This window comes from Mercenaria mercenaria, chromosome 18 (genome assembly GCF_021730395.1).
Source record: "Mercenaria mercenaria strain notata chromosome 18, MADL_Memer_1, whole genome shotgun sequence".
NCBI lineage: Eukaryota > Metazoa > Mollusca > Bivalvia > Venerida > Veneridae > Mercenaria > Mercenaria mercenaria.
In genome coordinates this window covers 32,096,303-32,223,991 of record NC_069378.1, presented here as the reverse complement: position 1 = coordinate 32,223,991, position 127,689 = coordinate 32,096,303, and the positions used below count along the sequence as shown (strand labels likewise).

At 33.8% G+C, this 127,689-nt stretch overlaps 5 protein-coding genes across 14 annotated transcripts in view; 3 read left to right on the top strand and 2 right to left on the bottom strand.

Moving 5' to 3' along the window:
• The first annotated feature begins 14,132 nt into the window (after positions 1-14,132).
• Positions 14,133-107,761, top strand: LOC128546054 (uncharacterized). 2 transcript variants are annotated; one of them, XM_053529591.1, is made up of 6 exons: positions 14,133-14,244; positions 17,043-17,143; positions 18,588-18,764; positions 19,397-19,573; positions 19,852-20,028; positions 107,201-107,761. In XM_053529591.1, exons 2-6 carry the CDS (start codon positions 17,080-17,082, stop codon positions 107,443-107,445), a joined length of 840 nt encoding a protein of 279 aa, XP_053385566.1. In that variant the 5' UTR covers positions 14,133-14,244; positions 17,043-17,079; the 3' UTR covers positions 107,446-107,761. The 2 variants fall into 2 exon arrangements, with proteins under 2 accessions (XP_053385566.1, XP_053385567.1); XM_053529592.1 differs by lacking the exon at positions 107,201-107,761 and adding an exon at positions 20,466-24,494.
• Positions 28,604-56,149, bottom strand: LOC128550465 (tyrosine-protein kinase-like). 4 transcript variants are annotated; one of them, XM_053529586.1, is made up of 11 exons: positions 55,960-56,149; positions 47,984-48,972; positions 46,944-47,039; positions 44,996-45,105; positions 44,203-44,263; positions 43,750-43,831; positions 40,472-40,661; positions 39,981-40,121; positions 31,285-31,400; positions 30,041-30,144; positions 28,604-29,650 (listed from the first exon to the last, which is right to left on the bottom strand). In XM_053529586.1, exons 2-11 carry the CDS (start codon positions 48,921-48,923, stop codon positions 29,619-29,621), a joined length of 1,872 nt encoding a protein of 623 aa, XP_053385561.1. In that variant the 5' UTR covers positions 48,924-48,972; positions 55,960-56,149; the 3' UTR covers positions 28,604-29,618. The 4 variants fall into 4 exon arrangements, with proteins under 4 accessions (XP_053385561.1, XP_053385563.1, XP_053385562.1 ...); XM_053529588.1 differs by having other exon boundaries at positions 30,041-30,120; positions 55,960-56,148; XM_053529587.1 differs by lacking the exon at positions 55,960-56,149 and adding an exon at positions 49,423-49,503.
• On the bottom strand, positions 64,111-65,872 carry LOC128550466 (melanocyte-stimulating hormone receptor-like). The gene has a single exon (XM_053529590.1). It carries the CDS (start codon positions 65,869-65,871, stop codon positions 64,846-64,848), a length of 1,026 nt encoding a protein of 341 aa, XP_053385565.1. The 5' UTR covers position 65,872; the 3' UTR covers positions 64,111-64,845.
• On the top strand, positions 100,265-104,838 carry LOC123538671 (uncharacterized). Of its 2 annotated transcripts, XR_008368311.1 has the most exons (6): positions 100,265-100,350; positions 102,192-102,297; positions 103,328-103,504; positions 103,746-103,922; positions 104,162-104,337; positions 104,579-104,789. XR_008368311.1 is itself a non-coding variant. In XM_053529593.1 (4 exons), the coding sequence occupies exons 2-4, from the start codon at positions 102,234-102,236 to the stop codon at positions 104,836-104,838; spliced, it is 501 nt and encodes a 166-aa protein (XP_053385568.1). In that variant the 5' UTR covers positions 100,265-100,350; positions 102,192-102,233. The 2 variants fall into 2 exon arrangements, 1 of the variants encoding a protein (XP_053385568.1); XM_053529593.1 differs by lacking the exons at positions 103,746-103,922; positions 104,162-104,337 and having other exon boundaries at positions 104,579-104,838.
• An 8,311-nt stretch (positions 107,762-116,072) lies between the features above and the next one.
• LOC123538363 (tyrosine-protein kinase SYK-like) overlaps positions 116,073-127,689 on the top strand; it is a 12,908-nt gene continuing 1,291 nt past the window's right edge. Inside the window, exons 1-10 of one of the 5 annotated variants that reach the window (XM_045322407.2) lie at positions 116,073-116,231; positions 118,377-119,383; positions 120,456-120,506; positions 121,016-121,107; positions 122,318-122,378; positions 122,767-122,848; positions 123,781-123,970; positions 124,590-124,730; positions 125,467-125,582; positions 126,627-127,689. The exon at positions 126,627-127,689 is cut by the window's right edge and continues 1,291 nt beyond it. In XM_045322407.2, the coding sequence (XP_045178342.2) occupies positions 118,435-119,383; positions 120,456-120,506; positions 121,016-121,107; positions 122,318-122,378; positions 122,767-122,848; positions 123,781-123,970; positions 124,590-124,730; positions 125,467-125,582; positions 126,627-126,693 (1,749 nt within the window). In that variant the 5' untranslated portion in view covers positions 116,073-116,231; positions 118,377-118,434 and the 3' untranslated portion in view covers positions 126,694-127,689. The other 4 variants (XM_045322404.2, XM_045322405.2, XM_045322408.2 and 1 more) reach the window with 4 other exon arrangements.

Sequence of the window (127,689 nt, the reverse complement as noted above, 5' to 3'; positions counted from 1 at the left end):
ATATAAAGCCGTTAATGCAGTTAGGATTTGATCCAGGTAAAAACTTAGTAAAAATTACAAAACGTGTGAAAAATACTCGTGAAACCATGTTTTGAAAACCGTTTTCAACAAAAGGAAATCTTAAAAGTCTTCTGTAATACATGTAGCATCATACATAAATCAGTTATTGTTTTTAGATTTATTTCAGTATTTATATATGACAACATGTATTTCTTTGATTTTAGAATTCTATGATTTGGAAATAAAATCTGTTTTAACTTGGTCCTAATGGAGTTTGCTCCCTTTTGATTGCTTTATAAATATTGTTATTGTTGTTATTGTTCCTCTGTTGTACATTTTACGATATTACCTTGTATTTTATTCGCTTTTTACTTATGAATACCATTTGCAATAAAGTTTAAAATAAAATTAACTTCATCTTTCTGCTAGTTTACTTGTTCAGAATGAACATACTTCCAACATTACTATAAACAGAAACCCATTTCCAAGTCAAAAATTCATTTAAATACCTGTTGATTGATGAACTTTTCTCAATACTTTATCTGACCTGCTGAAATAGTCCAATTTTTATAGGTAGAAAGAATGTAAAAAGAAATAGAAAATGCAGTGACTTTGAAACTGCTTAAAATCTCAACTAGAGACCTAATGTTATACCGAGTGCTGTTTCATAATACCCTTACTTACTAGTATTTCATAAAAGGTTTAATATGAAATAAGGCACTGCCTCAATCGGGAATCGTTACAGTCCATCAGCTTGCCCAGAAATATGCGTTTGTATCAGTTTAAAGATAGGTTTTGGAGGTTTCGGAATAATAAAATATTTGTACTGGACGGATTACACCAAACCGGAAGTGACTACTTAGTGTTTCATGTGAAGTAGTCCAAAATGTAGTTCCATGCTTTGGATGAAATCTGTTATAATGAGTGACATGAGGAGCTGACAGTTAAATATTTGGCTTATTTTTATTGCTTATTGCATTGAGAAAAGATCTAGTCCATTTTCATAATGAATTTCCTGGAATAAGTTTTATTCTTTGCGAAAAATGTCGGAAGTGGCTATTCCTACGGTCCCGTAAGAATAGCCTCACAGGCTATTCCTACGGCTCTCCCGTAAGAATAGTGAAATAGCCCGCAGGTGGCTATTCCTACGGCTCTAAAGACAATTTTGTAAGTCCATCTTGTATTGCATTGTACTGAATTAATTCAACTGGTATATTTTCGAACAGCCTTTTTTATTATCAGGTCTTGGAAAGTGGCATATTTACAGATTATCTGTAAATTTACAGATAATCTATAATTTTACAGATTTTTCGACTATAAATTTACATATCAAATGTTTGAAAACTTCTAAAATCATACTTGGACTCAAAATTGCAGCTTGAAATTAATTGATTTAGGCCTACTTATGTACTTATGGTACGGATTAATAAAGGTCAATTGTAAATTTCAGTCATTTCTGTTGACTTATTTTTTTTTGAAAATGCCAAAAATTCAAAGTCAATAAAAATGGCTGAAACTCACAAATGATGTTAATTTGTGCATACTGTAAATAAACCAATTAATTTCAAGCTGCGTTTTTGGGGATAAATGTAATTTCATCAATTTTCATACACACAATCAGTAAATTTACAGATCGAAAAATCTGTAAATTTATAGATTATTGGTAAATTTACAGATAAGTTGTAAATGTACCACTTTCCTAGACCTGATTATTCGATATCACTTCCTGTTCTCTCGATGTGATAGTGAAAAGTAAACAATTTCTTCGGAAATATACCATCTGAATTAATTAAGTACAATGCAATTCAAAATGGACATACAAAACTGTCTTTAGAACCGTAGGAATAGCCACTTGCGGGCTATTTCACTATTCTTACGGGAGAGCCGTAGGAATAGCCTGTGAGGCTATTCTTACGGGACCGTAGGAATAGCCACTTCCAACAATGTCTACCTACGCGTACTTGCTAAACGGTTGTTTTCATGGGGACATTTTTAGAGGGTGATATTTCTCAGAACAGATTATTTTTATGTCCCCGAAGGGAGGCATATAGTTTTTGAACCGTCTGTCGGTCTGTCAGTCTGTCCGCAATTTTCGTGTCCGGTCCATATCTTTGTCATCGATGGATGGATTTTCAAATAACTTGCCATGAATGTGTACCACAGTAAGACGACGTGTCGCACACAAGACCCAGGTCCGTAGCTCAAAGGTCAAGGTCACACTTAGACGTTAAATGTCATTTTTCATGACAGTGCATTCGTGTCCGGTCCATATCTTTGTCATCCATGGATGGATTTTCAAATAACTTGGCATGAATGTGTACGACAGTAAGACGATGTGTCGCGCACAAGAAATGAAATGCTTTAAAGTGCTGAAAATGAGGTCTGAATATTTTATTGTTAATATGAAATAAGCAATTGAATTGGTAGAGTAACCTACTGACGTTGCGGTTCGGACAAGTTATGTGGACGCTTATTACGCACAAGGAAAAAGCATAGTCAGACGCTCTGTGCATGTGCCGAAAGGACCCTTTTTAGCTCAACTATTCAAAGAATAGTCTAGCTATTCTACTCACCCTGGCGTCGGCGTCAGCATCTGCGTCACACCTTGGTTAAGTTTTTGCATGCAAGTACATACAGCTATCATTTAAAGGCATATAGCTTTGACACTTATTTATTCTTTTTCTGGGTCAATTACCAACCTCACTGGGTCAAGTCCCATAACTCTAACATGTATTTTGAGCAAATTATGCCCCCTTTTGGACTTCTGGTTAAAGTTTTACATGCAAGTTACTATCTCCAAAACTAATGCAGATATTGAATTGAAACTTCACATGTGTCTTCCGGGTTATAAAAATAGTTGTTAGCATCAAGTCCCATAACTCTGACCTTCATTTTGGGCAAATTATGCCCCCTTTTGAACTTAGAAAATTCTGGTTAAAGTTTTGTGTGCAAGTACATACATCTATTACTAAAAGGCATATAGATTTGAAACTTATTTTTTCTTTTTCTAGATCAATTACCTACCTCACTGGGTCAAGTCCCATAACTCTGACATGTATTTTGGACAAATTATGCCCCCTTTTGGACTTAGAAAATCCTGGTTAAAGTTTTACATGCAAGTTACTATCTCCAAAACTAATGCAGATATTGAATTGAAATTCACATGTGTCTTCGGGGTTATAAAACTAGTTGATAGAATCAAGTCCCATAACTCTGACCTGTATTTTGGGCAAATTATGCCCCACTTAGAAAATCCTGGTTAAAGTTTTGCATGCAGGTACATACAGCTATTACCAAAAGGCATATAGCTTTGAAACTTATTTATTCTTTTTCTAGGTCAATTACCAACCCCACTGGGTCAAGTTCCATAACTCTAACATGTATTTTGAGCAAATTATGCCCCCTTTTGGACTTAGAAAACTCTGTTTAAAGTTTTACATTCAAGTTACTATCTCCAAAACTAATGCAGATATGGAATTGAAACTTAAAATGTTTCTTCGGGGTTATAAAACTAGTAGATAGCATCAAGTCCCATAACTCTGATATGCATTTTGGTCAAATTATGTCCCCTTTCGAATTTAAAATTCTTTTGATATTTAACATTTTGGGTAATAATTTCCTGCTTCTGTGAAAATATTTCGAATAGTCGAGCTTGGCTGTCTTACGGACAGCTCTTGTTTAATCGCATGTTACCGTAGAGGGATCGATCCCGATTTTCGTCGATTCCCTTTTAGTATAATCAAGCAGAAACAGCCAATTTTCATAATACACAATATTTGGAAAAAACAGACATATGACGGCGTGTACGTCTTTCCGTCCGTCCGTCATATACGGACTTAATACTTGGCATATTACACCTCCAACACCCATGCCCCTAATCTTCCTCCACCGCTGATCTAAAACTTCGGGCATGTATTTGCCCCAGATCTTAAAGAAAGAAAACTATGCAGCTATTTCCGTCTCTTTGTACCCAGTTTTCTTGTATGGACTTGTACCCAAGTTTATTTATCAAATAGTTCTGCTTTAAATAAGACCCCCAAACATAAAAGCAAGTAAAATTTCCAAGGATTAAAGAAAAGTACTTTTCTTCAGTCAACTGGTTGCAGGTGTGGATGTGATTAATTACGACGCATCTGAACGGGAAAAAACGTGTTTTATTTGCCAACAAAGCACGCAAACTAAAATCTATTTCCATTTTAACACGTTCGAATTACACCAGGAAGGGATACTAATCTGGAATCCTTTTTAGGCGGAATAGCCAAAAGTAGGTCATTTTGCAAAACGTGTTTTCTGAATCGACAAGACAATACACGGTAAAATCCCTCTTTGTTTATTTAAAAGAAAATCTTGAAAGTGTTAGAATTCTCGATTAACCATGGTGTTCGAAAAGGAAACGGTGGAGCAGTCTGTCCTATCCATTGTCAGGAATTTTCGAAAACGTTTTTAAAATCTGCAAATATACGTCGGGAAACAATCAAGATAAAATTAAGTATCGGGCGTTATCTAAAGATTTTTTAATGATATTTCCCGGTTATACAATGTGTATTAATTGGAAAAGGTACATCAATCTTTCTTATCATAAGCTTACAGTGTAAATACATCCTGCTGATCTGGACAATATATCCCGTATTCATGTATTCAGACTTACCTTTCTTTGCTTTAAACTCACATTGTCTTCCACAACAATGGCAGGTTCACGTTATATAATGCTGATTCTCTTGGAGATCGATGCATCAGAGAAAAAACATGCGGGAAATAATGTTATTTTGACTCACTAACAATGGTATCAGAAAATGCATATTAAAGAATTTATATTTGTTTTGTTTCTCATCGAATTTTCCTCTGGTTTGAACTAACAGACTGTACCAACATACAGTGTACATGTATTATTTGATATGAAGGTGAATAACAAAATGTAAAATGGTTTTGAAATACAATGTATGCACTAAATATACTACTAGGGTAAGTATATAATACAGACGTCCAACACTTTTATGTATGAAGTACATTTTTTGTCAATGTATCAAACTTAAGAAGAAAATTAGAAACCTGAAGAGTATGTGAATGGCTCCAAGCTCTCTTCCCCACCCCACTCCCCATCCCCTGTGTCCAAGCTTACTTTTGTGCCCTGACGTCTTTTTATACGCTGTTTTGATTATAATTCAACATTTCTGCAATTTTACAGCTATTACCTTAAATCCTAAATAGTCCCATGCAATGATATGATCTAAGGGGTATAACTCTGCTAAAAAGTTACAATAAATTGACATTAAAAGTTATACCCCCTATGGTAATACAGAAAAAAATGGAGACGTTTTCATCTGCTTTAATGAAATTTTATAATTCCGAATTGTCATCAGTACACAAATTATTTGGACTGTGTCCAAAGTACAATACAAACAAACCAGCACGCTGATCCCCACTCTCAGACTAGCTTTTGGTTCGGCAACATAAGAATAATTTTTACTATCACACATCCATGTTTTCTAAACAAACATTGCTTTTTACATACGAGTACATTCTGATTTATATCGCAGTCTTTTTAAAATGTAGTATTCATAACCGCCATTTGTCACACATGGCGGGAGGTTTTCTTGGACCTTTTGCAGCACGTGGCCTCATTCTTCTGTCACGTGTATCTAGTGTGGAAACAGCCATACCACAAGAACCGTTTGGTCGCCTTGACACGTGTTCTGTAGTTACAGACTTTCCTTCAATGACATCAGCAATGTCTCTGTCTAGCAGGTCTAGAGAATTAATGTTCGAATCTGATTGAAAGGCTATTTGTCTCGAATGGTTGAAGATATCCACTGGGGCATTGTCATCGCTTTCTGGAGCTATGTGCCGACTCCATGTATTAATCACTCCCAAGTTGTAGGTAGATTTCACAGGCGGCGGTCCTGGGTAAACCATTACCGGGCCCATTTCTGATTCATTCTTAAGGTCGGCTTCCAGTCTTGACTGGTCAGGTACATTTGTAATATTTTCAAGGTGTTTGCTTAAGGTGGCTTTTGTGTTTTTCTCCTTCACATACACCTGTTTCGTACCATTTGCTTTAAGAAGGTTTATTTTCTTATTTAAATTCGCTAACAATTTTCTTTCAGGAATGCGCCCCTTTTCATCACTGCATTTTGTGGGTACCCATCCTTTCAATAAGAACATAGAAGAGTGGTCGCGGAAGAAGTAATATACCCGCTCATAGTCAGGGGCTGGTGCTTCGCAGATTCCGGCGGAAGTGACGTATTTGTATAGAAATATGTACTGGCTTACCGTGAGAAAAGATCCTTCCTCCGGTTTGTTTTCTTCAAATCTAGAAAAATCTTTGGGTGGAATAACAAAGTTGAATTCATCTGTATACATCTCATCAAATTTTCTTATCGCTTCCACATACTCATTCACTACCAATCTTGGAAAACAGTTTCTGAACAAATTCATGAGCATTGAAGGCATTTTGTCCTCTGTTTTCAAAAATACAAGCAAAAGAGAAATATTCTGTTGACAATTTGCAGAGAATAGCAACGGCGTTAATTTTTTTGACGTTGTAACGTTGACAACGTCACGTGATACCCACGTCACGTGAGTCGCGGCAGATATTGTGACTCTGTACAAATTGACATACATTTTCGAAAATTAAAATCTGATACAAAAGATTCGGGATCGACATATTTGGATTTTTGAAAATATAGTTTTGTGTCATTTTTTCCTTTATTCTAAAAATGTTTTAGTAACAAAAAGGTCTAATGTTATTATGACGTAAATAAACTAACGTCATAAGACAGTGTGTACTAACTTTTGTTCCTTCTTTTTTATTATCATTTGCTTAAAAAATATTGAATTACTGTTGTGGGACTGAATTATTAATAGAATCTGTAAAGAGATCAAACCAAATTTTGATATTTTTTTAAATCATTCTTACATTTGTAATGGAGCGTTTTCGTTTCATTAATGTTGGTTAGTGTTATTACTGCACGTTATGATTATAATTATTATTATTGTTTTTATTATTATTATTTACTTATCTGTAAATATTTATTTATGTATTTATTTATCTATTTTACTGTTGCTGTCTTATGTCAACGAAGAGACATATACGTCAGTAAAGCATAACAAAAAAAAATGAAAGTAGCTTTTTAAATTGTATTTTTTGCCAGAATACTTAATATTTTAACAGATCGAAAAAGAGACGATGTATAAATGGCATCTAAATGCAAAAGTAAAGACTGTTTCTTGTATAATTGTAAATTAATTAAAGAAAAGTGGGACAGACCGGAAGATCCTCTTTTATTCCGGAAGCAGATAAGTGATAAATAAGCATATCCAGAACGGGGAGAATAAATCGTGATCCCTTTAGTGAAGATTTGTTTTTGCTGGGTTAAGCGTCACACCGACACGATCACAGGTCCTACGGCTATTGTACAGCCTTTCGTGGTGGAGGAAGACACGAGTTGCAACTCAAAGCCATTATTTCAGGAACGAGTGGGCACCTTGGTAGAACAACCGAACTTCAGTTAGTCAGCTGTACGGCTTTCCCACATAAAAAAAAATTCTACACCCTAAGCGAGGCTTGGAGCCCACAGCGGTGAGGAGCATGTGGCCTTAACCACTCGGTCATGAAATGTATTGTTGAAACCAGAAACATTTTTATTTGAGTATCTCAATCTTCATCCTGAAATAATGTAAGAACATTTCAAAATTTAGGGTAATGAATTGCGTAGACTGCGGAAAATGGAACGAAACTCGTTTTTGCACTTAAATTACATTTGAAAGAAACCTCAAACATAATAAGCATGAATAACTCAAGTATGTGAACCATCCTTTTATGTTTATGGAATCATAGAGTGTAAACACGCTAAATAGTAGCATAGTAGCAGACTCGGTTTGGTTGAGTCACTGTCATAGTACAGCTGAATAAACTCCATGATCTCAAACGACTGGAAAATGTGATACACGTTGTCAAAACGAGGATGGCATTTTTACAGTCGGCACGTCCATAATGCTTTAAATTTTTATTTTAAAAACAGGTGAAACAGCTTTCAAAATAGATTTTATGCGTACTTACAGGGTTAGAAAAGTACTACTTCTAATATTGCACATGAACTGTTATAGGGAGGTAATAAAAAACAACAATAGATTCAAAGATATTCTAGTAATTAATTATCAGATACAGGATTTAACAAGAAATTAATGTATACTTTATGTTCATAACGAAAAATGTGGCAGCCACGTTATGAACAAAGGCATTATGAGCCACTGCTGTTACGATAGTTAATAAAATCCATAAGAAGATCCCCTGTAAGCTGGCTCGGTTGATTTGATTAAGTTTGTTCATGAGAGGTAAAAAATTGTACAGCACCCCTTTAGCACCCTATCACCGGCTTAAACAGAATTCTGTAAAAATAGTATAGCTGAATGAGCTACATGATTCCAAATGACCAGTAAATGGTAACAAAGTAATGCATCACTTGAACAGCTTCGTTATTTCATGAGAATTCAGTGTGTCTTACGTAACCTCAGATCTATATTTTACACAATATATTCCAAAAGGTGAGTTATCAGTTTCATTTAATGTAATTGTAATATAATTACAGGGAATTCTGTGATTTACTGTAAGGATTTTGGCTAAATAAAGTAGTTTTCAAACCAAAGTTGATCTCTAAATTAAGATGCTTACTAGCTTTTAAAAATGTGTATGTGTTTCTATGTGGTAGTAAATGATACGTTAAAACTTCTAGCATATTTGAGCCGCACCACGAGGAAACCAACATAGTGGCATCCGCGCAGTTTGGTCAGGATACATGCTATTCGCTAACGGTTTCTCTAATTGCAATAGGTTTTGAAAGCGAACAGAATGGACTGCGTGGATGCGCAGGCTGGTCTGGATCCATACTGGCCGCAGAGCCACTGTGTTTGTTTTCTCATGGCGAGGCTCATTTTATTTTTTAACAGCTGTATCGCGCAATCACTTCAATTTTAACAGTTACGAATGTTCTTATTGCAAATTAACCTTTAGCCTACTTAATTTCTAAAATGGACTGGTCGATCATTCAATTTGGGCAATACCATTTAGTATTCGAAGGGGTGCCACTGCAAATTTACTGACTGAATAGCAAACAATGCAGACCATGATCAGCCTGCACGGATGATCTTGGTCTGCACAGGTCGCAAAGGCAGAATTACTTGCCGGCAGTAGGGTTAAAGAAAAAAAAAGAGTACAACAATGTACTTCTGTTGCTATTAGAATCTATTTACATTGACACAAAATCGGCATGCCTGTCTGTCAGATGTACAGAATGATTATCTACAACGTTGATCACGCATTAAATAGCTGATGTGATGTTAAATACAGTGTTATACCCTATGTAAAATCCCATACTTAGACAAGAAATTAGGATAAAATATTATCCGTTTAGTTTATGATAACTGTTTAAAGCGACCATAATAACAGCCTGCTTAGGTCATTGTTACCTCAAACATTGTTTTTTTCTATTGTAAGTAAAGACTATAATCTATAAGGAAGTATTTGATTTTTTTTGTTTGTAGATATGAGAAAAAATGCTGTCATAGGTATTTGTGTCGTTCGACAATAGAACTGAGTATGGTCAAGATTTAAGATTAACATTTTAAGCTAAATAAAACAAAACAGATACGTAATCTTTGGGGCCACTTCAGCTGGTTTGTTAATAAACAAGGAAATTATAGTGGTATAGTTAAAATAAGGCTAGTATAAGAAAATATTCATTTGTATGTGTTATATAAACGTTCAAAATGACTGCGATGTGAACTGTTAACGATTTAATATAGCTTTCCATTCTCAGGTTTGTTAAGAGGATCACATATTACACTCACAAAGACTGTATTTAATATAAAAAAAATGTTTCTTTCCTCATAATGCCACTGAAACTTAGACCTTCCGTTACAATACGGCAAAACATGCTGGCGTGATACCGTAAAAATACCGCAACATTTGCAGGCGTCATACCGTAAAAAAGCGAGATTTGCAGGCTTCATTCAGTGAAATAACGGCAAAACTTGTAGGAGTCATACCATGGAAAAACCGTAAAATCTGCATGCGTCACACAGTAAAAATGAGGCAAAACGCGTTATACCGTGAAAATTTGACAAAATGTGAAAATGTCATACGGTATAAGTAGTATAAAACCATATTCTAGTATAAAACTGCTGTTATTGTCTCTTTTCGGGGGTGTTTTAACAGGAGAGAAAACGTGTGTTAACAGAGAGATTCTCGCGCTCACGTGCTGTTATAACACCTTTTTATATATGCTCGTTCCGTGGCAAAGCGTAAACGTATTACAGCCCTATAACGGATGATTCAAAATGAAATGACGTCAACGTGAAAAAACAACGTAGACTTTACCGCGCATTTCATGGAAATTTAATGACGTTAAGGGACAATATATTCATTTACTTGGTTTTTTTACGCGTTTAATGCTAGAATAGCGTTAGCACATGTTCTTTTCGTGTTGTAACATCTTCAGAATCCCTCGGGAATCGTTGGTACCCTCGCCCTACCGGACTCGGGTACCAACCAATCCCTCGGGATTCTGCAGATGTTATAACACGAAAAAACATGCGTTATCCCTACAAAGACACAGCAAAATGTGCAGGCGTCATACCGTAAAACACAGCAAATCGTGCAGGCGTCATACTATAAATACACAGCAAAATGTGCAGGCGTCATACCGTAAAACACAGCAAATCGTGCAGGCGTCATATCATAAAAACACAGCAAAATGTGCAGGCATCATACCGTAAAAACACAGCAAAATGTGCAGGCGTCATACCGTAAAAACACAGCAAACTTGCAGGCGTCATACCGTAAAAACACAGCAAAATGTGCAGGCGTCATACCGTAAAAACACAGCAAAACTTGTAGGCGACATACCGTAGAAACACAGCAAAGATGCAGGCGTCATATCGTAAAAACACAGCAAAATGTGCAGGCGTCATACCATAAAAACGCAGCAAAATGTGCAGGTGTCATACCGTGGTACAGCGACAAAACGTGCAGACGTCATACCATAAAACACAGCAAAATGTGTAGGCGTCATAACGTAAAAACACAGCAAAACATGCAGGCGTCATACCATAAAACACAGCAAAATGTTGAGGCGTCATACTATAAAAACACAGCAAAATGTGCAGGCATTATATCGTGATACAACGTCAAAACGTGCAGAAGTCATACCATAAAAACGGTTAAATTTGCAAGCACCATACCGTCAAAGTATCACAAAACGTACGGGCGTCATATCGTGAAAATACAGAAAAAATTGCAGGCTTCTTACCGTAAAAATGGAATATTTGCAGGATTTATTAAACTGAGAAAATGGCAAAATTAGCAAGCGTGATACCGTTAAAATCAATTTGCAGTCGTCATAACCTGAAAATATGGCAAAACATGCAGGCGTCTTACCGTGTAAATACGGCAAACTGTGCAGGCGACAAACCTTTGAAATACGGCATAATTTGCAAGTGTCATACCGTGAAAATATGTCTAAATTTGCAGACGTCATACCATGAAAATGCGTCAAAATTTGCAGTCGTCATACCATGAAAGTACGATAAAACGTGCAGGCGTCATACCGTGAAAATACGGCAAAACGTGAAGGCGTCATACCGTGAAAATACGGCAAAATGTGCAGGCGTCATACCGTGAAAATAAGGCAAAACGTGCAGGCGTCATACCGTGAAAATACGGCAAAACGTGCAGGCGTCATATCGTGAAAATACGGCAAAATGTGCAGGCGTCATACCATAAAAACACAGCAAAATATGCAGGCGTCATAACGTATAAAACACAGCAAAATGTGCAGACGTCATACCATAAACACACAGCAAAATGTACAGGCGTCTTATCGTGGTACAAATGGCAAAACGTGCAGACGTCATACAATAAAAACGGTTAAATTTGCAAGGGCCATACCGTGAAAATTTCAAAAAACGTGCAGGCGTCATATCGTGAAAATACAGAAAAGATTGCAGGCTTCTAACCGTAAAAATGAAATATTTGCAGGAGTCATTAAGTGAGAAAATGGCAAAATTAGCAAGCGTGATACCGTTAAAATCAATTTGCAGTCGTCATAACCTGAAAATATGGCAAAACATGCAGGCGTCTTACCGTGTAAATACGGCAAACTGTGCAGGCGACAAACCTTTGAAATACGGCATAATTTGCAAGTGTCATACCGTGAAAATATGTCTAAATTTGCAGACGTCATACCATGAAAATGCGTCAAAATTTGCAGTCGTCATACCATGAAAGTACGATAAAACGTGCAGGCGTCATACCGTGAAAATACGGCAAAACGTGCAGGCGTCATACCGTGAAAATACGGCAAAATGTGCAGGCGTCATACCGTGAAAATAAGGCAAAACGTGCAGGCGTCATATCGTGAAAATACGGCAAAACGTGCAGGCGTCATATCGTGAAAATACGGCAAAACGTGCAGGCGTCATACCATAAAAACACAGCAAAATATGCAGGCGTCATAACGTATAAAACACAGCAAAATGTGCAGACGTCATACCATAAACACACAGCAAAATGTACAGGCGTCTTATCGTGGTACAAATGGCAAAACGTGCAGACGTCATACAATAAAAACGGTTAAATTTGCAAGCGCCATACCGTGAAAATATCAAAAAACGTGCAGGCGTCATATCGTGAAAATACAGAAAAGATTGCAGGCTTCTAACCGTAAAAATGAAATATTTGCAGGAGTCATTAAGTGAGAAAATGGCAAAATTAGCAAGCGTGATACCGTTAAAATCAATTTGCAGTCGTCATAACCTGAAAATATGGCAAAACATGCAGGCGTCTTACCGTGTAAATACGGCAAACTGTGCAGGCGACAAACCTTTGAAATACGGCATAATTTGCAAGTGTCATACCGTGAAAATATGTCTAAATTTGCAGACGTCATACCATGAAAATGCGTCAAAATTTGCAGTCGTCATACCATGAAAGTACGATAAAACGTGCAGGCGTCATACCGTGAAAATACGGCAAAACGTGCAGGCGTCATACCGTGAAAATACGGCAAAATGTGCAGGCGTCATACCGTGAAAATAAGGCAAAACGTGCAGGCGTCATACCGTGAAAATACGGCAAAACGTGCAGGCGTCATATCGTGAAAATACGGCAAAATGTGCAGGCGTCATACCATAAAAACACAGCAAAATATGCAGGCGTCATAACGTAAAACACAGCAAAACGTGCAGGCGTCATACCGTAAAAAACACAGCAAAATGTGCAGACGTCATACCATAAACACACAGCAAAATGTACAGGCGTCTTATCGTGGTACAAATGGCAAAACGTGCAGACGTCATACAATAAAAACGGTTAAATTTGCAAGCGCCATACCGTGAAAATTTCAAAAAACGTGCAGGCGTCATATCGTGAAAATACAGAAAAGATTGCAGGCTTCTAACCGTAAAAATGAAATATTTGCAGGAGTCATTAAGTGAGAAAATGGCAAAATTAGCAAGCGTGATACCGTTAAAATCAATTTGCAGTCGTCATAACCTGAAAATATGGCAAAACATGCAGGCGTCTTACTGTGTAAATACGGCAAACTGTGCAGGCGACAAACCTTTGAAATACGGCATAATTTGCAAGTGTCATACCGTGAAAATAATGTCAACATTTGCAGACGTCATACCATGAAAATACCGTGTGTCATACCGTGAAAATAATGTCTAAATTTGCAGACCTCATACCATGAAAATGCGACAAAATTTGCAGTCGTCATACCATGAAAATACGACAAAACGTGCAGGCGTCATACCGTGAAAATACGGCAAAACGTGCAGGCGTCGTACCGTGAAAATACGGCAAAACGTGCAGGCGTCATACCGTGAAGACACGGCAAAATATGCTGGCATGATGACCGTGAAAAATATTGCAAAACGTGCAGGTGAAAATACGGCAACATTAGCAGGTGTCATATCTAGAAAAAATGTCATAACTTGCATTCGACATACCGTGAAAATACGGCAAAATTTGAACACGCCATACCTTTGAAAAAAAAGGCAAAATTTGGACGCGTCATTGAAATCAAGGAAAATGTTTTATTTGCCTTATGTCTTAAAACATATAATACTAAAATGACGAAAGACGCTGCTTTACATTGCGGGTGAATATTAACATTACAAGTTAGTTTAAGTTTGCGAAAGATTGTTTGGTATTTGGTTAATTTGTGCAAGGAATATAGGATTTAGGTAAATAAAGTACCTTTAATTGAATAATTGATGTTGTCAAGTATGACGTTTAAAATATTTGATTATCGGTTAGCCGATATTCATCCGTGGATTATCTGTTAGATTCATCCTCATATTTTCTCTTCACAAAACAATTTCAGCTGTTAATATTAACTCAGATAAAACAGAAATAACATAATCGCTGTTTACTTATGTTAAACTTGAGGCATCTGATCAGCACATGGATACATGTACATTGATGCCCGCATAGTTCAAAGATTCCAGTGCAGAATAGCACATCATTTCAATAAGAGGGTTATTGACCCTAAAGCGCTGTTCTGTGTGAAAGGCTTCAGGTGTGTTTGTATAACGTAATGGTACAAGTACACAGTTACATAAATATCAAGGCTCTGGCTATTATGGATTCAGATAAAAGATATTCAAAGTTTCTTTTGTATTAGCCTATATTATATACATGTCATACGCATGGGCATTGCAATTTTTTAACTAGGGCAATAATTTGAACAATTACGGTAGACAGTCAAACCTTGATATCATACGCAAAATGTCAAGACTTTAGTTATTATGGTTTCCAAATTTTTTTTTTAATATATACGTGGGCGTGACCATATTTTACCTTAGGGCAATAATTTTAACAATTTTAAAATGCAGAGAGTCAAACTCTGATATCACACGCCAAACATTAAGGCTCTAGCTATTATGGCTTCAAAAAAGAAGATTTTCAAAGTTTTTTTTAATATATATAAGCATATACTATATACATCTCACACTCAGGGGCGTCGCGATTTCTGACCTTAGGGCAATAATTTGAACAATTTACGGTAGAAAGTCAACCCCTGACATCACCTCTAACTACTATCGCCTCTGAGAAGATTATTATAAAATGTCTGGTAGCTGAACACAGATTTTTAACCAAAGTGACCCATATGTTCAATGAATCGGAACCATTTAAACAACTTTGAACACCTTTGAAAGAGGGCCACCCAGTAAGGTTTCCTCAAAATCCATTCAGTGATTTTGGAGGAGATGTCGTTTAAAGAAACTGTTGACGATGGACGGACGGACGGATGGAATCAAGCGTTTTTTTACGAAACAGAATAATTTGTACAATCTTCATAAATTGTCACCCAAGGAACATTTGTGTAAAATTGTTTGGGCCTGCTGTTTCTGACAAAAACATTTTTAAAGTTTCCAATATATACATATAGGGAAAAAATGACAACTGCCCCTGCCGGACATGTTTTATGACAAATCAAAATGATTTGAACAGTGTTGGAAGAAGGTCACACAAGGTTCATTTGTGTGAAATTATTTTAAAATCGGGCCAGCAGTTTCACACAAGAAGATTTTTAACGTTTCTACTATATACATATATATACAAAGGTGGACGGATAGCTCAATGGTTTGCACACTGGCCTTCCAATCCTGAGGTCGGGGGTTCGATCCTCGGCAGCTACTCTGGAAGTTTCAGAAACGCTTTTCAGTGTTTCCCACCCAACTAGAGGTGTACTGGTCAGGAACCCAGGCAATCCTTGCGTGTATCAGTGCTATACACTGGACACGTTAAAGAACCAGGCTGTCTATTCGCACTGTCAGCGACCAAAAAACATTATTTCCCGTATGTTTTTCTCCGATGCACCTTCAAGAGAATCAGCATTATATAATGCTAACCTGGCATTGTTGTGGAAGACAATGAGAGTTTAAAGCAAAGAAAGGCAAGTCTGGGATATATATTGCACACTGGCCTTCCAATCCTGGGGTCGGGGGTTCGATCCCCGACAGCTACTCGGGAATTTTCAGAAACGCTTTTCAGTGTTTCCCACCCAGCGTGTATCAGAGCTATACACTGGGCACGTTAAAGAACCAGGCTGTCTATTCGCAACGAGCTAGGCTAAGTTAGCCGGACAAGCCTGTATCTGATTTCTGATCTTTCTGTCGTGGGGGCTTTGTCTCACTCTTTCCCTCTGGTCAGATCGCTCTTTGTCTGTACTAGTAGAGGATGAATTATGCGCCCTGTGTGGCTGCATTTGAACTAGTATGTAAAAGGCCTTTGAACGTGAAACTTATCATGAAAAGGGCGCTATATAAATCTGGTATAATAATAATAATAATAATAATAATAATAATATATATATAGGGAAAAGTGATCACGCCCGCTGGCTGCCATTTTTTTGACGAATCGAAATAATCATGTGGCCATTTGTTTTTTGACAAATCAAAATAATTTTAACAATCTTGGTAGAAGGTAAGACAAGGGCCAAATGTGTGAAATTATTTTAAAATCGGGCCAGAAGTTTCATTCAAGAAGATTTTTAAAGTTTCAACTATATACATATAGGGAAAAGTAACCACGCCCGCTGGCTGCCATTTCTTTTCTTTTGACGAATCGAAATAATTTTAAAAACTTGGTAGAAGATTACATGAGGACCATTTGTGTCAGCTTATTTCAAAATCGGGCCAGCGGTTTAGGAGGAGATGTTGTCTGAAGGTTTTTTCTATTTTTAGCCCTCTCGGCCATTTTGTGCAACCAATGGGAACCGTTTGAACAATATTGGTAGTGGACTACCCAAGGAACATCCAGGCTAAGTTTCATCAAAATACATTCAGTGGTTTGAGTACCATTCCGTGCATTATTTCACCACGGACGGGCACCTCAGTAGAACCTTAGAACACCGACCTTCCGTAAGCAAGCTTAATGGCTTCCCGTATTCCGGGTTTCAAGTATAATTAAGTTTATTGCTATATATTCACTAAACACTAAACAGTATTCGCATTTTTTTGTCTTTGTATTTACACAGATGAGAAAACACCTGAATTCCATACTTTAAAAGAATAATGGAACTCGTTATGATTGTGTTCAGTTTGGTCACCGTCTTAATCAGGGAGGGAACTCACGCCGGTAAGTAGTAACATTTGTGAACATGTTACACTTCAGCCATTGTATTTTGAGTAACCTGACATAATGACTATTTATATTATAGTAAACAAAAAATCAAGGCCTTCGAGCGGTTTATCGTCTAATTTACCACGGTTCAGAGTTCAGATGCGTAGGAATTGGTTAAATATTGAAGCATCTGAACGATCACAAGAATGCATTGATTGTTTTCATTCTGACATGCTCATTGACATATTTTATTCAATATTATGCTGGACTTCATCTACCCGAGGAGTAGTGTATCGGGCGTCTTGCGGCAATTTGACGTCATAATAAACGTCATAATGCTCTCTTACCGGTCCGCGCGTCAACCGTTGTTTATCGCAGGATATACAGAGCTTGATTACTTCTTTGTTTAGCTGGAAATTAAATCGAGCCATGTTAGAATTAACAAATAATCAAGGCCTTCGCGTTGTTTATCGTCTAATTTACCACGGTTCAGAGTTCAGATGCGTAGGAATTGAACCACGAGGGCGTTAGCCCGAGTGGTTAAATACTGAAGCATCTGAACGATGAACCGTGGTAAATTAGACGATAAATCACAAGAAGGTCTTGATTGTTTTCATTCTGACATGCACGTTAATATATTTCAATAAATATTATGCTGGAATTCATTTACGCGAGGAGTTATGTATCGGACGTCAGGCGGCTACATGACGTCAAAATTGACGTCATAATGCTCTCTTACCAGTCCGTGCGTCAACCGTTGTTTATCGCAGGATATATTGCGTTTGATTTTCTTCTTTGTTTAACTGGAAATCAATTCGAGCCATGTTAGAAATATTGATATCTAATTACTGGGGTAGGAGTAAATCAATACTGCGTTTTTCTCAGTGTAGTCCAACAAAGGACACATTCACTTTAACAACACGCTATGACTTTATCGTTTTAGTCTACATCAGGTTGTAAAATACAGAATACAAATCATTCAGTCAGCTACGTTCCGAATTTCAGACAACTTATATTCGAATTTCCGTGATAAAGAGTATCTCATTCTAAGAATATTCTCGTTAAGGCCTTGCCTAAGGTCAGTATTTTTGTTTACAAGGAATAAAATATTGCGGGCGAAACAGACGGCAGTAAAAGGTAATCCGTTCCCTGTGCATGTCATATGAAAGAAAATGTAATCGTGGATATCGTAGCATTTCAGTCAGTTTTCAACAAAGAAAGTATTCTTTTGATAGGTAATATCAAGTAATATATAATACAGGTCGTTCAGACAATTTAGTCATTATTTTTATTTAAAAGGAATAGAAATATTGCGGACGAAACAGACGGCAGTAAAAGGGAATCTGTTCCCTGGGCATATCATATGAAAAATAAATGTAATCGTGGCCATCGTAGCATTTCAGTCAGTTTTCAACAATCCTGTAGTGTTATATTCGATCACAGTAGACTTATATTGCAGTTCAAGACAACGTTTACTGCTACCACTGGACGCAGGAAGACCTCGCTGCTATGGGACCCGGTCGTTCAGTGGAGACGGAAAGGGAGCAGTGTGAAAGTTATCCAGGAAGGGTGTTTACACAAGGAAACAACGCAGACTACCCCAACTGTGGAACCTGTTGGTGCTGTCAACGCAAAGGTACTTTCTTCAATATATAATAGAGGTCTCTCAGTTTCGAATTTCGGTTATACAGAGCATCTCACTAAAAGAGTGCTGTGGTAAATACCTTGCCAAAGAGCATTATCTTTTTTATTTAAGGAAATTGAACTTTTACGGACGAAACAGACGACTTTACGACGGAATCAGTTCTCTCCATATATCATAGGAAGAATTACTAAAACCTACTCAAGATTGGTATTGGGAAAACCTCATCATGACCTAGTGGCATTTCATTCATTTCCAACAATCCTGTATTTTTTAGATCACAACAACTTTTCCTGCTAAAAACTGTGGCTTGTTGATTTGTCAACGCATAGGTACATTCTTTAGATAAATAATATTTAGTAATATATAATACATGTTTTTTTAGTTCCGCATTTCGGAAATATAGAGCATTTCATTTTAAGAATGCTCTGGTAAAAACCTTGCATAAGATCATTATTTTTGTTTATGCCGAACAGTATTATAGCTGACGAAACAAGACGGCATTACAATGGAATCTGTTCTCTGTGGATATCATATTATAATGTAATTGGGGCCATCTTAGACTTTCAGTCAGTTTTCAACAATCCTGTATTATTATGTACGATCACAGTAGACTTATATTGTAGTGTACGACAACTTTTCCTGCTACACCTGGACGCAGGGAGATCTTGCTGCTATGGGACCCATGCGTTCAGTGGAGACTGAAAGGGAGCAGTGTGAAAGTCACACAGGAAGAGTGTTTACACAAGGAAACAACAAAGCCTATCCCAACTGTGGAACTTGTTGGTGCTGTCAACCTAAAGGTACTTTCTGTTGATAAGTAATATCAAGTAATATATAATACAGGTCTTTCAGACAACATAGTTCCGAATTTTCGTGATAAATCTAACTTTAAGAGCATTCTCGTTAATACCTTGTCTAAGGTCATTATTTCTGTTTACAAGGTATAGAAATACTGCAGACGAAACAGACAGTAATAGAAGGGAATCTGTTTCCTGTGTATCATATGAAAAAAATGTAATCATGGCCATCGTAGCATTTCAGTCAGTTTTCAGCAATCCTGTAGTATTATATATTGCAGTTCATGACAACTTTTCCTGCTATACCTGGACGCAAGCAGACCTTGCTGCTATGGGACCCGTGCGTTCAGTGGAGACTGAAAGGGAGAAGTGTGAAAGTCACACAGGAAGAGTGTTTACACAAGGAAACAACAAAGCCTATCCCAACTGTGGAACTTGTTGGTGCTGTCAACCTAAAGGTACTTTCTATTGATAGGTAATATCAAGTAATATATAATACAGGTCTTTCAGACCGCTTAGTTCCGAATTTTCGTGATAAAGAGTATCTCAATTTATCGTTAATACCTTGCCTAAGGTCATTTATTTTTGTTAACAAGGAACAGAAATATTGTGGACGAAACAGACAGCAGTAAAAGGGAATCTGTTCCCTGTGCATATCATATGGAAAACAAATGTAATCGTGGCCATCGTAGCATTTCAGTCAGTTTTCAATAATCCTGTAGTATTGTATTCGATCACAGTATACTTATATAGATCTAATTGCAGTTCAAGACAACTTTTACTGCTACTACTGGACACAGGAAGATCTCGCTGCTATAGGACCTGGACGTTCATTGAAATTTTCGGGAAAGTTTGTCACAATTAACCTAATATGTAGTATGTTGTATACTTACAGTATACGAGTGCCATTACTGGACGGACGACGACGTAGATGCCATGGGCTCAAGCCGCACGCCAGAAGTCCAGAGGGCATGGTGTGAGGATGACTTAGGGTATCTTTTCACGCAAGGAAACAATGAGCATTTTCCCGGGACTGGGGACTGTTGGTGCATCAAAACTAAAATCCCTGACGCATCTGACTATTGAAAATAACTGACATAAGGAAGTGACTTTATCATAATAATATTATTACAGAAAATTAAGAAAATATCAGGGCATATTCTACGAAATTAACTATTATGAAATGAAATATGAAATGACAGTTTCAACCTTGAATGCACAGAAACGAAATGGAAGACGCTACGATGCTAAAGCTATAATGATAAGCACACATGCACTAGACAATGCAAGGAAAATGCAAAGTGCTAGGCAAGCCTAGCTAAGGAAAGTTAAGGGTAAATGCTTAATGAATTGATGAATTTATCTCTAATGACCTAAAACTTGCTAATGATTATTGAATATCATATTTACTTACATAATACATGTAATCTCATCCAAACATTCAGTTCTTTACTAATAGCGAGCGCGTAGCTCGCCTTACTGCAATGTGTAGGCGAATATAACAAAGGTGTGCCGAATGAGGCAAAGTGATGTGGCTCAAAAATTTTCGTCGACGTCTGGGCGCCGCCATTTTGTTCTACTTCCGTCAAAGTCGGGAATTTTTTATTTCTTTTTTTAATTTCATATTTGAGTTACAATCTCTATATCCATTTAGGTGTCTTTATTTTTAAAAAGTTATGTTATGGAAATAATTTGAACTTTGCTTTTATTTTACGAAAAGCGCGTCCCTAGTGGACAGGTGCTCACAGGAAATGCTTTGTTGGCAGTGAATACAGAACTTCATTTGATTGCTGAATATTATCCATCACTCAATAATAATGCAAGAAAGATTTCCAGTTCGTAGAAAAAAGTATTATTTTCTTTTAAAAGATCAAGCATTGGTCAGAAAAAAGGATAAAATGTCATTAATAAGCATAAAGCATAAAGCGGCAAACAGGTAATAACGTCACCGTGACACCGGCTGTCCATAAATATTGCAACGTATGATATTCGCTGTTACAGGTATGATAACACTAATTTTTTGTTTCTTTTCAAGTGAATAGGTTCTCGCGAATTATTTTAAGCAGTGAATAGTTTCTTTTGTCACGCTCGCTCAGAGGCTTTGCCTTTTTCATATTAGGGGATGAAAATCCCCGAGACGGTAACGTCCGTATATAGTTATTCGTCTTTGTTGTCTGCATATACTGAGGCAATTTTTTCAATGTTTTCCGGTTCCGGCTTATGTACACAACGCAGACTGGTTGTCTGCAAGAACATCCGAGCACCCAGAATCAGTCACTGAAATTCGTAAACCGCGCCAACATGATTCTTTTACTTCTTTTTTCGTAATGAAAACAGTACATGCAACTGAAAAACACTTTTAAAACAGTACGGAAGTGTAAAGGCCGTCAAGTTTCTGCGTGGAGTGCAAAGAAACAAAAAAATCCTAAAAGCCAGCGCGAGAACACGGTGAATGACGCCACCGTCACGGCTTCCCGTAAATTTTGCAAAGTATGATATTCGCTGAAAGAGGTATGATGACACTAAATGTAAACTTCAATTTTGAGTGTTGAAGGAATAAGGTCAGTAATTCGGTCGAAAATGTGCTTCCGTGGTGTAGTCGAAAGAAGTCCATAATAAATAGATCCTAATGTTCCCATTTTATGCGCAAATTCGTGTAGAACGAGTGCTTTAATCACCGTTTTTCACTACTAGAATACATTCTGCATGAAATGAGACGGTTTTCATGTTCATACACCCCAAATGGCAAGTTTGGCAGATCGAAACCGAAAGTAGGTGTTTATTGCGCGGACGAGAGTAAATATGCGCCATTTTTAGGGTAGCAGACCACAACTGACTGGCATTTCACTAGGAACTACATAACCCCCTATTTTCTTTTCATGTTTTCGTTAATTTGTGATAGAACTTTCATGAAAAATAGGTGAAGGAAAAAGTGATGTTGTCTAAATGAAAACAGTACATGCAACTGAAAAACACTTTTAAAACAGTACGGAAGTGTAAAGGCCGTCAAGTTTCTGCGTGGAGTGCAAAGAAACAAAAAAATCCTAAAAGCCAGCGCGAGAACACGGTGAATGACGCCACCGTCACGGCTTCCCGTAAATTTTGCAAAGTATGATATTCGCTGAAAGAGGTATGATGACACTAAATGTAAACTTCAATTTTGAGTGTTGAAGGAATAAGGTCAGTAATTCGGCCGAAAATGTGCTTCCGTGGTGTAGTCGAAAGAAGTCCATAATAAATAGATCCTAATGTTCCCATTTTATGCGCAAATTCGTGTAGAACGAGTGCTTTAATCACTGTTTTCACTACTAGAATACATTCTGCATGAAATGAGACGGTTTTCATGTTCATACACCCCACATGGCAAGTTTGGCAGATCGAAACCGGAAGTAGGTGTTTATTGCGCGGACGAGAGTAAATATGCGCCATTTTTAGGAAAGCAGACCACAACTGACTGGCATTTCACTAGAAACTACATAACCCCCTATTTTCTTTTCATGTTTTCGTTAATTTGTGATAGAACTTTCATGAAAAATAGGTGAAGGAAAAAATGATGTTGTCTAAAGATACGTAAAGACGACCCGAAGTTGTCTTTTTTATATGAAACAAAGAAGGATTTAAATTACTGACCTTTAACCTGAATATTTCTTCGTAAGTATACATATTAAAGATAAATCCCCATGCTAGGCAGTGCCTTAATTCATATTAGATTTTATCGCCTAATGTAATTGCCAAAGTAACAATAAATAACTATACTAAACTATATTTGACCAGTGTCATTTCTCTGCGTTTTTTCTCAAACTCGCCGAAAGCTAATGTTTCCAATACTATTCAACGAATACATTTTCCCTATCCTATTGTATTGTTGGTTTTAGTCCGAGATTGGCCAGGCAGTAAACTTGACAAGTTAACAATCCAGCCATTTATTATGATTATAATAGATCACCATCCTAAGGGGAACCAGGTCGACCCCGCCACTCCTAGTTTGCTTCGATAGTGTTCTCCATAAGTTCTGTTAGCTCCAGTATAATAACATACACCAATAAAGAAATGCCTATGGCAAGAGGATGTACATGCTGTAGACACGACGAACTAAACAAAAGAAAATTAAATATCTAAGGACAAGAAATTCTGTACAATTATTCAGATACTAATGACTTCGTTCTTACGATAAAGTCATTAAAGCACATAGCCCTTGGCTATGGACGAAAAATATTAACTAGACGGCGGCAGTAAAGCATATACATCATTTTGGTTTAACACTACGTGCATGTCGCGCACTGTATAGAAATTTGCGGATAAAATACTCAAGAATTAATGTTACAGCAATACCCGCACGACAAAGCCATTACAATATATTACGGAGTTACCTTCCTACGTAGTCTGGTAGAGGTTTTCCTTAATACATGCATGCATAGGAAATATCGAGCACAGAAAACACAACTAGAGTCACACTGCGAAACCAAAATTAATATGACATATGCCGGTCAGTTCGGTTCAACCAGTATCACCTCAGTCCTAAAAAAGGCTTTTACAACAACTTCAACAAGAGAGTTCAATAACAAGCGTCTATTCTTACAAAACTTGTTCTGGTCATAAACCATAGTATAGTCTGTATCGCATATATGAGGACAAAACAAAACGAGACAACGGTTTGATAACATTTACCTTTTACCCGTCTATTCAACTTCAGGTATTGCTACCAAACAACTTATTTATTCTAACAATTTTACTCAATACCAGCACAAATATCTATTGTCTGTCCATACTGTATGTTTTCTATACACATGGCTCAAAAAGAAATTTCCTCTCACTTTCTGCTAAATATATAGTTTTAACAAAACAGAAGATTGTACAGCTCTATCCTAACACAAATGTAACACATTCATATATTTATTGCATTAATTTAAATAAATGCCGTTTCGAAAGGTTTATATAGTTATTTCTGTAAGTGTCATCAAATGTACACTCAAATGCATAGTCTAGTCATCATCATCATCACCATCGTCATCACCATAATCATCACTTTTATTCTATCGTAAACAAGCATGATTATTTTGTAAATAATGTAAATTAATCATCATTGCCGTCATCAACATCACTATCATCATCATCATCATCATCATCATCATCATCATTATCATTATTCCGTCATAATAATGAAAGTGTGTGTGCGTGCGTGTTCGGGGTTAACGTCTTTTTCAACAATTTTTCAGTCATATAAAGGACGGTGTCTGCTTGTAGCAGTGAGCACAATGCCCAACTTTATAGTACTGCCTTAATGGAATATAACCCCGTAGACACGTGACATGATATCCCACCCAGTCACAATATACTGACACCGAGCTGACCAGTCCTAGCACTAACCTCTTACCGTTAGCAAGACGGACAATGGATTACCAACGCCGGACGCCGGGCCATCTACCTATTCTAATAACTCACCATAAACACACTTCAAGTGAATTAAAATGAAAACAGTGACATATTTTTCTGGTTATTAGATATGGATATGTAATCTAATAATAGAACATTTTTATCAACAAAATATAGCAAACCAAAATAAAACTAATATTTTACTAACAAGTATGGCAACGAAAGAGAGTATATGACCAGAGTTTATACCTTAATAAACCAAATGGCTGAAACGTTTTCTTTAAAGGGTTAAGAACGCTGCTCATATTATGAGCTAACATTTGAGCTGTCCAAATCTATACAGGTGTTTTCGAAAAGTCACAAGTATTGATATATATGTAAGCATATAACCAACGAGCCATGCCAGAGACCATTTTGACGAAAACAATTATCTGAAAAAAATAGACAACAACAGTAAATAAACAACCCACCTTTTACTTGTTACGGGTAACTTATTCCCTGCTCGCAACTCATAACTTCCAAAATCAACCAGAAATGGATGGCCATCAACAAAATACATTGTTTTGATATATATTATATAGTAGGTTAGGAAACGCAACTCGCAAATCATAGACTGGTGGTCTTACGTTTTCCAAATTGAGATAATTAGAAAGACCAGCCAGTTTGGACGATTTCAATTAATATACGGTAGACAATATATATTTTGTGTATCGATGCTGCGTAGTTTTCGTAAAGGTTTTGTTTTGGCTACATCTCTGGCCTTCAGACCTGGGGTCAATTATTTAAAATGTAATTAATTAAATTACAATTACATTGAGAAATGTCCAATTAAATTACAATTACCATTACATGAAATTTAGCAATGTAATTAATTAAATTACAATTACATCGGAAATTGTAATTAATTACATTCAATTACAATACCAAATGTAGTGCTTCTTACACGAACACTGTAGCAAAGTTCTTTACTTTGTACTACACAAACATGATAATCCACATGTAAACTGATTTCAGTTATTTCAAAATTGAATTTAAGCTCAAAGTAAAATCTGTGTTTGCAGGAGAACATTACTCTGTCTTTAATATTATTGCAAAAAGAGCTACAATCAGCCCTAATTAATAGTTAATACATCGTCTAGCAGAATTCGGCTAGAGAAGATGCATGTAAAGTCAGGTATTTCTCTGAGGTCTGAATTTCTCTGCATGGTTCTGCAATATGTTTCAAATTTAACTAGTCTATTTCAGTATTTAATCATTTACATTTTAAACATATATTTAAGTTTTTATCCTTGACACTACAAGTTATCCAAAGGACCACATCGAAAATAAGTTGTAAAACATTCATGAGTCATCCTAGAATAACTATGTCACTAAAACTGTAGAATACTCATAATGTCTACAGTAATAATTAAATTTTTTATCTTGTTAGAACTGTGAAATGCTATGTTGTTTATATCATTTAATACAACAAATTTTATCACAGATAAAAATGATTAAACTAAATGCTAAGCATTTCTATTTTTGCTCCAATAATTAATATGCAAATAACAATTTCAAATCCTAATTTGATCATTTTCTCCAAAAACATAGTGACAGACATCATCAAAGATTACCAGTTGGTTCTAATTAAACAAATATCAGAACAAAAGAGCTATGTCCAAGGAGTTAACACCTACCATAATATTTTATTGTTATTTTTCACAGCTATAAGATGCATATTAGCATGTTAAAGTGAAGTGTCACTGGTAATAAACATAAAATAATAATCCAGTTTGTTGAACAAATTATATATACTTTTTGTTCAACAAACTGGATTAGCATGTGCCATGTAATTGGAAAGTAATTGGAATGTAATTGTCAATTACACCCTAGAACTGTTCTGTAATTAATTAAATTACAATTACATGTAATTGATAAATGACACAATTACAAATTACATTCAATTACTTGGGAAATGTAATTTAATTGCAATTAATTATAATTACATTTTTAATTACCCCAGGTCTGCAGGCCTTTCAAATTAATTATTTTAGTTACAATATGTAGATACAAAATACCTATCACATAATATATCCGGCTCAATGAGTTTATAAGCCACCTTCAAGCATGAAGCTGTTACAATGTAATACAAGGTCAAAACATTTATACATAATATTATATAACGTTTTAAGGTATAGTATGATTTAGCATTGTATTGAGAATGAACAAAAATGATATGAAAATTATTGGCTATCATTGCATATAACATGGCTATATCATTGACATCTTCATTAAATATTTTTGTAGAATTTAAAGACATATATAATGCACATAATAGTAATAGTAACTATTTTTCTGGAAGGTAACCACTGTCAAAAGTCAATTAGAACAAGCAAGACTATAAGACCATCACTTGCGCAAGCTTTCTCTCGCTTTAATTATTTCAATACCTTTTCAATTTCTCTGCTTCTTACCCTACAGTCTAGTTCAACAAAAAAGGATCTGTTGGATCTAAATTCCTTTCGCAAAATTCCTCTGCTTCGTTGCAAGTAGAAACGTTCAGTTCGTTTACTTACGTCTAGAAATATTCATAATAATTGTTTATGTTTATATTTTGTCCTTTTCTGTCTTTGTCTTCGAGAAATATTTCCAAAATTCTTTACGATTTTTAGTTTTTAGATTTTTAATTTCTCTCATTCTGACCCGTGTACTGTATACACCCGTTTCTACGTATGAATACTAGTAATTGTTTGTATCCCTTTTGTATCTGCATAAACATAACCTGTTTTCGGCACATTTTACTAAGTTGAAGTTCGTCAATGAGTCCTTATTAAAGCATTCAGCTTTTTTCACAGGATCGTTTTTATGTATAGATGTCTTGTCAGAATTTGTATAAAAAAGTTTGAATAAGAGCTGTGTTACCGAGTTAAGCCGTTATGTCCTCTGTGAATGCACCACAGATTTCAAACCATTCAAAGTGACTGAATTAATCCATACTTAAATGTTAACATTCCCGAAGGCATTTATGTTGCAGTTCAGGGAAAAGACATATTAATGCAAGTTTATAGGCTGTCAGCTAATTATTTGCATGTGGTCATTATACAGACATAATTTTTGACAAAGACATACAAATATACACTGCTCAATATATAAACAAAACATGACATTCTTATACTTATGTTTAGAAAAAGTCATATTTTCAAGAGTATTGTTTCTGAATATAAAATCTTTAATATATTTTGCAATTTCATCATCTTTTGATATTATGTGTCTATGTAAACAATAACATATATTCTTACAAAGCTAAAATACATTACAACAGAATTTATTACTTAAACTTCTATACCTAGTACAGCATAACATAAAACAAAATTCCGTTTTCAACCACACTTTGGATGCATGCCCGCTTGATCGATGCCGTTAAACCAACCAACATACATTGCTAAATTATGTGAACACAGTCTAGGTTTTTCTAAGCTCATATGAATAACCTTCCTATCATTCGCAACGAAACTAAAATAATTTTCAAATGAAAACCCTTTAATTTTCTAATTTAAGCATAGCTTGTATATATCAGATGCAGATCAATCCTGATTAAAATGATCGCGGGTAAGCTCCTTAATAGCTGGCAAATATCAAAAATCAAACTTACAAAAATAATACAAACCGTTTTTCAGTAATAGTAATAGAATTTATGAGTTGCCCAGTGGCTGGTAATATTGTCAATAAGCTCTCTGTACATGGGAGAAGAAGTAATGTTCCATACTTTTCAAACAAACTTTAGAAAACTGAATGTATTCTTCTAGGTTTACCAAGAACAGTATAGTCCGGTGTTTCTTTTTAAGCCAAGAATATATTTGCAGAATCTAAAATGTAATTTATTTACTCCTATAGTTACTAGATCTAGTTACCCAAATCGCGGAACCATACAAGAGTTTCAGCACTACTGTGGTTTCAAACATTGCAATCAAATTTTACCATTTCAAATAAAGTCATCAGGTTGTGATATGTTTCAAAGATTACTCGCAGCAAGACATGTAGACCTGTGTACATAAACGTAACTCCTAAATAAACAAAGCAGTCAATCCGCTCAATTTTCTTTCAGTTTATATAAAGATATACATTTACAGCGTAAGATCTCAGATTTTACTGACATTTATTTTAGACCCCCTTTTCAACGTACTAGCAGATACGATCCAATTTTGACTGTAAACTCTCTGGGTCCGTTAAAAATAATGTAACCTCGTCAACAAATGGAATTTAATACAAGGATAAAAATTCTGAATCTTTATCAGTTAAGGTATTAAGATCTATACAATAACGAACATCATTTAACAATGAAATGATAAGCAGGGTAAATATAAAGCCCCCCTCCCCTTATATGTTTTACACTAGAATTCAGACAAATGCGTAGGACTAGATACTTTAACACAGGACTGAACATCACTATAGATACATTTAATCATGTTGGTCATTTTACAGCATATATGACAATCTGTATAAGTTTATCCAGAGCACTTTCTTGTTTTCTGACACCATAATTATAGTCAGAATATTTAATTTTGTGACACAATGTATATCTGAATAAAACGTTTTATTATATCTTAATCAGTATACTAGAAATAAATCAGATAATATTTCTCCTCATATAGATATTCGACTCATTTTCTTCTAAATAAGGCAAACATCTCCGTCGCTATTTCCTTAAAAGTTGGTCTCTCTGTTTTACTGAAAAGAAATTATCAAATATAGAGTTAACGTCGGCAGTTGTATTATTGGACATGGTTATATAATCAGGCAATGTTATAAATATCGTCATTGTGGCAGTAATGACCGTGTAATACAACACTCGTGAATGTTTCTCCATTAATTTACAATCACAACAAAAGCAGTAACATAGATGTTATGAAAATCACACAAAACAAATCGTATATATATAAAATTAATCCACTTCCGTTTGCAAATGATGAAGCTACAGTGAAATATTTATGCAACTCTTTTAATTAGATAAAACTAAATACGTTTAAGTTCATATATTTAAATTCGCTCTTTTCATTTCCATTGAAAATTATGACGTTCATTTTGTACAAACAGCAAAAGGAAAGGTGCAATATTTACGATAACACTGCATGGTAAAAACGGGCTTCGGGCGTATTTTCAAGGAGAACTTTCCATAGATGACGTCGCAGTTGTTCCGTCTAGTAAACAGAATGGCCGTGAAGCTGATTTTAATGTTAAATGCAACAAAATGTGTGCAATTTATAATATGACCTTATTTACAAAGTAAAGAATATAATGTAAATATAAGAAATATTTTTTTCGCAGTTCATGCGAAATGAACGACAGAATATGACCGGCAAATTAAACATAAATCGCTTTGCTATTCAGTCGTTCATTTCGCATGAACTCCGAAAAAAATATTTAATTTCTTAATAAACGTTTTCAAACTTTTTGTTTTGTAAAATCTGTAAAACAGTAGAATTAATCTCTGATAGAGTGCATTGTGTGCTTACCGAGAGATGATGAAAAGGAAAGGGATATTATCGGGGAGGATTTCTAAAGGGAAGTGGCTACAGACCCAGACCATTATGCTACAGTTCCGGTACCCGTGATCATGGATGAAGACTAGACGTTAGGCGGCTGACAGGTAGGATAATATTTTAGGAATAAAAGTCACTAGATTTCAGGAATATACGTCTGTGCAAACTGACCACATTTCCTTAGATTTTAGATAAGAAACATACTATAAACATATTTGTACGATACGATTGTTAAGGGGAATGTTGTTCCTTGTCTTGATCTGAATTTATAATTCCTTATTCATGCGGAAATGTAAGAAAACATCTATGAATGTTTTTGTTACTAGCAGATCATGTGTCAGTTAAGCTGGTAACATTTTCCGATAATACCCGTTTATGACCGATAATACTCCCTTGGATGCCAAGACTTGGTTTGTCATGTGATGGGTAATGTAATACGAACCAGGATGTTAATGTCAAATGGCATATATACATGGGACTTTTAATTGAAAGTGCATTTTCTAGATCTATCCGCACATTTTCACAGAACCCCAGCAATTTTAGTTTTACTTAGATAACTCCATTTCGACCAGGACCATCAAAGTAATAGCGTTATAGTTGTATTTCTTTCCTGAAACATACCCGGGCAAGCTTGTACACTCCCACATTAATTCAATAAATACAGTTTTGTAGTATCACGTAAACACTCATTGAAACTACAAGAAATATCGTAAAAAGATTAGAAATATTACCGATGAAACAACAGTTAAAAAAGCTTAGACAAATAGTACAACAAATGTATGCTTATAAAAGATCTTCTGTGATATATTTGATTTTACTCACTCGAATTTCCAACATTGCAGCATGAGACTATAAACTTCGTCTTTACAATGCTCTGGTTTTGATAACCTTCGTCCATCCTCATCCAAGAAGTGCATAATCTCCTGACCTGTCATGTTCTTTGTTGTATTAAAATAGATAAAATACTGCATTATCGAAGGATAAAAAAGAAAAGACTGACTGCCCCCATCTCTACTTGCACTTAGTTCTCTTTCCCTCTCACATCACTACATAAAATTCGCCGGTCAACAATTTTGCTTCAGATAATCGGTAAATAACCAGGCAGCCTGTCATTGGAACATACATTGTCTGATGACTCGATATTATAGTGCATCCAAAAGCACGACGACAGATTAGAAATAAACACTTTTTCACCATAAAAGGTATAATGCGTTTTTGCCATATGGTAATAAGATATGTAAGAAGATCCTTTGTTAGCATAGAATGCAACCAAACAAACTAATAGCAGACTCGGTTCGACTGAGTCTGTTCGTGAGAGGTTAAGAACTTAAACAGCATAAATTGATGATTATGTCTTCCAAAAGAACTTAAACTTGCTAGTCACAAAGTAATAAAAAATATTATATTGAATGTTTTAACAGCAATTTTAGTTATTTCCTGCTTGTCTCCAGACTTAATGAGGCCACTGAACAAATTGACGGTCTGCAATTTTTGCTGTATACTAGGTTAGTACTAACAGAACTAGTCAGCCGGCATTGCATTATCGTGTAAACGGGGACATATTCCATTTACTTTGGTGTCGGAGTATGATAAACTGTCACTGGTTGTTTATCATACGGAACTATTCGATAACATTTCATTTTGAAATTGGTGGGAAAATATGAGAATAAAATGTAAGAAATCATCATATTAAAGGGAAGTAATTCTGAAGAAAATACACCAACAGATTTTTTAAATTGGGTTTATATGACACATGAGCTTATAGGAAAATATTTTACAGACTTTTGACCTCCAGGTGTGACCTTGACATACGTACTAGGGGTCTGGGTATGGCACATGATGTCTCAATATGTCTCAATATAGGGAATATTTGTGTCAAGAAATATTAAAATCCCTTAATTGATGAGAGAGTTATGGACAAGAAAGGAGAAATCCCGTTGACCTTTGACCTCTGACAGTGACCTTGACGTTTGAGTTAGTGATAAGGGGTGACTTAAGACACATTGTCTCATTATGGAAAACATTTGTGTTAAGTAATATTTAACTCCCTTCATGGATGACAGAGCTATTGATCATACAGGAAAAACATATCGACTTTTGACCTCCAAGTTAGACCTTGACCTTTGGTCTGGGTTTTGCGCACGACATGTCGTCTTTTCATGGGGTACATTTGTAACAAGTAATATTAAAATCCCTTTAAGGACTACTTAGTTACAGATCCGACATGAAAAAAAACCTTTTGGCCTTCCAAGCGTGACCTTGACCTTTCAGCTAAGGGTCCGGGTTTCGCGCATGACATGTTGTTTCATCCAGGAGAACATTTGGGCAGACTGATATTTAAACACTGTTTTGCATGACAAAGTTGTGGACCGGACAGGAAAAGAAACCTATTGACATTTGACCTCCAATTGTGACCTCGAACTTTAAGCTAGGGTTCTGGATATTGCGCATGACACGTCGTCTGGTTATGGGGAACATTTATGCCAAGTAATATTGTAATTCCTTGAGAGATGACAGTGTTCTGGACCGGACACAAAACAGACCCTGTTCATGCCATGTTAACATTCTGACTGCCAAGTGTGAACTTGACCTTTGAGCTAGCTAGAGTCTGAATTTGTGCATGAAACATCATCTTATTATGGGGTACATTAGAGCCAAGTAAAACTCCTTCATGGATGGCAGAGTTATGGACTGGACAGGATAAAAGCCCTGTTGACCTTTGACCTCAAATTGTGACCTTTACCTCTATGCTGGGGGTCCGAGTTTTGCGCTTGAGGTGTCGTCTTACCATGGGTAACATTTGTATCAAAAAATATTAAAATCCTGTGATGAATGACAGAGTTATGGACCGGACACGAAATTGCGGACGGACGGATGGACTGAAAAGCGCAAACCTATATAGTGCCCGAAACTGGTTTTCAACCAGTAGGAGACTATTAAGCAGAACGAAATAATTTCTTATTAGAACTCTTTCTTATAGTTGCGTACTTAAAGGCACTGACCTCCAGATCGTACGAAAACAAATTAAAAATGAAATTGTTAGATGTCAGATAATAATTGCTATATATTTAAGAAATAATATATCTCATCCAGTGATTAGTCGTTGAATAAATCATTGTTTGGAGTTCAGATGCGAAGGAATTATATCACGAGGGCGAATGAAAATGTTAGATGTCAGATAATAATTGCTATATTTAAGACATAATATATCTCATCCAGTGATTTGTCGTTGAATAAATCGTTGTTTGGAGTTCAGATGCGAAGGAATTATATCACGAGGGCGCAGCCCGAGTGATATAATAATACGCATCTGAACGACAAACAATGATTTATTCAAGAGCAAATCACTAAATGAGATATATTATTTCGATTCTAACACGTTACCAAGGATTTTTAAGTACATCCTTGATGACATTCTTTAAATATTTGCCCGTTTTCAATCGGTTTCTTTTCCAGCGCGCCGCTATGCCGTTTGACGCCATGACGTAATAATTGTGACGTCAGAACAGTGATTTGTTGTATAATAATTCATTTTTCTGTCTTCTTTGTTTAATAGGAAAATGAATCGGATCGTGTTAGAATTCTTATTATATAATAAGAAGGCTTTGAAACTTAGTTACTGACAGATTATATGCTATGCAAACACTAAAGCATAAGTTTTTTACTCATTTTTCCATTCAAAATTGAAAAACGTTTGTAACGGGGTATCAGATGTTAATTGTTTAATTGTAAAGCTTTATATTTAACAACCCGTAAGTACGTATTCCTCCGTGTTGTACTGGTGAAGAACGCAGGAAAATGTTTATTTCCACCGCGGCCCCAGTTCGATTCCAGGCTCATGTTCTAATATTCATAATATGTCCAAACTTCAACTTTAAAGATATATCATTTTAGCAAAAATCTAGAGGTCAGTGCCTTTAAACAAAGCACGGGAAATTATAGCAAACAGAAATGACGCTATGACGTATTAATGATGCACAACAACGCAGTCCAGGTAAAGTTTTATCATTTGTAGCATTTCTTAAAATTACTTATTTTGAATCGAGGAATATACATTGTACTACAAGGGGCAAAGAGCAAATATCAATGTATTTGATTTTTTATCGAATTTAACATAAACAATTTATAATCAGTGCACGAATCGTAAGTTGTCATATACAGCACAACAGTCATCTGGCATTGGGGTGCCAGATTACTTTTCTTGACATTGGAAAAAGCACAAATTGGAAACACAAATCCGGTGTGCAAGAATGATGGACATTGCCATAAATGATTCGGGTGATACTGAGAAAAACAACAATAATATAATATTATTCTGAGATCTGAGCAAATCTGAAAGAAATCGTTTTTATAGTGAAAAAAAAAAACAGTTCGACATACATTTTTATGCTTCTATCCCTGAATAGTATACCATAGAAAAAAAAAAACGACATAATTCCGTAATTTATCCGAATGAAACTTTTGTTTGATTAGAAACGTGTAATATAGAAGCTTTTACGCTCTAAGCACTAAGTGAATCTTACAAATTGTCATAACTCAAGCAATTAAAGTATGGTATAAACATAATATAATACCATTTTACCGTATAACCCAGGCAATAACTGTATGCGTAGTTTAGCACATCAGATTGTGATGAAAGGTTCGTGCTTAAGGATATGTCTTAAAAAATTTGACCAAAGTACTCGATTTTTATAAAGACTGCCCATTCAAATTCAACTTCTTGGTTAATCGGATTTCCAATATCGCTTTGTTTATTTCCAACAATCTATTTTATTTGAACCGATCAGACAACTCGTTTCAACAAACGCTTAGCTTAACCTTATAAATGGCACAAGCCAAACTGCAAATCAAAGTACTGAAAGTACAGAAAGGCTGGCTACCACAAAACACTAGATGAAATCTGTGCGGGAAAGATGTTTGCAAAATCTTAGATATTATGGGTTTTCCATATCAAACTAACGTGAGCATAGGGTATTGATGTGATGAACCATATTGATTAACTTGTGAAGGAAGTGTAAGGATATTACAGACTACAGATGGTGAAAAAATACATTGTGTTTGCTTCATTGGGGATAACATAATTAGTGAGACAAACGGCATATAATGCTCACTTGGGAATCTGAAAACACAAAAATTAATATCTTACAAAAAAGTCAGGTTTCGAGAACGTAATCCAATCAAACCACATAGGATAATGAACGAAATTCATAGTTTATTCGAGAAACGTAGTTTATCAAATGTAAACTATGGTTTACGGTCGATATATTAGGATTAAAAAATCAATCATGAATTTCGGATGTGAACCTGCGTTTACGAATCTTGAACCCCTGTATACGAACGTGAGCCTAGATCTATGATCTTGAACCATAGTTTACAGACGTGACATGTATGTAAATCGTCCAATAATTTCATGAACACAGGTTTGAAAAACTAGGTTTAACGATGGGTAAACTAGGTTTTTTCAATCTTAAAAGCATTGTAAACCTATTCTTTCGAAAGCGAAAACAAAGGATAACGTCGTAAACCATAGTTCACACTCGTAAACATAGGTCCACGTTTGTAAACCCAAGTTGAAATTCAATCGAGAAACCTAGTTTATAGAACGTAAACATGGGTTCAAGAGCGTAAACTATGGTTTACGCCTGTTGTCCTATGTTTTCGCTCGAAAATATATGTTAGTATTCGATAATCCTAGTTTTTCGACCAAGAATGTAATTACTGGATTGCCGCGACCATTGTTTACGGGCGTGAACCTATGTTTACGACCATAAACTTGGGTTTACGAGATGAACCATAGTTTACGAACGTGAACGTATGTTTACGTTCAGTAAAATTGGTTTCTCAAACAATGTTATGATGTCGTAATCCTATGTTCACGAGCGTGAACCTATGTTTACGGTCGTAAACCCATTTTCACGGTCCTAAACTTAAGTTCTCGATCGTTAACATATGTTCACGTTCGTAAACTATGGTTTACACTCGTGAACCCTGGATTATGCCCGTACACAAAGGTTCACACCCGTGAACTTAGATTAACGACTGAAATTCATAAATCAGTTGAAAAAAAACCTGGGTTCACGGGCGTAAACTACGGTCAACGCCAGTTATTTTATGTTTCGCTCGAAAATATGGGTAAGTATTCGAAAAACTTGGTTTTACGTTCGAAAAACCTACTTTATCGGTTGTTGATTCTAGTTTTTCGATCATGATAAAGTATAAAGGTAACAAACACAGCATCTATACTTCATATGCAAAGCTCCCCCCCCCCCCCCCCCCCCCCCACACACACACAAACACAAACACATCATGTATGACACACACACACACAAACACAAACACATCATGTATGAACACTGATCAGATGGGGTGATTTTCTTGTCGTTATGAGGGAAACTCGCTACAAACCGGACTGTTAATGATTATGGTCTAGTCCTGTTCCTTCCCTAATACGATGATTAGGAAATTTGACGGATCCGTAATTGTGTACCTCCTTTTTTGAAGAGTATTCCATTCTTACCATAGGACTACTTTAACTAATTTTCAGGAAGGCGTAGGTTCAAGCCCCACTAGGACCAAACTTTGTTCATTATATTCCTTTTTCAAGTAAGATAAATTGTTGTTTTTTTCAATACTTATTATCATTGATTTGTCGTACAAAAGCGGAATTTTTCATTTGATTAGCCATTTCTTGCTGTTTAAAATGAATTTAACCTGAAGGGAGAATGTTTAGACATCTTTGAAAATACTTTGTTACATTTTGTAAAATTTCTAGATTTTGCATTTATTCTTTAGTTTACAAAGTTTGGAAGAAATGTAGGTAGGTTTTACTTCTGCCCTCGTTCTTTTTGAAAGCAGAGAGCAAGGCTATAATTCTTAAGAGTTGGAGCTTAATTTCTGTCCGATTAAATTCTCTTACTCAGGCTCCCAAGAAAAATTGTTATCGAGATTTTATTTTGTGTTTTATAATTGTTACGCAATCCTTTGTTTCATTTAGAAAAATATGTGGTAAAATGACTTCTCTGCGATCGTTTTGCGCAATGGCTATCACTTTGAAATTTGACTCTGTTTCAGCTGGAGGCAAGAACATAAATTATACAACATTGACAAATAAAAAATCAATCAAACAACAACGACACGGTAAACATGGTAAAAGACGTTTAAAGATGCAACACAGTGCGAAACAATGTTAACTTTAGGACTGTATCAATTAATGCATTTGTTGAACAATACAGTTACGGGTCCACTGTCTTAATATAACCTGAAATACAGTTGAAAACGTGTGTTTAAACAAATATCGCTTACATCTACGCCCCATCCTTTAAACAAAATAGTGACAAAGCACTTTTTACAATATATCTTTCAGCATTCGCCAGAATGTTTCTAAAATGAATTTAGTATAGAAATAGCCAAAGAAAAAAAAGAATATATAGCATGTACGCTCTTTAGGTATACAACTCGTAGAAAGTGGTCGTTTGTTTCTTCTCACGTTACTGTGGCAATTCCACGCAGCGATTACGTCCCGTAGTACCTATAGCAAATTATCTGAAAGAATAGTTTCTTATAACTTTAGCCCTAAATATAACACCTGACATAACTCATATCACTATAAGTTCATTTTAATTGATATTTCATATCTCTTATTTTCCATGTTATGTCAGGTCGTCGTATAATGCGCAGTTGACTCATATCGACAACTGTTTCTCGGAACCAGCGTTTGTTTAATAAGCTATTTACAGACCGGGTCATAATCTATAACGAAACGGCTAACAGTGTTGAGTTACGAAAAAGTTCCATTCATACAGACATTTCATTCATAGGGGCGAATTAATTTACCATCATTATGTAATATTTTCTAACATTATATTTCAGATATTTACCGTTAGAAAAATAAAACAGTATTATAACATGTTAAAGCAAATAGATTTATTGAAACAGGTAAGTTTAACAATCTTTATACAACTCTATAGCAAAACTGATAAACGTTGCGAACTATTTGAATTGCGCATGAAATTATATTTTGTGTTGTCAGTCTCAGCACCTTTGAACTTTTGTTGAACTTTGTGGAATCTCAATATATGGTTATAATAGTCTGCCTAAAAACACATTTATCGACCACAACGTGTTGTTTTCTAGGCGAGGATTCCGCCATATCCATCTTCTTTTTGCTTTATCATTTTATAATGTCACAATATAGAAATTAAAAGATGTGGTCGTCATACGAGTTATCAACCCGTGATAATCGCATATCGAAAATTGGAATCCCAGGCTAAATATAGATTTTTTTAACTTCTACTTTCACTTCCAAAATATTGAAAGCAAGGCTCTGATTGGCTAGCGGAAAAGTCGTCGGAATATTAGTTGCCTCGTGATTTTAATCAGATTGTGTTTCAAGTACGCGTATTACTGTTTATACTTATTTTTCAGAATGTATATTACAAGTAATTTCGGAGTTAAGTGAGTGAGTGAGTTGGGTTTTACGGCGAATCGACACAAAATGGTCATATATCGCCGAGAAGAAGTCATATTGCAAACGCCAAATGTAAAGCATCCATGTAAAAATGTAAAGAACACTATGAATAATGTAAAACATATCTAAAAGCATCCATGTAAAAATGTAAAGCATATCTAAAAACAGTAATGTAAAAATGTATGTACGTGTGTGTTAAAATATCAGCTGCAAACATAATAATATTGCAAGATGTAAATAAAAATAAGAAGTGTTAGATCTTTTGATATATTCCTATCTGCTTTAAAAACGATGAAATATTTCCGACCGAAACGTTGTCAAATAATTCTCTCAAAGATTGAACGTCATAATATGTACTGCGTTGTGTAGCAAAGTCCACACAGTCGATTAAAATGTGTTTAATAGTTAGCGGAGTTAAGAAACATGTATCAGTCGGAATAGTATTGACATGAAAACATGGAGAATTGCATTTTGTTACATTTGATTTACACAGAAGTACAACTACCTAAGCAGAATGCCTGTCAGAATTCTAATGAAAAATGTGTGCGTTGAATGATCAAATATTTTGTTTATGATTTTTTTTAACAGATACAAATGGCAAAATGAAGCAGTACATACCTCAATCTAATTATGACCGACGGTTACTTTTTTCTTGTCAATAGATGAATTTCGGCATTGATTAGGGTGTTTCCGGTTTTATTCATTCAACAGGTAAGGGATATTGCAACATTTTAAAACCTTCTCAGATATATTTTACAGGTAACAAGCAGTGGGAACTAATGTTTTCTTCACTAGTACATGTAGATACGATTTGGAATCACCAGGTCAGTAGCTTATTTGGTCTTAATGTGATAGTGATATCCTCGCAACATTCGAATAAGGCCAGAAACTAAAATGTAATGTTTTTAAAAGACTAAAAGTTCGTCATCGGATGCTATCGCCATAAATCACAATCAAACAACAAAAAAGTTGATGAAATCTTGTTACTATTTTTTATGTTTTTTTCAAGATATTTTGTTTTACCCACAGCAAAAAGCTTCTCGGAAATTACCTGAAAAGGCCGCATTCCGTATGATGTCGCCTCCCACAATGTGACACCATAACTCCAGACATCTGATTTGGTATCGAATTGCCAATAGTATATACACTCCGGAGCGTACCATTTCAACGGCCATATTCCAGCTTCTTGACACTACATACAAGAACAATTTGAAAAGCAAAATGTTTTAGTATAAGGGCAATATTAAGTGTAGATGAATCTTCGGTATATGAGAAACTACATACATAAGCTTTTGCGACAAAATGATTTAATGGTATTTGTTTACTCAAAAATTATAATGCTTAATGATAGTACTGCTAAAACTACATCTTTATAAATCACACTGATGTTTATTGTTTTAGATTTCATGTTCTGAACATTTACCATTTTTACTTTACTTCTTTTTATTTAAAAGGTCTTAACTAGCCTAAAAGGAAAATAGTAGTTTTTTCTTGAAACATTGGTGTAAATTTCCGAATATACGCTATAACTCGTGTTCTCACCTCATAGAATTCTTCGCCATCTTTAATTTCTACAGACATTCTAAAGTCAGTAACCTTGGCGTAATGCTCTGACATAAGTAAAACGTTACGTGCTGACAAATTTCTGTGGACAATTCTATTTTTTTCTAGATACTCCATCGCCATGGCAACTTGCCACAACAGTTCAACGACGTGTGCTTGTGTTGTTTCTCTGAAACGTCCGACCAGTATGGTAGTGATAGAAATACATAGGTACGAATAAAAAGTGTCTATACAAGCTAAGAACGTTTTTTTTTCTGTCAGATCAGTATAAAAAAACCTAACTATAATAGACAAGAGAACACCTTCAGAAAATACCCTACACAAAATAAGTAACAAAAATGTTTTACTTAAGTAGCCACGAACAGCATGTTGAAGGAAAATACAAATGTTGCATAACAAATCTCCTCAAGAAGAAAGAAAAGGTCTTGATTGCCATCGCAAATCGAATTGAACCAAATTCTATATTGCCTTACTGGAACAACGTACTCGACACCTCATTCACTCATGTCACTTAGATTTAGTATAGCATTTATCTAACGAATTGTCCACTAATATAACATTATATATGCACCACATGCTCTTCTGTAAACCATGTTCTCTTTGTATTCTGCTAGAAACATAGTAAAAGGTTTATTTTTTTGTTTGTTTTGGCTTGAGACGATAAAATTATAGGTCATATGGGGACTTCCAACTTTAATGGTGGGGGATGACCCATGGTGCCCCTCCTTGCATAATTTCATCACAGGCGTATGGGGCGCCGTTTTACTATTTTCTATGCATTATTTGATATCAAAAAATCGATTTCTTGATATCAAGAATTATTTTTTGATATCAAGAAATGACTCTTGATATCAAGAAATCGAATTTCTGATATCATTTCTTGATATCAATTTTTTGATATCAGGAAATCATTTTTTGATATCAAGAAATGCTGTCTATTTTTTGATATCAAGAAATCGAATTTTTGGTATCAGGAAATGAATTTTTGATATCAAAAAATCATTTCTTGATATCAGGAATTCGATTTCTTGATATCAAAAAATTAGTTATATTTTTTGATATCAGGAAATCGAATTCTTCATATCAAGAAATCATTTCTTGATATCTAGAAATACGGACTATTTTTTGATATCAAGAATTCGATTTCTGAGATCAGAAAATCATCTATTGATATCAAGAATTCGATTTCTTGATATCAAGAAATAACACGATTTTTTATATCAAAAATTCATTTTCTGATAACAAAAATTCTATTTTTTGATATCAGAAAATAGACAGCATTTCTTGATATCAGAAAATGAATTCTTGATATCAAGAAATCGATTTTCTGATATCAAAAAATGTGACTGAGTTTTTGATATCAAGAAATGATTTCCTGATATCAAGAAATGGAATTCTTGATATCAAGAAATCGAATTTTTGATATCAAGAAATGATTTTTTGATATCAAAAATGCCTACAAAATAGTAAAACGGCGCCCCATAGAGGCGGGCACCTTGGTAGAACCACCGACCTTCCGTAAGCCAGTTGGATGGCTTCCTTGCAGGAAGAATTCAACGCCTCGAGTCAGGCTCAAACCGACATCGGTGAGGGGCAAGTTATTCAAAGTCAGCGACCTAAACAACTCGTCTACTGCGGCCCCTAGTAAAATGTTTAATGCTTAATATAATTATTGTATAGTATTGTAGTGAAGGGTAGTGTAGTGAGGTGTAGTAAGGTGGTCCCTAGTAAAATGTTTAATACTTAAAGATGTTTTTCACAATTATTTCTAGCGGACAGATTTTTTTGTAACTTTGCATATTTATAGATTGATGTATGACAAGTTAAAATAAAAAATAAAAATGATAGGTACCCGTGCTTCTTTTTTCAATATTTAAAGTTTATTAAGAACACCAAATCGGTATTTTTGTCTGAAGAAACAATACATACATGTTATAATAAAACTACTGCAAACAACTATTTATTCGAAGTTTCACTCTGATGTTACTGTTTATGCATTACAATTAATGAAACCACTATAACTATGCATAAAATGTCAACATATAGATATATTAACTCAGAAAAATTACTCTTGACAGATGTCGAAAGTATCTGAAACTGAGAAAAACAAGAAGTATTTCTAAATGATATGAAAAATCTAGCGGACAGAATTTTACCAAATTTTATATTATGTAAGTTAGAACTAAGACGAAAAAATCTAAACCAAAAAAATAATATCAACCCGTGCTTGTTTTCAAGAGAAATTAAAAAATATTTACTCCACCCACAAAGGTATTTTTTCATTACCCCACCCACCTACAAATTATGAACATTTTTTTCTTACAAAACAAATTGCACAATGTTATTATCAGTTTCTTAACCAATTTTCTTACTCACATGCGGAATAATCGGAATGATGCTCCTTTAAGGTTGCATGCCTCTAGGTCAAATACATTTTGAGATACGTGCTACACAAGCTTTCACATGCCATTTACGTATATATTTGACCACGTCAAGGGACATAAATCTGTTTTTACTGAGTGAAACCTCAAATAAAATCATTGGTGCACAACTTCGCATGCTGAATTTAATTCTTGTGTGGTTTCATGACTCTTGGCGCATATACTTTTGAGGTACATGCGACACAAATGTTTAGAACCTTTATGTACAATTTGACTGTCAAGGGCCATAACTCTGGTCTTACTACGTGAAATGCGGGATGGGGCACAAAAAGTATAACAACAGTTTTAGGAAGTCACATTTGAACTTGAAGGAGATAGATCTACGTTAAGATTTTCTGGAATTTTATTTGACTTGGAGTCGGCTGCATCATTACTGGACGAAATGATTTACTTTCAAATTGGCTGCCCACAATGTATTCGATTCGAGCACTTCCTACGACTACTCCTCCAATAAAACACCATCACTTTTAAAGGTAAAATATGGATGCACGACCTATATTGTCAGTACATACGATGTTTTTTGCGCGAGTGCGCTGCATATCGGACAATTATGTACTTTCGGCGGAGAATCCTGAACTTTACAGTGGTTATCGCTTGCTGCGCGATTGAGTTGCGCACAAAATATTGTGATGAACTCCTTTAATATAATTATTTTATTGTATTGTATTATATCGTATCGTCTCATATCGTATCGTATCGTATCGTATCGTAGTGTAGTGTAGTGTAGTGTAGTGTAGTGTAGTGTAGTGAAGTGTAAATTAATACATTCTAAAAATGTATGTAAAGTTATTTATTTTAAAACTGCATGATGCTTACTTCTGGTTTGCCAAATACGAATTGAGTCTTCCAAGGGGAGCTAACTGCATTACAAGCATGACATTGTCCGATTTACACAATCCTGAAAAATTGAATCTGTTAAGGACAAGATGTAATGTCATTGTTTCACTCCAGTTTGATATATACTACAGGAAAATTATAAAGGAACATGCTTATACACACTATATTTTGACATCAACTGAAGTTAACTCCTATTAAATGATAGAATATGAAGTATCATAAACCTATAATTAGCAAAGGGGATTCGGAAACAATTATTCAAATCCATGTTTCTATATTTTTGTTAGACAAATAACCATAATCAATAATCAATCAATTTAATTCACAGTTACCATCAAAAATGAGATATGTTTTACTTTAATATATTACCATGTTTTGTGAAAAATGTTTTAACTTTTGACATTAGTTTGTTCAAAGTAGAATCATACAAACCAATCATTCTGATGATATGTTTGTGGCTGATCTTTAGCATCAGTTGGGCGGCACTTAACACCTACAAAAATAAGAGAAGAATAATAATATAAAATGGTAAAAGCTTTGAGCGTAGAAGTTGATATCAATATACTGTACATTTATGACATTCTTTTCTGTTACAATATGGAAGGAATTTCAAATATTTTAGTAAAAGGAGAAAATATTAGTGAAATCAAAACAATCGGTAAAAAAATGAAGGAGAAAGAGATGGGAATAAGAGAAAACATTAGTAAAATGGAAAAGGGGAATATTAGTAAAATTGAGAAAATCAAAATAAAAAAGGAAAGGTTAGTAAATGGAACGAGAAAATGTTAGCAAAATGGAAAGAGAAAACATAGTACTACGGCAAACAGAAAAAGGACATATTTTTTTATAAAACAAAAAGCAAAAACAGAAAAGAGGATTTTTTAATTCTACAAATACTAATCTGAATCAATGAATCAATATTCGTTCTCACCCCAAAACGAAAATAATATCACATTTTTAAGTAAGTAATCTTATTATTATTTCTGAGAATACATTGTACCAGAACTAGTTAGATTTACATACTAATTATTCATGTTCTTTTGACAAAATGGTATAGGTTCTTTGTTTTCGCAAGTAAAATGGTATGCACTCTACATTCTTAAATTGACTGTAGAAAAGCTTAAAGCTAGGTTCGCCAGTAAGTTCAAAGGAATTAAACTGAAACATTTTAATGATAAAATGTACAACATTGCCTTAACATGAAGAAACATTTGTTGTAGCATACTTCTTGTGCTGATCCCTGTTCCACTACTCTAACAGCTACAGGTATCTCCTGGTCATTTTCGAAAGTGTATATTCCCATTCTCATGTCTGAGTTCGTCTTGTTACCACTACCTTCAATGTGAAATCATAAAAAAATCATCTATTACATACGACATTACGTGATAATTGCCTTCGGGCACTTTATGGCTTAAGGTCTACGAATATCGAGATTATATTATTTACTTCTTCGGGAGCTTATCAAGTAAAATTGCGCAGCATCCACGTACAAGCTAATAATTATACATACGGCCAACTTCTTCTGTATTTGATGAATCAGATACTGTGCCTCATTGAACCATAAAAAATGATAATTACTTGATACAATGAATCAGCCACGCACTACCACCCTAACATTCCCTTGAGCTGTGGATAAAGAAATTCAAACGTCAGTGACGTCACAAAAATGACGCCATCAAGTGTTAATGTTGATGTTCAGAAGGCCACGGATAAGACATTGTGAATGATGGATATAATGCATGAATAGCGTAAATAACTTGATTGAATTACTTTGCAGAGGAAGGTTTGAAAATGCTTTTATTCAGGAAGAGCCTAAATTGTCCACGTGTCATCTTGTAGTATAGCTGTATTATACTAGTATCATCAGAATGATTTTCACGAAGTTCATATGGGAAGAGAAAGTAGGTCACTAGGTTGTGGTGGGTCTTTAAAGACGCGCCACAAAATAACTGTATTTCCATGGTGGTAATTATACATGGTTTGCATGAAAAAATTGAGAAATAACAATATCTCGTTATAAATTTACAGTGACATATATAGACCGCCTCGGTGGCCTAGTGGTAGAGCGTGCGCTTCGAGTGCGGGAGGTCGTGGGTTCGATCCCCGGCCGCGTCATACCAAAGACGTAAAAAATGGTACTAGTAGCTTCCTCGCTTGGCGCTCAGCATTAAGAGGGTAGTGCTAGGACTGGTCAGCCTGGTGTCAGTATAATGTGACTGAGTGGGGTATCATGTCACGTGTCTACGGCGTGATATTCCAGAGGCAGCACTATAAAGTTGGGCATTGTAGCTCACTGCTACAGGTAGACACCGTCGTTTATATGACTGAAAAAATGTTGAAAAAGACGTTAAACCCGAACACACACACACACAGTGACATATATGAGGCCAAGACAATGTGTTTAATGTCTAAATTTATTATTAATTTACTGTAGTAGTATGAACATTTCTTGAAAGATTAGGGTGAGTTTAGAACACACTTTGTTTCTACTGTGTAAGATAGTTATTATTCTATGTTTTTGAAACTATACTATACTGAAAAGAAAATAAATGAATAAGTTTGCAACTGAAGTTGTGAAAACACATTTATTCATGCAGGGCCTAAATTGCCCACCAGACAATTTAGATTTAATTTATTTATAAGACTCCCTCTTTGCAAAGACACAACTGTGTCGTGATTTTCTTTAATTATGTGTTATATTTAAAAACCAGTAATCTGTGTACACTTTGTGCGGTCCCAAAATATACAAATTTATTAAATCCTACAACTCTCGTATCTATAAAGACCTTATTAGCATCGACATTTCCAAGCTCCAGTTCACCACTTTTCTTCATAGAATTAATGTAACCTTAAGTAAGTGAAATGCACCCAAATAGCAAATATTCAATATATTATGTCCCTTTGATGTTTTTGCTGTACATTTCCAAGAAGAGTTACATTTCCTTGGTCACAAACTTTTCTTTTATATGAAAATATTAAATGCTCATAACTATATGCTTCTGGTAAAAATATTGTCAATATATCTATTTTGAGAAATATATGGACATTTGCCTTCATTTCAAAGCTTTTTCACTTCATATCTATGATTTGAAAAAAATTAGGTACTATCTCTACATACCGTTTTTATTCGCAAAATGCCCACATTTTTTAAGTAAATGTAATACACCTCATACCGAGTGATCCTAGTAGCTTAATTTCATCAGCCGATAATGAATTTATCTTTGTAATGTCTGACACAGGATGTGTACTGTAAACTTCAATGCATTTCCCTGAAACAAAAACAATGCGACATTAAACTATTCACACTTACATTTTTATCGTTTGAATAAGAGTAACGTAAAAGTATAGGTGAATAACTTGAACAGTCTCTAAAAAAAGAGATAAAGAAAAACATAAACCATGTTTTATGAGAATTATTTTGTCTCTATTGGTTAAGTGCTTCTATTTTTAAAATGTCATAAACAGAACAATAAACGAGAGTTAATTAAAATTTCTTTTAATCAATTTTTTTATAGTGATACGCTGCCTAATATTATTTCACTGCGGTGGTTTTGCTACAAAAAATCTTGAATATTTAATTGCTCATTTTATGTATTAATTTAATAACTGTTCAACATAGAATATATTAATTGCAGTTAAAAGAAAAAATATTTAAGATGTTTGGTTAGAAACAGCTTAACTATAAAGTCGAAAAACATCAGTCAGGGTTTTCGTCATAATAATCAGTTTAGATAATTAAATACGGAAACATATCCAAATTTCAATTAAAGAGACAGCCAAAACAATTTGTTTATGAAAAATATTTACAATAAATCCATTGAAACACTGTTACAAACTTAACTACGTTTAAATAATACTAAGTTTTGAAACTTCAATACATTTCTGATGCAATAAATATTAAAATAATCACTTGCTCTTCCATGCTTTTCACGAATATTTTGTTTCAAATAAAGACAAATGGCGATCTTTAATTTTAATTTACATGGAGAACATAACTTCAACAATATAATTTATGTAGTTAAAATCGACTACAAAGGTGAGCTTCTTTCAATTCCGTACGGCAACGTCAAAGCAGGGATTATACTCGTAACAACAAGGTTTCAACTTGATATGGTGAAGTAAACCAGGAAATACATTAACTAGATTACTATATTCGTTCCAAAAAGTAAACCATTAAAACGGTTTAAAATTAGTGTAAAGAATATATGTGTACCTTTTATGTAAGCCATTTCCGTTACAGCTTCAGTCTCTCCAAACGCGGTATCACTTTTAATCAGTGTCATAAGAGTTTCGTTTGGATGAAATAATAGTTTTGACGTATCAATATTCCCTGCCGCCTCTATAACTTTGTTTTTGCAATGTTGCAGTTTTGGTACAGCTTCTTTAAGTTCTACGAACAATTTGTTGGGCTGTTTTAATGTATTTAACTGCCTTAGACGTTGAAGCATTCCTTCCAAAGTCCTAATAGCTGCCTCGCAAATTTCATCAGTATTCTCAACCATTTTTCCTGTTCCCTTGTGCATATCTTTCTCCAGTGTCTCAATTTCTCTTTCAATCTCATCTGTTTTCTTTCTTATTGTTTCTTTTAGCTTTTGAATTTCTGTCAAAGCTTCAGCAAAAGAGTGTTTAGTCATCTGTGCATTTTTCTTAGCCTGCTCTGATACCATCCGACTGTCATCTAAAAGTGCATTGATATTCTCAGTGACTTCATTGTATTCATTACTATCAACAAAGTTTCCCGATATTTCAGGTATGTAATTTACATAACAGTACCTATGATCAAGCATACAAAGACTGCAAATCAACGAAGAATGACAATGGCAGTAGAATCTGATACGTTCTTTAGTATGCTTAGAACATGGTTTTGTAAAATCTTCTTGTGGATCGTCTTGAAATGTTGAAAGACGCTGTAGCTGAGATTTTGCCATTTCGTCTTTTTGAAGAAGAACATGATGTCTCGATGGCGTCGCCTTCTTATGATGATTGAAACACGTCTGACACAAGTGTTCCTTGCAATTTGTACAGAATCCAAAAGCAGGAATTCTGGGACCATCCCTGTCACATGGTCGGCAGAAAACATCTAAATCTTCATCTGACCCGACCAAATCTGTTGATAAAATGTCTTGCGGTGTTTTTCTTCCAGAAACTGCCATTTACTCGCTAGTATGAAGATCCTTCTGGTCATATACTTTATATGTGGTGCTGGTGTTGAAATTCGTATGAAAGAAATATATACATGTGTATATCAGAGATAGTAACACCATTAAGATACTTACTTACGAGTATTTACATCCTACCCAACTTTGGCCAGTATACCGAATTTGGAATAAAACACAAAGACAGGCCTTTTTATTACAGATATAACTATGAAAAAATCACTGTATTTTCCAAAGACAAACTATTTTATACAGCTTATATTAATATCGTGAGAACTATTTTTTATAAATAACTTACTCTTAACTTTTGTATTTTCTTAACCAGACAATACATATCTGTGATTGCCGTTTTCAGAAAAAAAATGAAATTTGATAAAATTGTTTTCAGAAATAAAAAACGAAATTGATAAACCTGTTTTCACAAAAAAAGTATTCTGTATTCTAAAATTGAATCTCCGTTAAGCGTCCTTTAACGTCTAGCAATTAAAAAACTCACAAAATAATATATGCTTCCAAAGAAAACCCGTTATCCATAAGTTTACAAATTTGAAAATTGAATGTAGCTAAACTAATATCTATAACGTGATTACATTTCATACTTTTAAACGGTAATATATCATTCGAACTCCTTCAATTTGTTATATTTAACAAAAACATGATAAGTGCAATATCCTATTTTATCTACTTTATCTATTTCTATATCTGCTTTAAGCCAAAACTTGTCATGGTTATATGGTTGATAAACAAAGGGGTTTTCAGATTAATCGTACATTATTTCTCACGATGCGTAGTTTACGAGTCTACAACAAGTACCGGTAAAGATGTAATATGAAATAAGGCACTGCCTCAGTCGGGAATCGATCAGACAGTGTTAACAGGCAAATTGTTGAGAAGCACAATGACAGACTTAGACTGATCACATCAGCTCACACTGTGCTCAGGTGAGCTAAAAATCATACAAACTGAAAAGTTACTAGATTGCAAATCACTGTTAACAAGACTGTAACAGACAGACACACATGTAACAATCTATTTGCACCACGGCAGGTTAAGAGCTCAGACTAGGGAGACATATTAGCCTTCTTGTGCAGGCTTGATTTTTTCTATTTGTGTTAATTGTAATTCTGAAATTACTCGCTCTTAGTACCATGCTTGGTAAAACAAATCCTAATTTCGCTTTTATATACACATTACAAAGACTTGCATCACACTTTATTTATTGAATAAACTGTCCACATGTTTAAGCTTTATCTATATACACATTTATAATGATCACAGATCACATAATTTGTTTTATCCATACATAAAATAAAGCTGAACTGTGAATAACAACTTTTAATAACAGTACTGGATGCTTTTGTCAGGCTTTGAAATATGTATTGTCAAAATAAAGAAAATGTGACTTGCTGTAATCTGTATTCTAAAATGCACCATTTCTCTTGCAACAAGAACAAATAAACAAGAGGGCCATGAAGGTCCTGTATCGCTCACCTGACATATTGACCTAAAGATCGTCAAGATCCACATGACCCAGATTCAAACTTGACTTTAAGATCATCAAGATTAACATTCTGATTAAGTTTCATGAAGATAGAGTTATAAATGTGGCCTCTAGAATGTTAAAAATCTTTCCCTTCGATTTGACCTAGTGACCTAGTTTTTGATCCCACCTGACCCAGATTTACACTTGACCTATAGATCATCAAGATTAACATTCTAACCAAGCTTCATAAAGATATGGTCATAAATGTGGCCACTACAGTGTTAACAAGCTTTTCCTTTGATTTGATCTTGTGACCTAGTTTTTGACCCTAGATGACCCAATATCAATCTCTTCCAAGATTTTATTAAGGGTAACATTCTGACCAAGTTTCATTAAGATTGGGCCAAAATTGTGACCTCTAGAGTGTTAACAAGCTGTTCCCTTGATTTAACCTGGTGACCTAGTTTTTGACCCCACCTGACCTAGATTAAAACTTGACCTATGGATCATCAAGATTACCATATTGACCAAGTTTCATTAAGATATGGTCATAAATGTGGCTTCTGGAGTGTTAACTAGCTTTTCATTTGATTTAACCTAGTGACCTAGTTTTGACCCTACGTAATCCAGATTCAAACTGGACCTTGCGATCATCAAGATTAACATTCTGATTAAGTTTCATGAAGATATAGTCTTAAATGTGACCTCTACAGTGTCAGGGCCTCCGCTGCCGATCGCCAATGTCGCCATTTGCGATAATTTTAAGAATTTGGCGCTAAATTTTGCGAACTGGCGAAAATAAGTGGCGCATAGTTTTTTTCCTCGGCATTTGTTTTTTCCGTAGTGATATAAGCGGCCCAAGAATTGGTTCCCGATACACGTGTTTACCTAGACGCTGGTAGTGAATAAAATCGATAACCAGTCTAGGCGGTGTATTTGACAATTCGACTATTGAAGTTGGTTGACACTTTGAGAAGATAACTGCGTAATAATGTGTGAATTGAAGATTAATCAGTAATCAAAACATCTGCCAGCTTGTATGTTTGACCTCTGCCGAGAATTCACCAAAATTAACGCCGATTACGGTGTACTTTATGTGTTGCGATTTTTTACAAAAAAAAGATTGTCATGTTTGTGGCATGCAGTTGTATGACTGACGAATTTTAAATAAGTACGAAAGATACATTTAATTTGTTACTTTTTTGCAAGATAATTTTTGATTCCTCAGTTTTCATAAAAGATTTTAACGATGGATCCGAAAATTAAAACACATCGGCCTCAATTTGCGTCCTGGACCTGGTTAATTTCTTTGAAATTGAAATGTTCAGAAACTGGAAGATATCACTTTCTACCGTGGCTTCTTAAAAATCATTAGAAGAGTGTTCAACTCGACCTTTTGGAATAGAAAAAAATCCGAATTTTCCTTTCTGAAAATAAATGAGTCCTGAAATATTGGTAATTCTGACATGGATAGATATGATTCTTAAATTAGAGAATGATTTGTGTCATTTTTTATCCAACTACAAATTGAATTTACTTCTACAATAAACTAATACACCTTCAAAAGTTGTTATTATTCCTAATGAAATTATTTACAATATTTTATCTCTCTATGCACACTATGACAGCCAACTAAAAGAAATAAAAGTGGCTCAGAACTTTGGCTCAAAAATGGCTCTAAAGTGGCTCCAACTTTTTCAAATTGGCGAAAAGGTTGGCGACAAGTATGAAAAACCCAGAGGAGGCCCTGAGTGTTAACAAGCTTTTCCTTTGATTTGATCTGGTGACCTAGTTTTTAAACCCAGATAACCCATTATCAAACTCTTCCAAGATTTTATTGAGGGTAACATTCTGACCAAGTTTCATTAAGATTTGGCCAAAATTGTAACCTCCAGATTGTTAACAAGCTTTTCCTTTGTCCGGACCTGGTGACCTAGTTTTTAATCCCAGATTACCTCATATCAAACCCGTCCAAGATTTTATTGAGGGTAACATTCTGACCAAGTTTCATTAAGATTGGGCCAATATTGTGACGTCTAGAGTGTTAACAAGCTTTTCCTTTGATTTGACCTGGTGACCTAGTTTTTGACCCCAGATGACCCAACATGAAACTAGTCCAAGATTTTATTAAGGGTGATATTCTGACCAAGTTTCATTAAGATTGGGCCAAAATTGTGACGTCTAAAGTGTTAAAAAGCTTTTCCTTTGATTTGACTAGGTCACTAGGTTAAATCAAAAGAAAAGCTAGTTAACACTCCAGAAGCCACATTTATGACCATATCTTAATGAAACTTAGTCAAAATGGTAACCTTGATGATCCATAGGTCAAGTTTAAATCTGGGTCAGGTGGGGTCAAAAACTAGGTCACCAGGTTAAATCAAGGGAATAGCTTATTAACACTCTAGAGATCACAATTTTAACCCAATTTTAATGAAACTTGGTCAGGATGTTACCCTTAATAAAATCTTGGAAGAGATTGATATTGGGTCATCTAGGGTCAAAAACTAGGTCACAAGGTCAATTCAAAGGAAAAGCTTGTTAACACTGTAGTGGCCACATTTATGATCATATCTTAATGAAATTGGTCAGAATGTTAATCTTGATGATCTATAGGTCAAGTTTAAATCTAGGTCAGGTGGGATCAAAAACTAGGTCACTAGGTCAAATCAAAGGAAAAGCTTATTAACACTCTAGAGGCCACATTTATGATTGTATCTTCATGAAACTTAATCAGAATGTTAGTCTTGGTGATCTTTAAGTTAAGTTTGAATTTGGGTTATGTGGGGTCAAAAACTAGGTCACCGGGTCAAATTATAGGAAAAGCTAGTTAACACTTTAGAGGCTACATATATGATCATATCTTAATGAAACTTGGTCAGAATGTTGATCTTGATGATCTTTAGGTCAATATGTCAGGTGAGCGATACAGGGCCTTCATGGCCCTCTTGTTTATTTGTTCTTGTTGCAAGAGAAATGGTGCATTTTAGAATACAGATTACAGCAAGTCACATTTTCTTTATTTTGACAATACGTATTTCAAAGCCTGACAAATGCATCCAGTACTGTTATTAAAAGTTGTTATTCACAGTTCAGCCTTATTTTATGTATGGATAAAACAAATTATGTGATCTGTGATCATTATAAATGTGTATATAGATAAAGCTTAAACATGTGGACAGTTTATTCAATAAATAAAGTGTGATGCAAGTCTTTGTAATGTGTATATAAAAGCGAAATTAGGATTTGTTTTACCAAGCATGGTACTAAGAGCGAGTAATTTCAGAATTACAATTAACAAAAATAGAAAAAATCAAGCCTGCACAAGAAGGCTAATATGTCTCCCTAGTCTGAGCTCTTAACCTGCCGTGGTGCAAATAGATTGTTACATGTGTGTCTGTCTGTTACAGTCTTGTTAACAGTGATTTGCAATCTAGTAACTTTTCAGTTTGTATGATTTTTAGCTCACCTGAGCACAGTGTGAGCTGATGTGATCAGCCTAAGTCTGTCATTGTGCTTCTCAACAATTTGCCTGTTAACACTGTCTGATCGATTCCCGACTGAGGCAGTGCTTTATTTCATATTACTTGAGACACATTTTTGTCTCTTTTAGTTACGGGTCGGTTAGGCGTACCATTGATACCACATATAAACCTAGTTTTTTTTCCTCTCTTCTGATAATGAAATTCCTCGGATGTTAAAAATGTACACTTTTATATTAATATTGCATAAATGTATGAGTATGTGTGATTCGTCATACTAGAAATACCATCTTATTGCTTTTTTTGTTGTTTTTTTGTGTGTGTTTTTCAATTTTATTTCATAAATTCTTAATAATCTAAGAAACATTAAATATCAGATACGTTTATCAATAACAAGTGATCTCGTATACATGTATAAGGCCATCGACCCATTTTATAATGTGTGTATTTGTAACTAGTACTTTGACTTGAAACCGAAAGTAGATCGTCCATGTTAGACTGCTTTGACGAAACGAAACAATTTTTTTTATGAAATTGTTTAAATAAGAGGTAATTTAACCGTAAATTTCAATGTCAGATACTGCCAATTACTGCTAAACTGTCTTCGTATCATCACAATTTGTAAAACATATTGTTGAAACTGGAGATTTTTGCGGTATCTAGAAAAGTGTAATCGTATCCGGATATAATATTTTGGATAAATATCGAGCTGTGTTATGAAATTTTAACATTCAAGTAACAGACATGATAAATATTATTGTAAGAGAAATGATTCTAGAATTTATTTTATAAGACATACATAGAATCTATATCAGACTTATATTCTACTCCTGAGGCATGACCTGAAAGTAAAAATATGAAGTGACAGTCATTCATACTTTGGATATTGTAATACTAAAAAGAATCTAGGTAATATTTAGAAATTGAAACATATAATTTTCAGTTAGAAAACACACCAAAGGCTGTATCTAGTGTCTACATGTTCAAAATTTTCTTGCGGTCATACCCTAAACCCTACTTTCAGGAGAGGGTATCCTCCCACACCCTTCCCCCATATTACCACTTTACAGTTTGATACATTTGCCCTTTTACCAGCTGCCACAATGCCCATTTCAAAATCTGACTGCAATTCAAAGCGGGAAGGAACACCCCTCCCCACACCCAGCCTGCTACCGACTACGTAAAAATGGCTCAAACATTTTTCAGACCAGTCTGGGCCTGTCTGTCTACATGAATCAAAATGGATAATTGAAAGTGCATGGACTTGGGGACTACTGATTTACTGGAAATATGTATATAGTCATGGGCAACATCTTAGTTTCAGCTGTCAAATTGTAGTTTGTACTTTCAACATTTGCGAACCACTCTTCAATTTTAGAGAACTATATTGGGTTTAAATACTTGTATAATGTCAATCAAAGTTTTACTAGGCATCGATTGAATGTCCATTTCATTGATATTTATTGTAACAAAATCTCTGTTCAGTTGGGGAAAAAAACTAAAAACAAACTGAAACTGGTAGACTATACTACCAGTACATCAATCATTAGCCGACTCTCAGGCCCTTCAGGCGTTTGATTTTCGTTCAGATGCGTCGTAGTTAATCATTCAGGCCGCTAATTCCCAAATAACATTATGTTTACCTAGACATTTAAATTAGAACACACTGTGCTGTTTATATGCGAACACATTTTTATTTCATGTATACACACATACTAAGTAGTAATTTTGGCGAAAGCTATCTTATCTTTCTACCGAAGTATCGTATCAGAGGCCTATGTATTTCAAGTATTTGAATTACCTCTCGGACCACTGCATTTACTTACTGCATAAAGTATATTGTGATATCGAATACATATTTTAGCAATTCAAGCGAGTCCTAATTTACTGTGACTTTTTTTTTTTACTAAGATTAAAACGTTCAAGTAAGAATTTCAACGACATCTTACCTAATCGTTGTACATTTTGGCTACAATTTTTACAGTTCAGATCAAATTCGATATAAGCAGAAATATGTATAAAAAAGAAAAGTAAAAAGATGAGCATAAACATTTCAAAATTAAATTCATACCTGTTGTAAGAATATTCTTATATTATTAATGTAAGCATCATGATCCATTGTTTTCCCGAGCGACCATTTTTCCCCCGTTAAACAATGCCTATCTATGCACTTCAGACTTACTGTATGCAATCACACTGGTTTATTTAATGCCTTTCTAGCTGAACCGAAATATAACTATAAATATTTTGTAATCATGTTGTCGATCTACCAAAATGTACGACTTTCTACACCTTGTGCACATAACTATTTCAACATACCGACAATATATATACTTTCGCGCAATGTTATGATCGGATTTAACAAGTTTATCATGATTAAAAGTCTCGCTTGAGCAATAAGAAAACATTTTTGGTCACGACTTACTAGCGCATATCCCGTCTTTTCCTGTAAAATAACAAAGTAACAACAACAACAACAACCCGTCCTCTTCGCTCAATATGGAGAGCGCGCATCTACGGATAGCAGGGTCCTTTAGTTCCATCCCCAGACGAGGCGTATGTTCTCCGTCTTATAAAAAGGACATTGTAGATGAAGGGACAAATCTTCTGTGTCCTTACTGAGAGGATGAAGGATATCTAGCGATGAAAAAAGGGTGCATTCCTGATTGAAAATTGCAAGCGAAAAAGAAAATATAAGCTTCTAAGATCAAATAGTACAAGGAGAAAAACACTAACGTCACCTAAAGCAAAACATCTGAAAATTTGCAAAACTACCTGAATAGACAATTATTGAACCCGAGCTTAAAATTTATCAAGAATGGTCACAGTCATAGTTCATCCAAGACCACCGCCTGCATACATATGCAGAAGGCACATGAAAGCGAAGGCAATGTCTCAACAGATGGCATCAAGCGTTTGAAAAAAATCGGTGTCCAATCAGATTCGAACATTATCGAACAGAATTGTTAGACAAGGATAGGCAGATGTAGTGAAGGAAATTTGTAAACACAGAACGATTGACAAGGCTACAAAATGGTTCTTGTGGATTAGTTTCCACACTAGATAAACATGACAGAAGCGCGAAACCTCGTGCTAAAAAAGATTCGAGAACACCTCGCGCAAAGTTAGAGATGCCGCTAAGAAATCATATCTTACATCGTACACTACTTTATTGGCAGCGTTAGGTCATACTGTTAAACAACTGCATTGTAAATCATATGTATTTGTCAACCACGTTGTACAGAATCGATGCACAAACGCTGGTAAATTGCCAAACCGATTCTTTTCTGAACCACAAACCAAAAGGTAGTGTCAGCTGTTACAAAAACTATAATCATATTCTTTACACATGTACGTTGAACACGCGAAATTAAACGCAGAAACCATGTCTTACCTGGTCTTGCATTGGAATTCTAACATTTCGTTGTTTAAAGCAGGCAATTCACGCCAAGATCCTTTTGTTTAGTGCAAATGCCATAAAAATAAAAATAAAGCAAATCGCTTTAGTATTGGTCAATTATTTAAGATGTTGTAAAACACATCTTATGTTCAGCTAAGGAAGATAACTTCTTACGTTAGCTAAGAGTACCTTTAAAAAGTCATTAGGGCCTCGTTTGTAACGTGGCTGCCACATTTTTGTTATGAAAATAATAACATTATTTTTCTTGTAATTTGCTAGTTTTGGTAATTGTTATCTCAGATATATGATATAGGGTTGAACATTTGGTCAACACCTATAAAATCTGAACAATGTATGCAAGATCTTTTAACAGAAGATGTGTAAACATGTTTTGAATGGTTTAATACAAAAAAGACACTTAATCTTCTTTCGCTTTCATCCCTCGATCTGTATGTACAAAATAACTGATTTCGGGACCCGGAATATTTACTTGCAATCAACGCAACAGCAGTCGGCAAATCATTCATTTCGTAGTAAAGCCGAGAATCGAAAATGTGCACACTTCAAGAGAAATTTAAAATCTAACGAACAGTCATTTATATTATGATTTCTTTAATTATCATTTGTAGCAATATTTAGAGAAAAAAATATAAATAGTATGGGTTAACAAAAATTCTAGTATTAAACAATTACCATTACTGAAGAAGTGCAGTTTCCATCTAAAGATTGCCCTGCATCGGTAATCTTCAATTATAAGTTGACATCCTATTGTAATTTCTTCACGGTCCAGGGAACATTACAAGGAATATTTAACATGTTGAATCTAATGATACTTCAAATACAAAATAATTTGAGCCGCGCCATGAGAAAACCAACATAGTGGGTTTGCGACCAGCATGGATCCAGACCAGCCTGCGTATCCGCGCAGTCTGGTCAGGATCCATGCTGTTCGCTAATGGTTTCTCTAATTACAATAGTCTTTGAAAGCGAACAGCATGGATCCTGAAGAGACTGCGCGGATGCGCAGGCTGATCTGGATCCATGCTGGTCGCAAACCCACTATGTTGGTTTTCTCATGGCGCGGCTCATTTTATGAAATCTTAAACATGGCCAATCACCTTTGGGCAATATTTTATTTCAAAGAATTAGATCCTTATTAGAAATGTATCTTTTATTTCTTTATGGAATTTTGTAATTAATCCCCTTTAATACGAAAGTATTGAAAAAGTGGACTATTGCTTTTGATTTCGATATAATTTCTAATTTCGCATCTGCATTTGATGGATATTGGAATATTTCAACAGTCTAAATCAAAAGGTAAGTATCAAAACAATGTATAGCTTCGGAATTCATACATTTCAAATATATCCTGGTAGCACAACCATGATAGATAAAGGGAGGTAATAATATTTCTACTAACTTGCATTTCTAATGAATTTCGGCTAAAGATATATACGTAAATGTATATTTGACAAATATAATACAATAGGTCTTATATCCACATGGTTTCTTAGCCAAAGTATGTTTAGTATATTTATACATATTCTTAAATATTTCTGTCTTGGTCGGGCAACCAGGACAGAAAACCAAATTTTAGAAATACCTCCAGTGAAATAAAAACATATATGAAGCAGTCAATGAAAACAAATAAGTGCAACTGGTGATTTGTTTAATTTTTCGACCAAATTCCTTACTTGATCAATATCTGATTAAACACCTTTAAGCATTTTAAATTTATTACATAAAACTAATAATTGTACCAGGATTCAAAATACTGCTGTTCGTATGACTTCCATGTGGGCAGATATTACAGTTAAACTATATAGCTTAAGGCTTGTTTATGGTATACCAGTTGAATCGGAACGTAACCATCTTTGTAATTTTAAAGTGATAAAAACAAAAATATGGTACAAATAACCATCTTACAACGCATACATGTTATTGGTTAAGTTTTGTTTATTTTTACTTGGTCACATATTTTGTGTAAAATGAATGTGTCTCAATATTTCTTAAAAACAAGTATAGTTTGTTCTTATTCATACATTATTTGTACACAAAAATAGTCGTCTCAAACTTTGTATAAAGTGTATTATTTATACTTCTCCGTTCACAGTTCTTTTTTCTTTTTAAAAATAAATTCTTTGGAAGAGAAGCTAAAATTATATAGTGTATATTTATTTGTTCACAATTTTTAGTAAATATGGAGACTGCTTTAACTTAAAATTTGTATAGTTATACTTATTCGTTCACACATTTTATTTTTGTAAAAATGCCGTTTTTTCTCAATAACTGTTAAAATTTGTAAAAGTGCCCTTTGGTATAAACTTAATGGATAATATCCATGTAAAGTCATAAAACAATTAATTTCTGTTGCTCGTGCATCTTAATGCTGACAAATAAAGCCCACGTTGAAATAAGCGCCGACGAGATTTATGTAAAATATATGCGTTATGAGGCAGGAATTATATATGTATTAACACCATTTGTTTTTGAAATTCTAAATAAACTTATTTTCGACATGATCTTTCAACTTCAAAAAGATTTACTCCCGGCTCCGAAAAATTCAAAATAACTTTTCATTGAATCGAAACCTTGATCATTGGATAGGAAATTATCTAACTATATTGTAATAAAATGAGTGCTCACAGTTAAATGTTCTTTCAGAAATTAGTAAGTTTTTGGGGTTTTGTCCGAATTTACTGCTACTTGCAGCGCTAAAATATGCATGTGGATTCGAAAAATGATAAAAGGGGGTTCATCTGAAGAGCCAAAGGGTCTTTTTTTGTCTCAGACGCATTTTGAAATGATAAGCAAAGACAATGGTCTACAATAAATCGTTAAACATTGGGCATTTCCGTATCTTCCGAATAATAGACGCGAAAAGGCCGAGGTGATCAAATTGATTTACATGTTTTTTTTTACGCGTATTCAGTACCAGTTTTCAATCATCTTGTTATATCAGGAAGATGTATATTTGTTTTGTGTTAATGCAATTTTGTTTCGATTTGTTCACCCCGACCGTGAACGGCTAGCTTTATTACTGATTACGAATATATCTTAAGGCATTTAAAAAAAACAAGAGCTTGCTGTCCGGAAAAAAGACAACCAAATATTGACGCGACCGTTTATCTTTATGTTAAGAACTAGGACCGCCGCCCGTTGGCAGGGGCGTAGTTGGCATTTTATAAATTGCAGGTCCGATGTACGCCGAAGAAGCGACTTTGGTAGTGGGGTATTGGGGTATCCTCCCCACGAAAATTTGGAAAAACTAAGAGTGTCTATGGTGCATTCTGAGCCATTCTGGAGGAATAAAACCAATAGCGGGGGAGTTTAATTCAATAAAAACACACAAAAAACGATCAAAGTTCAGTTGATGACTAAGTTATCATAACTAAGTATAACTGACCCAACATCAGTATTATCAGTTCCATATCAGTCACACTGTGAGTGATATAGGTTTTCTATTTCTTTTATTAGCATTCAGCAAAACAAAATAAACAGAATTTGTTTGTTTTGAGTGGATATGGAATATATCACATTGACAGTTGATGCAATTAAATATTTTCATGAGCAGGTAGCGCGAGTTATTGTATCAGTTCTCGATGTGATATTCCATATCCATTCACAGCAAACATATTCTGTTTATTTTTTGCTGAATGCTAATAAAAGAAATAGCAAATCTATATCACTCACAGTGTGACTGATAAAAAATATGTTCCTGTATTTTGTTGATGGATAAAATGATGCGAATAATTAGATCACTCATGCTACGCACTCCTGATTTAATTACTAAGCATCCGAAGTTCTGATTATATTTATTCACCGATAAAATGTAGTAAATCATCATTTATTAAACAGATGCACATTTCAATAATTATTCAACTGAAAAATAAGCTGTATACGCACTTCAAGATATGCATTTTGTACTATAAAACAGATTTTACAGCACAGTCTAGACTTCTTTAATCAAAAACAATACTTTCAAACTTTAATAAACTAGAAACAGTTTATGTTTTCAAAATGCATTAGATTCACGGATTATTGAGAGGCACCGAGGTGTAGGGGTAGAATTAAATCAGGGTTATTTCCCCTTCATAATAGGGGCCGCTGTCAGTAAATTTCTTTTAAATCATGCAGTTTTCTACAAAAATTGACTTTGCATCAGGTTTTTATTCCCCTTTGCTCAAATACCTAGCTATTCCCCCTACCCCCACCCCTCAAATAACAGGCCTTGGCCCCTTCCCCTCTTGGTAAAAAAACCCTGTAAGTACCGTCGGACTCCTAACCCGGAGGTCGCGAGTTCGAATCTCGTCCGCGTAATTTGATCATGACATTCGCAACCCCTTTTTCGGCGCAAGTACTGTCTATTTGTCAACATCAATAAAGTTGTGGGGCGATAATTGGCGGGGCGGTGGTATACGAGCAAGAAAATAATTAAAACTATTGGTATCTGTTTTATCTTTTTAATCACGGAAATATCTAATAAATACGCTCTAATTACATGTTCAATATTGGTCAGGCGCGTATCTGGGCATACGCCTATACGCCTGTGCGTACAATTCAAATTCGACACAAACTGTCAGCGAGAACATAACGAACATATAAAGGAACACAGTGGGAACCGCACAGGAACGGCCGGTGGCAACACCTTCGAACGATAAATGTGTATTTTTCTCCTTTCTAAATTACACATTGCTTACAAAGCTGGGCATACTGATACTGCTTCATTTCTGTATATCATACTTATCTTCTTTGCAGTTTGCAGTTCATATGATCATTGGCATCTGGATTACTGTGATCTATAGCGTAAAAGTGAACAAACCTTATATAGGGAGTACGGACATATCATTTGATGTCGAACATGTATTGTGAATCGTTTTAAGTTTCGTATATTTTAGATGAATTCGTAATGTCATATGATCTTAATTACATATGTGTATATTGTGCATCCGTTTAGTTGAAGTTTTCTATACATGTAGAAGACATTTCGCATAGATATGTCTCACAAGAACTAAATATTCTGTCTGCCTAAGTGACAAACTTAAGTAGAAACAAGCAAAAAATGAAAGTAAAGCAAGTGTTTTAATGCCATGGAAAACAATTATGTAGGTAAACCCTAAACAGTTTCAGAGGTTTAGTATAAAATCATCAACTGTAATTTTTACAAGTACGTGTTTATGTCTCAAAAAACTGTCCAGCTTTTAACAGTGTTTAATGTTCGGAGGAAGGCCCCGGATGTCTCCCTCGGACATAACTTTAGGCCATGAACTGATTGCCTAGATAAAGCCGTAAATTGTTCAGAAAGCCAACCTGATGTATGAACTGATACCTGGATAAAGCCATAAATTGTTCAGAAAGCCAACCTGATGGTTTCCTCACAATGAAAAATGAAAAAATAGACACCTCGTGCGAGGTTTCGAACATACAAAGATACAAGCGGATACAAGCTAAAGACTTTCATATTTGAAAATATGAACAGTTACTACATATAGTTGAGGTAAACATAAAGTAACAGGTTTATCTGTATTAACAGTACTATATGCCCTAGGTTTAAAATAACACGTAATGCATGTATAGCTAAACACAGTATAAATATTTGCTGCTATTACAAAAAGTTTAGCCAATGATTTATATTTAATTAACACTAAATCTCAGCATACCGTTACATGTATATTAACTGGATGTTTGGATGTTTTAGATTTAGACCATCACTTCAGGCGAAACATTTTGCCACAAACCCCTAGTTGCGATACTCAGTCAAAAGCGAGATTCTGTTGTGCATGCAAGTTTCTATGGCAACTACCGAGCGCTCGTTTCTCTACATACCTACATATCACTTTGCCCATTAAACCTCGGTATACTCAATTTGGGCATGTCGGAATCTGTTTGCACAAAGGATCACCCGCCTGACTGCTATTCAAGTATCAATAAGATGCAATAAAACAGAGCAGTGGGAGAATAAAAATGATAGTCTTCCGTTATCTCGAGTAAGAAAAACGTGACTGCTTACGTGATATCGAAGACTTTATTAATGGTTGCAATAACATCTATCAATCTATATCCAGATCTGAATACAGAAGTACTTTTAGCAATTTGCGCAGTTTAAATTTGCATTTGCCAAAATTAGATGTTTAATGACTAAAAAATGTTAAGTTTCCCGTGAGAAAACTTGAAACGTTTGCAATGTGTGCATAGATACATTAACCAAAAACTTGCCAAAATGTTGATGCAGACGCAATGCATTAAATTAAACACTGACGAAGATTTCAAATACGATTACAACAAAAGTAAAAAAAAAACAACCTAGTATACCTTTAAAGTGCGAGGTATCAAAAACTTACCAAAATGCGGATGCAGACGCAATGCATTAATTCATGACGAAGATTTCAATTACGATAAAAACAAAAAAAACTAGTATACCTTTAATGTGCTAGGTAACGTTCCATTCATTGCCTATGTAATCTTGACATTGTGGAGGATATTAAATGAATAATGAATAAATAAATAAATAATCATAGTGACAGCTTTGCACACGGTTCGAATATTCGATGCTTTCACGTATGTAGCAGTTAGATGCAGTTACCCAAACTGCCATAGTGTTAGGCCCCTTTGGCGTGAGCGGGTCTTGGCAGTTGTACAATAAAATATATCATAGAATGACACAGTGTTTCAGTGACACAAATATTTTGAAACATAACCATATATCTACTGTTACTATTGATGTCTAATGTACGAAAACAGGGAGTATATTGTGTACAGCAATTCACAGAACTCTGATTCTTCAACGTTCTAAGCCTCAGCCGTGCTAGAGCGGTACACAATTTCATGGTCAAGTTAATTAGAACTCTTCATTGTAAATAAAGTATACGAAAAATGGTTGTATTCCTCAAAATATCCTGGGCTGCTCGAGTTGCAGTTTTTGTTTTTAGACAATGTCACGATCCCTGCCATTAAGCATGAGCGGTGTGCTAATCTTTGATTTTAAATGATTACCTCCGTAATATGTAGTACAAATGTGACTAGATTAACGCTGGAATATAGCAAGAGAACGCATCTCTTGCCTAAAACATTCACTAAATCTCAATTTTCTGGGAGATGGAGACCCCCTCCCTCACCTACATCATACTCGCAGCATCGCTGCTTCGTTCGTAACTATGCTGCTCATATCTAGCGTACAGTTCAAAACCATCCAGGTACGCTCCCGTTAGTGACTGATTCATTACCTCCTACAGCCTAACCCCCTTACCCTTCGATTTTTATTGCATATTTGGCATTTTTATTTTTTCACTTTCTCGGATAATCTGCAGGCCCGGGCCTGCAGTGCCTTATAGAAGCTACGCAACTGGTTGGAACGGCTTAGATCTCATCAGCTACTGTCGTGACGTATAAATGTATACAATGAAAACTAAAGAAATTAATTTATTTTTTTATTATTATTATTAGCTTGAAATTATAGAATCATTTAGGCTATAACCTCGTGTTGCTTTGTTCATGAGCGGACCTTGTTCGTGTGTCAGTTAAATCTTTAGCTACTTTTGTCTGACTCAAGGCATGCAATCATTGTTTGACAAAAAATATTTTCAAGCTTTTCTTTAACGGCGTCGAAATAAAAGCATACAAGAATGGATTGATAGTATGATTTAGCAGAAATAAAAGAAAAGCAATATTTCGTAAATACATTTCACTCGTTTCCGATGGAAATGAAACATTTTCCCTCTTCAGGCAATTAATCACATATCTTGGTAAAGGTAACACTGCCGCCAGTATTATAACTAGAAGTATAACTTTGGTCATACGCATTACAGCTGTTCGAATATTTCCATTTCCGGCTAAATTCTGACGGGACGCTTGACGAATATGTCGCCATTTTTTAAAATGAAGAAAACTTGTGACCAAAAGTGATGTAAAGTACACTATTCCCCATATCACATTTATAAATATCACAGATTTTGAGGCTGATAAAACATTGCTTTCTTGCAGGCCATAAATTGTCATCCATATTGCAATTCCAAGAACCCATACACATGCAGACAACAACGTTACTCTTCTGTTTGTAAGGTATAGCTGAGATTTCAAAGGGTACAGAAGTAACATATATCGCACAAGCGCAATAACACTGACATGCGCATTGGCCGCAAACCAACAAATCCCATTAATTGTAGCAACAACTTGTCCTTTATAAGATAACGGAAAGGAACAGTTCAACGACCGCACTACGGTTTCAACAGCACTTATTAGATTTGTGGTAAAAAATATTGCATCACATAACGCAAGGCACGCAACTGATACATATGTTGGCTTTCGTAAGTTTTTATCTTTTAAGACCAAAATTATGACCCAAATATTAGCAATTATGCCGATCACAAAAACGATTTCAATAGCCTTAAATACACAAACATTATGACAACTGTAACAATTCCCGACATTTAACGGTCTCGGTCTCGATGTTACATTTCTAAATTGCCGTTGTCCTTTGAAAACGTTTCTTGGTGTGACATTTTGTGATCTGTTGTCAATTTCAATAATGGGATTTATATCATTAAAGTTAGTGAGATTTTCGTTGTATCCCGGAAATAGCTCCATCCTCTCCGCAACTTTTCCTGAAACAATAAATAAAATTTGCCAAATTATTAAAGAAACAAACACAAAAGAAATAAATAGTGTAAAAAACATGCATGTTTGATATGAACTATTCCCACATTAGTCGGAAAAGGAACCGCAGTTAGTTTATTGTTTTCGGATGCAGTTAATGTGAATTGTTTTAACAATCCAAATTATTGCCGAAGTATTGTTTTTAGGCAATTCATGCAGATTGATTATTTCGCAGACCACTACAATGATTTCTGTGCATTACAACTACCGAAAACCTATTTTCTCTGGCAATGATTTGGTACATTTTATTTGCGTAAAAACACAATCATCGTATATTAATAATCAATATTATGTTGACCTTTCACCAATCTCGGCAAATCTTTGGACAGTGGTGCATGACATCTGTAATTTGATATCACTAAAGGGTTTCATTAAATAATGTATAGATTGCAATTCCTGTCAAGTAAATTAATAAATATTATGATGAAGATATAGATGGAACATAATTAACTGATTTTATCACATTTACTAAACGTTTTTCAGTGAATTACCGAAATATTAGACTGGAAAATATCAGTGAAAAATATCAAATATATAGTATAACATTGTATTTTTCACTTGAAAGAAACTATAAAATGGATAAATATAGTAACACATGAAGTGAGAAGAAATTTTGTTTATTTTACATGTAAGATAAAGTACATTTCACTCATGCCACTCCTGAAAATATTGCATTTGGTGACGCGTAAAAGATATTTCAATTTTATACTGAAACAAACAAATATCCTCTTTATGTTATATTCTAATAACACTGGTTACACCATCCTTCTTGATATAAGTATAAAAATATATCTTACAGTTGACTGCTTAAAGAATCTCTTTGTTTATATCGGCTGAATTATAACTATGCAATTATAATATAATTATGCATGTATATATTATGTCACTAATTGATTGCCTAAATGGAAATTGTATAAATGGATACTTAAAGGCAATATCTATTTAAGGGGTATTTATCCAAGAATGAATGTGATAATAATTAGGTTATGTAATAGTGTATGTTGTTGTTCAGAAGCCCACATTTAAAATCAAGATGTGTTATTTGTACATTGTAATGATCTGTATCTCCATGTGCTACCTTCTATGAATAAAGTTAATATTATTATAACATGAATGGATTAAACATAACAGAAAACTGAGCAAAATTCTTCAACAGTTCCTGATTAAGGGCACTCCTTAAATATCCTCAAAACAAAATTGACACTTTTCGAAACCCCTTCCAAGCATAGTCCGTGCGATTGTTTCTTGCTGTACAAAGACAAAAACAAGGGGGGTATTCGATCTACTCCTTACCACCAAAACAAAATGGCGGCCAAAACTGAAAATGTGAGTTTTTCTTACTTTTTATCTTTTTCAAAGATTTCTAGACCATGACACATGGCTATCAACCTGCTCCACTGTTTTTTCTATCTATCAGTACCTTTAACTTTGGAAACAGTGCTGTAATTTGTCTGGAATGCTGGTCATGGGATTTGAATCGATAGAAAATATTCCTGAAAACACGGGATAAGGAATAGTGCGATTAGCAAAAATGGTCTTTTTCCCTAATTATTCAAATAGTTGTGAGCTAGTTTTCTGATAAGAAGTAAAATTTCAATATATATTTCCATCATGGTTAGTCTGGAGCCGATTAAAAGTCATAATTTTAAATTACACAGTTTTTTGTCTGATGGTAAGGAACAGTGTACAAAAATAAGAAGATAAGGTGCAGTTCACTTCTTCAAGCGACTTTTTTCTTCGCTCTTTTCAGAGACAATCAAGTAAAATTCTGTTACAATAATATTTTGGTGATCATTTATAACTATCTCTTGCTCAATGTAGGAAGATTTAAAAGGTATACGCCTGTCTATCAGACACGTGATGTACTGAAAGCCAAAAGTTTAGCAAGTACTTAATATAGTATCCCTCGCCAACATTTAAGTAACTATAAATTTCTGTTTGGTATAGCGCCCAAAGTCGTTAATAACAAGCAATTGCCTTACAAAAATGTTGAAATATTTTTGTCTTAAAAAGTAAAACCTACTTAAAATACAATGTGTTCTACTAAAGATAGTAAAAAATGAGCAACACCACTTAACTTGTTTAGGCATTATGCATTGTTGAAATATACCGCTCTTCTTTGTAATTTTGCGTTAAGATACATACGTTATGCGACATTTAGGCGCACTAATTCACGATTTTATGGATACATACAGACAAGAAATTATTCGTGGTTGAAGCTTTAACTATGCATACGATTTTTCATAATTATGGTTAACTCTTACATTATAAGTTAACGTTGGCTTAGAGTTATTACGGGATATTACCTCGCACGTTTCGCTAGTAGATTATTAAACGAACATTTAACAGTTACAATACATATTTAAAAAAAATTGACAAAAGGCAAATCGCAAACATAATTAGCTCATAAAATCATATATATACTCTTATGATGCCATTAACATATACATTTGGAAGAGCAATTTGAACATTTTATGTGTCCTGCTTGTATCTTAAGCTGCACTACCAAAGAAACGTATCATTACACTGAATTACATGGGTATGAGAAAAAATACATTCAAGTAAGGCTTAATATGTGGCAAATATGATTGTTATTTACCAACATTATGCATCTTATACCACGAATTTAAGTTCATTTAATCATCAAGCTTTTCTTGGAAACATTTATGTCAATCAACTAGAACATGTATTAAACTTGTCAAAAATAAAATATTGCAACTTTACAATAATACTTTTAAACAACAAATATTGTGATTATTCCTTTGCAGTAAAACCGTTGACATGTAATCAGCATAATCTTATGCACAATATGGCTATACAATCTTGGTAACCATCTGATCAGAAATATGCTGATGGTAACGTATGTATCCCAAATTAAGAATAACGAATCAATTCATTTTCGGGCACCAAAATTCGTGTTCAAGATTGCCATCAAATTGAAGCCGACCATTGTAAATCAAAAGCACAACTACTTAATTATTCAAATTAATTATTTCTTACGATTGTCAAGTTAATTATTCGTAATTTCAAAGGCGGCGTTGATAATCTCGTTCTCTTGTATATTTGTAAGGTGGCAGCCCTTATAACAAGTGCTTTTGTCATTGAATCCATGAATCACACAACATTAAGCTGTATATAAGAAGATAAAGTGCTTATTCAAATATTAAAAATGAAATGTAACCACAAGTCACCGTGTCGGAACTTTTCAAAAAAAAAAAATAAAAAAAAAGATCATTTTATTTGAGTACAACCACATTCAAGAACCAAGCATCAACAGAAACCGACAATTCTACATATAAAATTTCATTCAGAATTAACAGTTCTATTAAGTCTGTCTTTACTGTAAAGACTTTTTCAAATATATTTACAGTCTTGTAAAAAATATTTCAAGATATATCACGGTTGGAACAAAATTTTATGCCCTTTAACTGTTAGATTTTTACCTTAACAATAACCCCAGGTCAACAGTGAGTTATTATTACTGATATACGCACACATCCACCAATAACCTTTTTATTGATACATACGTTACCGATCACTGTGCTATGGGTACCACGGGTATGCTGTTTCCATTCATTTTGTATTTAAAAAAATGTCAAACATCTATCTTTATGATAAAAATGCTATGACCTACGACCAATTCTGTAAACAAAACCTTTTTAACAAGAAATTAATATTAAAGCATATATTATCAGATTTTAAAAATAGAATTTGCATGCCGTTTTGAACAAAAATAGTGATAAAAACAAAACTTTTCAGCAAATTAAAATGCCCGAGCGTTTTATCTTGGAACCTTGACTTCAAAAAATAAAAGAAGCCTCATGTTGTATAAAATGGTCTGTCAGTAAGATATCAAGTATGAAAGGATACATACGTTACCATACGTAACGTATGTATCAATAGTTTGTACTGTGTTCATGGCGTACTCAAAATGTATAACAACATAAATTTAATTGAAACAAAAAATATAATTGTCATATAATCACAAATAGGTTTTATAGGTTTAAAATATATTTGTAAATATCAAATTAGCTTCCTATATAAACCAAACATTACCAGCGGAGCCCGTTGAACATTTTCAGAAATAGAAAACACGTCTTCAGGGACAAATGTGCGACTTTACATGTGTGAAATCTGCATCTTATGACGTAGACGATACAAACTGATGACACTGTCAATTAAAACTGACTGACACTTTCTTGTTTATGTTATTTTAAATAAGACTGGTAACGCTTGTATCGATCACGTATCATTTTGCCATTTCTTATGCCAAAAAAAACTACTCTTAGCTCAACATGAATTGCTGTGATTTTCAATGTCTTAGAATAAAGGTAACATTTGTATCACAGAAAGTGGAATCTTTAAGGCAGGTTTAAGTGAAAAATATATCACTACTAAGTGTATCTTGTATCAAATGTTATAACATGTAGTTGAAACAAAACTAGAAATAACCTCTAAAGACATAAAAACGCTATTCTTTGTATGTCAAGCTCATATATTCATAGTAGGAATTAGATCCATAACATACGTATCCTTCATCGGCGTCATATCTATTTTATTGTTTAGGGATCGTAATAACACAAACATACATATTATGATGCAGTTATTAGTAATTAGGGAATATGTATTCTTTGCATTTACTAAAAAAATCCGTCATTAACTATAAAAGCGATCGAGCGTTGAGAAGTTTTGTACAAAACTTGCGCATGGCATCAGTAACGTATGTATTATTTTAAATTGTCTCTAGACTAGTACATGTTTTGGATTATGGATCAGATAAATCCATTTGACATTAGGTAACAAGTATAAACACATATTCATTGAAATTATAGTATGTTTAATTTGCTTCTGGAGCCTATTTTTAAACGACCACAATAATGAACACTCGATTGTTTGTCATGACTTTTAACGAGGGAATGGTTTACACTATGGTTCACCTGCAGTATTAATGTAGTTTAACAGCAAGGGTCACGATTTAGACTTCTTTAATTATTACATGGTAGAGAAATGTCGATTGGTTAACTCAGAAACGATGAGAGAAAACTGTAAATTCCGTTTGAAAAAAAATTTGCTCTGCACCTTATCCTCTAATTTTCGCACACTGTTCCTTATCATCAGACAAAAATTGTGTTTTTTTGAAAATACGAATTGTGATCTGCTCAAAACCAACAGTATTAGATAAGTATGTGGAAATATTCCTTCAACTCGGAAAACAGCTTACAACCTGCGGTATCTTAGGTAAAAAAGACCATTTTTGCAAGTCGCACTATTCCTTATCCCGTGTTTACCGGAGAATTTTCCATCGATTCGAATCTCATGACCAGCATTCCAGACAAATTACAGTACTGTTTCCAAAGTGAAAGGTACCGGTAGATAGAGAAAACAGTGGAGCAGGTTGATAGACATGTGTTATTGTCTAGATATCCTTGAAAAAGAAAAAATGTAAGAAAAACTCACATTTTCAGTTTTGGCCGCCATTTTTTTTTCCATGGTAAGGAGTAGATCGAATACCCCCCTTGAAAAAGCCAGTTATGCGTATCTTTTGCTACCATTTACTTTCATTCTTAACAGGTAACTTGAAAAATATCTAGTCTCATTCAAATCTTGTCTGCCGATCTACTAAAATGCCCTCGAGCTTAAACCAATATCTTGTACCTTGTTTCAAAATAACGACCATTTTAACAATATACGAAATATTTTCGCTCGGGTGGATTTAACAAAAATGTACAAGGTACGTAGGTAAACATTTAATTAAAACGATTTACTGGTGCATATCTCGTTGTTAAAAATGGCGTGATTTCAATTTGCTATGGTAGATCAAGTATTGAAACATTTATATTGGTATCAAAACGTTTTTAACAAAGTAACATAAACTACGTACAGCTTTCTGCCGAAATGAAGATTGTTGGAAAAAATATTTTTGCGTTGCCGATAGCAAGCCAAACAAAAAAATCCAAACATTTCATTACGCAGTTAACCTGCTACAATTTGAAAAACTAAAACTAATGTACTACACTGTTTTCGTATCATGCTTAGACTAAGGGAGATAACTGAAAATGTCAAGTTACGGTAACTTCTAATCAGGATAAAATCGCTTTGATATTATAAAATTCAAAAGCTTTTAAGTCTATTTTCTAATGGAAAATGAATTATTTATTCACTTCACAAACAGTAAAAAAGAACAACATTGATATAGGATTGGGCAATTGCGTTGCTATTTCAAAACTGTGCATATTTCTCATAAATAACATTAGAACTTGAGTTACTGTCGTCTTGGTGCAACTCGCCTAAATGTTATTCCTTACATATTCTATATAAAATGGACGACAGAGCGACCATACAGAGCTAGACCTATTTCAGGGTATAAGTCCGTGCCTCATTCTAGAGAATTATCCTAATCCTGTAATAAAATGAAAAGAAAATTATTGCCATATATTTTCTAAGAGAGATTTTTCCTGCCACATTTGCTTACTGCAATATCTCATCAAAATCACACTTCTGAGAGTTGATATTACTACTCATATTAAAACTGAGCTTTATTTCACCAAACACAGCCTTTTCCCTCATTGTTGTATACCGAAATGTCAAAATGTACCAACAACGAAATTTAAACAAATATCAAGTTATGGTTTAGACCTCTGTGATCAGCCTATAAAGAAAAATTGGTGTTCAATAACACATCTGCCATTATGCCAGATGGCTCCCGTCCTGATTCCTTCAGTATAGTTAATCCTCTTCCGTCTGGAATCTCTTTGATGATTTAATTATTCAAGTACCAACCCCTTTGAAATTTTAATTGCATATGTTATCTTTTTGTGACGCTGAAGCTTTATGCTTGAGACACATTTTTGTCTCTTTTAGTTACGGATCGGTTAAACGTACCATTGATACCACATATAAACCTAGTATTTTTTCCTCTCTTCTTATAATGAAATTCCTCGGATGTTAAAAATGTACACTTTCATATTAATATTGCATGAATGTATGAGTATGTGTGATTCTTCATACTAGAAATACCATCTTATTGTTGTTGTTTTTTGTTTGTTTTTTTTTTCAATTTTATTTCATAAATTCTTAATAGTCTATGAAACATTAAATATTAGATAAGTTTATCAATTACAAATGATCTCGTATACATGTATAAGGCCATCGACCCATTTTATAATATGTGTATTTGTAACTAGTACTTTGACTGGTCAGCAAAAATCTATATAATCAAACGTTCATTTTTGACGTGACAGGTTCCATAACTTAGCACGCGAAAATCGGCATAATGGCAACGGTGTTTCATCTACGGCAAATCGCCTTTGATGTGGTATCACCATAAATTACTATAATAATACTTTTAACTTGTTCTCTGCTCGCAACTCACAACTTCCCAAATCAAACAGAATTGGATGACCATCAACAAAATACATACAGCGTTGTCCTGATATATATTTTATTGTAGGTTCGGAAACACAGTTCGCAATTCATAGACTAATGTTCTTATGTTTTCCAAATTTTAATTAATACTCGGTTGAAAAAATAATTTTTTGATCGGGGCTACATCTCTGGCCTTACAAATAATGATTAATTAGTTTGAAGATGTTTGTTTGTTTTGGGTTTTACGCCGTCTTTCAGTTATGTAACGGCGGGCAGGTAACCTAACAAGTGTTCCTGGATTCTGTACCAGTACAAAACCTGTTCTCCACAAGTTACTGCCTACTTCCCCACATGAGTCAGAGGTGGAGGACAAGTGATTTCAGACACAAAGTTTTCTATCAAATCGTCATAGAGAACATAAGCCCGGTCCGAGGATCGAACCCACGACCCCGCGATCCGTAGACCTGCGCTCTCTCTATTGAGCTAAACGGGCGGGTTAATTTCCAGATGTAGATACATGATATACATTATAATACACCCGGCCCAACTAGTTTATAATAAAATATATATGAAGATCCTTTGGAAGCATAAAAATAATAGCAGACTCGAATTGACTGACTCTGTTAATGTGAGGTAATGGAATTGCAACACCACTAATGCCACCCCGTCCGCCCCCCCCCCCCCCACCCCCGGCCCCTAGCACCAGCTGGACTCCATGACCCTAAAGCACCAGAAAATATAACAACACTAAGCCACCTTCAAGCATAAAGCTTATAGTAGTTTCTTACGAGTATAGAATATGTAGTTCATCTGACAAAATTAGAAGTCCATCTACGTATGAATATTCATATTCAAATATTATTTGCAGCATTGATATCTTCTTACAATACATCAACTCATACATAGAGCAAGTAAATTGTTTAAAAAAAGTAACGATCAGAACTGAAAGTATCTTATATTTTTAGACACTGACGAACGTGCATAGTTTTCATACTTTACGATTTCATATCTTCTGGATTCATAAAGTGTGAAAAGTTTAGAGCCTTATTTCAGACATTAATGATATACTATACGGTATCATACGGTGCCCCTAAAGTGACATGTTACGCACTTTTTTCCACTTAGGTAATGTGAGACTTTTTTTATTTAGTTTAAACGAAATAACTATTTCGTTTAAATGAAGTCATTTCGTTTTAACGAAATAACTATTTCGTTTAAACGAAATCATTTCGTTTAAACGAAATAACTAATTCGTTTAAACGAAATAACTATTTCGTTTAAACGAAATCATTTCGTTTAAACGAATTAGTTATTTCGTTTTAACGAAATGATTTCGTTTAAACGAAATAACATTTCGTTTTAACGAAATAACTAATTCGTTTAAACGAAATCATTTCGTTTAAACGAAAAAACATTTCGTAAAAACGAAATCATTTCGTTTAAACGAAATAACTATATAACGAATTAGTTATTTCGTTAAAACGAAATCATTTCATTTAAACGAAATAGTTATTTCGTTTAAACGAAATGATTTCGTTTAAACGAAGTAAAAAAAGTCTTACATTACCTAAGTGGAAAAAAGTGCGTAACATGTCACTTTAGGGGCACCGTATTATCACACTATATGGCATTTTGAATTTTGTGAATTCATTATTTCAAACTTCACGAGTTCAAGTTTTATGAAATGTTAAAAATCTTGAAATCGTCATTTTCAAAGTAGTGTAGTTCATAGTTTCATACTTCGCGATTTGGTCTTTTAAGAAGCTGTATCAAATCGAGAAGTCGTGAAGTGTGAAAGTCCTCATTTCATACATACATGAAATTATGGAAATCCCGAAGTACTTCAAAATGTTAAGCTTAACAAAATGTGAAGTCATGAAGTGTTAAGAAGAAGTGGAATAGTTTATTTCACAAATTAAGGACTTAAGTCATTATGGTTCCTCGTCCATGTAATACAAGATCAAAACATAATTGAGCCATGCCATGAGAAAACCAACATAGTGGCTTTGCGACCAGCATGGATCCAGACCAGCCTGCGCATCTGCGCAGTCTGGTCAGGATCCATGCTGTTCGCTTTCAAAGTCTACTGCAATTAGAGAAACTGTTAGCGAACAGCATGGATCCATGCTGGTCGCAATGCCACTATGTTGGTTTTCACATGGCACGGCTCATATACACATGGTATCAGTTAACGTTTTAGGTATAGTATGATTAAGCATAGTATTGAACAAAAATGATATGAGCCGCGCCATGAGAACACCAACATAGTGGCTTTGCGACCAGCATGGATCCAGCATCCGCGCAGTCTGGTCAGGATCCATGCTGTTCGCTAATGGTTTCTCTAATTCCAATAGGCTTTGAAAGTGAACAACATGTACCTGACCAGACTGCGCGGACGCGCAGGCTGGTCTGGATCCATGCTGGTCGCAAAGCCACTATGTTGGTTTTCTCATGGCGCGGCTCAATTATGAAAATAATATTGTTGACTATCAATGCATATAGCATGGTTCTATCATTGCATAACACATCTTATTATAATATATTTTGTAGAATTACAGACATATATTATGCACATAATAAAATGATCGCGGATAGGTTCCTACAACGTTGACAAATATCAAAAATCATGTTACAAAATAAAACAATGTTTGTTTTCAATAATATAATACAAATGAGTTGTCCAGGAGCTGGTAATATTGTCAATAAGCTCTTTGCACATGGGAGAAGAAGCAATGTTCCATAACTGTCAACCGAAGTTTAGAATGTATTCTTTCAGGTTCACCAAAAATAGCATAGTCCGATGTTTCTTTTTAAGCCAAGAATATATTTGCAGAATCTTATATGTTATTTATTTACTTCTATAGTACTGTTACTGGTTACCCAAATCTCGGAACCATACAAGAGTTTCAGCACTACTGTGGTTTCAAACTTTGCGATCAAATTTTACTTTATCAAATAAAATCATCAGGTTCGTGATAAGCTTTTAAAGATTGACTATGTACAGCATGAGACAAGTATACCTGTGTACATAAACGTTACTACTAAATTAGCAAAGTAGTCTACCTGCTCAATTTTCTTTCAGTTTATATAAAAATATATATTTACAACGTAATATCTCAGATTCACATATTTTCGTTTACTTACATTTATTTTAGACTCCCTTTTCTACGTACTAGAAGACACGATCCAGTTTTGGCTGTAAACCTTCCGGGTCCATTATAAATAATACAACTTCGTCAACAAATGAAAATTAATACATAGATACAATCAGTTAAAGTATTAAAATCTATACAATAACAAAATCCTTTACAAATTAATATATTAGCAAAAGCCCCCACCCTCTTGTTTTAAACAAGAATTGTTACAACTGTATAGTACTAGATACTTTAACACAGGACTGGACATCACTATAAATGCATTTCATCATGTTTGGCATTTTACAGCTAAATACATATCAGGTACTGATACGTAAAAAGAAAATTTGACAGATATTCATGGCAGGTTTCAGATAAGAAAATGTCCTACAGTAGTGAAAGGTTAACAAAATGTGCACACTGACATTCTACATGTAATTGGCTTATACAGGGGCGTAGTTGGCATTTTATAAATTGCAGGTCCGATGTACGCCGAAGAAGCGACTTTGGTAGTGGGGTATTGGGGTATCCTCCCCACGAAAATTTGGACAAACTAAGAGTGTCTATGGTGCATTCTGAGCCATTCTGGAGGAATAAAACGAATGCTAAGCGGGGGAGTTTAATTCAATAAAAACACACAAAAAACGATCAAAGTTCAGTTTATGACTAAGTTATCATAACTAAGTATAACTGACCCAACATCAGTATTATCAGTTAGTAGTATAGTAATTGTTTGTGCGAGCGTTTTTTGACCCCCCTGACCTTTTGACCCTTGGTCCGGACTGACCAATACCAGCCAATTTAAAATCCACAGGTTTTAAACCCAATTAAAAGTTTTAAATACATATGATATAGATGAGTTTACAGAATAAAATATATTGTTTGAAAGAAAGAAGATTTACTGATAATATAAATCCTCATTATGTTACAACAAAAAACGGGAGAAAAATGATAAGGGCTACTTGTTCATCTTGTGGAAAGATGAAATCAAAGTTTGTTAAAAGTACAGGGGGTAATTTAGATATTCACAAAGCAATGTTACCTTTATTACCTAAGAAAGGTTTAACACTTCCAGGATATAACTATTGTGGACCAGGAAATCCCCTAGATAATGGACCCCCTGTCAATGAACTGGATGCAGTATGTATGAATCATGATTATTGTTATGATAGTGGTGTAAAAAAGGGTACATGTGATAAGCAAATGCTTTCCAATTTAAATAAAACTAAATCAAAAACATTTGGAGAAAAGATTGCAAAACATTTAGTTGTGAAACCTATAATTAAAACGAAATACACACTTGGTCTTGGACAGGAACAACAGTTCCCTATGGGTTTAACACCCAGACAAAAATCAAAAAACGGGAAAAGGGGGTAGAGTATACCCCCGAAATAACATGGAGCGATGAATTAGCAGAAGAATTACACAAACCAATTAAAAGAAAATTTACGAAACGAAGAGTGATAGTTCATGATATTGATGATACTTGGTCAGCTGATTTAGTTGACATGCAAGCTTTTTCAAAATATAATAAAGGAGTAAAATACTTGTTAACCGTTATTGATATATTTAGTAAATATGCTTGGGTTCTTCCATTAAAGAATAAAACTGGAGAATCTGTTACTGAAGCATTTGAAAAAATAATTTCTGAAGATAGAATTCAGGGACGAAAGTCCCCGAAGACTGCAAGGATTCCACAAAATTTATGGGTAGATGAAGGAAAAGAATTTTATAATAAAAAGTTTGAATCATTTTTGAATAAAAATAAGATTAATATGTACCATACATTTAATGAAGGAAAGGCTGTAGTAATAGAAAGATTTAATAGAAGTTTAAAAAGAATAATGTGGAAATATTTTACAGCAAATAATACTTATACTTATTTAGATAATTTGCAGGATATGGTTGATAAATATAACAAAACAAAACATTCTAGTATAAAAATGACACCAACCGAAGCTAGTAAAAACTTAAATAAAGGTACTGTTTACTTTAATTTATATGGTGATTTAAAGGTACCAAAGAGTAAAACAAAATTTAAAATTGGTGATCGAGTTCGCTTAAGCAAACTTAAAAGATATTTCGAAAAAGGATATACACCAAACTGGACAGAGGAAATATTTATAATTTATAAAATTAATAATACAAATCCCAGAACATACTCTATTAAAGATTTAAATGATGAAATAGTTCAAGGTTCATTTTACGGACAAGAACTTTTACCTACTACACAAGAAGTTTTTAGAATTGAAAAAGTTATTAGACGAGACTATAAGAAAAAACAAGCTTTAGTAAAATGGAAAGGTTATAGTGAAAAATTTAATAGTTGGGTACCATTTAGCGATCTTGAACAAATTTAATTTAGAAATAAAAAGTTTAATTATATAAATGAGCAATAAAAATCTAATTTCTAATAATAATGGAATAGAAACAATAGATCAATTAATTATTCACTTAACTAAACTAGCTGCTGCTTACAGAAAAAGTTATAAATTTTGTGGGAGAGTAAGTACTGGGTTATATATTACAGCAGGTGTCTTTGGTTGTTCAGCTGCATTAGTACTTGTTCCAGCTATTCCTATATTTGTAGCAGTTGCTGGTGCTGTTCCATCAGTAATTACCATATTTACTAACAGACTAAAACTTGACGACAAGAAATTTATTTTAAAAACACATCATCACAAAATAAAACAACTTATAACAAAAGCACGGATTGGAAAAGTAATTAAAGAAGATCCAAATAAAGTTATTCAGGATATTTTTACAATACCATTAGAAATGCAGAAAGAAAAAAATTATTCAACACCTCTTGAAATGCACATGAAGGAATTTAAACTTAACGGATATAAAAGTAAAAAAGAAGAAGAGATGTATTAACTTTAATTAAAGATTTTTTCTATAAGTATTTTATATAAATGAGAAAAATTATATCAGTTGAAGGTAATATTGCATCAGGAAAAAGTACGTTTTTAGATATTATTAAAGAATATAATCCTAATTTTAATATAATTCCAGAACCAATTCACGAATGGCAAAATGTTATGGATCCACGTGCAGCCGAAGGTTCCAGCTTCGCAAGTTATAATTCATATAATCTTTTTGAACTTGCTGCTCAAGAACCTTCCAAATATTTATTTCCTTTTCAGTTAACAACTTTAAACAGTCATATAAAAATGTTATCTTCTGCTAAACAGTTTGATGGTGTTTCTGTCCTTGAACGTTGTTATTTAACTAACAGTAACGTTTTTACAAAACAACATCACGACAACGGTGTTATAAATGACCCCGAGGGGGCAGTATACAATCTTTTCTTAACTGATCATATTATAAAACCATATGGAAAAAACCCAATTGATGGATTTGTTTATGTTAAAACCAACCCAGAAATATGTTTTAGAAGACTTCAAAAAAGAAACAGAACGGAAGAAAACAAAGTTGGTTTAGATTATTTAGAAAAACTACACAAATTACACGAAGAATGGTTAAACAGAATGTTTCAAGAAGGTATTAAAATTTTAACAGTTGATAACAATTTAGAAAAAATGACTTTAAAATCTTATTCAAAAGATATAGATAATATAAACAAATTTCTCAAATCAATATAATTTCATTAGGTGTGTTTTTAAAGATTTTTTTCTATAAGTATATTATATATAGATGGTTAATAGAAAGGTAGATAGAATGATTATGCCAAAATTATCTAGCACTTTAGGAGAAATAATGAATCCAGATAAAAATTCTTATAAGAAAGTTCTTAAAAGAAGAAATGTTATTAAATCAAAACTTGATCAAATAGTTAGCGATGAATATAAAATTCATGTCATTGATAAATTACAAAATGTTATAGATCCTTATCTTCGTAAAAGAACTTTATTTGAATGGGACTGTGGTTGTCTATTAACTGAAGAAGAAAATGCCGAAAGGTTATGTGATTGTCCCAGACCAAATAATTATCGAAACAATCCTAAAAAAGTTATTGTAACCGATTGTGATACTAATGAAGAAAAAATATATAGAAGCACTTACAAAGCATCTAAAGAATTTGGTATTAATGCTGGGTTAATAAAAATGTGTTGTGAAGGGACAAACCGAGTAAAATGTGGAATATCAAAAGTTAATGGAAAAAGATATAAATTTAGATATTTTAATTATTCTTAAAGATAATTTAAAACTTTATTTATTTTATTACTTTTTTAATTATTTTTTTAATTACTTTTTTAATCCTTTTTTTGCTTGAAGATTTTTTTTCTAAATATAATATATAGATGGAAATCGAGAGATCTACAAAACAATATTATAAGAAATTTGAAATTAAAATTACATATAGACAAGATCCAAAGAATCAATTATATTTAACTATAAACGACTCTTATGAAATACTTAAATCTGAACTTAAAACTTTAAAAGGTATAAAAATAAACGTTGTTTTAAAAATAACTTTTGCAAAAATGGATAAAACTGATACAAAATATAAATCAGCTTATTTTCAATCAAAGGCTTTAGAAATTATTAACACAAACGAAATAAAAAAAACTTTACATCAAGCTTTTGATGAAATAATAAATAGAATTGGTAATTGGATTTCTGAAGGAAGTGGCTGGAGAATAGAGTCAGTTGATTCTCATTATATAAATAGATATAAGTATAGTCCATTGGCTGCTTCGAGTTATTTAGAATTACCAAAACCATTACAAAATTCAATGAAAGGATTAATAAATATAAAGAATGATGATAACGAATGTTTTAGATGGTGTCATTTAGCTTACAAATTTCCTGTTGAAAAAGACCCTCAAAAAATTTCAAAATATAAAAAACATATAAACGATCTTGATTATACTGGAATTAAATTTCCTGTTACATTAAATCAAATCCCTAAAATAGAAGTTTTAAATGAAATATCATTTAATATATTTGGATATGAAGAACCTACGGGAATTTATCCATTGTACATATCAAAATATAAATACGAAGAACACTGTGACATGTTGCTAATTACTAATGATAAAATAAATGATAAAATAACTGATGATGACTGTAAGCCCTCAAGAACTGTAGTCCAACATTATGTTTGGATAAAAGACTTTAATAGATTAATGAATAACAAAACAAAAAATACAAACAAGAAACATTTTTGTAGATCTTGTCTGCAACACTTTACTCAAGAAAGAATATTAAATGAACATATTCCAAACTGTTTAGCTATTAATGGTACTCAAGGTGTAAAAATGCCAAAAGAGGGAAGTAAAGTACAATTTAAAAATTATCATAAAGGTTTAGCAGTACCTTTTGTAATTTATGCTGATTTTGAATCAATAACTAAAAAAGTTTTAACTGCTTTACCATCAACTGAATCTTCATTTACTGAACCATATCAAAATCATATAGATTGTGGTTACGGCTATAAAGTTGTTTGTTGTTATGACGATAAATATACTAAACCAACCCAGATTTATAGAGGCCCTAATGCAGTTTATAAGTTTATTGAAAAAATGCTTGAGGAAAGAGGAATATTGTAAGAGAAATATTTAAAGAACATTTTAACAAAGAACTAAGAATGTCTAAAAAAGATGAAAGTGAATTTAAAAAAAAAAAGTTTTGTCATATCTGTGAAAAAGAATATATAGAAGGTGAAGTGCCAGTACGTAAACATTGTCATATAACAGGAAAATTCAGAGGAAGTGCTCCCCTCAGAATGTAATTTTAAATTTTTAAAATTTAACACAAAAAAATTCTGAAATTTTCATAATTTAAGAGGTTAGGGAGGGTCATTTTATTATGCAACAAATAGGGAAATTTAAAAAAGAAATTAATGTTATTCCTAACAATATGGAAAGATTTATGGCATTTATGATTTCTGACTTGGTCTTTATTGATTCTTTCCCAAATTTTATGTCTCAATCATTGGATAACTTAGTAAAAAATATTCCAGAATTAAATATTTATCTCAAGAATTTGATTACATAGTTTTTATTAAAGACAAAAGGTGTTTATCCATATAAATTACATGGATTCATTCAAAAAAATTCAAAGAAACAGATTACCTTCTAAAGAAGAGTTTTATTCAATTTTAAATGAAACTAATATTTCTGATAATGAATACAACATGCTAAAAATATCTGGAAAAAAATTTAAAATTAAAACAATGGGGGAATATCACGATCTAATTTAAAAACTGATGTATTACTTTTAGCTGATGTATTCGAAAATTTTAGAAAACTATGTTTAGAGTACTACAAATTAATCCTTTTATTTTTTAGTAGTCCTGGTTTTTGCTTGGATGCAATGTTAAAAATGACTGGAATTAAGTTAGATTTAATAACTGATATTGATATGTATCTTTTTATTGAAAAGGGACTGAGAGGAGGATAAGTTATATTTCAAACAGATACAGTAAAGCAAACAATAATATATGAAGGATTATAATTCAAAAAAAGAAAGCAAATACATTATGTACCTCGACGCCAATAACCTTTACGATTGGGCTATGTGTCAACCTTTACCCTCTGGAAACTTTAAATTTATATCCGAAAAAACAATTTTAAGAAATTAATTGCAAAAGGTAAAACTAACTTCATAGTTGAATGTGAATCTTGAATATCCAAAAAAATTTCAAAAACCCACAATGATTATCCTTTAGCTCCTGAAAAAATTAAAATACCAGATCAATGGCTTTCTGATTATAGTAAAAATATTAAAACAGAATTTGAAAATAGGAAAAAATAATGTAAAAAAATTAGTTCCAACTTTAATGAAAAAACAAAATTATGTAGTTCATTATAAAAAACTTTAACTTATACACAATTAGGGTAAAAGTAACAAAATTTCATAAAATATTAACTTTTGACGAAAGTCCTTGGTTTAAAAAGTATATTGATTTTAATACTCAAAAAAGATCTAAAGCAAAAAATTCATTTGAAAAGGACTTTTTTAAGTAATGAACAATTCGTATTCGGGAAGACGATGGAAAAATTTACGCAAGAGGTTAATATTAAATTAACCCCATGATGAAAATATTTTATTAAAATACATAGCCAAACCTTCATTTGTTAGTTTCAACGATGTTTAACTCTAACCTTTTTGGTATTCATAGAATAAAAGAAAGTTTGTTATTAAACAGACCTTGTTATGTTGGAATGTGCATTCTAGATTTATAAAAATTTTTAATGTATGATTTTCATTATAATTACATTAAGGAAAAGTATGAGGGTAATTGTAAATTATTGTTTACTGACACTGATTCATTATGTTATGAAATAAAAACCAAAGATGCATATGAGGATTTTTATAAGGACAAAGATTTATTTGATAATAGTGATTATGATCGTAATTCAAAATTTTATTTTGATAATAATAAAAAAGTAATTGGAAAATTTAAAGATGAAGCTGCCGGCATTCCCATTGTTGAATTTGTCGGATTAAGAAGTAAAATGTATTCATATTTATTAGAAAACGAAGTTAACATTAAAAAATGTAAAGGAATTAAAAAACTTATTGTTAAGAAAACAATAGTTCATAAAAATTACAAAGATACTTTGTTTAATTCAACCCAAAGTAATCACACCTTTAAAGTTATTCGTTCTGATAAACACAATCTTTCATTATGTTATAAATAAAACATCTTTATCATGTTATGATGATAAAAGAATATATTCTTGATAATGGTATTGATACATTAGCTTACCTTAAATTATAGAACCATAAATTGTTAACTGAATATTCATAACATTTAAAGAATCAATATAAATTACATCATTTATTTTAAATTCATTTGCATAATTAATAGAAATAGATTCATTTTTTCTATTATTTTTTACATGATAACTTTGAAGAATTACACTTTCTTTATTTTTTATTTGTAATTTAGCTTCTCCTTTATCTAATTTAATTGCATCAACAAGAATAATTAAGATGCAATTTTGTTTAATTGCCACAATATTACCACCCTGAACTAAACCAGGACTAGCATTTACAGTTTTCCATTGAAATAATCCACCATCGGTATCTTGGGTATAACTTGTTAAAAACAATGGAGGTTTTCTTATTAATTGTTGTCGTATTTTATTTACATTTTCATTTATATTATTGAATATTCCCATTATATTAATTATTCCAGTTAAATAAATGTCCTTATTGGTTAAAATAATTTATAATAGTTTGTTCATTTTGTTTAACATTATTAATTTTTAGTATTTTATACAATAAATCATACAACGGTACATTATCTTGTAACATTTTAATGAAAAATAAACAATAATATCCACAAAGTGTACTTATTTTGTCTTGATATTGAACATTGTTGTATTTTACATTTGGTATATACTTAATTACTTCTTTTGGTGGAGGAAGTCCAAATGGATCGAAGTATATATTATTAAAGTAACAAACCCAATGTGTTCCAGGACCAACAGAGTCGTCCAAATTTATAATTCCACACTCGTCCTTTTCTTTTAATTTTAGTAAATTATTTCTACTAAATACACCCCTAAAGTTTTTAATTTTTAACTGTTTTACCCATTGTTCAATTTCAAAGTTAGAAATAGGTTTGTTTATAAATTCTATTTTTTTTTACTATAGGAATTCGTCTGTAAGGTCTCCGTTGTGAATCAATCTGTAGTCCTTTTCCACTTAACAAAGATGTAATCAAAGGTATTCCTAGACTAGCAGCCAACATACCTAAAAAGCCACCGTCTTGTTTTTGTTTTTGTGTTAATTTAATCACTCCAGATCCTACTAGTTGCTTTCTTTGATTAGGTGTAAGATATGGTGATATCATATTTCTCTTATCATTAGCTACTGAAATAATACCATTTCCAAGTATTTTACTAACACCAGTACTGGCCAGTCCAGAAAAGGCTCCAATGCCTAGAGGGGCTAATATTTTTGGAACTATTTTTGCTGCCATTGGAAGAATTGTTTTTCCTAACAAACCAGCCAAAGCTCCTAAAAATCCACCATTTTGACCTTGACTGGACATTTGTTTTTTTGAAATTGTAATTTCTAATCCCTTCTTATTTGCAACAGCTTTTTTAATTTGATTAATTTGTGTTTTTGTTAAAAGTAAAGGAAAGTTTCCATGTAATTGTTCATGTTTTAATCTAAAAGTATGTGGAGTTTTGTTGTTGTAGGCTCGGGCTAAATTTTTCTTTTGTCCATCTGTAAGGTTAACTTTATATTCAATATAATTTGATGACATTATATACTTTATATTTATTTTAATTTATATTTATTTTATTTAAACAATAACAAGTTCATTTCCAATAGTATTTATTTCAACTGTTTCCTCATACAATACAATTGCATAAACACGAATATTAGCTGCTGGTGGAATATTTAATTTAGCTGTTAATGTAATATGCTTAGGGTCATCTGTAGTTACTTCCTTTTTATATTCCAAGTTAAAATGAATAAATCCAAATAAACTAAAAAAATTTGATCTATTTAAAAGACTTCCAGTAGTCTTATTATTTTGTTTATAATAATAATTAATTACATCGTCATATATTCTTGATATACTTGTGTATTCTGTTTCTGGATAAAAAAACACCATTACCAACTTCAAGACGACAGGAGCTCAAAATGCAATTTTCATTTGCTGCATTAATTTTAAATGTATCTAATAAATGTGGATTATGTTCTTGTGAATTACCTTTATCAGGTCGTTGTAAATAAACAAATACATGTTGTGGTTTTGTTACACCAGCCGTTATTCTAAAGGTTATATTAGTTTGTTGTGTATCAGTTGATTGTGTCACCATTTCCCTAAGGTATGACCATCTTGCTTTTTTAAATCTTTCAGTATTAATTAGATCAAACCCAAATTCATTGAAAATTAAACGTGGAACCCATAGAATTAATTTTGTTACAATTACTCTACCAGCAGCAGTAGCATTAGCTCTAAAAATTAATTCATCATCATCTGTCAGCTGTAGTGTTATTTGAATTTGACTTGGAGGTAAAATATTAGTTTCTAAACCCTGAAAAAATGAATAATTATTTAATGGAATTTTAGTGTTTACCTCTTTATTACCCTGGATTAATAAATTCCTAGAAGCAAAACCAGAATTATATCCATCTTCGGTTTTTCTGCTTTCAGCAGTAGCAGTAGTATCTAAATAAATATATTCATTTGTTCCAGTTGATTTTGCATAATCCTCAGATAGTTCAACCAAACTCTTTACATTTATTACTTTGTATAAATTATTACAATCATAAACAATTTTTCCATTTTGTTTAACCACTAACTGATCAATTAATGAAGCTGCATTATTAATTAGAGCAATTTGATTATCATCTCCACCATCAACATAATTATTACCATTAGCAAGCTTATTTACTTTAAAACTTACTTCAAAATAACCATTAAACCAATCAAAATATGAACTTCTATCATTAATTGTAAAGTGATATCCGTTTTTTTGTTGCTTAACATTATTTCCCAGGACAGATATTAAAGCTGTATCTAATTGAATAGGAGTTAGTTCGTATCTTTCGCAATATTCTTTTGTTCTAAACATGTATATATTATATATTATTTTATTTTTTATTTTAGTTTTTATTTTATTTTTTATTTTATTTTTTATTAAAGTTAAAACTTTATTTTTTATAAATTAATCTGTTAATACGTTTTTGTTGAGCTGAAGTTCCAACACGAGCTAAAGCTGCCGAAGGCGACAGGGAACCAAAGTTCGCTCCAGATCCTGACAATATTCTATTTATTCTCATATGAATATCCTCCTCATTATTTTTACTGTTATTCTTTTCTTGTAATTCCTTGGCAATTAAATTACCAACTGCTGGAGCAGGTTTCTTTTTAAGTTTTTCAACAATTTTAGCTGCAGCTAAATTTCCAACTTCTGTGCCAACCTTTTTTGTTCCACTTTCAAGTGCTGCTTTTCCTGCTGTTTCCAAAGCTTTTTTTCCAGCTGTGCTAATTGAAGATGCAACTCCGCTTGAAAGCAATTTCGTTAAAGTGTCAAAGATACCTGTCCCGTGTATGATTTCTTCTCCTGTGTGAGCATCAACATAAATAAATATTCCTTTATTTTTATCATAAACTTTCTTGTACATTATATAAAACTAAAATTTATAATTTCAAATTTCTTTTAAAATTAGTGTAAAACTTGTTTCAACCTCATTAAAATTAATTATTCTACCAAATACATCTGTAATATATATTCTAATTGAATTTATAATATATTTATTAATTTCAGAATATCCAACTCTTTGTGGTTCTTTTGTAAATGGATAAGCTCTTGTTAAATCTGCAGTACTTAAAGCATAGATAATATCACTGAAATTACCATCAACAAGTGAATTATCAATAAGATCACAATGAATGTAAATTGTATCCACAGAGTTAGTTATATTTGGTGTTTTAGTTCCCCATTCAGTTTTGTCTAATTTTTTTTTCTCAAATCCAAGCAATGTATGAAAATTTGATATTTCCAAATCCAACTTAAAATTATCTGTAATTGAAATCAAAATCTTAAAACTACTTAAATCAAATTCCAAACTTATTGGAGCAATTTCTGATTTATTAAATTCAAAATCATCATTACTTATTAATGTTTCCCTAATATAATTATTAATATCTGTGTAACTGTAAGAACCATTTGTAAATATAATATCTTTCCATTCTTTACCATTATTGTAACGAATTCTTTTATTGTCATATTCATCACTAATATTATGCCAAGAGTAGGTCATAGTGTTAATACTATCTAAACCAACAACATAAGTTTTATTTTTATCTAAAATTAAAGAACGACTAAATCTGATTGTAAAATCACTCGGAGTATTTTTATTATCTTTAACTGTTTCAGAACTTAATACTATTTTTTGTTCCATTTATATATAATTAAAAACTAAATTCAAGAAAAATAATTTTTATATAACTTTTCATGTTGTTCTGGTAAAAGGGAATTCATTTTTAATAGTTCATCAATTATTCTAATACCTTCATTTTTTAGTTCTTCATTATTATTTCCAGCATTAATTGAACCACAAATTAACTCCAAGTCATTAACCAATTCTTTTGGATTACATGGACAAACGTCATAGCCGTGTCCCCTAATTACTTTTTTAAATTTCATAGATCTTTTATTGATAGGTAATCCTGATTTTTCTGTTAATTCTTTGAATATTTTTCTTGAATGAATTGAATGTTTTTTATTATTGTTATATCTTTTATTAATCAAATCAATTAAATCATCATCTACTTTAGTGTTAATGACTTCTTTTCCAGTTATTCTATCCTTAGCAATTAACTTATTTTGACCATAAAGTTTATTTAAGTTAATAATTAAAGGACTTCGGACACTATCATATGCTTCTAGCCTACATTTTAAATGCAAATTTCTCCTTAAGTATTTAAACAATACCCAAATCGTTTCGAGTCAATGATAAACCAATGTATTAGTTAATTTATTACAGCAGAAACTGATTTGTATCTGTTCCTATCAAGATGTTTTTCTTATTTTATCTGGGCCAGGGTATATTTTGTTGAAAAAATAAAATGTTTAATTTCCGTAAAAATATAATGTCATCACTTTACCGAAGTTTTAAATATTTGAATTCCGGTCGAAAAAAAGTGACACAATCTGTTTATTTAAGGAAAAAATAACATTTTAAGATTAAAATCGTATAAATAAATAAAAAAAAGAACTATATTTTTGCAAATAACCTGTACTTGATTTATCTATACACTATTCGTAATGTAAAGTTATTGACGCATTACATGTGTGAATAGGTATACATGTATAAGTGACCGGTCAGTTTTATTACAGTGGTTCAGGTAGTTATTTAAGTACATGTATATGTCTGTATAGCTCTGTTTTAAGTGATGGCAGATATTTGTGTGATGTATAACATTAATACTAAGAAAGGCAGTAATCTTATCAAGGCCGAAGGGTGGGTTCTTGCTTGGGATAAGTACCAGTGGCACACATAATATCTGAGCCGCGCCATGAGAAAACCAACATAGTGCATTTGCGACCAGCTTGGATCCTGACCAGCCTGCACATCTGCATAGTCTAGTCAGGATCTGTGCTGTTCGCTAACGGTTTGTCTTATTCCAATAGGCTTTGAAAGCGAACAGCAGGGATCCTGACCAGACTGCGCAGATGCTCAGGCTGGTCTGAATCCACGCTGGTCGCAAAGCCACTATGTTGGTTTTCTCATAGCACGGCTCATTTTAAACATGTAATAAAAATGTATCCGAAATGACAGTTCTTTCTGAGGCTTGCCTAAGGAAGCTGGATCGGAAAAAGTTAAATCAGGTTAGGTCTGACAACAACCCATCTATAGATAATGTTGTCTATTCAGGGCTGAAGTTGTGGGCAAAACATATTCGAAATGTGTCATTTGTAGGGCTAAAGTAGAAGCAGGTCGCTGCATAAAAATTCCACCTGAAACTTGGCTGGACCGTTTAGTTCGTTTCCGCGTCTAGCCGTATTTGTATTTGCCATCTGCATGGAAAGCGACTTGACACATCACTTTCGTGGCATCAGACTGAATGTGAAACCGTCACTGATATGACCTGCCAAGAAGCTACTGTTCTTGACCTATGCATCACAGGCATATCAATGCCAAGCTTTATTTCTGTTGAATAGACTATAGTCAGGATCAGATTAACTGCTGTACACATATTGCCCCTTTTTTGTTGTGTTTAGGCCTAGTCCGCCGCAAAGAACAATCTTCAATTCAGTTTTCACTGAAGGAAGAACATGAAGTAATGAATGCGTGTCACATGCAGTATGTGTCTAAAAGAAATAGATATAAATGCACAGAAAAAGATGAAGAAATAAAGAAATGAAAAAAATATATAAAAGAAACAACAAAAAATAATAAAAACAAAATGGAAAACAAATTACATCCTCATCGCTAGTGGCGTGCGCGTCGCGAGGAGGGCATGCAGAAGATTACCTGGTGTGTTGCTAGTAATTTACAGAACACATTTGCCAATCTATTACAACAAAGAACCAGGATAAGCCAATGAAAATTTAACCCAACAAATAATAATGAATTAACAGTATTTGCTTCTCTCACTACTCTACATGTATAAAATGCCTATATGTGCCCATTCAAACATTTGTATAGTATTTTAGTTACAAACAAATGTAAAAATATGTGACCATCAAATTATAAAAAGGAATATAAAAAGTATTGGTTACTTTACATTTGGGAACACCCTGTAGTTATATTTTTTGTTTAAAAGTACTGCTCCACCCCTTGCATCAACACAACAGTCACAGAAAATGTGTTTAATTAATATCTACATATGCTGGCAAAATATGGTTTTGATGCACGGGGGGGGGGGAACAATGTTCTTTAAAGCAAAATATCTTTTATATGTATATAACAGGGTACGTAATTCTATTTAGAGCAAAAATTACCATTTTATGAAACAAATATTGAAAAATTTGACTTTAAGAAATAATCTCAAATATGTATTTTGATGGTATATGTAATTAAATACTTATTTCTTAGTGGTTTATTTTTCACTCTTGGAGTAGGCAAATTCATATAGAAAGTGTCCGAAGTCCTTACCATATTGTCCATTTGGTGAAACTTTATATGGGTTATGATATTTTATTCCCCTTCCAAATACCTTTGAGTCTTTAATAATTTTTAATAAGCGTTCATTGTATCTTTTAAGATTTTCTCTATGTAATTCTAACTCCGAAACATACTCACCTGCAGCCGTAGGTTCTGCATTTGTAAATTCAATTATTTCATCTGGTTTTTCTTTACTATATTTATTTATATCACGAGTAAAGGTCTTTAATTTTTCGGTAACCTCTTTTCTTGTTTTTATCCAATCATCTTTATCTTTGTTTATTACTAACTCTGTTAATGTAGGCAATCCATATTCTGATATTATATCTTTATCGATATTTATATCTAAATTTGCTATAAATTCTTCTGTTAGTTCTTCGGGAGGTTTTTCGGTGTCTTCAAGCTCATCATCTTTATCATCCGAAACCATATGATCTTTCGGCGGTAATAATCGTGTCGGTTCTCGGAATAGCTCTTCCAAACCCATATCATCTTTCGGCGGTAATAATCGTGTTGGTTTTTCCGATGGCTCTTCCACCATTTCTAGATTTTCTATTTCATGTATCTTATCAGCAAACTGTTCTGGAAGTAACGCTAATTGTTGTTTTATTCCAGGTAATGCTTTTAACTGACTTGATAATTGTTCTTTTTGACTTTCTATTTTTTCAGTAATTGGCTTATAAATTTCAGTATACATATCCCGATTTGTAGCTTTTCTTATTTTTTCTCTCATTATTTCTTCTCTAAGATCTCTCATCTTTTGCCCGACTAATTTTTTTCTTATTATCATTTCATTAAGTTTTGATTGCATTTATATATAATAATGCAAGATAATGTAAAATAATGTAAGATAATGTAAGATATTGTAAAATAATGTAAAATAATGTAATATTATATAAATGGAAATTCCAAATTATGATACAAAAAGTGATAAATCCAATAACTTTAAACAATTTTATCCTTTTATGCCAGATTCATGTTTTAGAATGTTAATATGTGGATCGTCAGGATCTGGAAAAACAAATACATTAATGCATATACTTCGAAAACCTCTTATATATTATGATAAATTATACTTGTATGCTAAAAACTTAGAACAATCTAAATATCAAGATTTAATTAACAACTTAAGTCAAATTGCAAAAAAGATTAAATTAGATCCAAATGAAATACTTGAATATTCAGCTGATCCCAACCAAATTGAACCTTGTGAAAATCTTGAATCAGAAAAACAAATAGTAGTAATATTTGATGATTTTGTATGTGAAGATAAAAAAGTTCAAAATGAAATAACAAAATACTTTATTCAAGGACGACACAAAAACTGTTGTGTTATTTATTTAAGTCAGTCTTACTATAAAACACCAAAAGATATTCGAATTAACTGTTCACATTATATTTTATTTAAATATCCAGATAAAATGGAAAATAATAGGATTTGTAATGAACAAAATATAGATCGTGATACTTTTGCTAATGTAACAAATCAAAAACATGATTTCTTATATATTGACAAACCAAGGAAGTTTTTAAGAAAAAACTTTACTGGTAATATATAATAATTATATAATGGGAGTTTTTAATGATGTAAAACAAATAAATGAACCTGACAGTATAAGTAAAGTTAAATTTGATATTGATTTAAGTGATTATGCTACTAAAAAGCAATTCAAAAAGCTTAAAAAGGAAACGGAATCATATCTTCACAGAAATAAGGAACTTGATAACACAATGAATAGAGCATTAGATATGGGAGGTAATAAAATAATCAACCTAGGAAATCCAGATAAATCCACCGATGTAGTTTCAAGACGATTTATGTTTAAAAAAGTTCAAAGTGTAATAGATGACTATAATTTTGAAGACATCAAATCTATAAAACAGACATTAGAAGAAGAAGTAAAGAATATTGAAGAATTAACAAAAGATTTTAAAAAGAATTCATTATTAATTAATCAATTACAAGGTAAAATTGAAGAAGAAATGAAAGCTATGACTGATTCTATTAAAGAACTTGAAGAGAAATCTGATTTGACAGATGATAACATAAAAGAAGTATTTCGAGTTAATTTAAACATTTTATACACTCAAGTTCAAGAATTAAAAGATAGTATGATTAAACATGAAGAACTAAAAGACAAGATTATTGAAGCTGAGAAAAAGTTACAAAATATGTATCAGTTAGAAATCAGAACAGAAATAAATAAACTAAATACTGAAACTGAAAATAAGCATAAAGATTTATTAGAATTATTTTCAAATAAATTTGCAGAATATAAAGCTGAATTGGAAAAGGCAGCTTCACAAAGAGGTGATGATCATGATACAGCATTAGAGGATTTTAAAAAAGAAATTAATTCTACAATAGATGACTTTAAAAAACAAATTCGAAATTGGATTAGTATTGTTGACAACCGTCACAATTTAAAATATGCAGAATTAAGTAATATTACAAAAAAATTGCAAGAAGATATTAATGAATTTAATGCTAAAGTTGAAGAACATAAAAATGAACTGGACTTTGTAGTTGAAAAATCAGTTAAACAAGGAGAGTTAATTACTGCTAATACTGAAGCAATTAACATAATTAATGATAAAATTAAAAAAATAACAAATGATTTGGACTCTGTAGTTAAAATATCAGATAAACAAGGAGAATCAATCACTGCTAATACACAAGTAATTACTGCTAATACTAAAGCAATAACCGCTAATGTCGAAGAAATTGCTACTAATGATGAAGAAATTACAAAAGTAAAAGATGCTTTCTTAAAACAAGAAACACAGTTAGCTAGAACAAAAGGTGTTGTTGACAATTTATCTGCTTCTGAAGTTGCTACAACAAAACGACTTGATGATTTAGCTGAAATAATTCTTAAACTTAAAAAGAAAGACAGGAAAATAGAAAAAAGGCTGGAGGAAGTAAAACGTGAAGTGTTTCTCTTTGAATACTATTATAATCATCCTTTTGATTACATACAAATGAAAAAGTATTTTGACCGTCGTGGTGCCTGGATATATTCAACATATAAAAATATGGCCGATCTGAACTATTTAAATATATTTGAAATAAGACCTGGAATTATCTTAGATTATAAAGATTTTATACTCATAGACCAAAAATATAAAATAGATGTACTAGATATGCTTTTGAGTGATGTGTTTATAGTCAGAAAAACCGGAACTTATATAGTAGATATTAAGATTTTATTAAAGGGTACAAGTCCTATAGGTGAACCGGATAAACCGACTAAAAGCCCAATATCACATTTTATATTTAGGTGGCGAAATTATAGGCCTCAGGATGATGTTTTATTTTTTGATATATTTGATAATGTAAATATAACAGCTGAGGCAGCTGAGGACTTTGACACTGATAAGTTAATATCTATGTATAAGAAAAAAATTAAAATTTATCTAAAACAAGGAACAATGTTTGATATTCATCCTTATGACGATTCGGCATCTACAGAAGTAACATTTATGCTTTTGATAAATAGTTACATCAGATTCTACATATCGGATGAGCCTGTATCCTATGATAGAAACAGACTTTTGGATTAAAAGCTTAATTAAAGTTTTAATTACTATGTGTACCCTGATAATGTACTTACTAATTGAAGATAAGATCAAATACCTTACATTTTATTAATAAATATAATCTGCCAAAGTTTTGCCAAAGTTCTGCCAAGTGGCAGGAATGTGGCAGTGTCTGCCAACTTGGCAGAAAAATGGCAGGCTTTTGATTGGTTGAATTTGTGGTTTCCCGCATTATCATTTTTAAAAAGTGCACTTAATTTACCTTTGACACTTATATTAAATCAGCTGTAAAACATAAATCGATCACAAGGAAGTTTAAACGAATTGTACTACAAATGTAAACATATCGGTTTTATGAATGAAAGTAAATACCAATAGAACGACACCGGTGTCGCTTTACAAACGATATTGATTGATAAACTTGTTAAAGAAAACGACACCGGTGTCGTTAGATTTTGAGGGTACAAGTGTACCGAGTGCAACCGAAGACTGTAGGTCTGACTGGGTCAAAGGCCCCGAAGGTTTTAGCTTCGCGAGTTAGTATTATAAGTTTAGGGTTGGGTTAAGTGCTGGGTTTAAAACCTGTGGATTTTAAATTGGCTGGTATTGGTCAGTCCGGACCAAGGGTCAAAAGGTCAGGGGGGTCAAAAAACGCTCGCACAAACAATTACTATACTACTTCAGTTCCATATCAGTCACACTGTGAGTGATATAGGTTTTCTATTTCTTTTATTAGCATTCAGCAAAACAAAATAAACAGAATTTGTTTGTTTTGAGTGGATATGGAATATATCACATTGACAGTTGATGCAATTAAATATTTTCATGAGCAGGTAGCGCGAGTTATTGTATCAGTTCTCGATGTGATATTCCATATCCATTCACAGCAAACATATTCTGTTTATTTTTTGCTGAATGCTAATAAAAGAAATAGCAAATCTATATCACTCACAGTGTGACTGATAAAAAATATGTTCCTGTATTTTGTTGATGGATAAAATGATGCGAATAATTAAATCACTCATGCTACGCACTCCTGATTTAATTACTAAGCATCCGAAGTTCTGATTATATTTATTCACCGATAAAATGTAGTAAATCATTATTTATTAAACAGATGCACATTTCAATAATTATTCAACTGAAAAATAAGCTGTATACGCACTTCAAGATATGCATTTTGTACTATAAAACAGATTTTACAGCACAGTCTAGACTTCTTTAATCAAAAGCAATACTTTCAAACTTTAATAAACTAGAAACAGTTTATGTTTTCAAAATGCATTAGATTCACGGATTATTGAGAGGCACCGAGGTGTAGGGGTAGAATTAAATCAGGGTTTTTTCCCCTTCATAATAGGGGCCGCTGATAGGCCCCTTCCCCTCAGTAAATTTCTTTTAAATCATGCAGTTTTCTACAAAAATTGACTTTGCATCAGGTTTTTATTCCCCTTTGCTCAAATACCTAGCTATTCCCCCTACCCCCACCCCTCAAATAACAGGCCTTGGCCCCTTCCCCTCTTGGTAAAAGAACCCTGTAAGTACCGTCGGACTCCTAACCCGGAGGTCGCGAGTTCGAATCTCGTCCGCGTAATTTCATCATGACATTCGCAACCCCTTTTTTCGGCGCAAGTACTGTCTATTTGCCAACATTAATAAAGTTGTGGGGCGATAATTGGCGGGGCGGTGGTATACGAGCAAGAAAATAATTAAAACTACTGGTATCTGTTTTATTTTTTTAATCATGGAAATATCTAATAAATACGCTCTAATTACATGTTCAATATTGGTCAGGCGCGTATCTGGGCATACGCCTATACGCCTGTGCGTACAATTCAAATTCGACACAAACTGTCAGAGAGAACATAACGAACATATAAAGGTGCACAGTGGGAACCGCACAGGAACGGCCGGTGGCAACACCTTCGAACAATAAATGTGTATTTTTCTCCTTTCTAAATTACACATTGCTTACAAAGCTGGGCATACTGATACTGCTTCATTTCTGTATATCATACTTATCTTCTTTGCAGTTTGCAGTTCATATGATCATTGGCATCTGGATTACTGTGATCTATAGGGTAAAAGTGAACAAACCATATATAGGGAGTACGGACATATCATTTGATGTCGAACATGTATTGTGAATCGTTTTAAGTTTCGTATATTTTAGATTAATTCGTAATGTCATATGATCTAAACTCCCTGAGGCCGATATCGTAACATACCTGCTGCGGCGGGATAAGTATTACCGCCTGACGTCGAAGAACATTATCTAACCTTATCGTTAGCACACTCGCATACAGTCAGTTGAAATCATGCAGGGGAACATTATTACCTTGAGTGTAAATTAAAATATACAAAATACTCGAAGTTTGAACAAATATTTTTATATCCAATTTCGTCCGTAGCTTATATCCAAATAGAACAAAATTTTCATTTCGAAATATTCACAATTTTAACACACCTACTGCGTTTAATAGATATTTGAACATTAAATTCCAATAAACAGAAATGCATCACTGAATATTTACATCAGCATTACATAAATTTACACCCGTTTTTGTGTGAATATCAGTGGTTTATTTTGTTGTGTCAAGCGCTGAGACAGTTAAGTTGTAAATATTTACATCCAACTTTGAATAATTATTAAATTTACAAACATGCGTTTATTTACATATACTTTTTTGTATTTTATGAAACATGATTTGTTGTGTTATTTTTTATCCATTTGTATCGTATGTGATGTAAGTGTACCAATATTTCAGCCTTCTAAAACTTAACATTTTCCGACCATTCATTTGTCTGATAATGGAATCGCATCGTCGGAATCATCATCCGACGGAACTGATATTTCAGAATCAGCATGATAATAAATAAATGTTTTCTTCATTTAAGAAAGATCTCCGGCCGACGAAATTATTTTACTCTTTTGAAGTACAGTATGAAGGAAACACAGCAGAGATCGTCTTTTTATTTCATTTTCATTTACATTACCGCATAGTTACAGACATTTATTTTAACAAGGGAACTAATTATTAGCACAACTAGTAATTATGACATCAAGGAAATAATAGCCAGTATGCAAAGTAATTTTGCTTTTGTCAAGATTATCAAAAATTAACAAGTAATTATCGCAATCATCATGATCTCGGTGCCGCGACTATAATCGTCAATCGCCGTCCTGGGGAGTCCTGATAACGCGCGTATAATCGCATATCGACGCTACAGGGGTAGAAAATATAACGCCTATAGTCGCATTTCGGCCCCAGGGAGTTAATTACATATGTGTATATTGTGCATCCGTTTAGTTGAAGTTTTCTATACATGTAGAAGACATTTCGCATAGATATGTCTCACAAGAACTAAATATTCTGTCTGCCTAAGTGACAAATTTAAGTAGAAACAAGCAAAAAATGAAAGTAAAGCAAGTGTTTTAATGCCATGGAAAACAATTATGTAGGTAAACCCTAAACAGTTTCAGAGGTTTAGTATAAAATCATCAACTGTAATTTTTACAAACACGTGTTTATGTCTCAAAAAACTGTCCAGCTTTTAACAGTGTTTAATGTTGGGAGGAAGACCCCGGATGTCTCCTTCGGACATAACTTTAGGCCATGAACTGATTGCCTAGATAAAGCCGTAAATTGTTCAGAAAGCCAACCTGATGTATGAACTGATACCTGGATAAAGCCATAAATTGTTCAGAAAGCCAACCTGATGGTTTCCTCACAATGAAAAATGAAAAAATAGACACCTCGTGCGAGGTTTCGAACATACAAAGATACAAGCGGATACAAGCTAAAGACTTTCATATTTGAAAATATGAACAGTTACTACATATAGTTGAGGTAAACATAAAGTAACAGGTTTATCTGTATTAACAGTACTATATGCCCTAGGTTTAAAATAACACGTAATGCATGTATAGCTAAACACAGTATAAATATTTGATGTTATTACAAAAAGTTTAGCCAATGATTTATATTTAATTAACACTAAATCTCAGCATACCGTTACATGTATATTAACTGGATGTTTGGATGTTTTAGATTTAGACCATCACTTCAGGCGAAACATTTTGCCACAAACCCCTAGTTGCGATACTCAGTCAAAAGCGAGATTCTGTTGTGCATGCAAGTTTCTATGGCAACTACCGAGCGCTCGTTTCTCTACATACCTACATATCACTTTGCCCATTAAACCTCGGTATACTCAATTTGGGCATGTCGGAATCTGTTTGCACAAAGGATCACCCGCCTGACTGCTATTCAAGTATCAATAAGATGCAATAAAACAGAGCAGTGGGAGAATAAAAATGATAGTCTTCCGTTATCTCGAGTAAGAAAAACGTGACTGCTTACGTGATATCGAAGACTTTATTAATGGTTGCAATAACATCTATCAATCTATATCCAGATCTGAATACAGAAGTACTTTTAGCAATTTGCGCAGTTTAAATTTGCATTTGCCAAAATTAGATGTTTAATGACTAAAAAATGTTAAGTTTCCCGTGAGAAAACTTGAAACGTTTGCAATGTGTGCATAGATACATTAACCAAAAACTTGCCAAAATGTTGATGCAGACGCAATGCATTAAATTAAACACTGACGAAGATTTCAAATACGATTACAACAAAAGTAAAAAAAAACCTAGTATACCTTTAAAGTGCGAGGTATCAAAAACTTACCAAAATGCGGATGCAGACGCAATGCATTAATTCATGACGAAGATTTCAATTACAATAAAAACAAAAAAAAACTAGTATACCTTTAATGTGCTAGGTAACGTTCCATTCATTGCCTATGTAATCTTGACATTGTGGAGGATATTAAATGAATAATAAATAAATAAATAAATAATCATAGTGACAGCTTTGCACACGGTTCGAATATTCGATGTTTTCACGTGTGTAGCAGTTAGATGCAGTTACCCAAACTACCATAGTGTTGGCCCCCTTTGGCGTGAGCGGGTCTTGGCAGTTGTACAAAAAAAATATATCATAGAATGACACAGTGTTTCAGTGACACAAATATTTTGAAACATAACCATATATCTACTGTTACTATTGATGTCTAATGTACGAAAACAGGGAGTATATTGTGTAGAGCAATTCACAGAACTCTGATTCTTCAACGTTCTAAGTCTCAGCCGTGCTAGAGCGATATACAATTTCATGGTATTAGAACTCTTCATTGTAAATAAAGTATACGAAAAATGGTCGTACTCCTCAAAATTTCCTGGGCTGCTCGAGTTGCAGTTTTTGTTTTTAGACAATGTCAAGATCCCTGCCATTAAGCATGAACGGTGTGCTAATCTTTGATTTTAAATGATTACCTCCGTAATATGTAGTACAAATGTGACAAACAAAATAGATTAACGCTTGAATATAGCAAGAGAACGCATCTCTTGCCTAAAACATTCATTAAATCTCAATTTTCTGGGAGATGGAGACCCCTCCCTCACCTACATCATACTCGCAGCATCGTAACAATGCTGCTCATATCTAGCGTACAGTTCCAAACCATCCAGGTACGCTCCCGTTAGTGACTGATTCATTACCTCCTACAGCCTAACCCCCCTTACCCTTCGATTTTTATTGCATATTTGATATTTTTATTTTTTCACTTTCTCGGATAATCTGCAGGCCCGGGCCTGCAGTGCCTTATAGAAGCTACGCCACTGCCTTATATCTTAAAACATATAATACTAAAATAACGAAAGACGCTGTGAATATTAACATTACAAGTTAGTTTAAGTTTGCGAAAGATTGTTTGGTATTTGGTTGATTTGTGCAAGGAATATAGGATTTAGGTAAATAAAGTACTTTTAATTGAATAACTGATATTGTCAAGTATGACGTTTAAAATATTTGTTAATCGGATAGCCGATATTCATCCGTGGATTATCTGTTCGATTCATACTCACACTTTCTCTTCACAAGACAATTTCAACTGTTAATATTAACTCAGATAAAACAGGAATAACATAATCGCTGTTTATTTATGTTAAACTTGAGGCATCTGATCAGCACATGGATACGTGTACATTGATGCCCGCATAGTTTAAAGATTCCAGTGCAGAATAGCACATCAATTCAACAAGAGGGTTATTGACCCTAAAGCGTTGTTCTGTGTGAAAGGCTTCAGGTGTGTTTGTATAACGTAATGGTACAAATACACAGTTACATAAATATCAAGGCTCTAGCTATTATGGATTCAGATAATAGATATTCAAAGTTTCTTTTGTATTAGCCTATATTATATACATGTCATACGCATGGGCATTGCAATTTTTTAACCTAGGGCAATAATTTGAACAATTACGGTAGACAGTCAAACCTTGATATCATACGCCAAATGTCAAGACTCTAGCTATTATGGTTTTCAAAGATGTTTTTTTAGATATATACGCATATTGTTAGTACATGTCACACCCGTGGACGTGGCCATTTTTGACTTTAGGGCAATAATTTGAACAATTAATGTAGAGAGTTAAACTCTGATATCACACGCCAGACATGAAGGCTCTAGCTATTATGGCTTCAGAAAAGAAGATTTTTAAAGTTTTCTTATATATATATAAGCATATACTATATACATCTCACACTCGGGGGCGTCACCATTTCTGACCTTAGGGCAATAATTTGAACAATTTACGGTAGAAAGTCAACCCCTGATATCACCTCTAACTACAATCGCTTCTGAGACGATTATTATAAAATGTCTGGCTTTTAACCAAAGTGACCCATATGTTCAATGAACCGGAACCATTTAAACAACTTTGAACATCTTTGAAAGAGGGTCACCCAATAAGGTTTCATCAAAATCCATCCAGTGGTTTTGTAGGAGATGTCGTTGAAAGAAATTGTTGACGATGGACGGACGGACGGACGGACGGACCTAAGCAGTAGTTTTTTGACGAAACAGAATAATTTGTACAATCTTCATTATTAAATGGTCACCCCAGAAACATTTGTGTAAAATTGTTTGGGCCTGCTGTTTCTGACAAGAACATTTTTAAAGTTTCCAATATATACATATAGGGAAAAAATGACAACTGCCCCTGCCGGACATGTTTTATGACAAATCAAAATGATTTGAACAATGTTGGAAGAAGGTCACACAAGGTTCATTTGTGTGAAATTATTTTAAAATCGGGCCAGCAGTTTCACACGTGAAGATTTTTAAAGTTCCTACTATACACATATAGGGAAAAGTGACCACGCCCGCTGGCTGCCATTTTTTTTTTTGACGAATCGAAATAATTAAAAAACTTGGTAGAAGATTACATAAGGACCATTTGTGTGAACTTATTTCAAAATCAGACCAGCGGTTTAGGAGGAGATGTCTGAAGATTTTTCTATTTTTAGCTCTGTCGGCCCCTATGTGCAACCAAGCGGAACCGTTTGAACAATATTGGTAGTGTAGTACCCAAGGAACATCCAGGCTAAGTTTCATCAAAATACATTCAGTGGTTCGAGTACCATTCCGTGCATCATTTCACCACGGACGGGCACCTCAGTAGAACCACCGACCTTCCGTAAGCCAACTTAATGGCTTCCTCATATCCGGGTTTCAAGTATAATTAAGTTTATTGCTATATATTCACTAAACAGTAAACGTTCGCATTTTTTTATCTTTGTATTTACACAGATCAGAAAACACGTAAATTCCATAGGCTACTTGAAAAGGATAATGGAACTCGTTATGATTGTATTCAGTTTGGTCACCGTCTTAATCAGGGAGGGAACTCACGCCGGTAAGTAGTAACATTTGTGAACATGTTACTCTTCAGCCATTGTATTTTGAGTAACCTGACATAATGACTATTTATATTATAGTAAACAAATAATTAAGGCCTTCGAGTGGTTTATCGTCTAATTTACCACAGTTCAGAGTTCAGATGCGTAGGAATTGAACCACGAGGGCGTTAGCCCGAGTGGTTAAATACTGAAGCATCTGAACGATGAACCGTGGTAAATTAGATAATAAATCACAAGAAGGCATTGATTTTTTTCATTCTGACATGCTCATTGACATATTTAATCAATATTATGCTGGACTTCATTTACCCGAGGAGTAATGTATCGGGCGTCATGCGGCAATTTGAGGTCATAATTGACACCATAATGCTCTCTTACCGGTCCGCGCGTCAACCGTTGTTTATCGCAGAATATACAGAGCTTGATTTCCTTCTTTGTTTGGCTGGAAATCAAATGAAGCCATGTTAGAAATATTGATATCTAATTATTGGGGTAGGAGTAAATCAGCGTTTACATATTATTTAAGCATAATAGTTCAAAGTATTACTATTCTACTGTGATAGGTTTTAATAATATATATATATATATACATATTACTTAGTTTATGTCTAGAAATACTGCGTTTTCCTCAGTGTAGTCCAACAAAGGACACATTCACTTTAACAACACGCTAGTCTACATTAGGTTGTAAAAAGGTACTTTTTAATTAAATAATACTATGTAAATACATAATACAAATCATTCAGTCAGCTATGTTCCGAATTTCAGACAACTTATATTCGAATTTCCATGATAAAGAGTATCTCATTCTAAGAATGTTCTCGTTAATACCTTGCCTAATGACAGTATTTTTGTTTACAAGGAATAGAAATATTGCGAGCGAAACAGACGGCAGTAAAAGGGAATCCGTTCCCTGTGCATGTCGTATAAAAAATGAATTCGTGGCCATCGTAGCATTTCAGTCAGTTTTTTAACAGTCCTGTAGTATTAGGCCCTATATTCGATTACAGTAGACTTATATTGCAGCTCAAGACAACCTTTACTGCTACCACTGGACGCAGGAGGACATTGCTGCTATGGGACCTGAACGTTCATTGAATGCTCAAAGGGAGCAGTGTGAAAGTAACCCAGGAAGGGTGTTTACACAAGGAAACAACGAAGACTATCCCAACTGTGGAACCTGTTGGTGTTGTCAACGCAAAGGTACTTTCTTTTGATAAGTAATATCAATTAATATATAATACAGATTTTTCAGACAACTTAGTCATTATTTTTATTTGCGAGGAATAGAAATATTATGGACGAAACAGACGGCAGTAAAAGGGAATCTGTTCCCTGGGCATATCATATGAAAATAAAATGTAATCGTGGCCATCGTAGAATTTCAGTCAGTTTTCAACAGCCCTGTAGTATTATATTTGATCTCAGTAGACTTATATTGCAGTTCAAGACAACTTCTACTGCTACCACTGGACGCAGGAAGACCTCGCTGCTATGGGACCTGGTCGTTCAGTGGAGACTGAAATGGAGCAGTGTGAAAGTTACCCAGGAAGGGTGTTTACACAATGAAACAACAAAGACTATCCCAACTGTGGAACCTGTTGGTGCTGTCAACGCAAAGGTACTTTCATTTGATAAGTAATATCAAGTAATATATAATACAGATCTTTCAGACAACTTATTCATTATTTTTATTTGCGAGGAATAGAAATATTGTGGACGAAACAGACGGCAGTAAAAGGGAATCTGTTCCCTGGGCATATCATATGTAAAAAATGTAATCTTGGCCATCGTAGAATTTCAGTCAGTTTTCAACAGTCCTGTAGTATTATATTTGATCTCAGTAGACTTATATTGCAGTTCAAGACAACTTCTACTGCTACCACTGGACGCAGGAAGACCTCGCTGCTATGGGATCTGGTCGTTCAGTGGAGACTGAATGGAGCAGTGTGAAAGTTACCCAGGAAGGGTGTTTACACAAGGAAACAACAAAGACTATCCAAACTGTGGAACCTGTTGGTGCTGTCAACGCAAAGGTACTTTCTTTTGATAAGTAATATCAAGTAATATATAATACAGATCTTTCAGACAACTTAATCATTATTTTTATTTGCGAGGAATAGAAATATTGTGGACGAAACAGACGGCGGTAAAAGGGAATCTGTTCCCTGGGCATATCATATGTAAAAAAAATGTAATCGTAGCTATCGTAGAATTTCAGTCAGTTTTCAACAGTCCTGTAGTGTTATATTCGATCTCAGTAGACTTATATTGCAGTTCAAGACAACTTTTACTGCTACCACTGGACGCAGGAAGACCTCGCTGCTATGGGACCTGAACGTTCATTGAATGCTCAAAGGGAGCTGTGTGAAAGTCACCCAGAAAGGGTGTTTACACAAGGAAACAATGCAGACAATCCCATCTGCGGAACTTGTTGGTGTTGTCAACGCAAATGTACTTTCTTGAGATTAATAATATTTAGTAAAATTTCAAGCAACTTTGTTCAGCATTTCACTTTTGATTTAAATGTGTTCTGATATATATTTCTTGCTAAAGGTCAGTATTATGTTTACAAGAAAAACGAATATTTAGACAAAACATGGCTTTCATATGCCATTACACAACATGTCAAGAAGTGAAAGGATACAAAACACAGTTGATTTATGAACTTTAAAAACAAATGGCAGTTTTGCTATCTGTATTGAAGTTTCAATTCAACAGCAATTGCAATAAAGCTCTTAAACAGTTTCTGAAAATAAGGAGTAACACCCATCATAAACTTTGGTTTTCCTTTCAAATCTTTGTTGCCTTACGGCTATAACAAATATTAATTTTAAAAGTGAAACCTCAATGATTAAATAAATTTTGAACTTGAATTTTCTTTTTTAATCTTTATACTTGTTGCTTCACAGATATAACAAACATTAGTAATGAGGTATACTTGGAATCTGGCTTTTCAATTTGGATCTTTGTTGCTGTTTCCCCACAGCTATAGCAAATATTAAAGTGAAACATCAACAATGACGTAGACTTTAAATTTAGCTTTCCCTTTTGGATCTATGTTCTTTTTGCCTCACGGCTATAACGAATATTTAAGTGAAACAACAATAATGAGGTAGACTTGAAGCTTGTTACGTTTTTCCGCTGGGATCTTAGCTGTTGTTACCTCAAAGTTGTAACAAATATTAAAATGAAACATCAGTATTGAGGCCGACTTGCAGCTTGTTATGTTTTTTTTTCCGTTTGGATCTTTGTTCTTGTTTCCTCACAGATAAAGCACTTATTAAAGAGAAACGTCAGTAATGGCAATGATGTAGACTTGGAACTTGGCTTTTCCATTTGGCTCTTTGTTCTCGTTGTCTCATAGCAATTACGAATTCTAAAATGAAACAACAGTAATGATGTAGAAAAGGAGCTTGGCTTTTCCGTTTGGGTCTTTCTTCTTGTTGTTTCACAGCTATAACGAGTATTAAAGAGAAACATTAGTAATGAGGTAAACTTAGAACCTGACTTTTCAGTTTTGAATCTTTGTCCTAGTTGCCTCACAACTATAACAAATATTAAAGTGAAATAACAGTAATGACAGTTCACCATTCAGTTTGGATTTTCCGTTTGAATCTTTATTCTTGTTGCTTCACAGCTTCAACAAGTATCAAAGTGAAACATCAGAAATAAGGTAGATTTGGAATTTGGCTTTTCTGTTTTGATATTTGTTCTCGTTGCTTTCAGGTGATACCATTGGTTTAATCCACGTGTATTGGAAATATAATTTACCTCTGTACTTAGCATCTGTTTTTCTTTTTGCTATTACAATTGTGCCTTAAATGGCTTGCAAGGGATAAAAATAATTTCCGAGAGCTTGATCAAATCGTTTTGAATTTAAGACTAATATCTAAAGACATTTCTGCGACAAAGTCATAATCTTATATTTTGGTCTGTTACTAACAACTACGCACTATTGTAGGACTTGAATTTGAGCTGTCTGCGTTCGTTGAAAGTGCATTTTCCTGTTTGATCTTTGTTCTTGCTTTTATATTTTTAGACATACTTTTCATTTATTTGTATTTGAAAGTGTTCTTGTATTTGAACTTGTCTGGTGATAATATGTTATTTGTCATTATATTAAGAATAGGAATACAAATATTACGTACGAAACGTTCTTCTGTCATTATTCATATTTGGGAATATTTTTGATTCCAGTTTACAAATGGTTACCGTAGTTTAATTAGATTTATCTATTTACTGAGTTGGTTTAGCGAAGTAAATAAAGATTGAAAAGGTTGTCTTGTTGTTGTTTAATCACAGCCAGCTCTTGAGAATTGAGCTTTATGGTAACGTGAGTATATTTCATTACATTGATAGATATCAGAATCTATCGCCGAAAGTTACGAAGGCGCCCCTAGCGGACAGGAAGTCTTTTCTCCGCAGTGAAAAGAACGTCATTCGATCGCTCAAAAGTATATTAGCTAAAACATCCTACAAGATCCTTTCTAGTTAGTTTCAAAAATTATTACATTCCATTCAAAGATAAATTATGGAAATAAATTGGAAAAATAAATAGCAAATGACGTCATCGTGATATTGGCTCCCGGTAAATTTGCAAAATATGATGTCTTATGATAGAAGTGAATACAAAATTAATGTACATGTAATTTCTCAATGGGAGAGAATCTTGTTTTTAGTAGACGCTAGCTCGTAGGTTTTGCCTTATTCGTGTTATTTAGACTTAACATGAAAATTATGGCTCACAGTATTATATTACGCATATTGTGGATCTAAGCTTTAAGAACAAGTTCTCTTAAATGTTGAAGTCCTGTATCAATAAGCAAGTTTCGGGAAAGTTTGCCATATAGGGTAGGCCTCAATTAACTTAATATGTAGTATGTTATATACTTACAGTATACGAGTGCCATTATTGGACGGACGACGACGTAGAGGCCATGGGCTCAAGCCGCACGCCAGAAGTTCAGAGGGCACGGTGTGAGGATGACTTAGGGTATCTCTTCACGCAAGGAAACAATGAGCACTTTCCCGGGACTGGGGGCTGTTGGTGCATCAAAACTAAAATCCCTGACGCTTCTGACAATAGAGAAAAAAACTGTCAAACGCTGATTGAAAAGGATAAGGCAGTAACTTTATTATAATAATATTATTACTACAGAAAATTAGGAAAATACCATGGCATATTCGACGAAATTATTATCATGAAATGAAATATGAAATTAAAGTTTCAAGCTTAAAGGCACAGAAACGAAATGGAAAACGCTATGATGCTAAAGCTATATTGATAAATTCGACTCTAAATGCTCAATGCATTTTCAAAATAATGATGATGAGTTTATCTCTAATGCCATAAAACTTGCTAATGATAATGTACACAATTCACCATTCAGAAATGCATAAAGTGTGTTGAAGGCCATCACATATTTCATCAAATAAAATTTGCCCATTAAAATTGTACTATGAATATCATATTTACTTACATAATGCCCTCATCCAAATATTAATTTCTTTACTAATGTCAGATTTTATCCCCAAAGTAACAATAAAAACTATACTTGACCAGTGTTATTTCTCTGTTTTTCTCACACTCACCGACAGCAAATGTTTCCAATACTATTCAACGCTTACATTTTCGTTATTGACATTATTGTATTTGTTGTTGGGTTTAGTCCGAGATCGGTCAAGCAGTAACCTTGACAAGTTAACAATCAAGCCATTTATTATTATTATTATTATTATAGATAAACTAATAGCTTACTTAGTAGTTTTTGCTTACCCTTATGGGAAAATTTCCCCTTGATTTCACTATCCTAAGGGGAACCAACTCCACCAAGGTAATGCCACTCCACCACTCCTAGTTTGATTCCACAGAGTTCTCCTTTAGCTCTTGTATAATAACATACATCACTAGCGCAATACCTATGGCAAGAGGATGTTTGTTTGTTTGTTTGTTTGTTTTGGGTTTAACGCCGTTTTTTAACAGTATTTCAGTCATGTAACGGCGGGCAGTTAACCTAACCAGTGTTCCTGGGTTCTGTACCAGTACAACCCTGTTCTCCGCAAGTAACTGCTAACTTCCCCACATGAATTATCAGAGGTGGAGGACTAATGATTTCAGACACAATGTCGTTTATCAAATAGTCACGGAGAACATACGCCCCGCCCGAGGATCGAACTCGCGACCCCGCGATCCGTAGACCAACGCTCTTACCTACTGAGCTAAGCGGGCGGGCTTGGCAAGAGGATGTAGATGCTGCAGACACGAAAGTCTAAATAGAAGAAAAGTAAATATTTAGAGCAAAAATTCTGTACAATTACTCAGCTACTGATGACTGCGTTCTTACGACAAAGCATAGCCCTTGGTTGTGGACGAAAAATATTAACTAGACGGCGGCAGTAAAACATATACATCGTTTGGGTTTAACACTACGTGCATGTCGTGCACTATATAGAAATTTGCGGATAAAGTACGCAAGAATCAATGTTACTGCAATACCCGCATGCATAAGCCATCAAAATATATTTCGGACTTATTTCCTTACGTAGTCTGGTAGAAACTTTCCTTAATACATGCATGCATAGGAAACATCGAGTACAGAAAACACAACCAGAGTCAGACTGCGAAACCAAAAATTAATATGACATATGCCGTTCAATTCACTTCGACAAGTATTACCTCAGTTCGCAAAAAAAAGCTTTTACAATACCTACAACAGGACAGTTTAATAACAAGCGTTGATATCAACTCTTCCAAAACATGCTCTGGTCATAAACCATAGTATAGTCTGTATCGCATATATAAGGGCAAAACAAAACGAGACAACGTTTTGATAACATTTACCTTTTACCCGACTAAAACCTAGATAGATAGACACCTTTATTTCCTCCATAATATGAAGAGCAAAACATACATTACATATTATACACAGACAAACAAATGCATTAAACAATGAATTCACAGTACATGTATACTAAAATACTATCAACAAAATACCCATCGACAGTGAGAACAACTGTTTCATATTTTTGTATATAGACACCGTTCAGGTATTGTTACCAAACAACTTATTTATTCTAACAATTTTACCCAACACCAGCACAAATATCTATTGTCTGTCTGTCCACATGTATGCTTTCTTTACCTATGGCTCAAAAGAAAGTTCCTCTCAATATCTGCTAAGTATAAAACAAAGCAAAAGATTGTACAGCTCTATCCTAAAACAAGTGTTACACATTCATACATTGATTGCATTGATTTAAATAAATGCCGTTTTTGAAAACTGATACAGTTATTGCTTTAAGTATCATCAAATGTACGCTCAAAAACATAGTCTAGTATTCATCATCATCTTCATCCTATCTATCTATCTATCTATCTATCTATCTATCTGCCGTAGACGTCAAACCCCTTGCGGGAACGTAGACGTTTTGCGCGTCAAAATCAAAAAGAGAAAGAATATAGTGATGAAAATTTAGAGTGGAAGAAAACTAAAAATAACTTTGGTGATATAAAAAAGTTAAAACTTGAGTTTGCAGGATAACTAGGGCGAGACACGTTCAAGGCTGCAAACTGCAGCACTGAACTGCTCTAGGGTAGGGAGGTGGGCGACACTGGGGGGAAGTTGGTCCCAATGGTACACTGTTCTCGGAAAATAAGAAAACTTGTAATAGTCAGTGGTTGCAGTAATTAACCTGTAACTTAGGGAATGGCCATAGCGGACACCACGGGCTACGATTGGGATAGCAACCAGATCATGATGAATCTTGTAGAAGAGTGATAACCTTGAATCTATACGCCTTAAATCCAGTCGCCGAAGGTTTAGGGAGTATAGCATATCTGTTACACTGGAAGTGCGGCCGTAGTCGGTCTTGATCCAACGGGAGGCTCTCCTTTGGACGCTTTCAATTTGGTCAATTTGAGTTTGAGTGTGGGGCGACCATACCTCGGAGGCATATTCGAGCTCGGGTCGGACTAGAGTCTGGTAAGCAATGGTCTTAATGGGTTGGGATTTGACCTTAACGTTTCTTCGTAAGAACCCTAGGGTTTGGTTAGCTTTCTTGGTTGACCTGTTTATGTGATTGTCCCATGATAGGTCATTTGAGATATCCACGCCTAGGTATTTAGCTGAGCTGACCGATTCAAGTTGGACTCCATGTAGGTAATACTGGATAGGGATAGGATGTTTCCTTCTAGTGGCGTGGATCACTTGACACTTGGAGGAGTTGAACTCCATATCCCATTCCAGCTTCCACTTTTCTAGAAGTTTTAGGTCATTTTGGAGCCTTTGACCCATCTTAGTCTGTTACCCCTGACTCCATATTCGTGCATTTTAGAAGGATTTTCCCATGGCTAACCTTGTCGAAAGCCTTACTTAAATCTAGTAGTATAAGATCTACTAGTTTCTTATTGTAGACTATCATTTACTAACATAATTAACTGAGTGACGCATGACCTATTTTCCCTAAATCCATGCTGTAGGTCATACAGAACACCATGGTTGGTGAAGTGCTTAACAGTAGATGAGGAAACAATGTGTTCAAGAACTTTGCATAGGACACATGTTAACGAAATTGGCCTATAATTTACTGGATTTGACCTATCATCTTTTTTTAAAAAATGGGGGCAACATATGCGGATTTGTACTGGGATGGAAGTGATCCTTCCTCCAGGGATTTCTGGAATATGACCTCAAGGATGGAGGATAATTCTACAGAGAGTGTTTTAAGTATTATAGGCTTGATTTTGTCAGGACCACTGGCCTTATGGGGGTTCAGGTTGCTGAGAACTTTCTCAATACCATTCGTGCCTATCCTAATATCTGGCCTAGTAGGGACTGAATTACCATCTGGAGTTGGTTTCATTTTGCTGAGCGAGGCGACGTTTATTGGTGATTTGGGGCTAAAAACAGACTGAAACTGTTTGTTCAGTTCTGTTGCCTTAGCTTGATAATCCAGATGGAGTTTATTTTCATACTTAAGGGGAGGGATAGAGGAAGATTCCTGTCTCGAGTGTTTAATGAGCGAGTACAGTTTCTTAGTATTTGGTTTATTTGGGAGTGAGGCATCAGTGTTGTTCAAGTTTAGGATGTGTTCAACATACTGGCTATAAGCCTCTTTGACATTTTTCCGCACTAGATGCTTTAAGTCTATAAATTTATTTCGATCAGAAGATGAGCTAGTTTTCTTAACCTTTTGCTTTTTTATACAAGGGGATTTTTCGAGGCTTCTGGTAACATATCCTTGCGGATGTATTGACTTTTGTTTCTACTACATTATGATCACTGATGCCCGGTATGATGTTGACCTGATTTACTAGAGTTGGGTTTGTAGTAAGGAATAAGTCTAGAATATTATTTCCTCTAGCTGGTAAGTTGACCATTTGGGTAAGTTTTGAATCATTAAATGTTTCAATAACCTGACGGTAGAAGGTGAGGTGCTTACATTCAGGGGATGGACTGCTGGTGTCCCAGTCCATTTCTGGGAGGTTAAGATCCCCGGCCACCAACATTTGAAAACTTTTTATTAACCTTTTCAAGGGATTTAGTAAATTCTGCGAAACTGTCAGTGTCTAATTCATGTGATTTGTAATAAGCACCAATAACTTGGGACTTATTACCTACCAGGTCTAACTTTACCCAAAAGTCCTCACACTCGGACTGAAGTTCGGGCATTTCTTGGGCTGTGATACAGTTTCTAACTGCAATGAAGACCCCTCCGCCTGCCTGCTTGATTCGGTCGCGACGGAAGATAGAGTAACCTAGGTCTGAGTCAAATACTTCACTAGTGCGATGCTTAGGTTTAAGCCAGGACTCGGTACCTATCATAATATCGGGCTTTGTGGAATTTACTAATTTACTAAATTCAAGTGTTTTTTTTTTTGTCTACAACTGACCTGCAATTAATTACTTGGACTTTAAGTGACCTTCTTATATTGTTATTCTTACCTTTTTGGGTCTTGGCTTTTGTTTGTTGCGTAGGGAGGTGACGCTTTGGAGTGGATGTGTGGGCCATCAAGAAAGACATATCACTCACGTTTGAGTTATCAAGGTTGGCAAATGGGTTCGATGTTTCGAATGAGTCCAGACTTGGGACAGAACCATTTGAGACATTTATATTCTCACAGAGTGAGCACTTCCAGACTGCTACCCCAGCTGATGAGTCTCCGCGGATGTCGTAAAGGGAGTCGGAAACGTTTTGGCAATCTGCATGGTACCATACCATACACATGTCACACTGGAGGCCTTTGCAACTCCAGGTGACAGGCAGTTGACAATTACCATAATGGAAAACGGTTGAGTTACCTTCCAAGTAAGCTTCAGCTTAAATGGGCCCTGGATTGCTCTCGATATCATGGGATAGTGCGAGGAGGAATAAACATAAAAGGACTATTGTGGAGGGCATGTCTGTGGGTTTCCTATTTCTATTGGTGACCTTTTTGAAATTTCTTACGAGTTTGCCTACCTGATTAGCTATCGAGAGCATTGTAACACGCACATCTAAAGGGTCTACTGCTGCCTAGAATACTTTGCCTGTATGAGACACAGCACAAAGTCACACTCAAAAACACAAAACTTAACCTAAACATACCGAAAAAAAACCCGAAGCACTGAATTGTGTTCTTCTTGTTGAAGAATGAATATTAAAGGGAGGTAATCAACAAATCTACATACGCCTTCGGAGAATGGCAAAATAACCTAATAAACACGGAGGCGAAAAGCGGGTTCAGTGGAGACTGAAAGAGAAACCTGAAAACATTTTTTTTTATGTGGGAGATACCTAGTTACCTGCTGATGGAAAGAGAAGAAAATTTGAATTTTATAGAGGCCGAAAACAGGATGTTTTGAGTTTTGACACATGCGCAATACTGACACATGCGCAGTAACATCCTCTTCATAATCATCCTCATCATCATTAATATCATCATTATCATCATCATTATCATCACTTTTCTTATTGTAAACAGGCATTATTAATTTGTATTACTAAATAATGTAAATTAATCATCATCGTCATTATTATCATTATCATCATTTCATAAACTTTAACCTTAGCAGCGTCTTAAAGGGGTTGAATACCCGATTGGTAAAATGATGATAATGCTACAGACCAGGTTTGATGAAGATCCACTTAGCAGTTTAAGGTAGGAAGTTAGGGTAAAATCGTTGACTCAGGATGTATGAAGATGGAAGACAGAGGATGGATTACAGACGACAGCGGCCTATTCATCCAACTATTCTAATATCTCACCATAAACACACTTCATGTGAACTAAAATGAAAACAGTGACATTTTTTTCTGGCTATTTTTCTTGTTATATTTTCGTTTTCAGATGAGACACCCAGATAACAAATATTGTATGATGAATTTGCTTTAACACGTTGGCTGTATGTATGCATATATTCAGTTTGAATGTACTTTCGTTAGCCTGTTGTTCAAATAACTTCTTTGGCATAATTAATTATCACAACGCTATTCTTGTAATATGACATACATGTATTCAAAAGATAATCCAAAAAGTTTACATTATATTTGGAATACGAAAACCACTGAACTATATGATACATGTTGTTTTAACGGCAGGCCCAGTAGCACAGCTGAACAATAATAAACAAGCGCGATAACTCCTAACCGCTAATGAGTAGAAATAGAACCGATATGCATTAACTTAAATTTATTTTTGATTCTTATGACTAAACTACTCAAAATATTGAAATAATATAATTTACCGGGCCCTTTTCCCACATTTTAAACATTTCCCGTCGGACTTACTCATTTGGACTAGTAATGTAAACAGAAGTTAAAGCAGCTAGGCCTTCTACACTTCTCAGTCCGCCCACGTATAAAAAAAGAGCAAACCCTTAAACAAGTCTCTAAGCTGCAATATCTACATATGACTTATACAATGTTTTACTTGTATGTTTATGACACTTTTGCAACACTACGTAGAATGTAAAACGGCCGTCAGTTTATATTACAAGTCTTCTATATTTCTTTTGATCGGCTTAATATACAAAGATCCAGCTTACTAAAACATCTTCCTTTCAAAAGTGTACAATTTAATTGTTACACCTAATTTGTGCAGTTGCTGAATATTAAACTAGCCATATAGAAAGATATTCATTAAACTTCAATTGTATGCTTATAATGTAAGTAATAAATTTCACATTTAATTTAATATTATCATGATTGTCTTCAGCGGAAGAGCACACTTGACCTAATGTCTGTGTTTAACAATGCACGTATCATTTAATTTTCAGATGTCGAACAATAGGAAAGTAAGATCAGTTTAGTAGTCGGATATTGCCTCTTAGTGTAATACTTGAAAATACGGTAGTAGATCCGTAATGACAATGGACAAATTACGAATAATCCGTAGGCGAGTTCGGTATTTTCCGAAATAGTTACAAGATGTCGTTAATAACGGTCAATACGGCCGCCGTTGATGGATCAATAAGTGTCCCTTACGTGCCATAATCATAATGGTCCCGGACAACAGGAACGTCAGCGCATTTTGACGTTGACATAAGGGTTGTGCCTAATTATTTCATAAAATAATCAATTAATTACAAATATTTTGACAATCTTCTCAATTAAATTACAATTAATTAAATTGATTACAATTATTCAGGACAAGTAATTAATTATAATAAATTTTAATCAAATCCTGCCTCAAAGATTCCACTTCTATCTTGCGGCAAAATAAAATGTTTCAATGCAGCCAAGTTCATGGTGTGCCTACGCAAACCAGACTAATAATGTGTTTCCTACAAGTTGGCCTGTGTATATGAAGAGACACTACTGTATTCACTCAGAAATCAATCTTCAGTTATATAGAATTATTTTTATATTGTTAAACAGTACTGAACAAAAACTTGTTTCCCTGCTTTTTTTCAATAGATTGAAAAAATGCCAGAATGAAGTACTATCAGATACATTATTTTCATCAATACAATATTTTCTAAAGAAAAATAATGCAAATGACAAGTTTTGTGTGGCAACCACAATTAAAGTTATTACAGACCAGAAATGCACCTTTAAGCTATAAGTGATAAAAGAATACAAAAGGTGTTGACACCTTGTTATTTACAGCACAATAGGTATAAACTATTACTACTTTACAGCGTGAAATTTTACCTTAGCACTAATAGATGAAGCACAATAATTAAGAACAATTAGATTTAGTTGACAATAATTGGTCAAATCTAAGTCAGTAATTAATTAATAACAATTGCGTTAATTGACCTTTGTTTCAATTAATACGTACTTTCATTTATTTCAAATTTGTTAATTATTTGTAATTAATTATATTATAATTATAATTATAATTACGCACAACCCTAGTTGACGTCATGAAGCAACGTCATTATTGCGGGAGAAAGAGTGATGATTCATTTTCAGATCGATTCTTAAATGACGAATAAAGCAATACAAATGATGCTTAGAAGTTTGTGGGAAAATGTGTAAAATGAAAACTTCAAGATAAATACGAAGCGAAAGTATATAACAAAATGGTCAATAAACGTGTCATAATGGCCGACAGGCTAAAATCCACGGGCTATTATGACACTTGGTGTGCCATTATGGAGAGAAGGCACAACCAAGCCGTAAACTAACCTGTTGATAAATCGGGGATTGAGCTTTTATGAAACTTCACGATTGTCAACGTTATCAACCAAAACTAGCTTTGCCTTAAAGTAGATATTGTCCTTCAGACTGAAACGGGATGTTACACTTATCATGTATTTCCGTAGTGATCATAATTGTTAATTATTACTAACTGAATGGACTCGAATGATATATTTTCGTATAAGAGGATGAAATTCAATTACCTTAAAATGGATTAATTATATTTACCTAACTTTATCAAAACCAGTTCTTTCACAGGCAACTTTCAAATAAGAAAGGATTTCGGATTTACTCTGGAACTGCATGTATTTTTTTCCGACAGGTTATTTTCTTGCGTATCGTATTTTACAAATAATAGAATAGAAATACTTTCTTTGTAGCACTCTTTCTTTTAGTAGAGTATGTACACAAAGCGTGGGAAAAAAACACGTAAGCAGAAGTGACGTCATGACGTTTCAGTGACGCACAATAACAAAGTTCCACTTTAGTTTTATCGATTGTAGCGTAACGGTATGTTCTTTCCTTAACATAACGTATTTTGAATTGAGAAATATATTACAAGGAAAAGAAAAACAATTATGAAGGCACCTGCTTCTTTCGTATTTTACATAGACAATATATATTCAGTGCATGAATCGCTAGTTGTCATTAACAGCACGAGAGTCATCTGGCATTGGGGGTGCCAGGTGGGTTTTGCCGGCGCGGGTATAATCACCGGAAATTCCAGTACAGTGTGCAAGTACATCTCCTCTTAAACCGCTGGTTCGATTTCAATATAATTTCACACAACTGATCCTTATGTAACTTTCTATCAAGGTCGTGCAAAAAAATACGATACATCAAAAACATGTTCGCCAGTGGGCATGGTCACTTTTAACAATATGTATATAATGGAAACTTTAAAAATATTCTTGTATGAAACTGTTTGCCCGATTTTGAAATAATTTCACACAAATGGTCCTGTTGTGATCCTCTACTAACTTTATTCAAATTATTTCGGTTCATCAAAATAACATGGCCGCCAGGGGGCATAATCATTTTTCTCTATATGTATATAGTGGAAACTTTAAAAAGAAATTTTGTATGAAACTGCTGGCTATGGTCCTTGTGTGACTCTCTACTAAGATTTGTCGAATCATTTTGATTCGTCGAACAACATGACCGCTAGGGGATGTGGTCATTTCCACCCTACATGTATATATTGGAAACATGTCAGAAACAGCAGGCTCAGTTTTAAAATAATTTTACACAAACGTTTCTTGGGTGACACTGAACGAAGATTGTAGAAATTATTCTGTTTCATCTTTGAGGTGGGATCACTTTATCCCTTATTTTTGTATTGGAAACTTTATTAATCTTCATGTTTGATATTGTCATATCAATTCCTTTCCGCAATGTCTTACCACACACACACACACACACACACACACACACACACTTATTACCTGTCTGTATTTTTAGTAGAAACTTTTAACTACTCAAGCAAGCCACTCAGGTGAGCGATATAGGGCCATCGTGACCCTCTTGTTTATCTAAAATCAGAAGTCACAAATATATATTTTCTTGCATACCAGACGGGGATTTCCGGTATTTTTACCGGTGCTGGAAAAATCCATCTTACACCCCGGGGTGTAAGATGACTCTCGTGCTCTAAATGACGTATTACAAACTACATATATGTAGAAGATTTATGTAGTATTTTATTCTTTATTTAAAAAATGGAATAAAAATTCAATACCTTGACAGTTCCTATTTGTTCCTGATAGTATATTTCTCGATTCAAATCACGTTATTTTATCAAAACTCCATAACGTTACGGTGCAACTGATAAAACAAAACCGAAACTAAACGTTGTTATTTGTTTTGAAACGTCATGACGTCCTTCCTGTTTACGGACGTTGGTTTCCCGCGCTTTGTTTAAATACACTGCTATAAGAAATAGTTCTAAAAAGAAAGCCTTTCGATTGATTTTATTTTTATTATTATTTATTGAAATCGGTATGCAAGAAAAAGATTCTGTCACTGGTTATAGGTGCAGCTGGATATCCGGCTCTCGGGTAATTGTTTAGGCGGTAACTCGGCAGGGAGCCTCGTTACCGCCTAAACAGTTACCCTCGAGGCCGGATATTCCGATCTGCACCTACAACCAGTGAAAGAATCTTATAGTCTAATTCAGAAAATTAGAAAAAATCGAATAAGTCATTAAAATAGTTTTCATGATTTTAATATCAGCTTTAATATAAAAGTCTTTTCTTTCGAAAAAAACATCAACAGTTTCATAGTTACAGCCTATAATAAAAAGGTTGTCTTTGCACATTATTCCAAAATCAGTATACTGACCAAAGCTGGGTAGGTTGTAACTATTCGTGAATAAGTACAGTCCTTAATGGTGGTATGTTACGATTTTCCTCTGAGATATATATATTTCTGTCATAAAAAAATTCAGCACCAGCTTATTCACATAAAATCTATATGTGAAGAGGATTCTTCATACTGACAAATAAATGGCAGTTTCTGGGAGAAAAATACTGCAAGATATTTCGTCAAGGGATGTGATCAGGGCTGATGAAGATCTAGATATTTTTTGCCAACCATGTGACTTGGATGCCTGGGATGGTCCCAGAGTTCCTGCATTTGGATTCTGCACCAATTGCAAGGAACACTTGTGTCAGATGTGTTTCAATCATCACAAGAAGGCGACACCATCGAGGCATCATGTTCTTCTTCACAAAGACGAAATGGCAAAATCTCAGCTACAGCGTCTTTCAACATTTCAAGACGATCCACACGAAGATTTTACAAAACCATGTTCCAAGCACACTAAAGAACGTATCAGATTCTACTGCCATCGTCATTCTTCGTTGATCTGCAGTATCTGTATGCTTGAACATAGATACTGTTGTGTAAATTACATACCTGAAATATCGGGAAAATCTGTTGATAGTAATGAATACAATGACATCACTGAGAATATCAGTGCACTTGTAAAAATGAGTCGGAGAATATCAAAAGAGGCTAAGGAAAATGCAGAGATGTCCAAACACTCTTTTGCTGAGGCCTTGATAGAAGTTCAAAAGCTAAAAAAAGAAATAAGACAGAAAACAGATGAGATTGAAAGAAAAATTGAGACACTGGAGAAAGATATGCACAAGGAAACAGGAAAAATGGTTGAGAATACTGATGAAATTTGCGAGACAGCTATTAGGACTTTGGAAGGAATGCTTCAACGTTTAAGGCAGCTAAATACATCAAAACAGCCAAACAAGCTGTTCGTAGAACTTAAAGAAGCTGTACCAAAATTGCAACATTGCAAAAACAAAGTTAACGAGGCAGCAGGGAATATTGATACGACAAAACTACTGTTTCATCCAAACGAAACACTCATGGCAATGATTAAAAGTGATACCGCGTTTGGAGAGACTGAAGTTGTCAAGGAAATGGATTACATAAACGGTACACATGTATTCTATACATTCATTTTAAACCTTATCATGCTGGACACGAATGGTTCTGCCTTGCATCCAGTGTAGATCATGATCAGCCTGCATGTCCGCGCAGTCTGATCGGGATCTGCACATTTGCCATTCAGTAATATCTTTTTGGTAAGCACCCCTTTTAACAGTTAATGTTACCGTCCAACTTGAGGGATCAAGTTCATTCTAGAAATTTAGCAGGTTTAGGTTAAACGTTTTTTACGGTTTACCTTCGGGACAAAACCAGTAATCTAGTAATATGTATTTTCTGGTTTAGTTCATCATATTTAAACCTTGATGTTACGAGTATAACCCTTGCTTTATGTTGCTGACTCGAACTGAAAAAAACTCACCTTTGTAGTAGATTTTAACTTCATATATTGTTCAAGTCATGTTCTCTATGTAAAGTAAAATTAAAGATCGCATCATTTCAACATTTGTCTTTACATGAGACAAAATATCCGTGAAAGGTATGAAAGAGCTAGTGGTTATTTTGATATGTATTGCATCACAAATGTATTTATTTAAGTTTCAAAACTTAATATTACTGAAAAGAAGTTTAGTTTGCAACAGTGTTTCAATGGATTTGTTGTAAATGCTTTCTTGTAAACAAATTAATTTATTTGTCCCTTTTAATTGAACTTCGGATATATTTCCATATCTAATTATCTGAATACATTATGAAGAAAACCCTGACTGGTGTTTTTTCTGCTTTATAGATAAGCTGTTTCTAACCATACATCTTAAATTTGCTTCCTTTAAACTGCAATTAATATATTTTGTGATGATCATCAATTAAATTGATATATAAATTGAGCCCTTAAATATTCAAGATGTTTTTGTAGTAAGAACACTGCAGTGAAATAATATTAGACAGGGTATGTATATTAAAATTGATTTAAAGAAACTTTATTTAACTCACATTATACCATTTTAAAGATAGCTTCACTGCACCAGCAGAAATAAAATAATTATATTTTAATTGGTTTATATTTTCTTTTTAGAGACTGTTCAAATTGTGTGTGCCTTAAAATCCACTTATTCTTTTACAGAAAATCCATTGTATCTGCCAGCTGATGCAATTACGCTACTAGAACCACTCGGTATGATATGTAATACTTTTACTAAAAGGATTGTTGCCATTGTGTGAATGATAACAGTGCTTATCGTAAAACTCAAGTTATGAGAGCCGTTCGCCTTATGCAGTATCCACAGTAGCTTTACAAACCCGAGATATTGAAAGGCCAGAAGAGAATGCGAATAGTTAATGAAAGTCAAAGTCATTGAAATTAGATTACACACAATTTATATTTTATTAGCCGTAGATGCGTTACGGAAGAACATTTCCATTGATAAACATTTTATCTATTTTAAGCAACAATTCATGCAAAATCCATTCATTTGGAATTCATATTTTCTTTCCATAGTCAAATTACAATCCATAAAATTGTTTAAATTGCAGAGTGTATCCATTTCTTCAAACATTTCACAATCTTGGTTAAAGGTATTTTCATTTAGTTAATAATAGATGAATAAAATATGATTAGGGAGAAAACAATTAATAAATTTTATGCATTATGTAGAATTGTTATGATTTGTTTGTACTTTGAAGAACCAGGCATGAGAAGGGGAACATACACTTTAAAAAGTGGCCAAGAGGTGCATGTAGCTGTTAAAATAGTGGAACAGGGATCAGCACAAGAAGTATGCTACAACAAATGCTGCTAGATGTTAACACAATGTTTTACATTTTATAAAGGATAAAATATTTCGGTTTTATTTTTTGAACTTACTGGCGAACATGGCTTTAAGCTTTTTTGCAATCAGTGTAAGAATGTATGGTACATACAAATGTATTCGCGCACACAAAGATAAAATACATACACCAGTTTGTCAATATAACATGTTAACGCGCATGATTAGTATGTAAACCAACTGATCAGTTCTGGTACAATGTATTCTCAGAAATAATAATAAAGTTACTTACTTAAAAATGTGATATATTATCATTGTGGGATGAGCACGAATATTGATTCATTAATTCAGATTAGTATCTGTAGAACGAGGAACATTAGCATGTTACTTCCCTTGAAAAATTGTATGATAAAGCGCAAGGATAACTAAATGCAACATTGGTCCCTTTAAGTTGGATTCCTCTTACTTTTTCGTTATTACCTTTGTCTAAGATGTTGCTGTTGGTCAGAATAGATATGCTGTTTATGTGTAGGTTTCTAAATAAAAATGATTAATCAAAACTAAATTCATTCTCATCCATCAGATGTTCGTCAAAATCCCGGGGAACCACGGTAGACCTCTGGTATGCGAGAATGAACTAAATTATGCACAGAGCCACTAAAATAGAACATGTGCTTAATTATTTTCCAATCCAATGAAATTTAGCGCAGGTATTGCTTATGAAAATTACTAAGAAGTCAATGACAAAACAGAGGAAGGACCAAACTACTTCTTGGACATAGTCAGGGGAAGTAACTAACTAATGTTCTCCATTAGTTTCATCCTCTTTTCTGTTTCTGCTTTTTGTTTTATGATAAACATGTTGTTTTTTTCTGTTTGCTTTAATACTATGTTTTCTCTTTCCGTTTTGCTAACATTTTCTCGTTCCATTTACTTATCTTTTCCCTTTTATTTTGATTTTTCTAATATTCCCTCTTTCCATTTTACTAATATTGTCTCTTTTTCCCATTTGGTAATCCTTTCTGTTTCTCCCTCATTTTTCACCGATTGTTTTGATTTTACTAATATTTCTCCCTTGTTCTATAATAACATATGAAATTAAGAAGCTTTCCTTCCATATTGTAAATATAAAACAATGTCATACATGTAGAGTATATTGAAATCCACTTCTACGACTAAAGTTTTTACAATTTTACGTTATTCTTCTCATATTTTGTAGGTGTTAAGTGAGGCCCAACTGATGCTAAAGATCAGCCACAAGCATATAATCAAAATGATTGGTTTGTATGATTCTACTTTCAACAATCTCATGTCAAAACTTAAGACACTTGTCAAAAAACATGGTAATATATTAAAGTAAAACATGGTAGTGTATTTATGTATTTTACTGACTGATTATTGATTATGGTTAATTGTCTAACAAAAATATACTAGAAACATGGATTTGAATGATTGTTTCATTTTTCATCCGAACCTTTAAAATCAAAATCCCTTTGCTACTTATACGTTTATGATATTTCATTTTCTATCATTTCATATTAGTTAACTTCAGTTGATGTCAAAATATAGTGTATAAGCATTTTCCTTTATAATTTTCCTGTAGTATATATTAAACTGCAGTGAAACAATGACACTATATGTTGTTTTTAATATATATTTATATTTCAGGATTGTGTAAATCGGACAATGTTATGCTTGTTATAGAGTTAGCTCCCCTCGGAAATCTCAGATCGTATTTGGCAAACCACAAGTAAGCATCATACAGTTTTAAGATAAATAACTTTACATAGATATTTAGAATGTATTAATTTACACTACCCTACCCTACCCTACTTTACTCTACACTACACTACCCTGCCTACAATACAATAAAATAATTGTGTCAAGCATTAAACATTTTACTAAGAGTCTCCGTGGACGAGTTGTTTAGGTCGCTGACTTTAAATAACTTGCCCCTCACTGATGTGGGGTCGAGCCTCACTCGGGGCGTTGAATTCTTCGTGTAAGGAAGCCATCCAGCTGGCTTACGGAAGCTCGGTGGTTATATCCAGGCATCCGCCAGTGATAAAATAATGCAATGAGGGACACCACGGCTCTTTCTCCACCATTAAACTTAGAAAGTCTCCATATGACATAATTGTGTCGGTGGGACGTTAACCCCCATCCCCACCCCCACCCCTCCCCCCCACCCCCTAAAAAAACTAAAATAAAAAAATAAAATAAATAAATTATATATATTACTATGCTTCTAGCTAACAAAACAGAATAGAATACAAAGAAAACATGGTTTACAGAAGAGCATGTGGTGCATATATAATGTTATATAAGTAGTCAATTCGTTAGATAAATGCTATACCAAATCTAAGTGACATGTGTGAGCAAGGTTTCGAATACGATTTGCGATGGCAATTAAGACCTTTTCATTCTTCTTGATGAGATTTGTTATGCATCATACAATATTTGTATTTTCCTTCAGAATTTTGTTCGTTGCTACTTATTATAAGTAAAACACTTTTGTTACATATTTTGTAGGATATTTTCTTTAAGAGGTGTTTCCTTGTCTATTATAGTTAGGCCTTTTATTCTAATATGACAGAAAAATGTTCTTAGCTTGTATATAGACACTTTTTATTCGTACCTATGTATTTCTATCACTACCACACTGATCGAACGACGTTTCAGAGAAACAACACAAGCACACATCGTTGAACTGTTGTGGCAAGTTGCCGTGGCGATGGAGTATCTAGAGAAAAAGAGAATTGTCCACGGAAATTTGGCAGCACGTAACGTTTTACTTGTGTCAGAGCATTACGCAAAGGTTACTGATTTTAGGATGTCTCTAGAGATTAAAGATGGCGAAGAATTCTATGAGGTGAGTTTTAAAGTAGTAAAAGAAAGGCAATTTATTTATAAGTAATTGTCTGCTGACACTTTTAATATATATTGCATGTATGTTATCATTGCGTTCTACCCGAGAGAGTGAGTGTTTTCGCTAAATGGGAGTATATAGGTATAGGTATAGCGTATATTCTTCGGATATTTATTCCAATGTTTTAATAACAAAACTACTATGGTCCCTTTAGACTCGATAAGATATTTTGAATGACACAATAAAGAGTCAAAGTGGTAAATGTTCAGAAAATGAAATTTAAAAAAAAATGTGTGCTATATAAAGATGTACTTTTATTAAGTATTAAAAATATTTTAAGTAAATAAATATCATAAAATCCAAATTCAGGTTTGTTTTAAAATTCGTTAAAACAAATAGAATTAAGCATGTGATAAAATTGTTGATAGTGTTAAATCGATCTCAATACATTGTACTGTCACTAATAAACTAATTATTAGATGCCATTTTGTCGCTTTATATATGACACGAAAACTTACGTATATATTTTCTCATTTTTGTAGTACCAAACCCCAGATTCATCTAGTCGTAATTATGCCCTTATACTCAAACATTCTGCATTTCAAATTGTTCTTACTTGTAGTACCAAGAAGCTAGAAGGTGGCCGCTGAAATGGTTTGCTCCGGAGTGTATATACTATTGGCAATTCAACTCCAAATCAGATGTCTGGGCTTACGGTGTCACATTGTGGGAGGCGACGTCATACGGAATGCAGCCTTATCTGGTAATTCTGGAAAGCTTTTGGCTGTGGATAAAAACAAAATGTCTTGAAAAACCATCAAACAATAGTAACAAGATTGCCACTAGCTTATATAATGTATTAACTTGATTTATCGAGATGGCATACGATGACGAACATTACGACCTTTTAAAATATAACATTTAGCTTCCAGCTTAAATACTGTGACACTAATGAATTATGTCCCCGTTTAAAAGATAATGAAAGGAAGACTGACTAGTTCTGTTAGTATTAATCTAGTTTAGAAAGGCAGAATCACTTGCAGCCAGCAGGTTTAAGGCTGAAACATGTAGTACAATGTTTGCATTTTCTTCGGGACTAGCAAGTTGAAGTTATCAAGGAAGACAGTCCTTTGCGATATATATATAATGAATCGATGCTGTTTAAGTCTTACCATGTGGCAAAACGCACAATACCTTATGGAGGCTTATATTTTTGGTGAAAAATTGTTAAAAAATTTCTAATTTGTCTTCTTGCTTTTCGACGCCACTGTATATCGAGCCATCAGACAATGCATGGTCCACTGACAGGTTGCCTGGTTACTTACCGAGCATAAGAGGCAAAACTGTTGACCGTCGATGATTTATATAAAACGAGGAGTGAGAGCAAAAGAGAACTAAGTACATACAATATGAATGTATGAATAAAGAAGGAAAACCTTTGCTTTCATACCTCGATAATGCAGTAATGCAGTTATTTGATTTATTTTAAAACAACAAAGAAAATGAAAGGTAAGGAGATATTGGACTTCTTGTTTGAGGATGGACGGAGGTTATCAAAGCCAGAGCATTGTTTAGACGAGGTTTATAGTCTCATGCTGCAATGTTGGGAGTACGAGTGAGTAAAATCAGATATACTAGTATTAGAAGATCCTTTATAAACATACATTTGTTGTTCTATTTGTCTAAGCTTTTAAACTGTTACTTCATCTGTACTATTTCTCTATTATTTAGGGTGTTTCTTGTGGTTTCAATGAGTATTTACGTGATACTATAAAACTCTATTAACTGAATAAATGTTGGAGTGTATAAGCTTGCCGCGATATGTTTCAGGAAAGAAAAACAACTATAAGACTATTACTTTGATGGTCTGATCTAGGTAAAACATAATATTGTTGGGGTTCTGTGAAAACTTGCAGATAGATCTAGACAGTTCTTGAAAGTGCACTTTCAGTTTAAGTCACATGTAAACATGCCATCTGAAATGAATAGCATAGTTCGTATTATATTTTCTTGCATTGCAGCATGACAAATCAGGAAATGTAAATTCAGAACATGGCTACGACACAACATGTCCCTTAACCATCGTATCGTAAAATGTTTCTACAATACGTTTCTTATCTAGTATCTCAGAAAAAGAAGTCAATTTGCACAGACGTGTTTTCATGAAATCTATATAGCGACTGTTATCCGACATGTCAACCGCCTAATACCTAGTCTTCACCCATGATCACGGGTACCGGCACTGTAGCGTAATAGTGTCGGTCTGTAGCCAATTCCCTTTAGAAGTCCTCGCAGATAATATCACATTTCGATCCTCTCTCGGTTACAAACAACGCAAAATTCTACTGTTTTACAGATCTCCAAAGCAAAGAAATTTAAGTTTTCGTCAACTTAGTCTTATCTAAAAATGTGCATAACTTTATCGTTTGCAAACGGAAAAGGATGTGTTGTGTATATACGGTTTGATTTTCGTAATATTTGTGCTGCTGCATTTGTTGCAGTTTGTAAATTAATCAGGAAAAGCTTTCAAAAAAACCATGATTTTTGTAATACATGATCCAAAAATCATAACTGCTATATTGACGATGCCTGACAATATCTCTATGTTAATACCACCGTCGACGTTAATCTGTACGCATAATTTATTATTATTTTTCAGTAAAACAGACAGACCAACTTTTCAGGAAATAACGACAGAGATGTATGCATTATTGAGAAGACAATGAGTCGAATAACTACATGAGGAGAAATGTAATGGGATTAGGATTTTGTTCTGACAAACTGATTAGAATACCATAAAACTCTTTATTCCGACATACATGGTGCCACAAAGTTAAATATTCTGCCTATAAGTTATCATTGTGTCAGAAAACTCATTGGTTTAGCACAATGATTATGGCGCCAGAATACCCATTCCTATGATATACTATTTAAGGCATCGTGGGTTTGCATAACACACTGCTTATGCGTGCTCTGAAACATTGATTATGATGTCACAATAGTTTGAGATACTGTATGCTCAGGCAGGGCCTAACACGGTGTTTATCTTAGCTTCTCGATTTCCGGTTCTACGCGATTCAAGTAATAGAGAAAGAATGCAAATAAAATAGTTTCTGGTTGAGGCTCGAGAAATGAGGTTTTGCAAGATTTGTAACATGCAGACGTGAGTAGACTGAAGATCAAAAACATTTGGTCTTTTCTCTTTTATGCTCATACAAGACATGGCTTTATTAATAATATAAACTCAGAACAATGTATGGGAAGATCATCAAGAGATAAAAGTGAAAACAGAGATTGATTTCTTACTGTCTGTGCTTATATGATCATATTAAGAAAAGGCTTTACTATTGAAATGATATAACCAGAACTTTGTATTTCAAGATCAACTTAAGATAAATCTGAACACTTTGAATGTAATGCATGCAATTGGTAAAATATTCTCTTTAATTTAGAAAAAAAACAATGTATTGATAAATGGTGTGAATAAATAATTTCTGTGATGGTCGTTCTGTGGCATTTTTGTAGACTCTGTCTAATAAGTCCAAACATTTGTACGTTTATACTACCTACCAGGGTTAACAAGGATATGCTTTGGAAAAAACTTAAACACCCTATCATATAAGCTGTAAAATGTCAAACATTATGAAATGTATTTATTATTATTATAATAAAGTGATGTCCAGTCCTGTGTTGAAGTGTCTAGTACTATACAGTTGTAACAA

Excerpts from the sequence above, each read along its gene's own strand:
- LOC128550465 (XM_053529586.1), bottom strand. The coding sequence starts at position 48,923 with ATGGCAGTTTCTGGAAGAAAAACACCGCAAGACATTTTATCAACAGAT. Across the intron at positions 47,040-47,983 it reads GGAAATGGCTTACATAAAAG|GGAAATGCATTGAAGTTTAC; the intron begins GTACACATATAT and ends TTTTTGTTTCAG. Across the intron at positions 40,662-43,749 it reads TCGTATTTGGCAAACCAGAA|AGAAACAACACAAGCACACG; the intron begins GTAAGCATCATG and ends CGGACGTTTCAG.
- LOC128550466 (XM_053529590.1), bottom strand. The coding sequence starts at position 65,871 with ATGGAGCTATTTCCGGGATACAACGAAAATCTCACTAACTTTAATGAT.
- LOC123538671 (XM_053529593.1), top strand. The coding sequence starts at position 102,234 with ATGGAACTCGTTATGATTGTATTCAGTTTGGTCACCGTCTTAATCAGG. Across the intron at positions 102,298-103,327 it reads CAGGGAGGGAACTCACGCCG|CTCAAGACAACCTTTACTGC; the intron begins GTAAGTAGTAAC and ends CTTATATTGCAG. Across the intron at positions 103,505-104,578 it reads TTGGTGTTGTCAACGCAAAG|TTCAAGACAACTTTTACTGC; the intron begins GTACTTTCTTTT and ends CTTATATTGCAG.
- LOC128546054 (XM_053529591.1), top strand. The coding sequence starts at position 17,080 with ATGGAACTCGTTATGATTGTGTTCAGTTTGGTCACCGTCTTAATCAGG. Across the intron at positions 17,144-18,587 it reads CAGGGAGGGAACTCACGCCG|TTCAAGACAACGTTTACTGC; the intron begins GTAAGTAGTAAC and ends CTTATATTGCAG. Across the intron at positions 20,029-107,200 it reads TTGGTGCTGTCAACCTAAAG|TATACGAGTGCCATTATTGG; the intron begins GTACTTTCTATT and ends ATATACTTACAG.